The following is a 144,179-nucleotide window of genomic DNA, read 5'->3' as shown; positions in this document are numbered from 1 at the left end:
GGTCAATGTCCGAAACCTAAACAACTTCTCTGCCATCGGCTGTTATAAGCAATTTTGAAAAGTGTCCAATTTTTATAAGCCACTGGTTCTTAACCCTTTTTTAGTCGCGCCCGCTTTCGTAATATTCATATGCCTTGGGCCCCCGCACGAAAACCGGCATTTTCAATTAAATATTACTAAGACAACTTGAAAATAGTGAAGTTTGCTGTCGGTCGCGCGAAGCGCGAAGGAAGAGTTTTATTAATAACCGCTGTTATAAGTTGTTAAGAACCGTGGTTATAGGTCGTTAGATTTGTGTTTTTTTATTTATCATTAATTTATTAGGCAAACCGAAGTATACCTTATTTTTTTGAAATGTATTACGTCACTCTGAAAGTGCTTAGGTGCTCGTTCTCATTTGTTGCTAACATAGACAAACTTAAAACGCTATATGTAACGGCTTTATGAATTCTACACTAAAAGCTAATCTTGTATAACCTTGTAGACCTAGTATGATTTGGCTCGGTTTAAAGGATTTTTTGCGCGGTTACATAACGTTTTACCAAAAACATTGTATCTCATGCCGCCCTCTGTAACAAACTTGCCAATTCTGGTTTAAATGTTTAAGTGGAAATAGATATTTTAAAGTAAAAATAATATTATGTTCATAGGAGTTTAAGAAAATCAGTTTTAAAACAAAAATATTATTTATCAGCGTCGTTCATCCTTTATGTCACAGTGGGGCGCAGTCTAGGGAAGTTTCTACTGCTCTGTTGCAAGCATGAATGTTTTTTGGTTGGCTGCATTATTGTGAAACTGATGGCCTTGTCGAACAGGGCGGTCAAAACGCAGACACCGAGTGACCTAAACTGATTTCTGTTTATTGTAGCGTACACACACGCGTGAATAAAATGCGATAAGAGTGGTGACGTATATTATATCCACAGGCACATGATCGCAAAGACGTGTGCAACTGACCAAAAAAACAAACACTAATTACTCGAGGTCTGCGCTTAAAAGTGCGCTGGGTGTAGTGAAGCGTGTTATATGGCGTAATGCGACATAAAGCCCAAATCTCGATTAAGCCCAACATTCGTGGCATCAAACTTTTTCGATAACAACTTTTTTTTTCATTAAACTTTTTCGATACTAAACAAAATGAATTGAATACGCTTAATGTGAACTGGAAGCTTTTACGTGCTTGAAATTACACAACAACGTTTATTTTTTATAAAGGGACTTACTGTTTTCACGCGAGACAGTGCGAAAACAAGCAGCATAGGTTAATGTTTTTTTTTATTGTTTATATCAGGGGTCGGCCCGCCGATGAAATTGATCCGGCCCGCCGCCTCTTTGATAAATTAGAAACGAGTCTATTTCACATACTTTTTGACTATTTTAACTACGTAAGAACGAAAAATTTTCGCGCTTCGCGCGAATGACCATTCTGCGTCCGGTTTGTTTACGTTTTGATGCTGTCTTTTGAACTAGATTAGCTCTTTATTACCGTTGCGCCGTGGAAGGTTGCCAAGTGCGTCGCGGAAAAACGGAAAACATACTTATTCTAAAATATTGGACATATATTTTTTAACATTTATTTATTTTTCATTTTCGGCAATGTATGAAAACTTGCAAGAAATTTAAAAGAAATGCCCGTATACAACAAAAAAATCGCGTTCGCTTCGCTCGCCAGATCTACTTTGACCCAAAAGGTTAACAAACACTGGGCTATAGATAAAGTGTTATCGCGTTCCATCCAAGTAGTTTTATTGGACTTTTCATTCGTTGCACGGATGACGACGTGTGAACTCTAATTTTAAACCAAACAAACGCTTTTTTTCGCGCTTTGCGTCAACACTTTACTGCCTCCTTAAATGTAATTAAACACGTTTTTAAGTGCGAAAACGATCCGAGGCCTGCCTGATCCACATTTCTAACATGTTAATAACACAATTATTAGTTAACATTTTGTGTTTTTTGTGTTTTGCGCCTAAAATATATTTCACGAAAAATATTTTGCATTTATATAGTTAATAGTGGCTACAGAAATAGTTATGAAGTTTATAAGCTGGTTCTTATAAAGCTAAACTTTGAAATTTAACATGTTTTGCTTTCATGTTGAACATTTAGGTCTATTATACAAATTGGGTTTATAGGTTCAAAATTATAAGGGTCTTATTTTTTTCCCTTTAAATAGTGTGACGTCAAGTTATTTTGTAAGGCTCTTCAACGTAAATCAAAAACGATTGGAAGAAACGTAAATAATACAATAAATAAAATCTATACATTTATGTAATACGACGCAGTAATAACATATGCATAAAATCTATTTATCAAATTTATTTTTCGAAATCCGCAATTATCTCGTGGTAATTGAATTTAGTGTCGCTGTAATAAATAAAGAGGCAAGGTGTAATAAAGTTTCATCCATCGTGGAACGCAGGGAAGCATTGCGAAAAACTTTATTTATATGAGCGTTTATGAACTGTGTCGCCAGAATATTGTGTCCGGTTGAGGGAAAATAAGTTGTGTCAATTGCACACTAAACACGTGGTCTTATACTATGCTTAAAGCTAATAATTTTGCGTTAACTATCACTAAATAGAACTCCCGACTTTGAAGCGCGAACGATAGTCATAGTTAGACCACCTTTTGACAAAATCTGCTTTAGTTAAAAAAATGCCATTGCACCGAATATTTGCGCTGACAGTGAACAGCGAGGAATTTTAAATGCGCCTAACTCTGACGTTTTTAGAAAAAGGAAGAAAGCTGGACTTGCAAATCAGCCAACCTGTACGAATAACAAAAGGCAAAACAGCGGAAATATCCTGCGATGGTCGACCCTTGTGCAAACAAAAGACGAAAAACGGTGTTTTGCGTTTGATTTCGCTTTCGCATTAGCTTAGGACGCGTGGCCCAAACACATAAAACCACCCTGGATACACCACTTCCGTCAAGTGCCAGTTTGTTACTGCTCTGGGAATGGGGTTTTTGTTTGAAGTCGGTAAAAATCAAAATATATTAGTGAATATTTTAATTGCAAAATGATCCTAAGAAATTAATTTTACATAGCCTTTACCAAATTAACGTTTAAGAAAATAAATCCCTGGCAACTACCCCTTTCGCACCTAATCCATCAGTTAAGGCGGGAAGTTTTCGGCCCATATCGGTTTTTGCTTACAGAAACAAGTTAAGAAAACTATAGAACACGCAAGGTATATACTACTAAAAAGCTAAATTAAATAATGTTTAAAGTAACGCTATTCACAACAGCCCACTGGCACTTCCAAACCACCCATGAAAGCCACCCTCTGAAAATATACCCCTGCCTATATACAACAACCGCAACCCCGTCTAATTCTGTCATGTTAATCGCAGCTGCGGGGCTTAATAACAAATTAAGTGTTTATAAAAAAATATAGATTCGCCGATGCAAATAACGACAATGCCTTATGGTTTGCAAACATATATTGATGATAATTAATATTATAGGCTAATTATATTTCTCATTTACATTACATGAAAAAAATGTTTTAATAGTATGCCAGACTTTTGTAACAACTATTTGATATCGAGCACATTATCGTTTTTTGCACAAGTTTTGCCCGCAGAAGAATATCTCTACCACTTTGACCTTTTTCTATTGATATATAATATCCTGGGCGCTTTTTATGTTCAAAGTAAAACAAAGCAATATTTTTTTTTATATGACACGACCTTAAAACGTTGGGTTGAGGGTCGACTCTTTAGCAGTGGTAAAAGTAAGCGGGACGGTCCGGAACGGTAAAAGATTTGCCGTCCGAAAGGATTTCTAAGAAATAATTTTTGCAGGTACGCAGTACCGGTAAAAAAATTTATTTTTACTTGGTCTAATCACTTTGCCATTAGGTTATCCCGTTATAGTCTTGAAAAACTAGATTCCAGTTGCATGTTTATGTTTGTGTACTAAGTCGAACGATAAGCTTTCTATATATAGGCTGTTTGTTTAAATTTCCCGTCATAACCTAATTGTGTGACGTCATCTCATCTTTTTAGTTTTGGCAAAAATATTCTACTTTCACCCCTGCTCGATAGTCATATGTGATTAAACCAAACGTGACTGTCCCGGAGGGAGTCTAGAACAATGACAACATATTTTGTTTAACGTTTAACGCAATGAGGTTCAATAAACCGATTAGTTTAAAATTTGAGTTTCTTGAAAGTTTATGCAACACAAAGAAACGCCATTGCTTTTAAATTTTATTATACTTTGCAGTATGTATCAAATATCAACTTAGTGATGCTGTTGATCCACCTCGTTGAACATTTCAATAAGTTCTTGTGCCTCATCTGGCAGCAAGTCTTCTTCCGTATCTAGAAAGTTCTCTATTTGAGCATCCTCTTTGGACATATTTTTATGAACTGTTAAAATATTTTTAAACGCAAAAAAATTACCATATTTTAATTGGATAAACTTAAGTAACTTTTCATTAACATGCAACCAGGACAACTTGGGATGTGTTTGAACTAAAATAACAATTATAACATTACGAAACGTCTGTTGTTATCATAAACAAAAATACGACTAACTTTCACCATCCCAGCGTCTCCTTCTTCGGGTATACCAATAGTGCCACCACGCGTCAACAGTTACGGCGTTGACAACCAACACCAATAGCAGAAATAGGCGGAGTTTGTCCATCTAAAGTTTAGATTCTAAACTTACAAAATGGGTTTCAGGTTTTTGAATTGAAAAACCAACAATACTGGTCATTTGTTAGATTTAACAGAAACCTAATTACCAGTATAAATAAAAGTGACAACGACTTTGTCAACTCTCACGAAGTCACTCATCTAACTTAACTTGATGTGCTATTGCAAGTCAATAGTGCCAGATTATCGTTATGCATCTACATAATAAAAGAAAAGATTTGTGAGATGTGTGTGTGTGTGTGTGTGGCAAGATGTTCGCCCGGTCCGTTGACTAACCGTCGCTGGCAGAGCAAACGCCGTCATCGACTACAGTCGCTGGCATTGCAAGGGGTCGTCGGCTAACAAAAGGAGCGGCGACTCCCCGCCGTGTGCTTGCCTCTCCCAGGGCGCGCGAGCGACATAACACATGTTAATATTTATGTTAACAAACGTATGCAACTATCCAAGTAAAGACTTAAGTTCAACAGTGCCAAATTTAGGCAGAGTTTGCAAAATATCGCGTTTGTTGTCGCAGTACGTAAAAGATAGTCCAAGTTTTACATATCCGCGCAAAACTTTTTTTCAAGTGCATTTACCTGTCTGGACATAAAAATCAAATTAAGTATATTGGTTTAATAAAACTATTTAACGTATCCGTGCAAAACTTTTTTCAAGCCCAATTATCTTCCTGGAAATAAAAAAATAAAATTAAGTATTTTTCCTTAATAAAGTAAAATTTTAACGTTAACAACTAAAGAATATTATGTTTAGGAAAACCTCATAACGTAACCGCGCAACACCCTTTGTTCAAGCGCAATAACCTGCGTTGACATCAAAAATCAAATTAGGTATATTGCCCCTACAAAAATATGTTTTATTGTTTTAAACCTAAAATATGTTTGACGTGCTTAGCCGTTGTGTATTTGGTCCTTGCAGCGGTTTTAATAGTAGCCAATTTTCAGTTTCAAGCGAGATTTTACTTACGTTCAAATAAGAAGTATGGTACCGGGATTACGTAAAAAGCGCAATTACCTGCCTGTACATAAAAAATCAAATTAAGTAGCGCAATTATCTTCCTGGACATAAAAAAATCAACGTAAGTATATTTCCTTAACAAAGTAAGGTTACATGTTTCCAGCTAAAGACTATTAAGTTTAGGAACTTATTGATTTCTGTTACCGCGTAAAATTTAGAACGTAACCGCGCAAAACTTTATTTTTGGTCGCAATTACCTGCGTTTCATAAAAAATCAATATAAGTATATTGCCCTAATCAAAACTAAATTTTAATGTATTTAACTTAAAAGATGTTTGACGTGCTTAGCCGTTGGCTATTTAGTCCTTGCAGCGGTTAAATAGTAGCCAATTTTCAGTTTCAAGCGAGAATTTACTTATACGTTGGAAGAAGTATGGTACCGGGATTACGTAAAAAGCAAGAGTTACGGGTTTTTCTGACGTTGGACGCAGCTTAATCAGGCGTTTAGTGCAAAGGTTTACCATTCTTCACTTTTATAAACATACTTTGAATAAACATCAGGAAACCTACACGGATATCGACAACAAACCTTACCAACAATATTGTGACAGTGATTGAGGCCTAACCCTAATGGCTTCTTACAATGTGTTTATCCACGCATTTCTTGGCAGAGTTCGCAAAATATTGCGTTTTTAGGATTCTTTCATGAGGTATTAAGACACTTACACAGACACGTACAGCAACCCTAACCAAACCGAATATAAACTACGCAACATTTGGCCTAAGTTTGCAAAATATCGTGTGCAGCGGTTTGAACACTAAGCAAATTGTCTTTTCAAACGGGATTTTCTTTCGTTGGATGCATGGTACCTACCGGGATTACGTATTTTCTTAAATTTCGCGCATTTTAAACAATTGCTGATACGACTTTTTTACGTTTGTTAGTGATTTTCGATCAACATATGTCACGGGTGTTTGTTGCGTAAAATATTACGTTTATTGCAGCGGTTTCCTTAACATTTATGAGGCATTAGGACGCTCACACAGACAACGCACAGCAACCCTAACCGAGTATATTCTACGCAACATATGGACTGAGTTTGCAAAATATGTCGTTTATTACAGCGGTTTGAACAGCAAGCAAATTTTCTTTTCAAACGGGATTTATTTTCGTTGGATGCAATATGCTACCTACCGGGATTACGTATTTGCTTGAATTTCGCGCGATTTGAACAATTGGTGTTACGACTTTTTCATGTTTGTTGGTAATTTTTGATCGACATATGTCACGGGTTTTCGTTACGTAAAATATGCGGGACGTCTTTAGCCAAAGTTGTGTGCTTAGTAGCTTCATTTTAAAAAACACACAACGTTGTAATTTGTTTTGATGTTAAATGTATTTTTTAAATTATCGGCTACAACATATAGTGGCTTCAGGAAGAAGATTATACAATGCTGGTAACACGTGATTAGTGATTAAATCGTCAGAGCGCGTTCGCGCCCTACCTTTAGCGACTCATTTCTGACACAAAACTGCTTTTTATACGTTAGTTTTACACTGTTTTAACCAAATGCAAAATTTAATGGCAATTTACGGAGACCAAGAATTAGATCTTTAGAGCCACGCAGATAAGTCACATAATTAAACACGACATTCCATTAATGCCGCTTTCACACAGGCTGTGGGGTGTTACTCTGATTGTGGGGAAGCATTAGGTTAACGTTTTTTTTAGACACACGATATGACATGATTTGAAACACATGACATGACATGATTTGAAACACATGACATGATTTGAAACTTCTATTTAGTGACACGCAGTGCAAACGTTTAGGCATAAGCAAATTTGTTAGACATTAAAAAAATGTTCATGGTAAATAACATGAGGCCAGCAATTTGACATGTAACAACGTAACGTACAATTGTGATAATGAGCCCACAGTATGTTGGATTGTTTCATTTTGTTTAACCAGACAAAATTCAGGTAGACTTCGTACATTATGGCGATAGTTGTGGTGTAATTAACTTTGAACCAGTTAAAATAACTGGTAAATATTCTATTTAACCTGGGCAACGTCGGGTATTTCGTCTATAGTCACTTATATAACGCTGGTGCAGCTGTTCAAATTGTTTTTTTGTTGGAGAAGGATTTTTCTCGTGATGCAGAAAAGGTAAACAATTTAGAGTCGTTCGAGGAGGCAGAATATTTATTGAAAGGAAATTTATAGATACCCTTGTGTAAAATTTCCACGAAAACTATTGAGTAAGTTATATTCACTTTTAACATGCACCTCGTAATAATCTACACAGAAATATCGCAAACTATTGTAAAAAGTTATTAACAACAAATCACAGTAATATATAAGTTAAAGCCTGTCAGAATAAGCCACAAACATATCGTCATAATATCTAAATGGCTTAAAAATGTTAAATTTGAGGAAGGTGAAATGACGATTTGAAGCCCCATCTTGTCGTCATCCGTTTTGGTTACGTCGTTTGCGAGTCACTATTTTGTCACTGAACTGTTGCCTTTGTTTGGGTTTTTGGTTAGAATGTTTGTTTATTCTCGAAGTTTTGATCTTATTTCTTATTAACCTTTTTTACTTAGGCCAACTTAGCGATTTCATTGAACTTGGAATTAGGCTCTTAACAGCCTGTATTGAACCTCTTAAGTAACCAAAGTAAGATGGAAATTCAGCAATCGACACATTGGGGTTCAATATAACTCATCGACCCACAAAACATTGTTTGAATACACCTCTGTTAGGGACTTCAAATTGATTGAAATAAGTAATCATTTATCTTAGTATGGGTAATAACCGTTCTACAGTCTTTTGATTTTTACTCTTTGGTATACATACTGGCTAAGGCATCCGTTTTAATTATTAACCCTGATGAGATACTTCATTTACACCAGAAGAGCTACTTGTATCTATAAATAAAAAGTACGGTATACGTTCACCATTGAATTCTACATTTTTTTGCAAATAACTGTTGTTTTTATTTCTTGTTTTGATAGATTATACTTCGGCCAAAACTTTTCTCACCAAGAAAGTCGGCACATATTAGTAATGGCACATGCTTATAACGACCACTAGGGTTGTTCAGATTTAACTTTTTTTTGAAAATTTATGCTTCCTGCTTGATTTCCCATTATGTGTCACATAAAAATGAGTTTCGTAAGTTTTCAAAACAATTGGACAACATTTAGGGGCTCCGCAGACACCTCAAAGTTATCACACTGAAATTGCTAAAATCTGGGACTTCCCATAACACGATACTGTACGTTTTTCTTAAAACACACAGAAACCTTGTAATTTTTATATTAAACAATGGCAAGAAAGCATTACTAATTTATTTTCCAGTTTTATTAACTTAAAATGTATTGTTAAAGCCCCCACTTTACCCCATTTTTGGAGCTGACATTCAATTTATCACATATGTACAATAAAACAAATTGTATATTGTGAAAAGCAAAGTATTTTAATCAACAGTGGATAAAGAAGGAGTATAGCAAAAGTATACCAATGTCATAGTTAAAAAATGTAAAAAGAACATCAATGAATAATAGCTTTTTTTACTTTTTAGCAAAGTTTTTTTTTTAGAAAATCTGGGTATGATCGCCTGGATCTTCAACAGCTTGCAACAAATTGTTTGTTGCTGTGGATTGTCGGTTAATATAGCAGCACAATCTGTGTTTACTTTTAACCCCCCTTTCTGCGGCATCATTCACAACTTTAACAGTACATGAAGACTTTAACTAGTTGTACCCATTATGGGCACCATGAATCGGGAGAATGCGTCAGCCAATCACATATCTGATTGAGTAGCGTAAAAATAAACCAGGAATCTGTGCCAATCAAATCCTCTAAAGTGTTGATTTTATGATGCGAAAATCTTCAGGTTTTGCAGTTGCAAGAAGTTGTCGGGCAATTGCTGCCTTTGTGTCCTTGGTCATTTGTGGGTGATTACTAAACAAGGAAAATGTGACAAGTTTGTCTAGAAAAATAGCATCATTACCCAACTGTTCAGACCACATAAACATTTTTGGCCATAGAAAACTTGTCCCATCCACCTTGTACTGTGTGTTACACCTGCTTGATCGTCTTCTTCTTTCGTATGGACGATCTTATTATTCCAGTTCAAATGTCCGGGCAGAAGTCGAGATGCCAGCGGATAGTCTCATCGTCCAAGAGTGTCAGACCATTTGTCCCACTTGGTTGGCGATATATCAGCACCGTGAGACTATGTGATCTGCAGTCTGTTCCTCCAAACCACAGTCACAGAAGCCACATTTATTCATTGAAGACCTGGTACACCCGACCCCTGTTCTTCTCAGCCTGTTAAGGCGAGTCCAGGCTCGAATAGACAGGCCAAAACCCTAAGGCTTATTGGAGGTGGTGGGGCAATAGTGGTGGGAGAGGGGTAATCTTCCCCCTCGTTCCATTTGCTGGCCATCCATTCACCTATACCAGAGCTTTCACATTTCTGCAGTGATTTGAGTACATCTGGTACAAAGGGGCATCTCGAGGATAGTAGCCTTTGGTATTGTGGCTCCTCTGGGGCGAAGCTCAGCGGGCTAGATGCCTGCCAGGGTCGGAATGTGAGTGTCCTGCCAGATGCAATGCGAGGTATGTAGACGTGGAAATCCAAAGTTCATCCATTTGACGGACAACACACGTTTAATTTCCTTGTTATTGAGGTGGACTAAGAGTCCTCTCAACACTGCGCCAATTCCCTTCAGCATGCAAGAACGCCAGTCATCAACGTATGCTAGGAGACTGTGGCGGGCAGATCACTGTAATAAACTTTAAACAGCAAAGGAGCCAGAACTAATCCCTGAAGCATGCCGTTTCTAAGGCGACATAACCTGCTTTGATGGAGCCGCCGTTGTTTGTCTTAAAACAAAGCTGCGATTATGGACAAGTTCCATGATTATGCTGACCATGTGTTTGTTAAAAACATTAATCGATGAATATGCTGCTATGTTAAATGACAATCCTCAGCAACGTGCAAGCTTGCTACAGGCTGTTGAAGATCACAGGCGATCATGAACAGGTTTTAAATAATTCCTGCGGAGCCCCTAAATGTTGTCCAATTGTTTTGAAAACTTGTGAAACTGATTTTTATGTGACACATAATGGGAATTCAAGCAGGAAGCATAAATTTTCAAAAAAAAGTTAAATCTGAACATCCCTAACGACCACCCTAAGAAACGGCTATATTGATTAACAGTTCTTAGAATATGTGAGAATAAAAATTCCAAAACGAAAATATTGCTTTAGTTTTAGTTTAGGACTGACAAGAAGCGATTACATTTAAAATCGGCATGCGGATTTTACATAAGTCCCAAATTCATCGGAATAAGTTCTACATTCATCGGAATAATGCCTAAATTAATCGGAATAAGTCCTAAAATCGTCGAAGTAAGTTCTACATTCATCAGAATAAGGCCTAAATTCATCGGAAGAAGGTGTAAATATGGCCAAAATAACGCCCGAACCTGTCGGTAGAGGATATGGTACAATCGGATGCAATCGGTGTTTGTGGTGACTATTTTGGACACTTTAGTCTGACCGGCGCCGTCAGAGCACCCCATTTTTGGTCCTGTTTGGGGTTATCGTCTGGTGATGGGTGGGGTTAGATAATTGGTTAGTGTTTAAATTATTAGGGGATTTAGTGATGTACTTTGGGGTGGGGTTTGGAGTTGGTTAAAGTGTTGTTTAGACCTGGTTCTGACATTTTAGGTCTAATTCCGACTGATTTAATACTTATTCCGATTTAGACAGTACTAATACCATCATATATTAGTTCTATTTTGGCCTTATCCCAAATTGTGTTTTTTTCTGACGTTGGTATTGTTTTTATCTCCGTCTAATGGCTGGAGACCCATCTATACTCTGAAAAAGATTTTAAAAGCAAATAAAAAGTACATTCACCATTGAATTTTACTTAACATTGTTTTTATTCCTTGTTTCTATAGATTATTTTTTGACTAAAAGTTCTCTCACCAAGAACATCGTCACCCATTAAAAATGTCACATCCTAAAAACGGCCTCCCTTAGAAACAGCTATATTGATAAACAGTTCTTAGAATGTGCCACACTCAAACATTTCAAAACGAAAATATTGCTTGTGTGTTGGTTAGAAAAGCCATGACGGTAAGCGATTAAATTTAAAATCGGCATGACGATTTTTTTCAATGAAAGCACACACACAATTCTCTGTTTAGAACTCCCGCATCAAGTTGTCGCAAGGTGGCGTACAGCATCTGAAATGTTTTAAAGCAAAAAAAAAATGTTTACGACTTAATACAAAAAACAATTCTTCACACCAAAACCTCAACTGGATTGTCACCGGACATTAAGATACGGTGATGCACGCCGTAGAAAAGCATTTAATTTAATTCGTACAATGCAACGATAGACAACAAACAAAGAAGTTTCCAAAACAAATCAATCTTGGGTGTAATTGGAGCAAATGATTTCCATTATTCGTTTGGTAAAATAGGATTTAACCAATGTGCTTAAAAAATGATAAAATAGGATGCTATCAATGTACGCAGAACAAAATCGTGCACCATATTTGTATCCTTTTACGTTGTCTAATTACTGGAAAAACGTGAAAAAAGGCTATCTTAAAAATTATCGTTGAAAGATCAGAGACAAGAAAAATTCTACAAGAAAAAACAAAGTATGAATTAAAGACGTTTTGTCATTGTTTTCAAAAAACTTAAGTGAACGTTTAAAATTTCAGACTCTCCACAAATGCAGATTCTGCCAAAATAACGATTAACGAAATGCTTGCTGTTTTTTCGTGTTTGGTGCGGTGTATAGCTTTAATCAGTTCGGTGAAAAAGCTTGAAAATGGCAAATGCAAAAGAAAGGAGACTTTCGGTGGACGTCCCAGCGCCGTTGAAATGATGAAACGTCAAGCGTACAGATTTCATTATTAATGTAACAAAAGTTATTTTAAGTAATCACTTTTTGGTTTTGTTTTTTTTACCTTTTTTCAAGTCTATCAAACCCTATGATTTATACTAAAAAAGTAATGTAGAATTGGGCCAGTAAAAAAACGACAAGAAATGTTTTTGAAACTTGTCGAAATAACGTTATCAATTATTACACTGGTTTACAGCAAATTTGCTCCAGCCAAGGTGGCAACCTTTTTTGAAAACGAATATTTCGTTGAACATATAAAAAGGGGACTTAAATCATAATTTATAAAAAATTGTTATTCCATTTTATAAAACACAGTCTTATTAGAGATTTAAATTTTGCAGTAAGATGAACTTTTCACTGTAATTCCGCCAAATCATGCACACTTTGGCTTTTTTATATAAAATGAAGGATAGAGTAGCCTACCGGGGAGCAATTGTAACATTGGTAAGGGGCTGACAATGATCCAATATTACGAGGAAAAGCGGTCCATAATCTAAAATAGATACATGGCCAAAATTGATTTGGAGATGACATTGTGAAACAGTTCAATATACCAAAACACTAAATTTAAATCGGTGGATTATAACGAAATGACAAACTGGAAATATCCAACAGAACCAGTTTACTAAAGGAGGCCCACATCAGTTGGAAAACATCAGAAAGGTTATATAATACATAATGAAAATGAATAAAGAGTTATTCGAAACGTTTAAAATGCCCCCTACTTCTGAATGGGCTTTCATATTCTTACTACGTCTTACTACAACTTTCAACCATTATGCTCCAAAACTTGTAATAATGTTTAGTAAAATTGCGCATTATTCCCAGTCAATGGAAAGAGCTAATAGAATCTAATAGCAGCAAGTAAATTTGTTTGTAAATAAAATAAGAAAAGGAAATTATTCTTTCCAAGTTGAACTCCAGAAAAAATCCATGCATCATCTAAAATTCTAAATAAAAGCAGAACTTTATGTCATTTGCAGTGACAGGCAACAATGGACAAATTTTATTGTTTTGACATTTTCGGCAGAAATTCAATTTTTAATACTGGCCATATTAGCATTAAAACACAGTCTCCTGCCGATATATCTATTTGTAATGAGTTTTATCTTCCATAAACATTAATTTAAAGTCATGTTTTACCTAAAATGTACAAATTAAAGGCAAATCCAAAATTTTGCCTTTTTTATAAAATTTTGATTTTCGTCACAAATTTAATTTTCAATACTTCTGCAAATAAATGATAAAATGCAAACTCTGCAGATCTTTCTTGCTTTAGTTATTCCATAAATGTCTAAAAAAACAAATATTAGGTCACAGTAGATGGATTTCACTCGAAAATATAGGTGAAACATAACCTAAAATTTCGCATTTTTACCCGATTTTGCGAATTTCCGCAAAAATTCAACTCGATTTCCTCACACCAATACATGTTCAAATCAGCTTCAATTTTGTATACAATGGTTTTAGGTGTCTATCTATCAAAATCCATACGAGGCAGGTGGATTCGAAATAAAAGTGATTTCGTGACCCCCCCTACTATATATGCTTCCAACTATACTGGAAGACAGTCTGTATTAAACGCATTACAAAAATATACTGATTCTAAACAAGACATTTTTTTAGAATTTCACTAATTCTTCTTCAGAGTACATAATAATGTCGTAACAAAAAATTCTGTACAGAAAAACCTGACGTGATAGGGAAAAACTACTGCCATTTTCGGAATCAGTGACCTCGAAATAGGGGGAAACGCCTAATAGGGAGGCGGTAGCTTTCAATGAGTTTAAATTTGTAAACCAGTGTTATATATTCTGTTAAAAAGTAAAAAAGTTTTTCGTAAATCGATATGTTGAGTAAAATAAAAAAAACGGTGCAACAAATAAGATATTGGTTGAATTTAGGTGCAGCAGTTAATATGGGAAAAGTTGTTAAAAAATATGGGAAAATTTGAAAAAAAATCTATATCAGCCTATTTACGAAATTGGTCTAAATTTCTCTCAGCTATTAGGAATTAGGACTGCGTTTTTGCGATAATAAAATAAAATATTATATCCGTTACCAATCAAGCAAACTCAAAAACGACTGTTTTTTACCATCTCTTTCAAAAGAGCTTTGTACTGTCTCACTGTTAAAACAAATACTGTTAATTTTACTAACTTCTTTGGCAGCAAGTCTACAGACCGTCATTATATAGTTGTTAGATTTCTTCATGTTAATTTTACGAAGTCCGCTGTTAAAGGTTTAATTAGATCAAAAGAATTAAACAATATGGGAAATGGCCTCGTACCCATACTTTGTAAAATAGGAGGCGGGTCGGATGGAAAGTTAGGTACAAACTCTGGCAAGTGTATATGTCGTTAAAGGGCATTCTTACTGTACAATTTTCTTTAAGTGATGTAGATTCAAACAACGTTAATCAATTTAATATTTTTTAGGCAAAATGCTTGTAAAAAAAAAACTACAAACAGTCAACTTGTTTTAGAAGAGAATTTTCGCCATAGGCTATTATTATAGTTATAAAAGCCATAGTGTTTAAGAATAACGAACAGTCTTACCAAATACAGAATTAAAAAAATTAATTGTTCGGTTTTCGGGTTCTATCGCATTGCAAAAATTGACAGAATACCCGAACTGTTGTTGATATAAGATTTCTAAACAAGAATTGTGTGTGGTTTTCACTGAAAACAAAAGACGCTCATAAAAAATTCGTATGCCGATTTTCAATGTATTCGCTTTCCGTCAATCATTTTCTAACTAAAACTAAAGCAATATTATCTTTTTGGAATTGTTGATTGTGATATATTCTAAGAATAGTTTATTAATATAGCCGCTTTTTAATAAATTTCAAAGTTTGTCCGAATATCGCCGGACGGCGGTCGACGCCATATGTTTGCCGAGAAAGCAAGTCATATGCTCCAGACAAAATAAAAATTACGAGAAAGACTGAACAACTTAGCTTATACTGTTGTATAAGTAGAACGGTTTTTAAATCTGAACACCAAAACGGTCTATACACGTTTAAAATCTAAACACTTAAACACCTAATTTAAACACCTTTGTGTTTAATTTTAGTGTTGGTGTTAAATTATAAACACCTGAACGATTTTATGCTAAACACCTGGTATTTTGACGTGTTTAACAACGACTAGCTGGGCGATACGGCATATTCGGTCGCTGGCATGTAAACTTAAAGAGGCAGACAGACCAACGCACAATATTACTAAACACACAACATTACAAGGCTACATATTACAAAATATTAAATTTATGGAAATTTTAGTTTACGAAGACGAACAATCAGAAGTTTCACAGTCAAGCAGATAAATGCCATAACGCGCCATCCGACTAAATGCCGCTTCAACACAGGTTAAAGGTGTGACTTAAGTTGTGGGGAAGCATTTCTTTAACCCATTTCAGGGACAATCAGCGAAAATAGTCCAGGGACGACCAACACATATGCTGTATAACAATTTATACTACAAGTTTTCCATGACCGGCGAAATTCAAAAACCGCATCAAATGTTTTAAAATGTCTATTTACCGAACGTGTAGTGCCACGCAGTGCAACGTTTAGGGTTAAATAAAAAAATAAGGTTTAGGTTTGTTAGTTACTTCCAATCGCTATACATATCACGAAATTTCGTTGCGTTGGAGCCACTACTATACTACAACATTCGCATCCTTAAACGGTTTTATTTAAGTGAGTATTTTCACGAACTATTATGGACACTATGCATAATTAACTTTTGATTACATGCGAAATGGCCACTAGTAGATTTTATATCATCGGTTATAAAGCGAGATATGAGCACATTGAAACGTTGTCTATCAACATAATATGTAATGGCAATTAACAGGGAACGACCTAATGGCCACCCGAGAACGATTTGGCACCGCGGCATTACATATTTATTTTAAATATGGTGCCAATCGATCATTTGCCGTTTTTTGAAACACAGGCTGTTTCCATATAAGGTCTTACCGGTATTGTGGGAAAATATTGTTTTTATTTCACACACAATCAGCGGCATAGGGACGACCAGCTGCGAGTGCCATTACTGTTTTGCTATGAAACACATATATAAAACGTATCCTAAACTTACTCGGGTATTGTACAACAAACGTCATTTTTTCACAAAAACTTTTTTCCACAGTTTAACAGTGATTTAGGCAAAAGCCTAATGGCTTCTAACAGTGGGTTTAACCATTCAAAATTTAGGCAGAGTTCGCAAAATATCGCGTTTATTACAGCGGTTTTAACAGTTAAGCAACTTTACTTTTTGGTTACATAATTTTACGCATGGTACAAAAACTAAAGTCATCATTTTTGCGAAGTTAAGACTTTCATGCTCGGGGTGTTCAAAACAGTGTGCAATTATAATATACTTTCCGTAAATACCTGGATTATAGTTTGGGGTTTAAACATCGTCTAACAATTTACAATTTTAGAACTTTTAGCTCTTATAGTATGTTTAGCACACGTTAAATTGAAAGTTTGAAAAATATAGCAAGCAGATGTAATTTTAAAGTCCGATCAGATTTTTTCTTACTTCGTTCGCCATTTGGTACCGGGATTACGGGTTGCTTTAATACTACACAAGTCGGACAAATAGGACTGCTATTACACGCCACCGGTCGTATTCTAAACATACTTTTAATAGCCACTAGGAAACTTACACGGATAGCGCCCAACAAACCTTCCCGCTAACAATTTGATACTGATTTAGGCCAAGCCTATTGGCTTTTTATATAGTGTGTTTAACCGCACACAATTTGGGCAGAGTTCAAAATATCGCGTTTATTGAAAAGGTTTTAACAGTAAGCAATTTTTATTTTAATTGGGTGACGGGTTTGTCTGGCGTTAGACGCAGCTATTTCGTATTCGTAAAAATCAAATTAAAGTCTTGCCTTTGTGAAAGTAAGATTTGTATGCTCCGTGCTTCAAAACAGTGCGAAATTGTCAGTACTTTGCGGATTACTTTGTTAGTGTTGCCCTTTCATGGAAAATTCATACCCTCTTCACGTTTAAATGCAGCGTATTGTCTTATGATAACCTACGTGGCTTCAGCAAAATGACTCCAATAACTGAGAGGTGCATCGCCATATATCACACTTAAGGGCGATATACGTTGGAGGCCAAATGTTTCACCCCCTCTTTATTAAACCTACCCGACAATAACATTCAATAGTGATGAAGCGACGACAGTACTATAATGGCTTGTTTTATTTTGTTTAACCACGCAAATTTCAGATTATAATTTACATATCCAGTATAACTATATCATCCGTTTATTAACTAGAATTAGACTGGTATATACTCTATATAACGTAGGCAACGCCAGGAAATTCATGTATATAGCTTTTATTATTTGACGATTTTTGGTGTGAGAATTTTGGTCCAAAGCAGGGGGTACGACATGCAGTGTAAAATATGTGCTGTTTAGGCATATTTCAAAGGGTATGAGCGCTAAAAATTTTAAGAAACCCTTGTAAAGATTAACATACACTAATAGATTTAGTGCTAACCGCCATAAAGGTATAGGTTTGCCAGTAGAAAACTTGCTTGGCTTTTGGTTTGTTTTAACCGATTTAAAATAATATTTTAAATTGGCGTTTTTTTAGATTCACATTGATTATTTCACAGGTCCGGACCCACATCTGGGACCGCCAGTATTTTATGGGCACCTCAAAAAAATTATAAAAAATACAGTATAAACATAATAGCTGTATGCGGCTTGCGAACCGTGGGTTGGTGACCCTTGATAAAATTGTTGGACAAAAAGTTGATATTACTGTAAGCCCTATTTAATTACAGTCACAAGCAAAATACAAAATAAGTGCCAAGTAATTGGCATCACGGAGATGGGGCGTTCTAACTAACACAGCAGAAACCTATGAAGAGCATGAAGTGTAAGAAATAAAAAAGTTTTATACAATATCTGACAAGTGTATTTTTACTGTGCAATTTTTTTCTTATGGTGTAGTTTCGAAGAATGTTTGATCAATTTAAACTTTTGTGGACAAAATGCATGTATCGTAAAAAACTGCAAACAGTCGACTTATTTTAGGTGAGAATTTTCATCATAGGCCTGATCATTTATACAAGCCAAAGTGCCAAAGATTAAAGAACAGTTTTACCAAATACAAAATTAGGAAATTTCAATTGTTCAGTTTTGGATTTCTATTGCATGATCAAATATATAGAATAACCGAAACATTTTTCATTATGGAAGTTCTAAACAAATAATTATGGGTGTATGCTTTTATTGAAAAAACTAGACGTTTATATAAAATCTGTATGTCGATTTTCAATTTAATCGCTTCTCGTCAGTCCTTTTCTAACTAAAAGTTAAGCAATATTTTGGTTTTGGAATTTTTCATTCAGATATATTCTAAGAATTGTTTATCAATATAGCCACTTTTTAATCAATTTTAAAGTTTGTCCGAAAATCGCCGGTCGGCGGTCGAAGCCATATGCTCTTTCTAAACAACTGTTTTATTCTGAGTACTGTTATTCAATATGGCCGTTTATTCGTCCAGTCGTTTCCAACATGTGGCATTATTAATATGTGACGACTTTCTTGGTGACAAAAGTTTCGGCCAAAATATAATCTACAGAAACAAGAAATAGAAACAATTTTAGGTGAAATCCAATGGTGACCGTAATTTTTATTTTAGCTATTTTTTTTTAATTTATATATTTCTAGATAAATCGCTCTTCTGGTGTACCTCATTAGGATTAATAATTAAAACGAGAATGCGTTAGCCAGTATATATAAGAGTAAAAAAACAAAAAGACTATATAGACAAAAAATAATCCATCTATAGACGACGCTGAAGTATTTAATTATTATTAATCCTGATGCGGTCAGCTGGTTTCTGCTGCCGCAACGTCGGGTTATATTTCGTTAACATCGGGAGTGCGTATATTATGATCGTAGCCACAAAACACCACAGGGCTGCGTACGCGGTCTCGGGTCTCGGGATGAGCTACTCGACAAAGTCTTTGCTTTACCATCGTAGGACTCAGGACTCGGGAGTCCAGGAAAATTACATAAGACAAGCTGAGTCCCGAGTCGGACGTGCGCATGCGCAGTACCAACATTTGGAAACTGCTAAGGTCACAAATTATAAATTCTAAAAGTGGATTAGCATACGATAAAACTTTTTTAAACAGTGTATTGTGAGTCGATGAGTTATATTAAACCCAAGTGAGTGGATTGCTGAATACTCATCTTACTTTGGTTACCTTACTGGGTGAAATATAGGCTATAGAGAGCCGATTTGGGACTCGACGAAATCGCGTAGAATTAAACTTCGAGAATTAACAACACATTCTAACCCAAAATCAAACCACCAAAAGCAACAGCTCAGTGACAAAATGGTGACAAGCAAACGACAATGCAATAATGGCCGACGCCAAGATGATGGGGTTAAATCATCCCTTACTATATTTATACGAATTTAACGTTTTTGGCCATTGCGATATTATAACGATCGGTTTTTAGCTTATTCTGACTGGCTTAGATCATATTGTGTCGCAGATATTACTACGATTCGGTGTTAATATTTTCGGGCAATATTTTTGCTGATATAAAAGCGTTTCTGTATAGATAACGAGGTGTATGTTCAAAGTGAATAAAATTTATTTTTTAGTTCTCGTGGAAATATTTTAACAAGTGTAACACTAAATTTCCGTTCAATAATATTCTGCCTCGTCGCGATGAAAAAGTCCAACGACTCCAAATTGTTGACCTTATATGCTTCACGGAAAAACCCTTCTCCAGCCAATAACAAATTTGAACAGCTGCGCCAGCGTTATATAAAAGGGGCATAGCTATAATCTGGCACTATTGACTTGCAACAGCACTTCAAGGTAAGTTAGATGAGACACTTCGTGAATCACAGAGATAACAGAAGTTTTTGTAACTTTTTTATACTATTATTTAAGTTTATGTTAACTCTAACAAATAACCACTAATGTTGTTGTTTTCAATTTATATAACTGAAATTTTTTGTACTTTTAGATGGACAAACTTTGCTTGCTTCTGCTATTGGTTTTGGTTATCTCCACCGCAAATGTTGACGCATTTCTCTTCCATTGGTTGAGCCGAAGAAGAAGGTACTACTCCCGAAGGCGCTACGATAGTGCAAGTTAGTTATTTTTTGTGTCTGATAAAGGACATACGTTTCGAATTTTTATGGTTATTTTAGTTCATAAATAATTGCGGTTGTTCTGGTTGCAAGTTAATTTAAAGTTACTTATCCAATTAAAATTTATTAATTTGATGCGTCTAAAAATGTTTGGACAGATAATGAGAAGATGTCTGAAGAGGATTCTCGACTAGACAACTCTCTAGATATGAAAGACTTGTTCTCAGAAGAGGCACAAGAACATGTTGAAATGTTAAACGAGATGGATCAACAGCATCACTAAGTTGATATTTGGTATATACTGCAAAGTATAATAAAATTTGAAAGCAATTTCGTTTGATTTGTGATCCATAAATTTTCAAGGAACGAAAATATTACACAAGTCGGTTTATTGGACCTCATAGCGTTAAACGTTAAACAAAATATGTTGTCAATGTTCTAGATTCCAACCGCGGGACAGTCAAGTTTAGTTTAATCGCATATGACTATCCAGCAAGTGGTGAAAATAGAATAATTTTTGTACCAAAAACGATAAATGACGTCACAAAATTTTGTTATAACAGGGAGTTTAAAACAAGCCACTCAAACCAAGCCTTAAGTTATAGTTCGACGTAGTACACAAACATGCAACTAGAATCTAGGTTGAAATACATTTAAGACTATGGAGAGATGGCCTGGTTAAAAGGGTATAAGACCTAGTTAAAATAACATTTTTTACCATTAAAAAAAATTGTTATTTGCCGGAGAAATTTTGCTGGAGGGTTTTTTCGTGAAGCATAAAATATAAACAATTTGGAGTCGTTGGACTTTTTCATCGCGACGAGGCAGAATATTTATTGAACGGAAATTTAGTTTACGCTTGTGAAAACATTTCCACGAGAACTAAAGAGTAAATTTTATTCACTTTTAACATACACCTCGTTATTTATACAGAAACGCTTTTATATTAGCAAAAATATTGCCCGAAAATATTAACACCGAATAGTAGTAATATCTGCGACACAATATGATCTAAGCCAGTCAGAATAAGTCAAAAACCGATCGGTATAATATCACAATGGCCAAAAACGTTAAATTCGTAGAAATATAGCAAGGGACGATTTAACCCCACCATCTTGGCGTCGGCCAGTCTTGCATTGTCGTTTGCTTGTCACCATTTTGTCACTGAGCTGTTGCTTTTGGTGGTTTGCTTTTGGGTTAGAATGTGTTGTTAATTCTCGAAGTTTAGAACTTGCGATTTCGTCGAGTCCCAAATTCGGCTCTCGACTCACAATACACTGTTTTAAAAAGTTTCATCGTATGCTAATCCACTTATAGAATTTACAATTTATGATCTTAGCAGTTTCCAAATGTTAGTACTGCGCATGCGCACGTCGGACTCGGGACTCTCAGGTTGTCTTACGTAATCTTGCTGGAGTCCCGAGTCCTGAGTCCTACGATGGCTAAACAAGACTTTGTCGAGTAGTTTATCCCGAGACCCAAGACCTCGTACGCACCCCTGTGGTGTTTTGTTGCTACGATCATAATATACGAATTTCGGTGTTGTTGCCAGTTGTTGTCTATAGGATATTTCCAGCCTTCACGTGGCTTTCAAGTTACAATTTATTTCTATTAAGGACTTTAAATTGATTGAAACAGGTAAATTATTTGTTTCAGTATTCATGGGCAATAACCGTTTCGAGAACAACTTTTATACTGGCAAACATATAACTTTATGGCAGCTAGCAATGAAGCTATAAGGTGAACATCAATCTACACTCTTAAAGAGAATTTACAAACAAATGAAAAGTACAAATAGAGTTAGCCCCAACGTGCAAAATATAAATCGCACTCCCGGTGTTAACGAAATATAAACCGACGTTTCGGCAGCAGATAGCAGGTGACCTTATCAGGCTTAATAATAATAAAATACTTCTGGGTCGTTTAAATGTATTATTTTTTATCATAGTCTATTTATTTTTTATTCTTATATATACTGGCTAACGCATTCTCGTTTTGATTATGAACCCTGATGAGGAACATCAGCAGAAGGGCGATTTATCTATAAATACTATAAATTAAAAAAATAGCTATAAATAAAAAGTACGGTCACCATTGGATTTTACCTAAAATTGTTTCTATTTCTTGATTCTATAAATACTTTTTTGGCCAAAACTTTTATCACCAAGAGAGTCGTCACATATGAATAATGTCACATGTTGGAAACGACCAGCCGATAAAACGGCCATATTGAATAACAGTTCTTAGAATAAAATAGTTCTTTAGAAAGAGCATATGGCGTCGACCGCCGTCCGGCGATTTTCAGACAAACTTTGAAATTTATTAAAAAGCGGCTATATTGATAAACAATTCTTATTATATATCTGAAACAAAAATATCAAAATAAAAATATTTTTAGTTAGAAAAGGACTGGCGCGAAGCAATTAAATTTAAAACTGGCATACAGATTTTATATTAAGCGTCAATCTTTTTCAATGAAATTCCCACACAATTCTTTGCTTAGAACTCCTATAATGAAAAATGTTTCGGTTTCTCTATATATTTGATCATGCAATAGAACACCAAAACAGAACAATTAAAATTTCCTCATTTTGTATTTGGTAAGACTGTTCTCTAATCTTCGGCACTTTGGCTTATATAACTTATAGGGCCTATGATGATAATTCTCTGCTATAGAATAAGTCGACTGTTTGCAGTTTTTTACGATACATGCATTTTGTCCACAAAAGTTTAAATTGATCAAACATTCTTCGAAACTACACCATATGAAGAAAAGTGCACAGTAATAAATACACTTGTCAGAATTTGTACAAAAACTTTCTTATTTCTTACACTTCGTGCTCTTCATAGGTTTCTGCTGTGTTAATTAGAACGCCCCATCTCCGTGATTTAGGTTTTGTACGTATAGGCTATTTTTTTGCTTCGTAGATTGCATTACAGTGAAATACATTTGCAAATTACTTGGCACTTATTTTGTTTTTTACTTGTAACTGTAATTAAATAGGGCTTACAGTAATATCTTTTCGACTTTTTGTCCAACAATTTTATCAAGGGTCACCAACCCACGGTTTGCAAGCCGGATACAGCTATTACGTTTTTTCTGTATTTTTTGTAAATTTTTGGACGTGCCCATAAAATACTGGCGTTTCCCGATGTGGGCCCGGACCCGTGAAGTGACAAACGTGAATCTCAAAGAAAGCCAATTTAATATATTATTTTAAATCGGCTTAAACCAACCAATATCCAAGCAAGTTTTCTACTGGCAAACCTATAACTTTATGGCGGTTAGCAATGAAGCTATATAGGTGTATATCAATCTATACCAGTGTTTCTTAACCTTTTTAGAGCTCGTACACTTTGAAGTATGTGTAAATAGCACATAGTTTCACACTGCATGTCTTACCCCCTGGTTTGGTGCTTCGTACCACCAAGTGGTAAACCTACCCCTGGTTAAGAACCCCCGACCTATACTCTATAAAATAATTTACAAACAAATAAAAAGTATTTTTACCATTAAATTGTGCACAACATTTTTTGTTTTGTTTCAATAGATTATTTTCGACCAAAACTTCTCACAGCAAAAAGTCGTCACATAATAAAAGCTATACATGAAATACCCGGCGTTGCCCAGGTTATATAAAGTATATACCAGTCTAACTCTAATTAATAAACGACTGATATAGGTATACTGGATATGTAAATTATAATCTGAAATTTGCGTGGTTAAACAAAATAAAACAATCCATTATAGTACTGTCGTCGCTTCATCACTATTGCATGTTATTGTCGGGTATAGGTTTAATAAAGAGGCGGTAATACATATGGCCTCCAACGTCTATCGCCCTTAAGTGTAATTCATGGCGATAAACATCTCAGTAAATTGTAGTCATTTTGCTGAAGCCACGTTGGCTATCATAAGACAATACACTGCATTTAAACGTGACGAAAGTATGAATTTTGCTTGAAAACGCAACATTAACAAACTAATCCGCAAAGTACTGACAATTCCACACTGTTTTGAAAACACTGAGCACGAAAGTCTTAACTTCGCAAAGATTTTTCCTGTGAACCGGGCCAACTTAATGGTTTACCACAATAAAAATACCTCCTTATATGATGAAGTCTGAGTTAATGAAAGCTACATTAAATCGACCGGCGTGGAATGCATTATTATCGCTATTATCCGCGCGACTGTAAAAAATCAAATTCAATTCTTGGTCTTTTAAGACAAGATTAGTCTTTGTATACATATGAACCAAAAAGTAAAATTGCTTACTGTTAAAACCGCTGTAATAAACGCGATATTTTGCGAACTCTGCCTAAATTTTGAGTGGTTAAACCCACTATGAGAAGCAATTAGGCTTTAGCTTAAATCACTGTCAAATTGTGGAAAAAAGTTTTTGTGGAAAAACGAAAGTTTGTTCTACAATACCCGAAAAGCTTGGGATACAACTGTTATGATATTTAAGCAAACCCGGCGTACAATCTAAGAAAAATCAGGATCGTGTTCAAAAGTAAAAATTGCTTACTTGTTAATCACCGCATTAAACGCGATATTTTGCAAACTCTGATAACTTTTGCGTGAGATAGCATACCATAAGGAAGTTTGCAACCCGTGATCGTTTAAAAGTGAAAATTGCCAGGACGATGTTTCAAGAGTGTTGCAACGACGCTCGCTTGAGACGCGTTAGGTAAAATGAATTTTGTATTATGTGCTTTATGGGTATTTCGCAATGATCGGATAGCGTATAATAGTAAAACAACAATGGCACTGGAAGCAGATCGTCACTATGCCACTAATTGTGTGTAAAATAAAAAATGATTTCCAACAATACCAGTAAGACCTTATTTGAAAACGACCTGTGTGAAAGCGGCAAATGGTCGATTGGCGTCATATTTAAAACAAATATGTAATCCCGGTACCAACTCGTTCTCGGGTGGCCATCAAGTTGTTCCCTGTTAATCACCATTACCTATTATGTTGACCCACAACGTTTCAATGTGCTCATATCTCGCTTTATAGCCGATGATTTAAAAATTACTTGTGGCTATTTCGCATGTAACCGAAAGTTAATTATGCATTGTGTCTATAATAGTTCGTGAAAATGCACATTTAAAATAAAACCATTTAAGGATACGGGCATTGTAGTATTGTAGTTGCAACACCATTGTGATTTAGCGAAGGCGATGGTCGGCCCTAACAAATACGTGTTTCCTGCGCCCTATCATTCTCGGAAGTGTTTAGTAAATAGGCGCTAACCTAACCAGCTCCAACGCAACGAAATTTCCTGATATGTAAAGCGATCGGGAATAACTAACAAACCTAAACCTTAATATTTTACTTAACCCTAAACGTTGCACTATCGTGGCACTACACGTTCGGTAAATAGACATTTTAAAACATGTGATGCGGTTTTTGAATTTCGCCGGTCATGGAAAAATGGTAGTATAAATTGTTATACAGCATATGTGTTGGTCGTCCCTGGACTATTTTCGCTGATTGTCCCTGAAATGGGTTAACGAAATGCTTCGCCACAATTTGAGTCACTGTGCACCTTCAACCTTTGTTGAAGCCACATTTAATCGAATGGCGCGTTATAAATTATTAAATTTATCTGCGTGACTGTGAAACATCTAATTGTAAACTTTGAAACTTTTTAAAAAGCGGATAAACAATTCTTAGAATATGTCAGAATCAAAAATTCAAAAACAAAAATATTGCTTTAGTTTTAGTTAGAAAATGACTGACGGAAAGCGATTACATTTAAAATCGACACACCATTTTTTTATAAGCGTCTTTTGTTTTCAATGAAAAACACACACACACAGTTATTGTTTAGAAATCTTATATCAACAATGGTTCGGTTATTCTTTAATAATGCGATAATAAACCCGAAAACTGAACAATTAAAATTTCTTAATGTTCGTTATTTTTAAACACTATGGCTTGTATAATTATAGATAATGGCCCCTTTTTTTTACGATACAAGCATTTTGTCTAAAAAATATTAAACTGATTAAACATTGTTCGAATCTGCAGCACTTGTATGTCTTTATGAGTGAATTTCTTCAGACTAAAGGCGCCATGCTTACTATAAAACTATCAACAACAAAAAGTTTCGCCTAATAATATCGCGTTTACAAAAGTATTTGTTATTACACATATTCCAAAATCAATGCAATACTTTCTATCCACTATTCATATTTATCTGGGATCATAAAATAATTTGTGTAAGCTTAAAAAAGATGCCTGTTTAAAATAGATTGAAAAAAATATTTCTTTTATCGGCATTAAAACTTTTAAACATCACATATAATTCGGTGTGCGTGACTCCCAGAATACAGTTCTAAAAACAAAACTGTTTCCTATGTTCCGTAAAGTTCACAGGTTCTCATGCTAATTTGATGCCAGAAACTTTTTTAAATTATATAACAAAAATCATAGTAATATGAACAAACTTTGAAGTCAACGACAATAACCGTGCGTATTAACTTTCACAATGGACACGATTAAATCTAAAAAACTATATAATGACGGTCTGTAGATTTGCTGCCAATGAATTTAGTAAAATTAACAGTATTTTTTAACAGTAAGACTGTACAAAGCTCTTTTGTAAAAGATGGTAAAAAACAGTCTTTTTTTAGTTTGTTTGAATGGTAGCGGATAAAAAGACTTCATTTTATAATCGTAAAAACGCAGTCCTAATTCCGATTAGCTTAGAGAATTTGAAACCAATTTTATAAACAGGCTAATATAGAATAGTCTCTCAACTTTCACGTTTGCCCAGTAATTAGGCAACGTAACGAGACACAAATATGGTGCACGATTTTGTTGTGTTTGCATTGATAGCATCCTAGTTCATCCTTTTTTAAGCACATTGGTTAAATCCTATTTTACCAAACGAATAATGGAAATCATTTGCTCCAATAGTACCCAAGATTGATTTGTTTGGAAGCTTCTTTGTTCGTTGTCTATCGTTGCATTGTACGAGTTAAAATTAATGCTTTTCCACGGCAGACTTGCATCCCAGAATCCTAATGTCCGATGACAATTCAGGTGAGGTTTTGTTGTGAAGAATTTGTGAAGATCTTTGTATTAAATCGTAAATAGCTTTGGTAGGGATGTGCTAAAATCACTGTCTTTCATTCGCTTTAAAACATTTCAGATAATGTACGCCACCTTGCGACAACATTAAATGTAAGCGTGTCACAAAACGGTGAAAACTTGTTTTATTTACTGCAACCATATTAATCACATTTTTTACTCGCAGTTAAACATTTTTCCTGCCAGTTAACAATTATGACGGTTTATCTGCTAAATTAAATTATACTGCAAGGCAGAACAGAAACGGTAAGCGAAACACATTTTTTCTAATATACCATTTTTTTAATTCAATTGCATTAAATGAGTTTCGTTCGGAAGCTTATACGTGGTTGTAAGTAATTTTAAAAGCTACACAATACAACTGTTTTTACGTATATCGGTACTTTAAACTTTACGACCTTTATCGAAACAAAGAACAGCCAGTTATGTGGTTGGTGACCGCCTGACCTTGACTGCTTAACAAAACAAGCAATTACCTTTGCGAACAATGCGCAATTAAACTCCAACTGTCATTTCTCGAGTGCTAGATTATGCTGACGGGTCGCTAGTGCATCCTTTCATGTATGGAATGTCAAACGATCTTGAGTATCATTGTGCGATTCACTATAGCAAGTGGTTCAGATTGGTCGATTATATTACGAAGTATCTGACAAAATACTGTTTTGTTTTCTGCGATGCTGGAGCTGCTGGGGACATCGTAGCGCTAGATGTCTCGCACTGGTAACCGTGTCAGTAATTAAAGAAATTCAGATGCTGGTCGTCTTTTATGGCAGTATGATGCAATTTGCTCCACTATTGTTTTTTCATAAAACACGAAAAACGACACAATTTTAATATTTTTTGCTAAGCTTTTCAGAGATTATTTTTTCGATAACCTTTTCTTCACCTAAAACTCTGTACGAAGATGAATTATTTTCTGAGCAAATTGCGGCGATTTAAATGTGGTTGGAAGCAAAACGTCGGGATGTTTCAGAGATTTGAAAAACGGCAGATCCTAATTTTTGTTTATATAGGAATGTGTTTCATCGAAGCGCGAAAAATACATTATCTTTAACAAACTTTTGGTTAAAAGAGTGCTTCAGTACATAGGGCTCCTTTTGGTGCTAAAAAGGGTGACACATATGGGAAAGATTAAAAGATTCACAGTGAAAATTTTCTTACAAAGCAAGCTAGGTTTTAATAATGTACTATTTTCTTCTCTTGACGCTACACTTTTGCTTAAAACGTCGAATATTTAACAGCTTTTCAAATATTTCATTTTAGCTTATTCCGTATCCAGATTCGTAAAATTAAAATGTCGTAAATAACACTTTTTCTCTAGAAGTTTCTAATAGTAATCCGGTGAGGACTGGACAAAAAAACTTTTTAAACTTGTTTACTAAACTAACACTGTCGGCAGTCGCCCATGGCATCTTTCCAAGCAAGAAAACGCATCAAAGCGTGTCGATATGTGTTTCAGCAATGGACTGCGTTACTCATAAACCATTACCAGCAATACATTATGTAAGCAGAACTGTGCACACAGATTCAATGGGTATTCTTGTTATTGGTATAGAAGCCCTTGTATGCTAACTATGTCTTAGTTGGTTTTATATAGCAGTTAGAAATGCCTACACAAATGGTTCATAACCTTTTTTTATTCCGTGGACTCTTTCAACCACTAATTTAGCTCAATTGCTCCCCTAAAACAGCGCCTACAAATAACCCTAGAAATATGCCACTATAAAAGCAGGTAGGCCTACAAGCTTTTTCCAAAAGCATTTGAGCCGAATTTATATTACAAACTTATTCGTAATAAACTTCGTTGATGATGTGTTATAAACCATATAATATTAACCGCAAGCAGCTCCTATGGTATAATGCCATGATATAATGTAAAACCTGATTTAATGTTAAGCTGTAGTAATAAATAACAGGGAACAAGCATATAGCGCAGTATGACGTAATAATAAAGAACTGTGCACTTAAGTTTTGTCAATCTTTACAAAAATATTTGCATCGCTTCTTAGATTTTACAGTGGCCAAATATGCATATGAAGGCAAATCTCATCCCCAACTAAATACTTGCTTCATTTCGTTAAACGGGTAAAATTTTTATATGTTTGGAAAGGCAAAAAAGTATTTTCCGTATACCCTCAATGTTTTTTTACCCTGAATGGTTACATTTTTAAAGGTAATTTTGAAGGTTTTATGACGTGTTGAGCAAACAAGTTAAGCCCGTTGCTCGATATAATGGAAAATTTGACTGGATAGATAAAAAAGATGTAATGTCTACGCTTGAATATTGTTAGTGTGTCAACACTTCAATAAATCTATCGTTATATGTATTTATGCAGTTTCATAGGAAAACGCTACCATCAGGTGTCCGTGTCATATTAAGTATTTTCGACAGTTTTCGAGGTAGGCTGTATCTCAAAACTTCAAAGCATTTGTTGTTATCATTCTTCGTTCATGAGCTTTGAAATATGTCTATTAGATAATGTCATATCCAGCATTTTAACTTTGTGATATATATTATCAATTAGAGATTTGTCAATAGTGCGTGAATTTTGGTTGTATAACTTTCTGGCGCAATTTTAAGGCTAAACAATCTGCACACTTTGCAATTTTAAGGCTAAACAAGCTGTGACTTCAGAATAAATAACAACTTAACCTTATTGCTTTACAGTCAATGTCAACATGATCCGACCTGAATCTGATCATCAGCCTGAATATAAGTGCATGTTGCTATCACCGTGACATTGATGAATTAGACTCGGTGGAAGAGGGAGGTTCTGATGCGAATTTGAGAAGCGAATCTTGCATGTTTTTGTTGCCGATGCCAGCGATAAGTCGCTTGTTTGTTGATGTGGCCGGGGCGTTCGCCGTCATTATAAAGCAAGCATATACCCCACGGATCTGATCGGAGGTTGTAATCCTCTTGAATAAACTACAGTTATCAAACGTAGTTGACAGTGAATTTGCGACATTAAAGTTGGCATATAATGTTCTTGGCGTCATACGTTCAAGTGCCTTGGAATCAATTTTAACCGCTAGGTAATTATATTTCCGGCGAAACCCTAGGATGCAACTCAGTGAACTCGTGATAGCAAGCGCAGTTATGACAAACAATATTTTGGAAAATCAGACATAATAAATGCACCTCATATAGCCATGATTTTAGATTATTAAGTTTCAAATGCAATGACTGTGTTTTAAAAGCGTGAAGTATAAAGAGGGTTAAATTTTAACATATCCAAGCCTTTATTTGTTGCGAAAACTGACCCTTCTGCGATTCAACGGCCTGAAAAATTTTACTTCATTCCTTACCAAAATTTAAAACGTAGGACCAATATTTCTACCTTATATTTACTAAACTGATCACACAACAAAACACAAAGTTTTTTTGTTTATGTTGTATACAAAACTAAATACTAAGAGAGCCCCCCTGGGCCCCCGTGTTAAACTTATTTACACCAAGCGTGGCAAGCATTGTCACAAGACACATACACGATAAGCTTAGTAAAATGTCGTAATGACGTAGTTCGGGCTACGGGATTGGACGAGACCTTGCACCCAAATGCTATTTTGGCTAACCTTACTACCGAAATACCAAACTCATTTGTATAGCTGGAACCTTATTTTGATTTCGACGTTTTGTTAGAGAAAATATTTGTTTTTCATTCCTTACTCTGAAATCAAAGCGTCTTGAGCACGTTGAACTCAATAAACTAAACCTTATGTAAGCCTAATCTAGATAAGAATATGGATTTAGATAAGAATATGGAATTGGCTGTATTAAAATGACAATTTGTGCTACCAATGAGTCGTTTGTCCATATAAATGAAAAGTTTTGACAACCGAAACCAGATACAGGTAATTTGTTCGCGCTTTGCGCATTTGTGCGAAAGAGTTTGGCTGAACAAAGAAGGGTTCTCTAAAGTGAACTTCTTGTATTATGACGTTTTAACCATTATTGCGTTATGACGTCACATTTTTTCTGGTCAGTGATTATTACATTAACCTCAAAGAGAATCCCGTACCTAATTATGGCGCGTGTTGATGGGGCTGCAAACACTGAGAAATAATATGAGATCCTAAGTAAATTTTGTCATCGTAATATGGCATACATAATGTCAGAAAACTCATACATAATGTCAGAAAATATTTTTTAGCTTAAATTTAATTTAGTTATGTTGAAATGCTATTGAAACCTTTTCTTTTAAAATAAACAAAAGGCAGAACACTTATCATTATAATTCGATACACAATACGTTATTATTTTTGTAGCCTACTAACTTTTACAATGTAATAAAACATTGCTAAACACACACTTTTAACGAAGCTATTTAAAAAATAACAACTGGCGAAGTATATTTGGGTCGTTAAACTTTTGGACTAGGCCTATATATAGTCATTTTGGTTAGCGCTAAAATGTATTTGCGGATCCCTGCCTTACGATAAATATATATATATTTTTTTGTGATTTTGCACTCTATTCTGTGATCAAGTACTTTATTTTCATCTTCACCCTCGTGACCAAAAGTTTGTTCAAATATTAAACGATCCTGTCGAATTTGTACAGTTTCTGTGCTTTTCACTGTTGTCACAATTTTACGAAGTTGACAATTTTTTACACAACGTGTAAATTTTTTCAAGTTTGACTCTTTTGAGCGATTATTTTTACCAAACATTACTAAGTTTCATTCTATCCACAGGCCCCTAAAATCCTGTTGTTCTGTTATTTATTTAGTCACGTTCGAATGTTTATGTACCAAGGTTTCTCAGAGTTGACAGTAAAAAGAAATAATTTACATTTTAATCGAGAAATGCATAAATAGCTTGTTTGTGTTCATTAGGATGGTGTTTATGTTAGCTGCCTTGTGAACCAGCAATCAGTCGCATATCTGTAAGCAACCATACGGAGTTGTTTGTTGATGTCAGTTCGTAATACGCCTTCAGGCAAGTCAACAATTTAAAGCAGGTGTGGCTTAAACGGCTAAATTCCATCAAAAAAGGACCAGTCAGCCTGAACAGATATAATACGATGTCGGGCCGTTTGACCTGAAGTACTTAATTGTAGTAAAATTACGGTCCACGTTGGCACACTGGCTTTGTGGCGGCTGAGAAGCTCAACCTGTCATTATGGCGCCAAATACACTACAAGTGATGTGGGCGAAAGTCTCGACCTGGTAAAATAGGATGCGGTTGATGCAATTACTGCCGCACACTCCAACTGGATCTGTTGCAAATACTAATATTGCTTGGCTGGGAAACTACAAAAAAATTGTGAAACACGCGCTTGGTGCGACGTTAAACTTCCGTTAATGTTAAAGTTCTTTCAGAGTTAAGTATTGTACATGCCTGTAAAGCGAAGTTTAAACAATTATGTCACTTTTACTACATAAAACAACAAAAAAGTGTAATTATATATGTAAAATATATACGTAGCTTCCCATAGTTAAGGTTTAACGCAATCTCTCTGCTGTTGCTTCTTATTTTATGGTTTAAAATGTTTTTAATTTTGTATCGAATGACAAATATGATTTATAATATTGATTAGATAGTTATTGGTTGAAACAACTTATAGCAATACCACAAGTAATTACCTTTCTTAGTTTGGTTCAATATGTGGCTACAGGTTAAAATATTTTTGTGTAAGTGTTTTGCGTAAATTTACGAACACCAGTTTCAGAGGAAATGCAGAATGTCTCATTAAAACGTATTGCCAGACAAGCAGTGGTAACAGATGCAGAAAAAAATTGGAGAAAAAAATTGCTGAAGGACACACGGAACGTTGAGCTCCAGAAAAAATAAATATTAGATCGGAAATGGCAAACCACGTTTTGACAAGTCAACCGGATCACTAGAAATGTTAGATAACGAAATGCACTCACAATTGACGTGTTTTTCACTTAGAATTTAAAAGTAGGAGCAGTATTCAACTTTATTAGAAATCTGCGCAAAATTTAGTATGGAAACGTTTGTCAACCAATGTTATGTTCAAAACGTGTGGTGACTGATGACGTATCACCTAGAAAGTTCGTATAACCAGGAACGTTCCCGTTGGACTGTACGCGTCACTGAGCTAACCAATGAGTCAAGAGCTTGTTTTTCAGACACAATACTTCCTCTCCCGGGCAGAGTTTTTGTACGCAAGGTGTAGCCAATAGCTGAAGCCGAAACAAGTCAACCGGATAATAGTAAGCGCTGGCATTGAAAATAGGCGATCGGTGGAGCAGTAGAGGCAACAGCAGCAGCATGGGCATTTGTGATGCGTGTCGAGCCCTACAATTGTTAATGGTGACTCCGCATTGCGGACGCACGAAACAGTGCGACCAAGCGTGAAGCGTCATGGTGCTTTTCTTTTCTTTCATGTTGTTCCAGTGGGGCGACGAGGTAAAAAACGACAAGCTGGCGCAGGAAAGACATCCAGGATGGAAAACAAACACGTTTTGTGCCAGAGAGGTGTAAACCTTTTTTCCGCGTGTTAACTGTTGTTGTTTACGGATTAAGAGAAAGTAACGTAATTATACACAGCAATGCAATACGAAAAGGTGCCATTTACCCATTTTTTGTGATTTTGTCCTAAACTCTTAGTTTTTCATTCTACCTCTGTTCGTTAACATATTACCCGGTATTTACTTTGTACTAGTAGTTTTCCATCCGAAAAATTCCATATTTAGCAAACGTTTGTTTTAGTAAACATAGAAACTTGTTTTAGTAAACATAGAAAAATATGAAAAGTCTTTTTGTGATGTATGACACGAAAGGCAAATTTTACTGCGCAATAGTTTTGGTGGTGCTCTCCATTTGCACACCTTAAGGCTTGGAAGGAACACTGCCTTTTGCCCTAGTACCAAGAAATTAAATTTCGTTGTGTACTAGGCTAAACGATTTGACGGGAAATATGATCTAACTTTTTTATACACTAAAAAAACACTAGTCTTTTGATATTTTTATTGTTGGTCCACATGTTTGAAATTGTTAAGTTTATTTGTTAAGCCTACAAAATTAATGCAGAAATGTCGTAGTCAAAAACATTGTACGTCTTCGTTGAAATAATGCGAAGCGTATTTGGACTATTTGTGTTTTGCTCTAATCAAACTGTGCAGTGTGAAATGTTGATAAACTGCGTTGTTTTTACTGGTGGTCTTGCAACAATTTTTCTTAAATACATATTTCCTCTATATCAAACTGTACTGTGAGTACTGTGACCTTTCAATTTAGTTGGTATGCTCATGAATAGTATTTTAACTTCAGGCCTGGAAATGGGCTTCAGCCGATTTACTTCTCGAAAATCGAATTTGAAATAAACAAAAACAAGGATGCCGTAAAAAATGTCCCTTAGCTTTCCAAAACGCAATAGATTTCGTATGAATGGCTCTGTTACGAAAGAATCAAAAGGCTTGATAACACGTGTGGTGGGTTACAGTTCGTAAATGGTTAATCATTTACCCTCGAATGATAAACAGAAAAGCCACTGTCCTGACACAAAAGGTCGTTGACAACGCAACATATATAACATTGTATGTAGGCCCTTTGTACAGGATAAACATCTGTGGCCTTATTTTCCCACAACAAAAGAAAATTGGTATATATAAAAAAGGTCAGTTTATGAAAAACCAGGTGTAATCGCACAGTAAATTATGTTTGCTGAATGAATAAAATCCGTGAAAGAGGTAACATAGGCGGAAATTCACTGTTGTAAACATTACTAGTCAAAAAAATCACAAATATTAAAATAAAAGTCTACAGCCTAAGACCGCCGCCGAGCTAGCAAAAATTGCCTGCTGAAATCGCAATTACAAACAGACTTGTATGAATGCCGCAGGCTAGCTTAAATAAGGTTCATCAATAACAAAAGCAAGAATTGAGGAAAAAGTTTTAACATGTTTACGTGATCGATTCGTGCTAGACGTGGGTGTGCACTGGCGCATGTATGTGCGGTTGCGCGGCGCACGAAAGAGCCTGAATGCTGGTTTGCGAAAAAGGGCAGAAATCGCACAGTTCCATCTCGGCGCCGACAAAGTTATATGGCTGCCTTAAGGCTGTTGTTTTGCGCTAGAAAGTTAAACGTTTAGGGTAGGCGCCATACCTACCTATATCAAAAATAATAACGGATCTTTGATTTTTAGATATTACGCTAACTAGTGAAAAATTAGGTATAACGGTTAAATATATACAAAATCCCAGCTTTTCGAACTTTAAGTACGTGCATTTACCTACGGCTGGCATAGGTTATGCATAAAAGTGAAAAAGCATAACGATACGATTTAGCCCCATAACCTGTCCTGTGTAAATATGTCATCATTGCCAGGGAGCAATACAAACCAAGTTGGAACACAGTACGCCGCCAAAAAGCGCCGCCGACCACAGCCGAAAAAGTAAGTGATGTCTTTTTATCTTTTTAATTGTTTACTATAGTTAAGAACAACCGACTACAAAACTTCGAATAACGCCAAAATGTCAGGAATATTTTTTATTTTGAGATATAGGCTATCCTAGTAAATATCCTTATTCCGTCTTTTAATAAAGTTGATTTGGGTATTCTTTAACCTTTGTTGTTCTTTTGCCATGCCTATGACGTTGTTTAACAATCTCACAAAATGCCAGATTTGCAAAACAGCCACGTGTAAACAGCGTTGATTAAGTCGGGTCTGCTTAATGTTGCGTAGAAAAGGGACTGTTGTCAAACACAACATGAGACATTAGTTATCCTAAATTGCTAAAAATACGTTTAACGGGAATATGTGTTGGCTTTAACTAGATCGCATTTACTTTTTATCGAAATTTACTGGATGTTTCTGTGTGTTTTTTTCAGTCGAAGTGTTGTTTAGTTGTAAGGCTGGCATTAATAAGCACACAACCGTCATGGAAGATGTTTAGGGAAAGAAAAGGTTACTTATAAATAATTGATTCCCAGGAGACGTCGTTGGAACAAACCTGTTCAAGTAAAAAGTTATTTAAAACCTGAAATGTTTATTTGCAAGTTTCTCTTTCTCTTTTTTCCTACTATCGTAAACAATTTTTAGATGTATATGCAATTTGCTGAGAGTTTTTGAAGCTCTCTGTTACGTTGTTTCGCAGTTTGGTTTATTAAAAGCAGCTTTTAAAATGGGTTTATGTGCAAGTGTTTGACATAAACACGAATAGTTGGTTCAATTTATTATTTTTGTTCCTACTTGTAGAAACAATTTATATACTAAACTCATCTTAATGCTTTGTCGTGATATCTTGTGCACGATTTCAACGCACGTGTTAGGATCGTCTAATTATATCGGATGAAAAGCATACCTGGTACCTTTTTGGCATGCTGTAATCCCAGCATACGTTTGCTACACAATTAATGACGGTATTTAAGGTGAAGCAGATTACCAACAACTCGAATTATAATTTTTGTGGGAAACTTTAGGTTTGTAAACGCGAATCGCAATTTCAGAAAATATTACAGTTACAATGGTTCCATGCCGTCCAATTACATTGCTTTGATTTTTGTAATTGGTAACGGATCGGATGACCGAACTTTACTAAACAAATCCGCAACGGCGTGTACAACCCGTCATTTTCAGGCCAAATCGCGAATCCTGGAAAGACTGACTTTTTTCAACGACGGTTTTCAGCTATAGCCGTCTGTTTCTTAATGTAGGCAGAGCGTCGGTCGGGAGGACACCTTGCTATTTCTGTAATGCGTATACAATAAATTAAAGAGCGAACGCAGCGAGTGGAACGTCAACAAAGGACGAAATAGAATGATAGGGCGGAATAAAAAAACACGCACAGTGAGCGCGACGCCCGTTTGACACGCAATGTCGTATCCCAACACCTTTTTCCCCAGTTAACGGGACCACCAAAAGCGGCATGTTTTCAGCCAAATTCAAGTTTCTTTTACAATAGCATAAAATGCACATATCAACCTATAGCCAGTGTTGTTACGACTGCACTCAATGACTTGGAGTGCATTTAAGTCATAACTTCACTTATGTATTTTTTTCCAAAATAACTTGACGTAAGTCTTTTGGATAAATGTTGTTGTTGTTTCGTGTGCGCCAAGATTTTCCGATATTCCGGGCTATATTTCGGGGCGCTTCTTGGCCAGCCAGTTTATCGCTGGGTCGTTCAAAGTCTTCAGACCATGCACCCCATGCGGTGCTCTTAGTATTGAGCAATCTCCAATGACGTGAACTAAGGTTTGTTCTTATGGCACCGCACTCACAGTCTCCCAACGGGTTCAGACCCGATTTGTACACTAATGAGCTGAAACGCCCAACACCCGTTTTTAACCGGTTGGGCCTAACCCATAAAGCTCTAGGTAGAGACATTTCCCATGGGTAGGATCCAGCAGCAGGGATGAAGTTGCGAAGTCTGTGTTGTCGACCGAATGTTACTCCATATTCCAATTGTGGTTCGTCCAGTAGGCCACGTTGGTACCAAGATCGTTAAGGATTTTCGTTAGCTCAAGGCGGCTTGCACGAATGGGCGTCGATGCTTGAGACGGGGTGCTCCCTTTGGCGGGGAGGCCAACACGGAGTGAAGCAAATGGTTTGAATCAAGTTCTCGACGGGCCAGATATAAAGTTGCTCCTTTGCGGCGAAGATCAGCCGGTGGAATACCTGCAAGGATCGGTAGACAGGCAGTTGATGTTGGCCTCAGCAGACACACTGTGACAATACGCAAGGCTTCGTTAAGCGTTGTGTCGATGCGGCTAGTATGAGCACTGCGAGACCTGGCAGATGCACAACACTCAGCAGTTGCGCCAGGGCAAACGACTTGGGTTAAAATTTAGCGTTTTTATTGGGCAATTATTTATAAAATTGGGTTATTTATCCTAATTTTTGCACATTAAACAATTTTCTTGCTATATGTTACGTTTATGTTATTTTTTGCTTGAGTTGTTGCTCATAATTGGACGAGGGTACCTGTTTTAATAGTTTAAACTTTTTTTGCAACAAGAACTTGACTCTATTTATGACTTGCCTTGGCCAGCCGATGACTTAGACTGGAACATGGCTTGTTATTTATTTAAAATACTTGACTTGCATTGACTTGTACTTAAGTCATTTCAAAATAACTTGTTTACGACTCTGTCGATAGCCGATGGACTTAATGCTATCTTAAAAACATAAACTATAGTCAGCTCTAAACGAGAATGCACTGTTTTTTTGCAGTGTGTACATAAAAATGCCTTTACAAATTTTTATGTAGAATGTTTCTTTTACACTCTCGTAGAACTCACGAAGTGTGAATTAGAGCGATGGCCGATTCATAATAGTCTGATACAAGTAGGGATTCCGATAAAATCGAATCGGGGCTTATACCCGATATGAAGTAATGGTATTGGTATCGATACTCGTCCGAAACTAGGGTGGTATCAAATTTTTGTGGCATACCAGTATTATTTTTTATTTTCTTGCTAGTGTTTTTTACATAGGCCTCATCGTTGCGGTATCGTTAAAGTAATGAACGACAAATTTGTTTCATGTTGGTTGCAATTGAAAGCTTTTGCTTTGAATTGACGTTTTCTTATCGTGGAAAACTAAACGTCACAGAGTGTTTAAAATTTATGATTTGTTACGTCACACGAGGCAGTGTTATGCGGCGTATTTAACGTAAAAACAGGTTGACAGTTCTGTCTATTTCAGGCTTAGTTAATGAGTTGATGCAGATTTTATTAGTGGAGGTTTCACCCCAACAGAAATCAGTCTATGAGCTTGACATACTTTAGGGTGTAAAATGTATCAGAGGGCCCGTAATAAATTTAAGTTGGTAATATTGTTTGTTTACAATTAAAAATTGGTCTTTTTTAAATTAGGAAGAAGGCGGTAAAATTCATTAAGATGTACGAAGTTGACGAAACTTGGAAGGTTAAAGTTTCAGGGTATTGATGACGCATTTAGAGTGAGAACGTCCTTATAAATGACACGTAAAGCGCAAAAAAATGCATTCACGTTGTTAAAATACATAAAATAATTATGGGGCACGGCTGAACCGTCTCTTGCCCAGTTTGTGAAAAGGTTGCAGGCCGAATAATTTACAATGGCGGGCAATATTTTGCGAGCACTTCGGTTTATATATCTGCCAACGGATGCTTCCCCACGCTGTAAGTTTCGCAAATTATTTTTTGTGAATCTAAACTGTGCAGCTCGTGGAGTATCTTTATTATATTTTGTCACAAGTGGAATTTGCAAAATTAATGAAGTGCAATGGCGTTTTAACACACCCTGCCAAAAATCCAGGGCGTCAAAAAACGGTCTGCACACCCAGTCACCCACGTTCGGCGCTTATTCATACGGATCTTGCTCTTTTGTCTTTACAATGTCAACGAAATATTGTAAATCTCTTGTTAAGCCATTTCTAACTTATCATAGCACTCCAATACGAACGAATTTTTAATTAACGATATAAATGCTTCGCTACCAACCAAAGCAAACTTTTGATAAAGTGTCGTATACCAAGAGGCTGTTAGTTTTGAGATGAGGTAATTATGATAGGAAGGAAGTGGCGAAACTAAGCTAGGCGTTTGTTCAAATTTGTCTGCTTCGTGCTGTGATCTGATTTTGACCTTTATTGGCCTAAAAAAGCGAAGTGAAACATTGCAATTTAATTAAACGACAAGTCAAGTAGGCTTACTTACCAAAACCTCAAATATTCGTAAGACTGATAAAATTCCATAATACGTGGTGTAGTAGACCTTAAAAACGGCCTGCACAACATGCGGACCGCGGGACGTGATATATTTTCCGTTTTTTAATTCAATTTCAAATAAGTGCCGACATGTTTATGTACTGCATTATATCAACAACCAAATGTTAATAGTACGTTTCGAAGGTAAACTTTAAAGTTAAAAAAAAAGTTATAAGTTTTTATTGATGCGTCCCTTGTACCATTTTGACCGGTAGGCTACAGGCCTGCTGGAGGAGTATCACGCATGTTTTTAGTTATACTTTGCCATTAGTAAACGCAATACCTCAATCGACTACACAGATTACAAAGCCATTTGGATCGAAACTTTAAACGTTGTTCAAACGCTTCTGTTTTACCTTTTTTAATGTTATCAAATTTAAAACGTTGCTTAATTTTACATTTTGTGAAATCACTACATTACACTATTAGACTCGAAAAAAGGCGTTTTCATGTGGAACAAAGATATATGTACCATTACCATTTCATGAAACATGGTCCACAACGTTTTGACAAACTTACGTGCTATATATGAGTCGAGAGTTTTACTTTTTTATGCCAAACCGTCCCAATGTTTATTCACCTTTGTTGGACGTTGAAGCGATGTAGTAAAGTAAACAGTTCTAGCGTAGGGAAGTTGTTTTTCGGAATGTGTGCACTGTGCACCCATCGACCATGTCTATCAATCCCGAGGGTTGTTGTATTTGCAGTCACTGTGGCCGACACTAGATTATGTGCGTAACTCAGTCACTTAAAAACTTATGGCACTGCTTTTTACGTGTGGTTTGACCGTATTTTAAATTCTGCGTGACCCAATTTTCTTTAACTAATATTACACACAACAAAAGCGATGCGAAGAAAATCTTGTGTGAAAGAACTAAAATTGTTTTCAAAAGACAGCAAACATCACGTGAAAAAAAAATGCCTAATGGCAAACTTGCTGTCGGTTTCCGCTAGCATGTTGTGTACGCACCTTGTTATTTTTGGCTTTTGATATCGACGGAAGCGGCCCCTGTGCTACACTTTAAACCTCATTGACGTCACGAAAAGTGACGTGGGCGACAGGGCATTTCAATTGTTTTTAGTGTTATGTAGCGTCCCTCGATCACCTGTCAATTGTTAAGCTCCAACGATACAGTCCCGATAACTGAAATCTTTTTAAAGCATGCCCAATGACGTTGTTACTTTTTGCCCTATTGACTTACAGACGACCGTGGTGTGCAAACAAATAATCAATGTTTTTATGTCGACCAATAAAAACAATGTTCTTATTTGTATAGGTTTTGCGTGGTATAAAATTTTGAATTTAGATGCTCAAATATACAGGAATGATATAACAAGTAAGGTTTATTTAAATTAAGGTTTTTTTTGCGCTTTCGTTTTCAATTCCGATTTGCCTTTAGCGTATTATTTACACAAATTGTCAATACAGATCGGCTTATGAAATGCCTCTGGTCAAAATACAAGCTTTACACAAACTCAACTGTGTCACCGCAAGCTTGTTATTAAACCAAGTTAGTTGGCCTACAAAGAAAACTAGCACTGCAACTTTGTTGAACAACCCCGGCCATACAAATGAAATCGACTTTCGGTGGTAAACAAGGGCGGCAAAACATTTTTATAACACACGTATTTTTTCCCAATCTCTCCCCTTGCCTCTTTTTTTTCTTTGTTTCTCTTTCTCATTTTTGCCTTCTGCAACTGTAATATCGATATAGTTGCTCGCACGTTTCACGCCGCTCGAAGAAAGCGAACCGTTCAGCCACAATAGAAACCACCGAAAACCTTATATGTTTTTGTGCGCATAAAGATTATTTAGCTCACTTTTACCTGTTTTGATATCTTACTTTTAACAATTCATTCAAATGATCCCTTCACAACAAAACAACTATTTATCAATAATAATACTTAAATTTAGAAATAATATGCTTTGTAACGACCATGGAAAAACTAATTGCGCCATTATTGAACATCCCGCGAACGGTAAATTGTTTGTTTGTTGCAAACTGATTTAACTGGCCTGCTCCGTATGAATTCGTTTTGCTAATTGAAGAACCGGTTGCACATACTATGCCTGTTTTGTTATGTTTCGGTGCACTGGGCATCTTACAAAAAACATGTTCAAACGAAATGTGAATATCTCCTTTTATTTAAAAACTTTTGCTGCGGTGAGACGTGATCGTAGCCAGTGACGGATCAAAAGTAGGACCAACTGGCCACGCCCCCACAAAAAAATATATTTTGGCCGATTTTAACTAAGTAAATTCAAAAAGTTTCTCGCGCTTTGCTCGAATCTAATTATGTTTCTAGAATGTCTTAGTCACGCGACCATGCCCCCTCAAAAAGTATATTTTGGTCTGTTTCAACTAAGTAAATTCAAATTGTTTTTAGCACTCCGCAATTATGTTGCTAGCAAATCTTAGCCTATTTTGATAAATTTGTTTTAGCCCAAAGACGTCGTACGTCCTATCGAAGAAAATAAAAGTTAAGACAACTTAAACGATTATGACGTCATTTCTGAAAAAATGGTAGTGCCCCTCCGTCTCAAACAAAATTCCTAGATCCGCGCCTCGTCGTAGCAAACAAATAACGCCTAATTGTCCAAATATTCTTGGTCAAGAAATATACAACGATTGACATTTGACGGTAACGCTCAATTATCACGAAATTGAATGTGTTGAGCATCATTTAACTGTTAGTGCTAAAAGTATGTTAAAAAGTTTACACGAAGGTCGCTTATCTGGCAGTTGCTGAGTCATTTGTGTCGTGATAGGTCACTGAAGCATGAAGATTGAAGATATGACTTTTTCATGAGAAACTGTAACTGGTTAAAATGGCTTGTGTTGTCCGTCGTAGCGTATCGTGAAAATGTGGACTTATTTTTCGTTTATCGCTACTTAAGGTTCGTTCACCGTTACAATTTTTTTAAGCCACTTCTTTCTATATTTTTAAGTACGATTTAGCAGCTGAAGTTTGCTAACGAGTCAAACTTACTACCTGATAAATAGAACAAAGTCGGAAACACATTTATTCAATAACGTTGATTGAAATGTCTTTTATTTATGAAATAGTCTTACAATTACCAAATATTACAGCAACAATTTCCATCAGAATAAAGACTAATAAATAGGGCTTATGATAACAAAAATAAACTATTTCGTTTAGGATTAGTATTTTATAATGGAACAGACCAAGCAAAACGTGTACTCAAAATTCTTATATTTCACACGGCTTCAAAACTGCCGTTCATCGTTTTGTTGGCTACAGTGTTGCTTTGTCAAGTTGCCTAAACTTTTAATATTACTTGAAATCGGAAAACAGCTACTAAACTGAAATGACTGTTAGCATCTTTAATCTGCAAAAAGTACGTCATCAGGGTGAATTTTGACACGCTTGTTGGGGTCACGTTCGGTAAAGCTTTGCTGCGCAGAGATGCGAGCAATTGTGTTCGTTTTCAACACGGTTGCATTGTAAGGTCGTTGTTGTACAACGTGTTGTACATGGATATGTCTATAGAATGATAAAAAGCCTTGAATGGTTGTGGGGTGGGCCCAAGCAAAAGTAGAAATACTTAATTTGTGTTATTTTATTCTTCCGCTTATTTCATTGAGCATAGACATTACATAGCCTATGTAATAAAAACCTGCAGGTAATTCAACAAAAATACGGATAAACTCAGCTTCTAGATGGGCTTCCTTCAGGTGCACGTGCACCACCACATTTTCAGAGGTCTACACAAAGTGCGCCCTAACATAAATATGTTACGAAACACTACAATACATTAATACTTAAAACCTCAACTAAAAGTCTGGACCACTAATACTCAAATTGTGTGTTTGGTAGACTCCTGTGTGCCATAAAAAAATTGCCCATTTGCCGAAAAATATTTATATTTACACACAGCAAACAAGCATGTGAGATTTGACTGATAATATTATGGTATTCACCTATTGTCGCGCCGTGTTAATATACTTCGTGGCTTTTGGTTAAACAAAGGGTGTTTTTACTGCAATGCATCAGTGGGCGATTATTTTTTGACTTGTCAAAAAAAGTCAAAATTTTGTCAAAATTTACACGTTTGGTCAAAATTTGTTAAAATTCAAAAATCGTTTACAAACTGCCTAAAAATCCACACAAAGTATTAACAAATATGCGATACGCTGCTTGAAATTGTCGTTTAGTTAAAATTTTATCAAAATTTAGATTTACATCTGATCCAAAAAAAATTAAACTGTGTTATATTTGCATTAGAGCAATATACGATATATAAACGCGTTAGGATCATCAAACTTCTATTTTGCTTTAGATAGTTTTGTATCTCAGATTTGGACAACTGTTTTGTGCAGTATTTGCTGTGTGTTCTCTCGGTGGTGATTTGCAATTAACCAATTTACTATTTCGATAATCTACCATCGTGCTTTATTAATTTTTGAAAATTATTTTTACCTAGTATTTTGGCTGAACTGATTATTTAACAATTTTCATTGTTTTTATTTTGTATTTTTATAGTTTTTTTTGATATGCCAAAAATATCAACGATATGCACTTTTAAGAGATTTACATTTCAAACCCGAAAAATGACTGATTTGCGTTCAACCGACCGTCAGTAAAACACCAATAACGAGTGACTAACGACGCCAAAACACTAATGTAGTACTTTATACGAAAAGGCATTGTTTAAATCAATGTATTCCTGCTAGGTCAAAATTTTTAAAAAAAATATTTGTAGGTCAAAATTTTGTCAAAAAACATATTTGTAGGTCAAAATATGTCAGAATTTAAAATTTTTAGGTCAAAATTTCTCTTATTATATCACGGCGTTGTTTTTCTCAATTATATCACGGCGTTGCTTACTTATTGATATGATTTGCCTGCATGAGTAAATATTCATTAAAATTCAGCTTCGAATGTTTTTCGTGAAATGTGGTTTAACAGTAGTGGATTAGTACTGACAGCAGGCGAAATATCGTTGGGTAGATTTTCTGGCGTGTGACTATTTCTTTCCTCATTTGTGCTCTAAGTTCTCATAACCGTTCGCCGTTAAAGATTTTTTTCTGCTGATATCCTGTCTGTAGGCTATCGTTTGTTTTCAAACATCTATATTTCGTCCTTAATAGTTTTGTTTTTTATTGTTGTAACCTGAATTTCTCAAACCTGTAGGGTCAACTGTAAAGCATTTTATGGCTCTACATTGATCCTTTGCTACTGTGTTCGCATTTGTAGCGACAAATAAACAGTTACCTTATCTAGAAGTTCACAAGCGGATAGATACGACCACTTGTTTAAACTTATAATAGAAAATCGCGTATTTGTATAACAGCCAACTCTTCCGACCCTAAAATTGACTTTCTTGGAGAACACTTTAAAACCACCCTAAACAGGTAAGTGGCGTATCCTATAGAATTACGTAAGCTGACAAAACATTACACAAGTCGCCTTAAAACCATTCAAGTCGATTGATGATGTGTGGTCGAGTCCAGTGCGTCGCTCGCCTTCATTTCCCGCGACAGAAGCCGGAAGCCAATGCATTATTAATAAGTTTATGTCGGTTTTGCACAGGGAAAAGGACGCGCAGCAAGAGGGCAAAACCAACCCGAGCAAGAGGCATAGAGATAGGCTCAACCATGAACTCGATCACCTTGCAAAGCTTATTCCGTTTCCCGAAGAAGTGCTTAACAAACTTGACAAGCTTTCCATTCTCAGGCTCGCGGTGTCCTACTTTCGCAACAAGAACTACCACGCAGGTATTGCTTCAAAATGTTGCAGCCAGCCCGAAACTGACAGACTGCGCCATCGTGTCAAACCAGTTTAGCAAACATGTGAAGCGTTATTTCAAACACTTTTTTTTGTAGCAGCAAAGAATAATAAAATTATTAGGTTAACTATGCTAAATAATCGTGTGTGAATTTTCTACTTTAAAATATGTGTTAAATAAACCATGAACCTAGGAAAATCGTTTTAATATATATATAATATATATAAATATATATATATTAGTTTATATATACAGTCTGGATTTGTTTAAGCAATTTGACTTGTCCGTGTATTCGTCTCGATTAGTTTTACTCCGGGAGTTCAAGCGGAAAGCAGTTGCCAATGCCATATTGCAAGTTGTCTGTACAACGATTTCCTTTACAATCAAAAGGCGCTGACAAATCAATTTAAATCAAAGAGCATCAAGTTAAACGCGGTGACTCATTATTGCCTACATCTACGTTCAACGGCTCGGCAATACATCAAACACGTCCATATTGCAATGATCGTATACCCAATTACTTTGGTTTGGGATAAGGTCTGATCAACCATGGTTTGATTTTCTTTGGTTTGGCAATGCATTTGGTTTGAAGAGCAATAGGTACTTGTACCGTAATGCGGTGTTTATATTGGCAAACAAGGCAAAAAAACAAATTTCATGAATCATATTTGTTGCTAACATAATATACAGTTTGTAAAACCTAAGTCACTCCGATATATCTTATGCACCAAGTAATAGTTGTTCCAGTTTATGCATGGAACAAAAGGTACAAGAAAGAGACAGGAAACGGTTTCCCCAGTCATTTTCAAATGGCTCGTCTGTAAACTGAAATGGAAGTAACCGTGGACAAATTTGTTTACATTGTGGCGTGCAGACCAGACTAAAATCGCCCGCCAAAGTAGCTGCCGCCATCGTAAAATCTTGTGCTACGAATCTGTCATTCAGAAAAGTAGGCTACTAAACAAAGAACGTCAGGACCTTAAAGTGGAGATAAACCATTATCATGTCTTAGCAATCGGGTGAAAAACAGTTTACCATCTTTATTTTGTAAAAAAAAAAAGTCGAATGGAATGATATTACCAGCTTCACTGTTTAAAGAGGCGAAGTAAGTCAACTAAAATCCAGAATCTTCTGGGCGCCAAAAAAACTCTTCATGGTAAAATGAGCATACAAGAATTACAAGTACAGTATAATGAAGTTAAAGCTAAGCTTTTTCTTAACATCACCTTATGACAGAGTTAGGTATATCGTTTCAAGGCCATTGTGGTCAGTTTGGTTTCTTGAAATAAAAACGAAACTTCTGTTTTAAAGTTGACGAAACGTGAATTTATATATGATATATAGCTAGAGCCGAAAAAGTCTAATGGACGTTTACACGTATATTTATATATTTAACCACATAATTTAACTTCAGTACCATAAAAAATCCTAATGAGAATTATTCCAATAAAAAATGGTCGATGATAAATCAGCATAATTTAGTGGTTTAAACAGTTTCCATGTAAAAAGTTGATTTTTGTATGCAGTATCAATTTTCACTGCATTTATTAAACTACAGAAATAGGTTTAAACGTATTACATTAAACCAGCCTGTTGAAATATATTAAACTTTGATAAGTGGCCAAAGTATTGGTGTGGGGTTTTCACACTATCTTGTAAATGACCTTCCAGGTCACTAACAAATCCTACACCTATAACATTTATTGTAAAATTAATTTTAGTTCGATTCCGAGGCGAAGATTGTAATGAACGTCACATCCTTAAGTGATAGCAACCTAATGACAGACTTGCCATACAAAACTACTGCCGGAGGGTAGGCTACCGTACAAGTCGGCCACATATTTGTATGGCAACGATTCCTTTAATCAACGAAAGCGATAAAACCTCTTAATACATTCTGCATCGTCTTGTGTGGAACCTTAAAAAAGGTCATTTGATGATTTACAAGCGATAATCCACCATCTTGCCTTTTGTCTGCTTCTTCCAACTAGGTCAAAAGAAAACAAAAAGTTCGAGCAGCAACATAATACAAGCAAACTCATGCTTCGAAACACCGATAAATTGCAAGCAGCAAGCCATGTGCACTTATACGTGATTAGAGACACCGAAAGTATGTGTGTGGTTGGATCTCAAACCAGGTCATATCAGGCCAGAACAAGTGCAATAGAGTTTTTACAAACACATTTTAAGCGCAACAATGACATCCATCTTGCCAACTAGGCGAGACATTCCCTTTGTCGCCAAATCATCAAGGAGGCTTACAATAACACGACAAGTTGGCGGGCTGCGAACGAAGTCTGCTAGTTTTTGCACCATAGCTTAGTTTTCGCAACGGTGGCATTGGTTGGGTAATTTCATCTCGAAATGGGCGAATGATTTCAGTGTCCCTGCTTGTAATAATTGTTTGACGACTTGCCTTACTACTAGGTAAACCCCTGTGCCTGGGACGCAACTGGAAAGCGCACTTTCTGGGCCAACTGCAGGTTACTTTTTCAAATTACACTTCTTTCGTCTCTGCCCAATCAAGCGAAGTCTCTAGAGAGAACTTTTTCTGCACTGAGCGTAAAAGAAAGAGAACTGCTTCGGCGCAGCGCGATAGGAGAGCCCAATGGTTCGCACGCAACGGCGTTTCGCACTGGTGACCACGTCGCCCGCGGCTCAAGCAACACAATAACTTGAAAGTGCTTATGGTTCAATATCATGGGAGTAAAACCAGCATTTTCTACCCCCTTGGTAAAATGCAAAAACACTTCAATAATTACCCTGGTAGTGTACAACTTACACAATGCTTCCCAAACTTTACGAGTTTCTGTCCTAATACCCTGTACATTAAGCTAATTCACATTCGTTTTAATTTGGGTTTAAACAAATTAGAAAACACATACTTTAAACATCTAAGTTGATACAAACTGGTTTTGGCACAAATGTTTATTAAAACTAACAACATTTTAAATTCTGTGAAAGTCAGTGAGAGATATTTTCAACAACCTGTTTCTAGGTCATTCAAACAATATATTAACACACAACTTCAAGGTGTAGAAGGATATCTTATGTTGGATTTTAGTGTTTGTCATTCACTCTTTTACCCACTTTGGCAATTTCAACGTTCAACCATTAAAAATCGTTCTTTTATGGTTGAATGTTTTACTGTTTGAAACCCTACCTTTTTAATTGCAATATTCTGAATTGCACAAATCTTTAGAACAAATGCCAAATATGTTATCAAATATGTTTAGGTTCATTAGAAGGCAACCAGATTGAACCTGGTATTGGACATGGTCAACTTGTTCCTAAAGATCCCCTACCAGTTGAAACTGAGAGTATGCTCTCACTCATGGCAAGTATTTTAAACTAAGCAATTTAACAGGTGATGCATGTAAATTGTAATGTGTGGATTTACAATCAACGCGAATGCAGTTGTTCCTAACATATATGCAAGAATTAAAATGATGATTTTACTAATAGTAATAATTTAAAATAGCTTTATTTATTAAATACACTTTATTAAATATAAGACAGATTCGAATATTCTTGATATTTTTTTTAGAAAATAAAATATTAATTTTAATTGTGAAAATCCAAATGCTATATTATTTACAACCATTCAATTAATTTTGTTCAGGCTCTACATGGTTTCATCATTATAGTTACTCAAGACTATAATATTTTCCATGTGACAGATACTGTACAAGATTACCTAGGATTTCCTCAGGTATATAATGGCATTTGCATATTCCTATTGAATATGCTACCTTACACATAAAAAACACTAAAAAACTATTATTAAACATTGAAACAACAATATAAAATGTTAGTAACCCTATGTACAAGAATTGCCAAAAATAATTACCATTATTTTCAGTGTGATGTGATGAACCAATCAATGCTGGATTTAATTCATGCTGAAGACAGGTATATTTTCATGCGGCATATGCAATTAAACCCAAAGCAAGCAGCCCCAGAGCCTGTACAAGAGGGGGATCCACCAGCTGTACCTGAATATTCAAAGTATGGATTTTCTCCAGAAATGTTTAAAGGTGATATTATACAAAAACTATCAAATCTCTTATAATGTACATTCTAGCTGTAAAACTTTTTTGAGCATTTTTGCTTGCATGTATGGAGTGCATTTATGAAAAATTAAATTGAATTTTAAAACACAAAAAATTGTAAAACAAGCTGAACGAAAATAATGAAGTTTGTTTAATTAAGGATTTGGAGTTATCGTAAATGTTTTAAAAATTGTGCACAAAAAAATTACAAGAAATTTTCTATTGAGAAAGGTATTTTTACTAGGATATTTATTAGTTTTCATGTATATTTATTAAAGAAAAAAATGTTTCTTTCAGAATTATCTGACAAAGGGATGCTTCATCGATCATTTATTTGCAGGCTTCGTTGTTTACTAGACAATTCATCTGGATTTTTGGTAATATTTTGGTCAACAGGCTGCTTAAATTTATCATTTAAACAGTGTCATACCAGTTATATAAAATTGGCCTGATTTAAGCTATAGTCACAGTAAACATATGATTTTAAATAACATTTTTAAAAGGTTCTACATGTCATTAACAAGTACAACTACTTGCAGTTAATACCCTGTCCTTGTTTATTAAAAAAGGCCCTGCATTTCACTGGACATTTGCGTCTTGTACCTGGTCAAAACAGGAGAGGGGAGGGAAATGTTCTTCTTCCTCCAGAAACAGGGCTTTTTCTTCTTGCATCGCCTCTTCATACACCATCCATCTTGGAAATTCGCACCAAGAACTTTATTTTTAGGACCAAGCACAAGCTGGATTATACTCCTTTAGGAATAGATGCTAAGTAATATACATTTTTATTCATTATTTTGTGTTTCTAACTTGTTAAACCATTCTTAAACATCCTGGGAAAATATATGGCAAAATTTAATAAATATTATGTAAGATATTTAGTGTATTAAAACTTGTTTCTTGTTTTAGAGGAAAAATTGTCCTTGGGTACAATGAGCAGCAATTACGACAACGTTCTGGATATGAGTTTATACATTCTGCTGACATGATGCATTGTGCAGATGCTCACACAAAGTGTGAGTTTTATTGCTACATTTTAGACTCTATTTTATTTCTCATCAAATCAATTGCTCCCAAACTGTTGCATACAATTGTCATTTATTAAGAATTGTTCACCCTGCTGTAGGGTAGTAAATATTAAGTGCCTGTGTGCGTTTAATTTGGTAAAATTTACAATTCGAAAATGAAATGCTTGTTCTTAAAGCCACACAACGCACTTAAAAAGATTTTTCAATGAATTTAGTTTTTCAAACTTCAGTGTGATTTTGTGGTATCAGGAAAATTGCCCAAATATTACCACTAATTTTTTGCTTGGCAGTAATGAACAAGGGAGAAAGTGGACTGACAGTGTTTAGGTTACTCCACAAAAACAACAAATGGCTTTGGGTCACTGCATCTGCTAGAGTTGTGTTTCGCAATGGACGTCCAGATTATATTATTTCAACTCACAGACCTATTCCGTATGTATACACACGCTAACAGTGGTTCTTAACCTATGTGGGCTCCCCCTCTTGGGGAGGGGGGGGGGGGTGGGTACCAGTACTGCTAAATTATTTTATTTTTTTGTGTGGAGTTTTATGAGTACATGTTACTCTTGGTACTAAATTTGCCTTTTGCTGTCCTATAATTTACAATAAAGTTTCACCCATTAGTAGTTAATTAACCGCGAAGTATGGTTCATGATTTGCGTTTTGCAAGTTTTTTAGCTACTGATTTTTTTTTAATTTCATCTTGATGCCCTTGAATTATAGTGCCTAGGCGCCTCTAAATTGTATTTGCTGCTTTCACCAACGTTTGGGCTGTGTTTGGTCAGAACAATGAAATCTTTTGTTTTACAGTTTTGTTTTGTTCTACATACTTTAGCTGAAAGTCTCTATGCATATAGGATTGTATGTTTTGGGTCTTAATAAACATATAATAGATAATATTTCCTATTCAAAATATGCAAGGCACGGAACATTTCCAAGAGGAGGGTGCTAGAAAAAAGATTAAGAACCACTGCACTATGTCCGTAGTGTTTTATTAAGTTAGCTTGAGTAAATTGAATATAGGTGCATAAAAGTATGGTTAATATATATATATGTTTGTATATGTAAAATAATTTTTTTTATTTTACAGTTTATTGTTATGTTGTTTGTTTCTAAGTTGTTTTATAACTTTGCATTTATAATGCCTCTGTTTAAAAAAAATTGTGTGGTTTGTCATGACATATATTAGGTTTGGAATATAATTTTTGTATTAGGCTACACTAATTTAAAAATAATTTATATATATGGCTAGATTAAAATAACAAAAATAACATAAACAAATATTATGTTGCCTAACAAACCTGCATTTTAGGGATCAAGAAGGTGTAGATCATATGAAAAAGCGTAGTGAAGCATTCCGTTTTGATTTCACTGGTGATGCTATATTATATGGTGAAGTAAACCCAACTGGAACACGAGGTGGGCCTGAAAAAAATGTATTGAATGAAGGCCTTGAATTGCAAGAACCCCCTGCTGCCAAGAAAATGAAAATTTCCAATGGTTCAGAGAGCAGTTCTCCTGACTCTATAGACCGGAAGACATTGTATGGTGCACAATCCATGCAGGAAATGCAAATATACAGTGGAAACCAATCTGCTAACCTTTTTGCAAAGTCTGGACTAATTGCGGAGGCATTAAAGTTAGAACCCTATGAAGCAGCACTTTTTGATGAAAACAACTCCCTCATCCATGATTCTGACATTCACTTCTATCCAATCGGTAATGAAGTGCCACAAGACCAAACGTTTGTGCCTAGCAACATGTCATTTGAAGATGCTATTCGACATCAGTACCAAGCTCCTACAAAATATAATGAAATGATAAACCAAGAACCACCACCATTAAGTCATGAACCTTTAGATAAAAAAATTACATACATGAATCAAAGCAGCAATAGTTCATTTAAATCCATGAAACGGCCATATCCATATGAAAAATCTGATAGTGGATCTCCGATGAGTTGTAATTTTAGTAATAGTCCTTCTTCAGAACAATGGAGCCCTCAGTGTCATTCAATTGGAAAGACAATGCCTAAATCAGAAATGGTTCCAATCACGCCGCAACCCTTTCCGTCTTACAACAACAATGAGATGAACTGCAATAAAGGACCTAGTCCCTTGCAAAGAAGTATTATTTTCAAAAATCCCAATGGAAGAAGTCAGCATCAACTGAATGTTGACAACTCTGCAAATTTAAACCAACCTCTTGAAATGGACAATACTCCACAATTAAATTTTGCCCAAAATCCTAATGTATTCTCTTCAATGTCAATAAAATCCACATACACTTCTCAACAACAACAAAATAATATACAGGTAAACATAAATTACCATACCACACTGAAGGAATAAGTACTATTAGATTTACTACATCGAAGCAATTAAATAACAACATAATATTGTTTTAAAGTTATTTTTTAAGGTCATCTGGGCGAACGGCAATAATTAATAGGTCAGTTCCATTTGACTAAATAATGAAACTATCCATTTAGCAACAGATGTCACCACTGTGTTGTCAACAAGACTTTTTAAAACGACTTAAGTCCCAGTCAATTCATTTAAAAAAATGACTTTAACTCAAGTTAAATCATTTGAATAAATAACCAATCAAGTCCCAGTCCAAGTCATCAAAAATCTAGGTTCATTCAAGGTGTTATCTGAGCATGTCAACTTCAAATCAAGTCATTGTAATACAAGTAGAACATTAAAACTATTAAAATTAATAAACTTGTTTGTGTTTGAGCAATATATCAACTAGAAATTAACAAATTAAAATATATAGCATGCAAATATTTTTAGGTGCAATTTTTTTTTTTTTTTTGAATAAAATTAATGAAAACACATTTCAACCCAATACATTTGACACAATGAATTAGAGTCAAGTCATTTGTACAAGACAATTAGGTTAAGCCAAGTCATTGACAGGTCATTACAACATTGTTTAACCACTATGCACCAAAGTGTTAAAATGAATATTCATATGTTGACATTTTTAATAAGCTCAAAGATAACCCGAAAATAATAAAGCTGATATAAATGCCTTAACATAACATTATTTCAGTAGTAGACTGGTTGCAAATTTCACAATAAAATAAAATATTTTAGCGATAATAGGTTTAAATTTAAGTTAGATTACTATTAAAAGCAAATAGCAGTACAAATATAATGCAATATTAAATTCCTATGGGAATAAAACTAAGTCCTAGCATTAGTATAACTATTCTAGTAAATATTAAAGTTGTGTTTTTTATAATTGATCTAATAATATTTATTAAACCTAGTTTTTGCAGGCCAATAAGTAGAACATAAAATATTATCATACTAAAAAAGCTATTTGAAATTTTGGTAAAAATCAGATCCTTTTTTGAGCTTCACAAATGTTGCTTGTTATGTAAGGTATTACTATATACCATCATAGATCACCAAATAATTTGTTTGGCAGATAGTGGACAAATAAGCCTTACAGCAGTGTTATTTATTCTTAAAAAAATATATATTAGAAAATGTGTAAAATAACTGATGACACAATTTTTAGAATAATCACACACAACAACAAGATAAAAACTACAACAACGAAATCCCACTGCCAGCAAACTCGAATGATTATAGCTATGTTGGCCAACAAGACAATGAAATTCAATTTGACCTAAACAAGATTGCTGCTGAATTTCAGGTACAGTTAATATTTATCTCAATCATTCCATTGTAATGTAAGTTATATAACTTGTAGCAAAATTTGAGGTGTTGATAAAAAATGCAAGCTATTTTTTAAAGCGGAACAAAATATAAATTTTAGTAAAAACTTTTTTGTGGTTGTTACAATTGTATCTACTGAGAACATTTTGATCCAAATTTTTATAGATTTGAATATTACTGCTAAACATACTATAGTGTGGTAACATTAATTCCGTTTAAAAGGATTAATTTGTTTTTTGACAATATCTAATTAGTGGAGTTAAAATAATTCTTGTAACGGTGTCATTAGGTACACTGTAAAGCAATAATTTCTGATTGTAACATGTTTTTTAATACAAATGAAACATTGCAATAATAGTTTGTTGGTACTTATAAATTTATATGTAGTTTTGAAAAATTATTTTAATTTTGTTGTGTCTTTAAGGTTATTAATAGTTTTAAACATGTCTGACTGAAATAAGGAAACCACAGACTAGGTGGAAAATCACTTTATGAAATAAAAATCTATTTGCTAAGCACTTGCATAACGATTTATGTAGACAAATGACCCAGTTGGAACACTGCAAACTTACCTTCATAAAAACCCTCATCATGCAATGGCTATCTCAACTGGTCTTATTCCTGATCAACAAATGGCAAATCTTAATTCTGATAAAGTGAACGGTAATTTATATTAAAGTTGTGTTGTAATTTTTCTGTTGTTTATGTAGGCATAACAATTATAAAGACATTTTGCCTTTAAATATAGTCTCTTTGATGGCCAGTCTAACAAATATTATTAATAAATTCATTTCTATTAACAGCATTCATGCCAAGCTGTAAATATCAACAGAACAGCATTCAAGAAGACCAGGTAAAATATATTTTTAGCTAGATTTTATATAACCTACTACTTTGTCTACAGTTTGCTCCCAAAATACATACTTAATGCAATCTTTTATTTATGCTTGGTTAAATATATGTGATTACTTGGGCTAGTTGCATCATTACTAAATCAATATAGTACTTAAAAACAAAGGGAGTTTAGGCAATGTGCATAATGTAATAATGGGCATTTTAAGCCTGTGGATTGTTACTGTTAAGCACTTTTTTTGGGTGAATCCGCAAACTTTTGGTGCGCCAACAAAACATGTATTTATTTTTTTTAAATTAGTTTTTTTTACAAGTTTTGTACACCAATTGTCTCCTGCAAACCACATAATTGGCCATACCCTTGCTTTAACTATTATCTTTCTCGACCTCCAACATTTTATTATTTTTTGGGTTATTAAAAGCTTAAAGACCTAAAAAAAGTATTCCGCAAAGTTACTTTATACCTTAGATCAGGAGTCCGGAACCTTTTTGGGTAAGCGAGCCATAAATGCTGAATACTTTTGGTTGTAGTTTCATGGGCACCATATAATATTGTTTTAACATCTACCCCTGACCCCTGTGTTCGATGATTTGGGCACTTTACACACTGTTTTACGACTAACGCGCAAAAGTTTGAGCACCTTCAAAACTGAAAAAAAAATGGAACGCTGTACCAGAAAACGTTTTCAAACCCTATAATTGAACATTGTGTTTTAAGATACAATCCAACAGGAACCACCACCCAATTGCCCAGAAGGATATATTTTATCCTTTTGCCAACCAGGTCAGTAAACACATTACTAGTTGTAACTTTTTACAATTTAATGTGATTTGTAATTAACTTTACTTTTATTTACAAGAAACTTTATATTGCATAAAAGTAATAGAAGGCTACAGTACAAACTTCCTTTTTCAATACATACAATTTGTTTTAAGTTGAGTGATGGCTCTGTTGTGTCTCCAAGCATTAGTGTCACTTCACAGAAAACGACAGATTCGAATTTGAATCCAATGTCAGAAACAATGGATAATCAAGTCAACAATTTATATAATGAAATAGGTAAGTTATTGAAACATTTTATGTGTAAAGTTTAATATAAATTCACTTGTTATAACCTCATAAACGTGTTGATGATATTTTAGTTCCCAATTTTTAATTGTTTGATATTTAACATTAATATTGTATATCTTTGCACACCAATTTGAATTTTTACAAACGCCAAAATAAAATAAATTATCATTACCAATGTTTGGTAATTTTGCTAATAAAAAAAATTATTAAGTCGAAATTATTTTATAGATTTTTTGCAACAAAACTAACAAGAGGCAATGATGCCAACAAGGATGTTTGGGACAAGTGTACTAAATTTCATAAGTTTGCAATTTCAAGAACAGAATCTTCATTATGATGAAAGTTTTGTTTTACCACTGTAATCTACAACATACCAAATAAAAATTATGGCGATTGACACTTTATAATTTTATATAGTTACACTATTAGGTGTTTTGAATTGTAACTTTATTACAAAAACCATGGGGACTTAACTTTGTTGGCACAAAAGTTTAAAATAATTATTAAGCATTGTTTTTGGGGTTATTGTAGTAATTTTTTCTTTTTGAAGAACATATGCTGTGATTCATTTTTATTAAAGTCCTTGGTGTTAACCTGAAGCTTTGCTTCAGAAAATCCACTTGGTTGTAAACAGTGGCGTATCCAGGGGGGGGGGGGGGTGGCGGGGGTTCGTACCCTCCTTTTGTAAGTGATATTATCGTTGATTGTTCGTTTATGGCAGGGTTTAACTCACTGCCCGATGCGGCAATCTTTTTACCGTATTCGGGTATTCGGGTAACGCGTCTTAAGCTAATACGAAACCACCATCAAACGTAAAACGTATCTTGCTTGTACTGTACCTTGGACGACGGTAAACGCAGAATATTATTTTTTTTGTTATTCGGAATGCGGTGTGTATTGTTTTTTTTGTTATTAAGGACGGCGGTGTGTATTGGAGGACAATTGACAACGCTAAGTAAAACCTTCTTCATTTTTTTCTATCTAAAAACGTCGAGTTAGGCGCAGCTCAAAATCCTTGCTGTTCGCTCTATACGCAAATCTCAGATGAAATGGCATTTTTTAACTGAATAAGATTCTCTTAAAGAAGGTCTAACTGTGACTGGCGTGCGCGTTATAAAGTCATATTGTTATGTTATAGTAGTTACTGCAAAATTAATTTAAGACCACGTGTTTAGTGTGCAATTTATCAACTTTTTTTCACTTAACGACAGTTTGTATTTTAGCTGACTTGGCACACTGCGTAGTTGTTGCGCTAATCGTGTCAAAATAACACCCGGGAAAAACGATCTTGGTTTAGTATTGCAGGTGGCGAGAGACGTGCTTGTTATTTAGCATACGCCTGGCAAGAGAGTCGACGACGCACGACCGCACGTGTTTGCTTTTGTTGGACGTTAATTGGTTCTTTTTGGTTAGTTTTTCCTATTCATAACGGCATTAAAATCACTATTATGTCATACCCGTCACTATTTTATGTCGTCTTTATTAATTAACGACCAATAAAAAAAATAGGGGAACTCCCTTGGTTGAAAATTCGGGACCCCAATTTTTGGATTTCTGGATACGCCCCTAGTTGTAAATAGTTTTTACAGCCGATTATTTTTTTCTGTAAATACCATTTTTATTTGGGGGTACTGTGTATACCGTTATACCCATAAAAAATCTATTAAGCAAAACACATATCGATTTAATGTTAAGAATAATAAAACCTGATAAAACATTTTTAAAATCATTGCAAATATTTAAACTTGTATCTGACTTAAAATGCTGTTTGTGTGAAAGAAGTGTTTTTATATATGTTGATGGTTGGAACATTTTGTCCTAAAGTTTTAGGATTATTTACTGATTTTCATGAAAAACATATGTCTATGTTGATCATAAAGCTTAAACAGAGCAACAATTTTTTTTTCCCAGAGATTTATTGAAGCGCGTAAGTATTGTCACCTTTCGGTATAAAGTACTGTGTATTTTAAACTTGGCAGCATTTATTATGTGAGTCCTTTATTGATGAGCAGATGCGCATATAAGTTTTTTAATGAATTGCTGCATTTAATAAATGTGCCTTATTTTCCAAATAAACTGAAGCATTCAATGTGAAAAGGACTGGACTTTATTTTTATGTCTTATTTTGTTTCAATTATTTTAGGATAAAATTGTAAATATAATAAGTTCTTCAGTTTAATCTTATTATAAAATTATAATTCATAATCGGGTAATGTGATGTACTTCTAGATTGAGTACCGGTAATTAAAACGACTAGGTTTTATACATCTGATACAATTCGTCTGTAAGGAGTGTTCCCGCAAACAATTAAATGTAAAGAAGAGATTCTTGTTGTCGAACCATTTAATATTAAGAGCAGACTGTTTGGCAAAAAATATGGCGTAAAATAGTTCCATAAAACTTGGAAGCAAATTTTCGACATAGAAACGAACATCTCAGTTTCTGCACACATAAACAAGCCAAAATGTTGTTATAGATAAAACCGCCTATTACATTATAAACACCTGCAGTGCAGAGTTCAGAGGCAAAACCATGATATTTGGTGAATGACAACAAAAACAAAAATGAGATATTGCAACTGTTTATTATAACATATTGCATCACACGTTGAGGGTGTGAGCAAATACCCCAAATGCAAAAGAAAAAGTGTAGGACTGAGATATTTGTCAAAATTACCTCAAGCGTAACGTAATCATATTTTACATTAAAACTGGCTTACATAAAAACACTGGTGTAATTGCGGTTTACGATGTAGGCCTAGTACTCATAATGGAACAAGACCGCAGCGCGCTCGTTGCTTGCCATAAAGTCAAGGGTTTTCAAGTTGCGCGTATGGAGAACTTGGCTTTGTTTCGCTAACATACTGCTGGGTCAGTGTTTTTTCGAGGTATTTCGGGGGACCGAAACGGTCCCCCAAATTTCTCCAGCGGTTTCCCAAATTTTGGACTTGCAACTTTTTGGTATTTAAATGAAACACTTGTGGTCTCTTAAAACTACTTAGCGGTCACCCAAACCAAACCTTAGAAAAAAACCTGCTGCTGGCCACACAGATTCCATAAATGCACCATGTTAACTTTGGGCGTAGCTGCAAAAATACCTGTAGGTGTTTTAAAACACTAGCGTGTGACAACATAGTTTAATTTAGTGTATGCCACATTTGGTCCGTTTGCTTCCTTCGCAAATATATTTTTGCCATTTAATAACGAAAAAGTTATGGATGTTGATCAACTTCTTATTTACCAGCAACGTCTGAGAAATGCTCAGCTGAAAGCCATTCTTGGTAAGAAAATTAGACTCAAATTCCGTTCGTCGTTTATCAGCAAAATAGCAAAAGAAGGATACAAAAGTGACTTGCATATTTCTCGGTATACCGTTATTTATAGTCTAACTCTAATTTAACAAAATATGCAAAGAGATTTTATGTCAAGCGGTGCAACAAACCGTATTAGCCTATGCTTAGCGATTTGGGGCTGAATATATTTTCGTTAAGTAGCCTATATAAGATATAGTACAAAATACATTTTTTGCGGCATAGGCTACTTGCCCTCCTGGACCTTACCCTGTTTGAGACCATGTTGTTACAAACTCGTTGTGTTGCAGCCCCGCAACAGACTACTACTACTCGTACTCTGGCCCGGCAAAAATTCTCCACTCACGTAAATTTATTAACGTACTGAATTTGAAATGGGGGAGTTAATCTTTGATCATCCCTGAATTGAACATTAAGTCACCCTACTATAGGTTATACGTGACAAAACTATGCGCTTCGTAGTTTTTTGCCAAACATTACAGCAATTATTATGTGCCATCTTGCGTTAAACAAGCAAGTCCGCAATCATCAAAAATAAAAATAATGTAGTAAATTGAAAAATGTTAATACATAGTGGGTCGCACGCGGGCCGTTTGTTGTTCCGACCTGGCCTATACCGAACGAGCGCTGGTCTAAAATGAGAAACCTTAACATGGATGTCTAAAATTAGAAACCTTAACAAGTACGAATAGTACCTATATAGTCGTATAATAACGTGTAAATTGGAATAAGTCCTAACCTGTCGGAATAGGACCTAAATGTCGAGAATAAGGCCTATATAACCTTTTGCCTAACCTCAAACCCTACCCCTAAATTCATCACTAACTCCTCTTATAATTCCAACCCTAACCTAATGTTTAACTCCACTCGATACACACCACTAACCCCAAACAGGGGAAACAACCCAATGCTAAAGCAGGGACGCCTTAACGGCGCTGTAATCGCCGTTGAAAGTAGAACGCCGAAACGTCGACACCAAAACATCCAATGTTAGACCGATGACCCCGATCATCTCATACATTCTCCTTACATTTTTAGGGATCATTTTGTCCATTTAGGCAAGTGGTTTTAAACCTTGTAGTCGCGACCCCCGGGTGGGTCGTTTGCCTTTTCTCTGGGAGTCGCGAAGACGACAATTAAATACCAATAACTATTACGAGAATGCCATCTAATTAGCATAAAACAATTACTGTAATGATGTTAGTGAATGTTGCTGACAGTTAATGTTCAAACAGTTAGCAGTCGGAAAGAAAATTGTTATTATTTTAACAGTGTAGACTTACTATTGAGTCTGTGATCAATCATAGCTAGCCTAAGCTTACGAAATTGCTTTTCAACATTTTTTGGAACAGTACACATCTTTACGTTCACTGAAGAACTTGTACACACCAGTCCTTGCAATTTGCCAAAGAACTAAGTAAAAACTCTAACCTTGTAAGTCAAGTTACAATTATTTATATTGCGCTATGTTTATCCTCAAACTCAATAAAGACAGAAACCACAAGCTAAACAAGTGTTTACTGAACTGCAAAAATCTTTTAACTGTTGAAACAAGAGTCAGGTATTACATCACAATAACAATTATTATCCCGAGAAATATTTGGGTATGATGTCACAAGTACCGTCAAGGGGGGCTACTTTGAACACTTTTTGAAGTTATTGTTCTGTATTTTTTTTTACTTTTTATGCTGATTATCTGAAATTTGGTCAAAATTGGGGCTGTGTATAGATGTTTCAAATGGTAGTTTTTTCTTGTTTAAAATATCTAATTTTGGGAGATTTACCGCCAAATTTATATGTGTTCAAAGTTAGGTAGGGGGTATTCTAACTTTGAACACTACGTATTACAAGCACTTTAGGGCCTAATTGACAAGCTCTGTTCAAAGTTAACAGTTCACATAGCATTATTAGTAAAAAAACTTGGGTGTTTAAAACAGGTTTAGTGAAATAATTGCCAAAAAAGGGTACTTTTAAGGAAGAAGGGCCGCACTTTCTAAAAAATCAAATATCCCCCCCAAACACACACAAAAAAACACCGCGTGGATAGAAAAATAAATCTTTTTATTTAATAAAAGTTCAATAACAATACATCTAAAAGAACAACGAACAGCTAAAACAATTGCTTATGCAAACACAATATTTAGGGCCCCGCTCATTTTTAGGATCAGGAAACCCGAAAAATCCGCGTTTGTTAATGCTGGTATCTACTATGTTGTGCTTCTTTATCCCACTCATAGTCATACAACCTCGTCAAAACAGTATGGCCATCGCCAACCTTTACCATACTTTGCTAATGTAGAAACCCTGGCACCTTCCTTAGCCATTTCTATCACCTTTCAAGAGAAATTTGACCCTCTATAATTCTCATGTGCAAAACCCCATTTTCCAACGATTTGGATGTGTTCAACGAACGCATCTTCTTCCACTTCGCTAAAAACTGTTAGATGGCCGGTAGTACCAGTGTGTTTGTTGCTCAACGTTCCCAAAAAAATGTTTTGCATTTTGCTTGCTTTCTCTAACTAACGACATAGACTTTTTCTGAACCGCCCCCATCGCTGTTGACAATGTTTGACTCGAATAGGCTGTAGTGTATAGTTTCGTGATCCAAGTGATCGTTTGTATGCACGAACTATGTTTTACAGTGCTTATCAATAATCTAGTTCATAAAATATGATGAATTAATGGATGTATTTTTATGCTGAAAAAAAAATTAAACTTCCGTATGCATATCATTTGCATGGTCAACGGAAGTACCACTAAGGTATGACGATTCTAAAGTAGGACATTATTTATCAATGATACTTTAATGCAACAACAACACGTATAGGCTACTTTGAACAACACTAAAAACGTACTGATGTCGCCAAAAAAGTAGGTGGGGATACTTTCAACACTGTTCAAAGTTAGACACACCAAAATAAAAAGACGACCCACTTTAGTAATTTTTAGATAATGAACGGTATTCTCAACATAAACCCAGTTTTGAATTATCTTTCGTGTGCTAATACAATTCTTAGCACTTCACTGAAAAAAAATAGATCAAAACCTCTTTTAGTATCAAAGCAGTCCTTACTGTCAACATAGAAATCTTGTTTTAAAATATTCGGAAAGAGCGGGTATTGAAGTCTATTTCATGAAATTTTCAGGGAAAACCGATTTATATTGTGTATTTTACAGACCTTAATGTATGGTGCGATGGATTTTTTAGATTAGTGTTCAAAGTTAGAGTGCTGTTCAAAGTAGCCCCTCATGACGGTAGGGCCAGATCTAAGGTTTGCTTTGGCAACAACAGCGCCACGCATAGACAAGCTTGACGCCTAGATGCAACACCAGCTATCTCACTGATGCTGCCTTATTATAAATGAGTATTTTTTTAAACAGAGTGATATTGGTGAAAATAACGGTTAAACTTATGAACAGATCCGTATATAGTGTTCCAGAGTGATATTATCATTTATGTTATTTTTAATTATATTTTTCGTGCTATTTCGCATACACAAATGCCAGAATCAAAATTTTTGGAAGGTGATCGTTAGATACATTGTGTTGTTAAAATGGGTCGCGGTATGAATAAAGTTGAAAACCACTGATTTAGGCCTTATTCATATTTAGGTCTTATGGGGGGTGACAACTGCCTACAAGTGGCCCCAGGGCCGGATTAAGGTTTTCATGGACCTGGGGTTGTATGGTAGTCAGAGGCCTATTGGTCTATTTTCATTTTGTTTATTGTTCCAACCACAATTCATAGGCGTACCCAGGGGGCACAGGGGCCATGTCCCCCCAAAAAATTATTGATATTTTCTTCCTAATAATTGTTTTGTAGGATTTATGAGCAGTACAACAACAGTCGATCACAGGCATGCCACACCTTTAATTGTCATGCACTGTTACGTCATAAACGATGTAGTTAATATAACGTTTCCTATACAATAATGTAGTTTTACTGCTTTTCGGCAGTTGCTGTTTGAGTCTTGCGTTAAAACTTCGTCAGTTGCTGCTCGAAACGGTTTGCTAGCATTGTTATTTGGGTTGGTTACGGCAGTTGATACACTGGTAAAAGCTAAACAAAAAAGTTCAAACTTTTTGGCTCCCCCCAAAAAAAATTCGGCTGGCTATGCCACTACCACAACTACCATAAAATAACATTGCTTTATTCACTTATCAAACTGAACCAATTAACGTGTTTTTCCAGCTGTTTATAATTCATCGCTGTATATTTTTTCTCTAAAATCTCGTTTTTTATGCAAAAGTAGAGCTAAGGAATGCAACCTATTTTGGTCCATAGACTAACGCATTAGATTCAAACATCAGACACAGATACATTCTTAATACAAAAGATACCTTATTTTCATTATTAAATCTAAACGCCTTAGCGTATTTGCTGCTTTTTACGCTAAAATGGTGTTATTTTAGCAGATCTCTTCAGGCAGTGATTCTTCCAGTTCATCTGGATAATACTTAAACAAGGTTTCAGCACTTTCTTTAATGGTTTAGATGTGGTATTTAAAATCAGTCCAACTTTTATACTACATCACATTCTTACATGTTTTTCTGTATTATTCTTGAAACGTATGGGCTATCAATGCTTGCTACACCTTTTGCTGACACAGCTGCGCAATTATTAATCGAAACATTCACGAATTTTAGATATTGTGATAATCTGGCTGAGCTAATGCAGTGTATTTAAACGTAAGTCAATGAAAACTGCCCAGACATAAAACAGGAGAGTAAAAAACGTCCAAAAGAAAAAAGGTGAAATACAGGCGGTAGTAAATAAGTAAAGTTTATTTTCCGTTCACGATGAATCAAAATACACAAAGAATAACAGAAAACAAATTCAGGCCATACGGCCAGAGCAGCGATGGGTCGAAATAGACCTTTCAGTCAGCTGCACGGTGTAGGGTCGCAGCCGGACTCGTGACTCGACGAAATCGCACAATATTTGTTTGAATCGACTCGTTGTTTTTAATGACTACGCAGCCCTGGAGGTGGGTAACGGGTAGGGTTGAAAATTAGGTTAAGGTTGAAATATTGGGGAAGTTAGTGGTGTACTTATGGATAGAGTTTGGGGTTTAGCGAAAGGTTGTATCGGCCTGATTTTGGCCTTTTAAGTCTTATTCCGACAGGTTTAGGACTTTGATGTGGACAATCACAGTTGTCCGATACAAGAATAGCTTAAGCTAAATATTGCTGTCTAATAAAAATCGTAATGTGACGAATAGAGGTTTAAACGGGAACACACAGTAAGGCCTACAAAGTAACAATATCTAAGGCAGAATAATCAGCAGTATTAAGACCGATGACATAATAAATTAAAATTCGCAATAATATCTACGACATAATAACATCAAACATCGTCTGAATAAGACCTAATCCTATCGAAATAAGGCCTAAATTAAATGGTCAAAAGAACGCATTTAACTGTAGTGAGAGGCAAGGGTATCGATTGGGAACATTTGTCAACACCGGGTGTTTTGGTGTCGACGTTTTGGCACCCAGTTTGCGACGATGATAAATAGGTCAATTTAATTAAAAACAATAGAACAAAAACATTTAATTTTAACCGAAGCCATTGTACAAAATGTCTAAGTCCAAGTCATGTCATTTAAAAACTTAAGTGAACTCAAGTCAAGTATGCTACTGGATTTTAGGCCATTACAACACTGCTATTTACAATACCTAAGGAAATATTGTTTTCATTAAAATGTATTTTAGCCAAGTTGATTACTAACAATTTAGTACTAATATGGCGGCTCGAAAGTTTACATTTTAAAAGGTCATACTCTGTTTGCTTATTTCTAGGTGCATTTGCAGGTGCTGTTTTTCTTCAAGGGTTAATTTAGTTGGAATATCGGTTAAGGGGTACACAGGAAGAAAAAAATACTGTAGGGTTAATAGCCGGTCTTTCAAAAATACTCTCTTGATAAAACAACTTAAACTATAGTTCAATTTCAATCTAAAGAGGTGTTTGATGTTCCCGTTTAAAGAAAACTTAAATCTATAGTCATTAATCTATAAATTATTATGTTTTGCGTGTTCTGCAATCCAGGTCAACCACCAGATGATCTACACGTGGCCCATAAGACTTAACTCTTTCAATGTGAACAACTGTGATTGTCCACGTCAAATTTGGGCTTATTGTTTGCAAAATGTCTAAAAATTTTTTAGCGGTGTCCACTCCCCAGTTTAACCAACTCCTTTTCAGAGTTCGATTACAAGTGGTGTTAAAATATTTTATATTTGTGTGATGTTCAGAGGAGCTTCTGCAGGACACAGAATCTTTGCCAGAAGATACATTTCCATGCACATGTAAAACTCCACCCCTTTTCTTGTTTAATGCTTTACCGGCAGCATAGTAGCTGGCTTCTGCTGTTGGAATAAGGCCAAGGTTTACCCGGTCAGCAATACCAACTGGACAAACCTGCAAATTATTGTAAAATTTGGTAAATCCAAGTACATGACACATTGTATATATAAACAAATTTCTCAATATACTTTCGGTTTTTTATATTATCTCTATCTTTTATTATGGTGTAGATCAGTAGTCGCCAAACCTTTTTCTTAAAGGGACGGATTACTGTATGGCCTGACCATCGCATTCCGGATAATTTAGTATTGAATTGCATCCAACAACATTTCAACAGACTTTAACAATAATATTCAATCCTTGTATCTTTTTTTAATAATTAGTTAATTTCATTACTTTATATTTATTAAAACTGGGAGATTAAATTTAATAATAATTGACCCCCAAACCCAATAGCTGATTCACATCCCAACTTAAATAATGTGCATTGATTTCATAGAGCAATGTGTGAAACTTTTATGTGGCTAATGTGTAATAGTATCATTGTAAAATCTATATTTAAAGTTTAGCCATAAATAATTTATTTGGGCTAAATGAAATTCAATCTGTTGTTTGCGCATTGCTTTCGCTAGAATAATAGGTTCTTCAGAATGCAGACTAGTTATGGTGCATTCAAACAATAATCCCGTTTGTCAGGAATTTTGTGTTATCAAATATGAAAAAAATATATATGTATCTATCTGGTTCCAAAGAAATATGTAGCAATAGTGCACTTGAAGACCCTAAATCCCTAATAGGCCTGCTGATTAAAGATTTACAGTAAAACATATATTGCTTTAGCCTTGGATATTTTACCACTATTTATAATTTGACATAAAATTAATGTAAAACTTACCACTCTGTTATCACCTTCATATACAGAACATCGTTCTGAAACTTTATTTAAAACTAAGTTTTGCTTTAAAGCTTTAACTGCGTCTGGGTTCCATTCACATGCATGTAAGTGTTTCGCTTTGGCATGCACTAAAAACGGGAGAGAAAAATATCCAATCCCTGTAAAGTAATTACAACGTCTTGAGAATAAACATTATTTTTTATTTTTTTTTTGGTTTGATGAATTTGTTTTTATTTTTGTTTATTTTAAGTATCTTAAATGTACATATGTTATAAAAATACTTTTTTTAAATATAAAGATATATATAAACCTGCAAACATATCCACCACAACCTCATCATGACAATCAAGTTTTGACAAACGGATTTTTTCTGTGATGTTACCAGATGAAAACATACACTTCGTAACATCAAATTTATATCTATAAAATATATTTAAAATTTATCCAGAAGTTATTATAGATATGTACAATGTAATATATTGTAAAATATATCTGGTAGATAAATAGTAATAGAAATCTCAAATATTTTATCAGATATATAATCTTTTAAAAACTACTAAAATAATTTCTTGGTTTATGTTATATATACACATATTGCACTTAGTTCAAAATAAAATTTTAAACTTTATTTTATTGTCGATGTGAATAACTTCGGTATTTCTGCCATGTAACATAACAATATTGGGACTGCGGTAGTCATTGTTGACAATAGCAGCTTGCTTGGCAATTCTGTTTACACGAAAGCTTTGTGCTACACATTTCCATAACTCTTCTTGTTCTAAAGACAATTTTAAAATACATTTTATTTGAGCTAAAATATATAATGTTGACATTTCTAATATATATTAATAATATATACAATAGTGTTTCACCAAATAATAAAACAAATAAAGAGTCAAATCAATTTTAAACTTATTAAACCTAGTCAATGGATGCAATATAATTGACAGATCAAACACACCTTAGGCCCAGCCAGTCTTATTTTTATGGTAATTTACACTGAGATCTGAGAAGTACAGTGCCAAATTTTTAGGTGTTCACTGTTCATGTTTGCATTCAAGGTTAATACACAATTGATGTGCTTTGTACTAACAGGATAGGGATATTCAGGTGAAAAATTTACTAAATTATGTGTGCACCAGATTGTAAAATTTGGAAATTGCGAGTGGGATAAGTTCATGCATCCTGAGATTGTGCAGTCTAAAAGTAACTGTTAAAATTTGGACAGGCTCTGTAGAGTATTTAATTTAATAAAACTTGCCGGGCAGTAGATATATTGCGACCAAAAAAACATAAGCATGACTGTAGGTTTACGGATTTGATTAACATTCCGACACAATTCATGGTGATTGTTAACAAACTGTAACAGCAACAGATAACAGTGCAAATTTACAGGGAAATTCTCCAATCAGGGATGTGCATTTGCCACAGAATATACTGGCTCAGAGATGACCATGGCCATGCATTTCGTGAAAAATCGCAGTAAGATGCAATAAGACGCGAAAAGTGGCACAAGCGTGCAAACTTTGGTGGGTTAATGGATTTCAGTATATATATAGCATTTTTTTTAGCCAGTAAAAAATTAGAAATAACAGCGCAAATTTTGGTAAATTTATGCTGCAAAATTGTCGTATTTAGCAATTTTAAGCTGTCAAATCGTCTCCGCAGCAAAATATCCATAGTTTCCAATCTGGGGCCCCGGCAGTTCTGCATTAATTTACAACATACCAAAACTGGACCAAATGTCCAGGGTGAAAGATGTTTCTGGAAACAATATAAAATCACCATGTTTTTCCCATTTACTTGGTAAATCATCTTTAATTTTATCATCAAACTGTTTATTGTGTTTTGCAAATAGATTAGTCAAAGCATTTTGTAAATCCTGAAAAATATAATTAAGACATTCTATATACTGATGGTTTATGTAAAAAAGTAATATTTTTGGTAATGATGGAACGGAAAGATTTTTATAAAACTTAGGTGCTGATCTAGAATCCTACCACAGCGAACAAACAATTGAAATCAACGCACATTATTGGGGTTAAGGTGGTGGTTAGCGTTTGACCTGGGGTGTGTCAGGTATTATTATATTTATTATTTAATACTTGACCCACCATAACCCAAACGCTAACCCAAATAATGTGGGTTGTGTTAGGATTCTAGACGAGTGCCTATTTATTATTAGACCTTAATAATTGAAAACTACTTTGAACCAAAATTTACAACAAAGCATTAGCAAACGAACCTGCTTCATTCCGATGATACTTATAAAGTAATCGATATTCGTTTGCGGTAATTACCAACTCAGGTACTTAATAAAATAATGTTGTTGCAAGCTTGTATTAAAAACTTTGCACTTGATTTTTTTACCACAGTGTTTTGTTTCGGGGATTGCCCAGCTTTGATAAAAATTATTTTTTTACTTTTTTTATGCAATTAGGGTATACAGATCGTAGAAGTCTTTTATGTAAATTTGTGATTACACAGATTGCCTACTGTATATTTCAACGGGGAGACATGACCACCGTGCTATCTGAACTCCACTAAATCGAAACTAAACGAACTGTCGTAGCATTTCAAAGTGCATACTGTCAGGTCTCTTATAGATTTATTGTACATTCACATAATTTATCATAGTTCGCTTTCAATAAAAGAGCTTACAGCGCAGCAAAAACACGTGTTGCCAGTAAGGCGTGCATTGTTGACTGTCTTGCAGTAGAAAGGACACGACTAACGTTGCAGTAAAAGCGAATGCTTTTAGGATTAAAACTGGCCAGTTAACGAGCAGGATGCAGGGAAAGGAAATATACCAGAACGACTTAAACAGGCATTTAGCACACGCACAACGAACACAGTAAATAACAAATACAGACGGTGGGACCTCTACACTACTAATGCAGATCCAATTTGAGGGTAGGGTTTAAGTATTACAAACGTGTTATAACCAGGGCGATTAATTTTCGACCTAAAAAACAAGAAATTTTGACCAAAAATATTGAAGTTTTACCACATCTCGACCTCAAAATATACTTTTGTGACATATTTTCACCTATTAAAAGTAGGCTACAGTGATTTAAAAAACTATACGTATTAGATGTTTTACTGACTATCGGTCGAATACAAATCAGCTATTTTTTTCGGGTTGATGCAAAACTCATGAAAATAGCCTACGTATCGAAATAAATGGGATAATTACAAATCACAAGTGAAAAAAGACAACAAATACTGTTCAATGCAACTGTCCAAATCAGAGGTAAACAACAATATAATGCAAAAACGAATATTGCTCTAATGAATATATAATAGGCTACAGTTAAAATGTTGTTTAATTAAAAACTAAAAATTTTTGATTAAGTTTTACAAAACGACAGTTTCAAAAAGCTGACTATAGTTTTTAATTGTGTAAACGATTTATGTGAATTTTTAATCGATTTTTACTTTTTTTGACAAGTTAAATAATAATCGCCGTATATTACTTAAAAGTAGGGCGATTGTCATTTGGCCTAAATTAAATTTTAACAAAATTTGACCTGTTTGGAAAGCATTAATTTAAACAACGCATTCTTGTATAAAGTATTGCATTGTTTTTTTGCGTCGTCCATGACGTGATTTTGAAAAAAAAGACAAAGAACTATACAAATGCCAAGGAAATATAACCAGATAAAAAATCAACAAAAATGAAAGTTCGAGCGGGCCCTAAGAACATAAACCAAGTTCGCGGGGTGAAATCTGTCGATGTAAAAAAATAATATCTTAGTTTTTAGTAATTTTGTAAACGGTTTCAAATTGATATGGTATAATTTTGTCAAATTTTTAGCGAGGACGTATAACTTTTATGCCAGGTCTGTTACATCGTTTTAAAACCTTATACTCATCATGTTTGTCGATGAGATATCAATTGTAGTAGCAATAAAGACTTTTCCAGCGAGTTAGTTACGTATTGCAAATCTAGTGCCGGTAATTATACCTGAGGGCGCTATTCCACCCCGTCGATTTTTTCCAAAAGTGACTTCGGAATTTGCCCTTGTCATGGATATCTGCCAGTGTTTCTCAACCTTTTTGACTTGGGGGCTCACCTAGAGACTTTCAAAGAGTGGCGGCGCACTTTGCGATCGAAGCGAGCGCGAAATTTTTGAGTATTTCTCTTAAATCGCTTGCAATTTTTTGTTATATAGGCTTTATAGTTGTATATCTTTAAAGGGACTTCAGCCTTGAGACCAAAATAAAAACAATATCAACTTCGGAACAAAAGACAGTTAGGAATAACGCGAAAATAGGACTAATACCTAATAGTCGCAATAATGACGAAGTCGGAATCAGACCTAAATGGCAAATTAAGGCCTATACAACCTTTAACCTAACCCCAAACCCCACCTATAACTATCACTCCCCAAAAACCCCAAAAAACTCCCCAAATATTTTCAAACCTAACCCAATTGCTAACACTACAAACTACCCGCCCATTAGCCCAAACAGGGACAAAAATCCAGGGCCAAAACAGCGGAGCCCAAATGTCGACAGCAAACGGCCATTGCCAGACAGGTGTCCCCGATCATCCCATACCCTTTCCCTATACAGTCTAGTTTAGTGGTATTCCGATTAATTTTGGACTTATTACGCCATGTATAGGCCTTATCTAGACTATTTTAGATTTTAGTCTGTCGTGGTTATTACTACGAAATTGGCGTTATTAGATCGCTGCTGATAGTTGCGTTGTAGATCTTACTTTGTAGGTCATATATTGTTGCTTTGTAGGTCAAATTGTGTTTTTCACTTGAAAGTACTGTGGAATCAATGGGCTAAGCTTAATAGGAATGTAAAAAATAAATGTTTTATATGTATTAAATTCCATGGCGCACCGGTTGAGAAGCGCTGATCTATGCAATACCATGATGGAAACTGACACTCTGCTGTAGACGGTGTTTCACAGGGGGTGGTAGGGAGAGTATAATTTAATCAAATAGTGCAATGGTTTAGCAGTCTAGAAAAGGCCCATTCTTCGTCAACTGCTCAAAAATTGTCAGTGAATTTATTCTAGCCAAATTTCCACGAGCTCGTTGTAAAGTGAGATACGTCGTAGTTGAGTTCAGTTCAAGCTTGCATGGCTGACTACACACTTGCTCCAAGCGAAGGGCACGGCTTATAGACAGTAAAACTCGACATCTTAAAGAAAAAGGTACAACACGCGGAAGATAAATTAGGCAGCTGCTGCCAGTGTTCCCTCTAAGGTGCGCAATTGCGCAGCCACGTCCGACAAACTGCGCAGTATAATTTGCTTTTGCACACCTACATCATTCTCACCGTAAAGCTAAAAATATCTTTACTTTTTGGTCACAACAGTTTAAGCATTTCGCATTGGCCATTTTTTCGTTAATGTTTGCACTTTGCAGTTAAATGCAAGTAAACAAATCAAATCCGCATTGACGATTAATCGGATTTCATCATCCATGCTGTGTAGGTTTTTTTTTATCTCACGTAGAATTAAACGTCTACTCAGGAAAATCAAGCTTAAAGAAAAAAATTAGTTTAGAACAGTGCCGAAAACAGCAGTGGAGTGTTTGACAATAATTTGGGATCATGAAACCGAAATGCATTTTTAGGACGTAAATTTTTAACACAATTGCAGATTTCTGTGTAGATACAGTTGTGGGGTCAATAATGTCTCTCACAAATTGACAAAATCTTCTTGATAAATGCAAATGAGCGAATTGTTCGTGATTCTTGTTTGTGCGCTAATGGCATCACGCATTCTATTTTTAAACAGCCATTTTGTCAATTTAACACAAATATTCGGATATTTTTACGCGCGACCGCTTTGTTGCCATATCCTTGAACATATTTAACTCGATTGTAGTTGCACATACAAGTTTCTTGATAATATTTGTTTCATGACGTCATCTTTACAATTATCACGCCTCGCCCCAGAACAAAAAAACATTGATCTGCCGCTGGGCCCTTGCCAACGCAGCATTAAAATATTCTTGCGCACAACAAAAACTATTTGCGCAGCAGAAAATTTTCTTAGAGGGAACACTCGCTGCTGCAAATCATTTTGTGCTGCGGAAAAATAAATTGGCTTATACTATAGCGCGAAGCAGGAGAAGAAGTACCCTAAAAGAGGTGATTGAATAGAAGCGCCCATAAAAAGCAACGACGATTCGAAATGGTCGAGGCCGAAGCGGACGCCAGAGACGAGTAGTATTCATATTGCACCACACCTCTGCCGGATACCTTTCATCTAACTTCAATTGCTCACCGCGCTCAGATAAGTTTTCAAAAACCACAGGTAAACCGTTAATATCTGAAAAACATCTCACAGCAACTATCAGTAACACCACGGTTTTACTAGCAATTTAGTACAACTTTGTCAACTGTGGATAGGTCATTTATTTCAGGGAAAGTGCCAAATTTATCGTAGGACTTATATTCCTAGAATGTGTTGTTGATAAAATGCCCGTAATCCAATATGACAGCGTTAACATACTATTCATAAAAAGGTTTGTTTATGGTATTGAACCTGATCCACAACGGTCTAGCTGCCGTTTCCTAGGTTTGTGAACATTATGCTAATAAAATGTTTGCAGTCCTTGATTGTTTTTTGACAGTTTGCAAGAGAATCAGTTTTCGGGCTTTTAGAGAAAGAGGAGACAGACTTCTCCGAAGCCAATATTATAATTCATTGTCGCCTATCCTTTCCAGCTTTTTCCGAGGCACCTAATAACTGTCATCAAATAATTATGTTACCCATTTGATTCCCAGCGCAAGGAAGTAGGCATCCACAACAATCATGTTTGAGCTACCCTATGACCAACGCTAGCGCTTCATTTTGTATGTTTTACCATTTGAGGCCCCAAATATATTATACCAACTTTGTTTTAAGTTTGCGCAGAAAGCTATTTGGAAGGTTGAAAGGGATGACGCTGATATTACGTTGATTTTATTATGAGATTTCCCACAAGGGCGGAAATTAATATTTATGTATTTATTTAATTTAAAATAACCATGATTGCCTGAATTGTTCACAGTCAGTGTTAAAATAATTACCTAGTTTGGCAATAATTACCTAGTTTGGTTTATTGCTTATAATTTTTAATTAGGAACCAATGTTTTAAGTTTTCTTTTGCCATGTATAATAACCAGGTTGCCATGTAAATAGGCGATTTTTTTTTAATTGAAACATATTTTATGCAGCGCATTATGAAAGTATCATAGCTTTCTCCGATCAATATAGTAGGCCTACGATAACACAGCATTATATTACTAAACTAAAGTAAGTGATCAAAACATTCTTGACGTTAAAAGTTACAGAAATGTAACAAGCTATAGCCACATCCGATTTGTATCCGTTTCATGTAAAACATGTTACATATAATCAACAACTGATATCAAGCGTAACCTAAATGTTGTTAAAGGAAAACAAACGAGAATGTAAAAAGCATCGAAAAACCAAATATAATCACTTTTTACCTTCTTTCAGCAGTACTGGAACTTTAGGACACCATAATGATGTATATAATAATAGAAATGTAAGCAATATCGAAGGGCCAGCCTTCATGACAATGAGATGGCTAGGGTTACGCATCTCCAATCGTCAAAATTTGGTAAGTGATAAATGGTCGTGACGTAACGACTGTTGGGAACGGCCGACGACATTCGCTTGGGCTAAGCAAATAAAAGCTTACGCTTGGCAGTGAGGTAAGTAGGCACTGTTTGTGGAGAACTCTGCTTCGATTGTGTAACATATGTTGCGGGTCGAATCGCGTCGCCTATTTAATAACGAAGGTGAAGAAAGAAAGAAAATCTGAACTCTTAAGTTGTCCGTTGCTGCAATTCAATTCTGTAATTTACCGTTTCTCTAATAAATTTTACTTCTTTGGAATAATTATGGAATACGATCCAGATTCTACACGGAAAATTGACATTCGCAAAGCGTTAATGCGTGCATCGCTTGGTCAAGATGGCACAGCAGTAAAGAACTCGAAAGAAGATAAACGTTTAAAACAAGATAGTTTAGTAAGATACTTTATGGAATCTATCGATTTGAGAGAATGTGTACTGGTATCCACGCGCCCGTCTTCCTACGTGACCTCGAGAGAAATTAAGCAGTCGGTGGAGCGCAGTAGAAGGTGGTCTGGCATTGGTAGAGCTAGGCGTGCAGCTTCCGAAACGAGTAGAAGCATCCACAAAGTAAATTTAGCGCCAATTGCCACCCAAAACGACTTTCATCGGGTTATCCTAGACCTAATTGCAAGCGAAAGGTCACAATGCAGTTACGGCCACGTTGTGAGGCATTTACGAGCCACCCAATCGTCAAAGTCTGGAGTTGGTGAAAATAAGCTTAAAACGCGGGACAAGCCGGTTTCAGTTGGAAATTGTACAAACGTGAGTCGTGATTGTTCCAGCACGCAGCTATTTGGTCAACCAACTCGACTGCCCCGTGAAAACAGTAATACAGTTCAGCAGAAAGGCCCACCCGGCCATCTCAATGTTAAACATTTGCACAACAACGAATCTTTAGCCGCTGAACTTTCGAGTCTCAGGCGAGCCGCAAGCAAACGTGATTTCATCAATCGTTCCATTCGCCGGCAACTGGCTGTTCAGCAAAATGGAAAGACATTGGAGAAAGTGAGTAATGCTGGCAAGAATTTGGTGACAGTGCGACTTCCGAGTGTGCATCTTGACGCAAACGATGTTGAAAATCAACAAACGTGTGTCACACTTTCTATGAGGTGATTGTTTTGTTTTATATTGCTTAAAACGCTTTCTAAAATTAATAAAATAATCCGACGCCATGCTTTAATTATCTGGCATGCCTGACTAAACTTAGAAGATTGAAAAGTACAAGGTACTGTAATGTTGTTAAAGGACTTTTAGTCAAAGCGCTCGCGAGAAGTATATATCATAAGAAAAGATTTTATTGTTCCTAAAAGATTTTCTTGTGATTTTAGATCTGGAGTCAAGTCAGTTTCGCGGTCGTTGCTTAGTGACCTTGAACCAATACAGCAATTCAACAACCAGGGACTGCCTAAATCGTTTCAAGCTAACGCCCATCGCATTTACCATCGACAGCGACTTTACCACCCAAAGCTCCCTTTTGTATATGGCTGATCTCTTTGACAAACGATGTTATGTCCTTTGAATTAGACACTTTCGGTCACACGCGTTTCAACAACATTTCCGTGTTTTTGTAGACCATTGTATGTTGCGTACAGTCGGGCACTGAGTGTGGCACTGATGTGTCACTAAAGCCCGCGGTTTTTATTAGAGTTTTTAGGAATTTTTGTAAACCCTTTTACTTTATAAATAACATGTGATGATTATAAAAACAATGTTTATTTTTATGTCAGTTTTTACATAAAATTAACAAACCTGATTGGATATCACGCATTTAGGTTTGTCCTCATAATTAGTCGTAGTTGTGTATAGTCTTTTCTCCGAGGATTTTCGTTTCAGACTTACGGTGTTTTTCATTGTGTATAATCAAGCCACAGAGAGCACTTCAACAGCTCTCGCCATTTAACGAGTAACCATTGACGTCAGCCAAGAACTCAATAAGTGAGAATTTACTTGCAGTTAAGTAGCTCGTTAAACCCGCATCATCTGCTGGTTACTTGTTCCCCAAGTTGAAACATTTTGCTGGTTACTTGTTCCCCAAGTTGAAACATTTTGCTGGTTACTTGTACCCCAAGTTGAAACCTCTCTAAAAATTAAAAAATGTTATGTCTCGCTTCAAAAAATATATTTCCGTATGGATATAAAATACTGATTTACACAACCTGTTACGAGAAATATATGAGCCAAAAGCGATGCGAAGTATTTTATTTCACAAACAAAGAACTAGTGAACGAGTTGTACGCCTCTTACAAGAATTTGCCCGCCCGAACAACACAGGTACCACATGATAAACAAAAGGCAGCACAAAAACGATACCGTAAATCGGTAAAATGATACTACCGAAATGTCTCTGCATTGTTGTCACTCAACAGAACAGTCCAGTAGTTTTGGTCAAACCAAAGATAGGGTACAGCAACAGCCATGTTGTGTAAGCCTATAGTTTAAGCTAGTCTATAAAATATCATTTATTTTATAAAATCATATAATGTACGGTAAAAATATAAGGTTAAAGGATGTTTCTGCCTCAGTTTCACAGTAACAGCGGGGATCTGTAGGTGTAGCTAAGTTAAGTAAAGATAAATATCAAGTATATTCAGCATATTTGTTTTGCGGTAATGAACAATTTAGGAAAGGAAGGTCATTAAACAACATCATAACGTCTAAAAACAAATTACTCTCTAAAACCTTATGTAGGCCTACCTGTTTGGGATCGTCCACCCATGAAACTGAAATTAGATAAAAATACGTCAAAATAAAAGACGCCAAAGAAATAATGGCGCATTGGGCATCCAATAAAAAAAAGATTTGCACATTTCCATGGTATTTGTAATACAAAAATGCAAAAGATTGTCGGAACCGCCCATAATTAATAAAACGCAATGAGTTTTTGAGAGGTGTGACTTATATCTAATGGCCACATTGTAAAGACGTAAGAAGAATTATAACAAAAAATTGTTTTAATAGCTTACTTTCCCAATGTGCTAGATATGAAAAAATTATAGTGAACTAAAGCTTGCTAGAAAGTCAAATAAAGGTTGCGCGAAGCAATTTTGCTTCTTAAGAAGACGAAGTATACTCATAAATGTAGTTTGCAGTGACGTGGCTTTGTGTCCTCAGGTTTCAACTCTAGTGACTAGAAAATATACAATTTATAAATAAAGGTTAAATCCAAGCAGGACTTTGTATGAGAATGGATGTTTTCCTTTATTAGTAGATACCTAAAATGTACAAATGCAACCAAGTAAAACTACTTCACTATTCAAAGTAACCACTGCAGTGGTTTCAACTATAGCTGTACTACACATTGCTATTTGGGCTTGTTGTACAATTCTGGGTATAGCAGCTATATGGATCAGATCACAAGAGGGACAGTCTGTTATTTCATTTTTGGGTCTTACTGGACTTCCAATATGGGCATCAATTCCGGTAAGTCGAGTTAGACATTTGTTAGTGCGTTTTTGAATAGAATTTCCGTTGGGAATATTAAAAGGGTTTTGTGTAGTACAATTAATGTTACCATAAGCGTGATGGCTTATTTTATTATTCTAATACAGTTTATTGAAACAATTCACATTTTATGAGAAAATACCATGCTGCTTTATTTAGGTTTGTTTAAACCAGTGGTTCTCAACCTGGGGGTCGCCATGTACAATTTCATTAAGGAAATAATCATAAGAATTAGACAATATGAACTAACAGTTTAGCAGTATAGAAGGAAAAAAAATAAAAACAAATGAATGGACGCTAAAACCAGGATTGCCAGAAGGCCTAAAATTTGAACCAAAAACAATAGATTGTCCTAATTTAACTGCTGTGTCCGATGGTTTGCTTTATCATTAGGACAGTAAGCTTTCTGTCCTAATTTGGCCGAATTTATTTGAAACATTGTGGGATGTAAAACCACGGGCTCACGAGGCCTATAGTAAAACCACGGGCTCACGAGGCCTATAAACTTTGTTTATACCAAATTTAACAACGTTAATTAATAAAATTGTTTGCGATTCGCGCGATTTTGATGCGTATTTCTGCAATAATTTTCTGCCGTACTAAAGCGTCAGGTGTAGTATAGGGCGCTTTAGTTCCAAATTGAAATTTAGGCCAAGTAACAATGAAATTTGTGCTAGGTTTACAATAGGTTACAGGCAAAGTATTTCTACTTTGCAGCGATATCATAACATTTTATATAGCCTCTTCCAAAACATCCACAGAATACCGGTAATAAAATTTTGGTCTTGCCGTTTTGGCAAAGAGAAATAGAATTTACAGACAGGTTTATTATTGCACTGCTGTTAACGACTAACTGTTTTGTAAATTTGTAAGGAATTTTGGCTGCTCACCAAGAACAGTTACCTCCATTGATCACCTTTAGTCTCGCACTAGGTTCATGCTAAATATTATTTGACTTAAAATGTCAATCTCTGGCAACCCTGGCTCAAACCGTAACTTAAGCTTGTTGTGCATAGCACATTTTAGCCAAATATTGATACAATCCTAAACTAGATTCTTTCACTTTTGCCAAATTTTAAATGTGTTTTTTTATTTACTCAGGTTTATTTATCATACACTATAACTGGGAGGTCGCGCAAGTTATCGAAAACTTAAAGGGGGTCGCGAGAACAAAAAGGTTGAGAACCACTGGTTTAAACGCAATATATCGATAAAAAATCTTTTAAAATACCCTTTCTGGATGAAGTCCTTTTTACTAGGACTTATTTTAAAACCTGAAAACAAGTGGCTTTGTCGAATGACAAAATGTATTCTATTGTAATTTTGACAAGCTTTTGTACAATTGTAGTTCATCAGGTATTAATAGGAGTATAGTCATTATATGTTCATATTGACCACGGATGGCGAACCTTTTTATCGCACGGGTTACAAACACGACCTTAATCTTTACAAAATACAGTGGGTCATATATTTAACAATTGCCAATTTTACGAGAAACTTTGCTGCGTTGTTTTAAGTGTTGTTGCCTGGGTTGGCAATTTAAGGTTTTGGGACGATTTCCAAATTCGGATTCCAACGAATAGTAAGAACCTAAATAGTTAACAAATGCTTTAGCATTTTTTATAGGATTTCAGATGTTCATCAGAAAGCTTTTCAGCTCGGTTTAACCAGGTTTTTTAGAGTTTTTAGTCTGCGAGCTGTTCATTTTTCCTAAAGGATCGACACCCTTTACGTTTTACAGCTATAAACAAAATGCTTTTAGTTGTCTGTTTTTCTGCACGCATTTGTTTTGAAGTACAGTTAATGTAGGCCGCTATCTAACCAAGAATTGTTTTTTACTTTTATCCTTTTCTGAAAATGATTGATGATAACATTTCGAGAAAAAAAATGTGTGTTGGGTCGTGACCCGCGGGTCAGTGGTTCGCCATCCCTGATATAGGCCCACTTTGACCTGATGAAGCACATTTGTGCGAATACTTTTCAAAATTACAATATAATTTGGGTACACTATGCACGCTTCTGAAAAGTAGCTTGATAATGAAATAAATGATGACAACTGCGTCCCACCTTTCATAAGTGATTCTTTTGATTTACTCAATCACATTACATAAAAATGATACAAGTCGGTATCGAAATGTCTCAATATAGATTCTGTCGATCTACTCGACCTTTTTGGCTTTACATTTATTATCAAACTATAACAACACGGTTATAGGATTCTTTTTAAACTTTTGCGGCTAAAGACCTAGGCTATATCAAAGAAAAAACGTCGAATAACTTCATAGGTTGTTTAGCCTGTATGGTAGATGAAAAACATTCCAGGTACATTTTGTGTGTCTTTGCAGTTTCCTATTTGCGGGATTCTTTCGATTATGTCTGACAAAACTAATCGACTTAAGCTCATTGCTTGGTTCATGAACTTATCTATTGCAAGTGCCATTGGCTCGTTGGCAATTGCGATTTATTGCGGACTTGCAGTGGCGGACGAATCAGGCAACACAACCAATGCTAAACAGGTATCATACTGTAATAATTCTGGAAAATAGTACATATTGCTGTATATTAGTCTTAAATACACTAAGCTGGTCTACTTTGGACTTTATCGTACGTCACAATGCTGCAAGAGTTGTGCCCAACTGTTGAAAATAAGGCTACAACTCGTGTAAGTCTTAAACTTCAGGACTGTAGTTGTATGTGAAAAACTTCAATAGAATCACTTATAACACGTATTATATCAAAAACAGCAGCAAATTGCTTCATTAAGTTGAAGTTGAATTATTTGCTTTAAAGGTGCATATTTTGTCGCAATTACATTTTGGATTGATTTTGATTTTTGAAGATGGCGAGCGAATCGCGCTGTAATTGTTTGGTCAGAACGGCATTTCTTTTAAAATACTTGCCAGTTTGCATTTTATTGATCTTATAGTTGCTTTATCTTTAAATAACTGTAGGATTAATGACTAAGCCGAAAGAGAAAGTAAAAATTGGTAAAAAACATATGTTTAAATTTTTAAATATTGCCCGCGGCGTTTAATGGTGCACCAGTTAAAAGCTGCCCAAGAAAAATAAAAGCAGCAGCTCTCCGTTTGGTGCTGTAGACTTAGCTAAAGTTGACTTTAATTGCTTTTTGCACGAAAAATACTATGATAAACTTTTTAACTACTAATCCATCATCGCATACCTTACTTAACGTCCAAGTTGATTACCTGTACCGACTATCAAGATTCGAAATACAATTTCGTCTCTTTATGGCAGTGGTTCTCATGCTGGGGTCCGCGAGACAATTTTCTGAGACTGCAAAGCACGATTGGCTGTTCATTTCATTCGCGTAATTGCATGCTTTGATTTGAATTGTGCATTGTGACGTCATAGTCTTGTGTGTGCTAATGAGAATTACGTTTTTTGTAGCTTGCTGCGCTGCCACTGTAGACTATACGGTCACGGTTTTAGAACTGTTCGTAATTGCTTTACTCAAAAAAGCGATTCGTTAGAGGTTTCACATTTTCTGTGGAGATTTCGATCACGATCGGTTTTATATCTGAAAAGCAGAGGCAGCGTGTGACGAAGTTAGAAACTTAGCCACTTCTATAAAAGGCCGCGTTACAATACTTAATACGGTATCAAAAACGTGTAATTTTGCGTTTATTGGCGTATATTTTTTAAGGGGACCGTGAGCAATTAAAAAATTAGAACCACTGCTTTATGGAGTATTTATAGCGCTGCCGCTAATTCTATTAAATTATATACAAAGCCTTAGAATATAGAGTATAAATTTAACGTGCATTTTTTTTCCAAATTAATGTTCTACTTCGTCTTCATGATTTCAGTTGATTGTTGGAGCCGTCACTACCTTTGTAGCCTTCTTGGAGCTTGTTAACTCCACAATTTCTTTCGTTATTTGTTTTAACGCGATTGGCCCCCGTTGCTGCAACACTAAAGTAAGTCCATATTTTTAGGGGCACTATTTTTCAACTCTAGTTTACATGTTCATTATTTCAGCCGTTGATCAAATCGTTGGAAACGTAAAACCTTGCTGTTGTGCTGTATTGATAAGGTTAAAATGTATGAGTATATTGCGAATTGTCTATACTTACTTTCGTGCATGCTTGTTCGTAATAGAATTAATTTATTTTCCCCAATTACAAAATGTTTTGCAGCACACTTAAGGGGATTTTTAAGGTGTTAAAGTATTACTGATGTAAGGCCTTAGAATTGAAAAAAAACATATCACTAATCACTCGATTTTTTGCTCAAGGCAAAATCAGAATAGTAAGTAACCTCTCGGCTAACGAAACGTGTCGCAAACTAAAATGTATACTTCAGGTCAAAATACATTTATCTTATTTTTTGTCACAAATCTATACTGTAAAGAAAATTTTAATCCAAGAAAACTATTTTTATACACAATAAGTTCGGGGTATGCAGCCCAATAAGATCTTGCGCCCTGTACGCCTGGCGAAAAAACAGAAGCTGGGTTAGCTTTTACTGCATAAATCATGCCACTTTCTAGCCCCATATGTCATCTTTGGTACAGGTTTTAAATCCGTTTTTGATTCTGAATTACAATTCATTATTTTGGAAAATAGAAAATAAACCCTATCGATTAGGCCTACTGTATTTGATCAACTGATAAAATTATACTACCATTTTAAACGGGATCTTAGTTTATTATCAGCCTTTTTAAATCTATTATAACACGCAGTTACGGGCAAGAGAAAATGGCGGTTTTCACTCATCTCGTGTAGCGCCTGGCGATGATCTTGAACCAGGCCACGTTGCAGTAATGGCATTACCAGCCAAGCAGGCTGCTGAACTTTTCCTTTCTATGTACAGGTAAATTATAATGCCGATTTTGTTGTTGTAATACGGGTGGGCACAACTAAACTTTTCGCTTTACCGTTTTGATGTAATCACTACCTTGATATTTTAGACCCGGAAATACTCACTCGCAGTTTCACCACTCAGCTTTTGAGGAAGCGCTTTTTGCAAACACTGGAATGGAAGGGCATTACGGCCGCTATGGCTCCCCGCCAGGTCAGAAAATTGCGTACATTTTTTAGTATTTCGTCTGTTTATTACTACTTTTAACTACACCGGTAGCCCTTAGGGTATTAACCAAACCAGTCTACCAATAGCAACATATTTATAAAAAATATAGCATCCCGCCAAGTAAAGTTCAAGCAATATCCTTTAATAAATATAATATACTTCTCTAGTAATTAAGAGCAGCCTTTTTATTATGTAAAAAAGCGATGAAATTAAAATCGACCAATTCTATTATTCGTTAATACATATTTTCCTCATGCTGAAGTTTGTTAAACTGGGCGACGAACCAAGTGACAGAAATTTTTGTTATTTTTATTTATTTATTTGTTTGTAACAGAGGATCACAATTATTCGCTAAGCTTTTTTTCGTAACAATTATTTCTAATCAAATAGAAATTGATATATTTCGAAGCAATTTATGAGGTCAATCGAACTTGAATAGCATTAATCAAGTCGCGATGGACATTGTAATAACCTCTGAATTAAATTTTCGATCAAATAATTGTGATGCAAGCCCATGCTATGAAAACTTGCCTGCGGTGAGGTTATCCGAAACAGCCTCGCTACAAATTAAGCTAAAAATTCTGAATATCGACACTATGTCAATTAAGTGTAGGATTTGCTTGTGTTTTACTCCCTGAGTTTACAGAAAAAGCCCAACGCATACAGGAGAATCCTACTCCCTTCTGCATTACATCTTGGTTAATTTCAAATATGACTCTAAGCCTGGGGCGTCCAACTCAAACATGTCGGCGTGCCAATTTTTATCCTATAACTTCAGCCCCGCGCCAAACTTCAGTTATGTAATTCTTTCTAATAATAAAAGCGTTTTTTTACAAATAATAAAAACGTGTAGCTAGCAGTGCGCATTACTGCATCTAAATGTCCGTCGGTGAGCTGACTCTTTGTTTCTTCACATCAAACTTTATAGTTATGTGAATGCTAGTCTCCACTACAATATAATGTTATAGTATTAGAAGTTAGTTGTCGTGATTGCAGCGATTGTTTTATATCATAAATAAACAATGGAAATTTACTGTATGAAAAATTAGGTATTTTACAATTGACTGAATAGCAAATTAACTAATTTAGGGAGGCCTGCGTGCCATTTTTTATTTGGTCGCGTGCCAAGTGCCGCTTGTTGGACACCCCTGCTCTAAGCTAAAGTTATAGCTTGACTTTAAAGAAAAAATGCAATGTACAAAATGCCAAAATCTTTTTGCCAAGTATATGATATGATAACAACTGTAAGTAATGTTCTCAATATATAATCAATTATTTTAGATGAACATCGAAGGCACAGAAAGAGGGCACGAAGGTCAAGAAGTAGACTCCAGTCTCCTGGTAAACGGTGTAAACCTGAAAAGTGAAATTTTAACATCCAAGTGGAACTTTTGAACGACACATTTTCAATATTATAATACAATTTGTAGTTCAACAGTGCAACCCAATTTTCAGATTTTGAACTACACAAATGCATCTCGCAACTAAAACTTTTGTAAACTTAAACATATCTGAGAACCATGTTACGGAATGTTTGACTTTCGCATAGGCCTATTACAGCAGGAAAATTGCCACCACTTTTTGAAGACAAATTTGTATTTAGTTTTTTAAAACTTAGTTACATAAACGAAATTGAACTTTTTTGGAGTCATTAAATTACATTGATCGACAAATTGCTGTTTCCAGAAAACCTGGCAAAACGTTCGGACGAAACAGAAAGTGATGAGGCGCGTCGACCTAAAAGTAGACAAACGGCTGCTCCACATTTATCCAGCGATCATGAGGAGAAGCAACCGACCACGTAAACTTTATAATAGGTTAAGCGCGGGTGTACACAACATAAGACCAGTGCAAACTTTTAATCTGATCCACGATTTAACAACATTTTTCCTTACGTACCTCAATAAACAAGGAAAAATATATAAAAAAAAATATAAAAAAATATTGCTTTGAAGGGTATACTTTAGCTTAAAGTTAGGAAGTTGGTTTCATTGTTTTTTAATTTGGCGTTATCTTTCATTCGACTAAGACACAACGTTTACATAAACGTTATTCCAAATGGTTTTGTTGTTACCACTAGGCAGATGCTGACCAATACTTGACCTGCAGCTTTTTTTGTCATGCCTATGTATAAGAAATCTTTACACAACAATCATTCGTCAAATATATGTTAGCGGTCTATCATTCTACACCTATACGGCTAGTACCGCGTTTCTTTCGCTTGTTTTTAGGTCTGAGACATTGCGAACCAAAAGCCCATCACCGCAACACGTTCGCTCCAGTTCGCCGACCAAAGTTCCCTGAGCTGCAAAAGATTGTTAGCGGTGATCAGCGTTATATCGAAATTAGACTGACTGCCTTGTGTTCAATGAGAAATGTTTTAACAGAAAGGATATATGTGATGCATTGTGACGGTTTTCTCAGTGCAGCTGCCAAACTCGTATATGCAGACAATTAAGGCTATTAAATATAACATTTTTGAATTACTCAAAAAGTCCCAGATCGATACTTTTTTAACCCTCTTCGTATTGCTTGCGTTATGCAATTTTTTTTCTGTATTATCAAACTATAACCCGTGATCTTTAAAACCATAGTATTAAGACCAACGACATAATAACGCCAAATACACAGTAGTATCCAGTAGACGTAGAGAATAAGATCGAAATCGTCTGAATAAGACCAAAACCTGCTGGAATACATCATAAATTCATCGGAATAAGGCTCAATGCTCAAAATAACTCCTGAAACTGTAGATAGATGGTATGGGACGATAGGGGGCCGTCGGTGTGGCATCGGCCGTTTTGGTGGTGACGTTTGGATGCACTGTTTTGTCACGGAATTTTTGACTCTGTTTTTAGTCCTATTTTGGTCTTAATTCGAACTGCGTTTTATTCTGTTTGATGTTATTGTTATTTTGGTCCTCTGGCTGGAGTCCAATAAAGTGGTATTAATATGTAAACTTTTTTACGCGATGTTTTTTTATCATTTAGAATGCTTAACATGTTTAGATATATTTAGTTGGCCCACTATATCCAGCAGTCAGCAAATTCAGTGTTGAAATCTGCGTCAGGGAGAATCGCTAAAATGTTGCTAAGAGGCAGGTATTCTAAATATTTAAAATGCTTTGCTTCTGGCGCGAATCTTCTTTTATTTTGTTAGTCTGTATTCGGCTGAGTTAACGAACACGGCCATAACAACTTGTTTGGCAAATCATTGGTATAAAATCCTTTAGATCGGGCAATGTGCGAAACTTTTATTAGCTGCCTATCGTATCCTTTCAAAATCTAAATTTGAACGTATTGCCTTAACGAAAAAAAATTCTCGTTTTCCATCATCATCAATTTCAGTTGCGTGATTGGCAGACAACCAGATTTTATGGCCTGCAAACATTAATACGGTTTGTCAGGGATTGTGTTATCATATATGATAACCCTACAAGCATTCTAATAGCCTTGAGCTACGGCTAAAAAAGTCTGTTAATTACAAACGCTAAACGTTTATAATGAATTTGGTAACCAAAACCTGAGCAGCAAACAGAAAAAGTCGAATATTTTATTCTTGAATACATATAGAAACGCCAGTTATATGTTGTGTGATTCATACTGTACTTCTTATATCAATTTATGTGTACGAGAAGTTTTCGGCTATTCCCTAATAAGCGCCAGCAGCATGCGTTTATAGTCTCCGGAGCAGTCATCTGAGATATCTTGCCACAATGTTTTGCCAAACATTGCCACATATTTGTCCTTGATGTTTCCCAAATCAATCTAAAACAATAATCGAAGTACTATTTAAGCCAGGCAAAAATATTGAAAGCATTGCAGTTGGAGAAATATAAAGGCAATGGCTAATTTAATAGTGGGCTATTGCGATGTCTTGCTTGTTAATTTATTGAAATGGTTTCACCAAACTATCTTGCAAAGATGTAACTAAGGAAGCTGCGATACAATAAAGTTCTGGTAATAATCAATTAATAGGTTCAAATTTCTTGTGTGATTGCAGTGCCTCATTTAAATTTGCCCAAAACCAATCGTCAACGATTTCGTGTCGTTGGCTTAAAGTTTAACCAACAACCTGTCGCGGGCGACAAGTTTTAACTGTGAAGGCACCAGGTTGCACACTCCTGGTATAATCAATTGAACTTTTACTTATACAAAACGTAGATCACAATACACTTTGTGATAACTTAGTAATGGGATTATCCAAACCGTTCTTGCTTAGAAGTATTTAAAAAAACCTCGGATCTTCCAACGATGTGTCGAATCAAAGCAGCGTCGTCCGTTCCTAGACCACGCATGGAGTCGTACAGCTTTTGAGCATAGTAGGCGAGATGGTCGGTGGTGATGGCCACAATAGTCCTGTAGGCTTTACGCAGGTCACCGCTTGTCTCAGCATTCACGGCATGGACGAACGAGTGGCCAGCAACCTGACTCAATACCACGAAATATATTGGTAAATCAATTCAAAACCCCTGGATTCAATAGCAATTTGACAAATCAAGTGGACGCTCAAAACAATTGTTTATCCAATTGGCCAGATTCAGGATGTTTTCCCCTAGGTCAGTGGTTCTCAACCTTTTTAGAAACCGGTAAAATTTCAAAACAAACTTTGCGAATCGGTGAACCTTCAAAAATCAAAATTAACCCAGAATGTAGTTACGACAAAAGTATGTAAAAGCTTGAATTTAATAAGTAATTTGCTGTTGTCTTTTTAATATGTCTTACGTGTTATACGTGGTTCTATTGAAGTCTTTCACATACAACTGGCCTTACAGTTTAAGCCTTGAACGCGTTGTAGTCTACTTTTTAACGGTTGGGCACAACACTTGTAGCATTGTGACGTAAGATAATATCCAAAGTAGACAATTAACTCTATGTCACGTACCAATGCTGAAAATTATGGAACGACGAAGATCTAAATTTGATGGACAATCTTTCAACATATTGTATTTTTCAATTGAAATATAAAATTGTAATATATTCGGCGGACCGGCAGAAAGGTTGACGCGGACCGGCACTGGTCGGTTGAGAACCACTGCCATAAGTGACAATGTAGAAAAAGTACAACAAACAGGCGTTTTGTCAACTAAATACCTAACAAATACAATTATTCTAAATATAAATAATATATAGGAAAATAATGTTAGGCGACGTTTGACAAATAAAGCCATTGTGTCTGTGTTCCACAAAAGTTTACACGGCAAGCGTACTGAATAACTTACATCCTGATATTTCTCAAATATGAGTCTCAGCTGAAGATAGCTTCTTGTTGCCAGGATGTTCGTAAAAACGTTTTCGTCAGTGCACAACCAGCGATTCTCTCCGGCCTAAAGAAGAAGTTAAAGCTATGTTTCCTTTGTATACCGTTAATTTCGGTGCAATAAAATAATTGCGGTTTGGTAAATTGAAAATAAAGAACTCTGTTATTTGTATAGTTCGAGCATTTAGCCGCAACGATCTGGATTTTTGTACCTCAAAAATTGCGATCGCATCTACCAAAGCGGCGGCTTCGTCCACTTCGTAAAGTTCATCTCTTTTGGCCAGGAGCATAGCCATAAGCAACTGTTTGAAGTCGCCCGAGGTTTCATCACGGACATCGTCCACCAAACATCGACCGAATATCTCGGCGTAGGCAGCCTAACAACGTAAGTGCGTTATGAGAAAATTGGTTAGTCGCTGCTATGGATAGATAGTGACAATTTAAAAAAAGGAAAACTGTGTTATAGCCTTCTATATACAAACAAAATTAGATTTATTTAACCTTATGTGCAATTTGACGATTTACAAATTCTACATGGTAAAATGTATAAAAAGCATTGGGCATTTAATAAGGGTTGAAAATGTTCTGATTTAAAACGATATTTTTTCTCACTGAAATTGATCAATGATGCAAGTAAGGCAGGCCAAAAACAACAAGGCTGCAGCTCAAGACCTATGGTGATACGGAAACAACTTTACTAACTGAGCTACAGAGGCGGAAGTCGAGAAACAACCATACGCCAGTGCTTGCTACATTCTGTTAGTAGTAGGATATACTTACACTTATGCGATCCACTTGTTCATTGGTTCTCGTGCATAAAATCTCGATTAAAATCTCTTCGTCAGTCCCAACACCTCGCATCGCCCTTCGAAGTTGTTTTGCGTCGTAAACCACTGCTGGCTGCAATTCATAAAATTAATATGTTTTTGGTATTAAAATCTAACAAAGTAAGTAAGATCGCACTATAATATGTAGCAATGTTGCAATGCGTGGCGTTACTTAGTGTTGCAATGCGTGGCGTTACTAAAACAGTAATGGGAAATTATTTCTACAGGGGCCGCGTGAGAATAAGAAAATGTTTTTTGCGCCGGATTAAAAAACGATCGAAAATATCCATATGTGTGATTCTTTTTGAAAGAAATCTGTAAATAGCATTGTTTTAAAAACCTGGTGAGTGTATTTAGAAAATATACTTTTATTTTATATTATATCCCAAAATTAAGATATAAACATTAATTGAGGTTAAGCGTTGTTTTTATTTTGAAAATGTTTTAGGCCGGGGGCAGATTAAACTACTTGGCGACCGGCCCCTGCTTAACGGGGTCGTATCTTGGCCAGGTCTGTTGTAAAACAAACACGCTATTATTATTAACGATATTTCCGTACACAAATAAGGTCATCAAAGTTTGCGAGAAAGGTCGTAAAAAGAACAACTGAGAACCATTCTTATGTTGACCAGGCTACTAAGTCAAACTCTGATTGTCCAATAGTTAAGTCAATAGAACAACATAGTCTTTAAACAATTTCATTTTACCGGAAGGGTGCAATTTACTTATTGTATATATTATTGGATTTTAAATTCGGAACTAACAATGCCCGTCATTATCCCAAATTGGACCTTTTTGTTAAACTAACGTAATTACAACAATTAATGTATCCAACAAACTGAAAAAAACAGAGTACTTCTAAATTTAATTTAAGTCGCTTTCCACTTATAATATAAAAACAATTATAGGAAAAAAACTTGAGCGTTAAAAAAGCAAAACCCTTTTATCCAAAAATTAGGTTTAATAGCGTTATAATGGTGACACTAAAAGTAAAGTTATTAACATACGTCCATAACTGATGTGATGACTTCTTTAAAACCTCCAGACACCTCGCTCCTCAGTTTATCAACCAAACTCTCGCCAAACATTTCCAGGAATCTGTCTTTAAGAATAGCTCGTTGGAGGCTAGACCTAAATAAAAAAATCCTTCAGGCTACTACTTTTGAAAAACTGGCACAGTGTTTACATTCCGTTACTATAGTGACTATATTTAATTATAGTCTGTTTAATTTCAAGTGAAAGTCTGTTTTAGAAAAGCCTTTATGGCGTATGGCCGTATGGTGTCACAAAAATTGTTTCCTTTTTATGGAATTTAAAAAAATGTTGTACCAGTAATGTGCAAATATTTAGCTAGTCAGATTAAAAAGTTTTTGGTTTTCTCGCAAAATATAAGGCACTGAAAAGTTCAAAGCGGTCTTAAAATATACATGTGACGTTACAAAGTTACGTATAAATGTGGGGTCATAAAGAAGTAGCCTTAAAAAAACACGCAGTTCGTTTATTTTGTCAAAGTTTTAGGTTGGAGAGATGTTACCTTTAATACAAAAGCTACATTACAAAGACGTTATTGATTTGCGTAAAGCGATTAAACGCCCTTCTATAGTTTAAATTGTCAAAACTATTAAGAGGGTGCGATGAGACGCATGCGGATATTTTTTACCTAGTTCTGGAAATTTTCAATCTATGAAAACATATATAAGAGAATATTTTATGCATTCGATTCGATAAAAACACATTAACCTAAATAGTTTTAACAAATACATATATATAGAATGGTATTTGATCCCAGAGCTAAGTATGCTAACCAAAAGTAAAAAAAAACTTTACTTAAAGCCAGGCATGACAGTTTTTTATCCATGTTGTAATAGAACGTACGATGCCTTCGGGATAAACAATTTTAATGCAATGGATTTAGACATTTAAGCAAAATAATTAGAATCGCGGGGAGCGCGGTTTTTTTTAATTTTCTTAGTAATAATAGGCAAAAAATGCGATTTTTTTTGGGGGGCATGGTCACGTGCCACTATTTTTGGCACCCCCCCTGCACCTGCCTGTTAGCAAGAATTCGAATAAGGGTTAGCTCGTTCGTTCCAATTCCATCCATAGCTTCGAAGAGAAGATTGCAGTCAAGCTCGGGGTTAAAGTTGGGATCTGGTGTAACAGTAGGCTGAAGAAAAAATATATATATGCAAAATAACAAAAACGTCTTCATCAGTAATTGGTCTAAAACAAATTTTGCAAAATTATTTTGTTTGGGAGAATTTATTTTTTGTGTACATTTGCTACATTTAGCAATTTACATACTCAATCACAAAAATGTCCTAAAAATATGGCACAACCATAATTTGTTATATGCATTGTTTATCGGGGTTAAACTATCTTTTGCAGGTAACTCATATTAATTTATCTTCATAACACTTTATTAAAATACTCACTATTGCTTGAAGGTTTCCCATTTTAGTTGCTAAGTTGAGTTTTCACTGATGTTACTCGCAAATTGATGTTACGAACTGTGCGTTGAAAACTGTTTAAAACTTTTTTTTATATCGGCCAAAAAAAGGAAAGCTAAATAGAGTAATTGCCAAAAGAGGTTAATCAGTGTGTCACATTGCGCTTTGGTTTGCAAATAACAATCAAAAGCCTAAAATTAACCGCATGACCTTCCGTATATATTATAACAAACTGATCGAGGAACGGAAGCTAAATAATACACCACGACCTTTTTCAAAGGTTTAAACCTCTATTGTTTAAAAGCTTCCTGTTTAAAAAACCGCTTCTTTAACTTATTGCACTTACCACATATGCGTCCACCTATAAGACAACATTGGGGATTAAGCACAAAAAAAGAGCACAAGAAAGTAAGTTAATACTTGAAGATATAATTAACACCACAATGTTAAAAATTGCTGTCATATCTATTATACAAAAACAAGGAATTGCACATTGTAGTGAAACAAAGCTGACTTTAATGCAACGTTTCGATTACACAGTGAGTGTTTATAATCACTGTAAATTCCTCCTCAACTAAGACAAATCTCCCACTCACGTATGAGTGTTAAAGTTTGCAGATCCTAAGACGTTGTACTTTCCCATACGAAAGGATGCAATTAACCTAAATGTATAAAACTTTTTAATAATATCTCCGCTAATCAAGACTTGAGTCGGGCCCGAAGTCGACGAAGGCGGTTTATTAACTGAAGTCAGACTCGAGGCTCGAGTAAGACTACTCGAGGCAACTTATCGTCTTTGTTAAAAAATTCTAATTAATGTCTTTTAAATTCAGTAGTGTTAGGGTTAAATCTGGGGTTAAGTAATTTAGATCCATATTTAACTAAATCTCTAGTATAAAGTTTGATTTAAAAGTGCTTTGATGTCGCAACTGTTGCGTATAATTTCTATTAAAATGTTTTAGGTCCTGCGTTTTAATTTTGAAATGTTGATAAGAAGTTTTAGTCATATTATAAACATAAAAACTTGATGATTGTTGTCGTTAGATTAGTTAATAAAAAATACCAACTATAGCTTGTTTTAATTCCATACCTTTCCGTACGCTTAAAAGACAAGCATAAACCCGACAATCCAATGTAATGGTACATTTATTTATTTTGCCGTAAATATCAAGTACAATTCTCTGTTTTTAATTAAAACTTCTTTTCAATTATTAAAGCGTAATTAGAAACGATAGGAGAATGTGTAAAACACATGCAAAGGTCACATGAATGATGCGATCTTCTACTCCCGAATAAGGGCGAGCAGCATGCGTTTGTAGTCTCCAGAGCAGTCATCTGAGATATCTTCGTACAATGTTTTTCCAAACATATCTACGTATTTGTCCTTGATATCTCCTAAGTCAATCTGCACAAATTGTGGTACGTGAGATCAGATGGAATACTAGACTGTCATGTAAATATTATATATTTTAGTTTTTTTTGTTCATCTGTTATTATGAAAACATTCCTCAAGCCATAATACATAAAAAAGTAAAATGTGGTAAATTGAGATTCGTTTATAGTTTTACTCTAAATATAAAAATACCGTCTTGCAAAGAGAAGATAAAAAGGTCTTTTACCTCTGATCTTCCCACGATGTGTCTGATCAGCGCATCGTCGTCGGTTCCAATGCCACGCATCGAATCATACAGCTTTTGTGCATAGTAGCCCAGGTGGTCACTGGCAATGGCCACAATTGCCCTGTAGGCATCGTGAAGGTTGCCAGAAGTTTCTGAATCTATGGCGTCCTCGAAAGAGTTTCCAGCAACCTGTCCATATTTTGTTAGCAATGTTGAGCAATTTTAGATTAGGTTTTGCAACAAAATTCATATCTATGCCTACTTACGTCCTCATACTTGTTGAAAATAATTCGAAGTTGCAGATAGCTTCTTGTTGCTAGGATTTTCGTGAACTCATCTTCGTCCGTTCCAAACCAACGGTTTTCGCCAGCCTGTTAAAATGCAGCACAAATAGTTGTTAAAAATCTAGGCTTTGGCGTCATTTTCTTCCGATCTTTGGTTTTGCATGTTGAAAAGCGATGATAAGGTGCTACACTTGTTTCATGGTCTGTACCTCAAAAATAGCTCTTGCGTCCGCCTCTGCTTGGTCTTCGTCGACTTCAAATAGTTCATCTCTTTCCCCTAATATCATCGCCATTAGCAAGTGTTTGAAATCACCGGAAGTTTCATCTCTGATGTCGTCTGCTAGACTTCTTTCAAAGATTTCAGCGTAAGCCAGCTAATAAAATACGCTATATTTTTTAGTGTGCTTTACACGACAAATTGTTCAAAAAAGATACAAAACAGTTTAATATTTAAAAAAAAGTATCCCAAATTGTTAACCAGATTAACATATTCGTATATTGATTATTAATCTGATTGGAAGGCATGCTAACACGGCCAGTTTTGCAAACTTCTATTCTGACTGAGGCGGAAACAAGGTGAATTACAAGTTTTACCAACTGTTAGCAGTAAAGTCCTTGTAGATAAATAGAATATAGGTAACTTGAATATTTACTCTGATGCGATTGAGCTGCTCGTTTGGTCTGGTGCATAAAATCTCAATCAGAATTTCATCATTTGTTCCTGGTCCTCTCATGGCTTTACGCAATTGCTTGGCGTCGTACACCGCTCTTGGCTATAAGACAATAAGCCAATGTAACAACAAAATATAACCTAGACCTCTTTTAATAATGACCGACAAATAAGGTTTATCCTGTGTATGATGTCAATATATCATTCAAATTGCCACCAGTGATAAAGGTTTGTTTACGTTCGGAAAACCACGCGAAATTGGTACAGGTAATCAAATATTTATACTATAATTATATTTAATAGATACTATAGATAAGGAGGAATAACTAGTTTTTTCATTTTTTATACACACATCCATGACTGCTGTAATTGTCTCTTCGAAATCTCCTGTTAGTTCACTCCTGAGCGTGTCTACTAGGTCATCTCCAAATTCTTCCTGGTACCTTTCCTTTAGAATGTGTCGCTGTAGCGAAGATCTGATAAATATAATCCGCTTTTTTAAATCCGAATTATCATGCTAGATTTCTAGAACAACATTTAAAGCCTTTATTCCAGTTTATGAGCTCTGAGCACCTAATTTTTCCTGTAAAATCGTTAGACGTTGTGTGCTATTGTAACATAGTTTTGTTTAATCAGTCCAAAAATAAGTGTTTATGTGTGTGTGTGTGTGTGTGTGTGTGTATGTGTGTGTGTGTGTGTGTTTGTGTGTGTGTGTGTCAGTGTGTGTCAGTGTGTGTCAGTGTGTGTGTGTGTGTGTACATTTGTGTGTCTATATAGTGTGTATATATGCGGGTATAATATCGACAAAACCCAAGTCTAGGACACTACCTAGTCTGTCGTAAGCGATTGGACAAACGATCAAACACGGTATTTTACAAACACCACAGCACTAAACCATGTCAACGTCAGTCTAGAAACGTGTTTGTCGACGCCGCCGCTTCGTTTTTTTTCCCCGAATCTAGACCTATATTTCTATCAACAGAGGATTGCGTCATTATAAAGAAGGTAACTTGATTTTTATCGTGACATGACGAAAGTATCCGAATAGGCCAATAATTAACTATCAAAGCTGTCGCGGTAGCTTTTGTTTGAATGACGATAAGCATCCGTATCAAAACGAAAGTCTTTACATGACATTGGTGTAACAACAAAACGAAAGTCTTTGCATGGGATTGGTGAACATCCCTAGTTTTGAATTATTTCTTTTCGGCTGTTTCAATAATTAGGCGAAAAACTAGTCAAGATTTTGGACAAATTAAATTCCCGGTTCAAACTGATTGCCTCCGAGAAGTCTGTTATAGTCCTAGCAGTCAACACCAACCTAATTTTGGTTGCAGACACTTTTTTCGTGTTCACTTCTTTTCAAAACGTTTTTTTGACACCCTTTCTTTAAATAATGGTAACATATGAAAACTTTGACACAACATTTAAAGCACTTTACAAGTCCCCGTTTTATATAATTGAACCGGACAATTCATGAGGCGACCAAGTGGGCTATTAACGGAATTGTAATAGCAATTTTTAGGTTTGTTCACAATTGTATTATATCAAAGGTTTGGGTGAATGTGGGACATTAAAGTTAAATTTAAGGTAGCATAACAAAATCGTGACGTAAGTAACGTCGTCCGCGTCTTTAAAAAAATTGATTATACATTTAGAGGTTTTTAGTTTAGAGGTAAAAACTTAACAATTTGTCACAGAATGCGACATATATCACAAAATCCGCGAGAATAACTTTTAAACATTAAAATCTGCGTTTTTCAATTTCGTGCGACGGTTATGTTTCGTGCGAAGTCACACAGACGATGGCAAACATTGTTATAACCAGCAATGTGCAATGTAAACACAGGCTAGTTTATTCAGTCTGTAAAATCCTGTTCAAACACGAGTGATGAAATATCAGTTACTACCCGTAGGAGCTGCGCGTTACGGCGCATAAAATATTAACATGGCCCAATTTTTTGTATATTTATAGGCCAACAAAAATAAAATAAAAACTAAGACTTTATTTAGAGAAGAAGGGATCTAAATGTTATTATGGACATGTTTAAAAGGGGTGCGATAAAAAAAATAAAAGGTCGCCGAGAAAAATAAAAGGACGCGTGCCCGAAACTATGTCGGTAACTTTTTAAATTAGACAGATGTCCTATCAATGTTGGCTTATTGGCGTTTATCACTGTTAGCTTTTACAACATACATTTTTTGATGACGTAAAACAGAAATAACTTAAATAGAAGTAGCAAATGAAAGTTTGTCGTTATAATATTTTGTTTTTCACCTGTTGGCAAGAATTCGGATTATCACTCTTTCGCTAGTTCCAGCACCATCCATGGCATCGTGAAGACGATTAACATCACGATCTGGATCAAAGTCCTCGTCTGGAGTTACTGTAGGCTGAATAATGCAGAAGTGACTATTAGTTTCAACTAACGATGAAAGAAACTATTCAATTTTCTACTTTTCCAATGCTAACTTATTTTAGTATTCGTTTCTATTTTATAAATCACATATACAAAGTCACTTACTGTTGATTCCAAATTTCCCATCTTTTTCAATTTTCAACGTTTCACGTTTGAGAAAATCAAAAGTAGAATTTGCACGGCTCCAAGGTGAGACTAACGACACGATGTACAATCGCAAATGGAAATATACCAACTCAAAAGGCACGCCCTTTTTCGATAAGATAAGTTGGTTTAATCATTGAAAGACCCCATAGGATGATTGGATGCCGCCCACCGTTCTGTTCATACACGCTCATCGTCACAAAACACATCTATGACGTAATGTCAAACATGATATTCAATATTCATATATCCTATCTTAACAGTTTCTTTGCAGTGTAACACATATGAAATCTTTCTAAAAACTAGAAAATATACAGAATCCTTTAATGTTTAAGAAACTGCCTCAAATTTACAGAATTATTTACCAAATTATCTTAAAAGACAAAAGAGCGGCAAAGCAAGACTCAATTACGATGGAAAAAGGCCAACAAATCAAGACCTCTAAACTAAATCTACAGAAGGAAAATTATTACAATTATAAAAAATTAACACTGCTTAACGTGCGAGCTTGAGCATTGTACATTTTGAAAAAAACACGTACTACTTGAATCGTAAAAGTCGGTGTGTCAGATAAGATGCAAAAATCAATTGACAGTACCCAGTAATACTAACCGGTTCGCTGATCTCATAAAATTTAGTGAAACAGTTTTATGGAACCGATGCGAACCGGTTGAATCCCACCACTACCCCCTCTCAAAACAAATTTCCTTACCCGTACCTGGTCCTTTTTGTCCAATTAAACTTTTTTTTACTGCCTTTGTCGTTTTTATGAAGAGATAAACATGGCTAGTTGGCTACTATAAAACTTTTTTTGGGGTTGTTTTATTAGCTATAGGATGTAAAATATACACTTTGTCCCAAAGTTGCAATTAACAAAGGCAGAAATACTTTCTTAGTATGCTTAACAAAAACAAAATTTAATAACCTGAGAAGCATACCGCTTCGAGCAAACAGTCAGCAAGCTGCGATTTTATTCTAACAGCACTTTTATCTCTTTGCTATATCTCTATCATGTTATTGGCCCTGACGGCACCAAAATCGTTCAAGTTGGTTAGACTATTATTTTAGAAGAATGCATGAGACATACGATGCCTTTGGGCTAAACATTTTCTTTCTAAACGGACTGCTTGGCACTAGAATTACCGGTGTGGTCATTTTGCTTATAGGTAACTTGAACTTCCCGATATTTCCTATGTCTATAAAATATTTTGTCATGTATATTTTTAGTTTATTAGAATAACCACAGTGTGAGATAGGAATCGATTTACCTTAAATTATCATCGCCTTACATCAGGGGTTCTTAGACTTTTTTCTGCGGACCCCTAAAGAATTTTTTCCTATGCATGGACCATGTTAGGGAAGACATTTTTAGGGATGACTTCAAAAAATTACGTCACAATACAAATACACTTTAGAAATCTCCTTTTTTAGTCCAAAAATGTAAAAGTGGAGTCTGAATACATTCAGTGCAAAAAGTTTTATTTTTATTTAAACTTATTTCTTTAAAAATGTAATTACTCAAATATACACTAATCTTTCAATTTGGCTTACATGGACCCTACGAGTTCACGTACCACCAAGGGGCCCATGCCTATATTTATAAACCCCTGTCTTACGCGATAGCCGTTTGTTGTGGTATTGTTTTAATGCAATCATGGAACAATAGCTGCAGTAGCTGCGGTAACAGTTAGTTACTATAGCGAGTTCATAATTGTAAACCAAATTTTTTTTTCAAAATTCTATTCTTGGCGGAAGCAGAAAGCGAAAGTAATTCCAAACTAATGAAAACTATCAACAAAATAAAAGTGCAAAAATGTGTTGTAGATGCTGTGTATTGTAAGGTGCGAAAGTGTAGGCCTGCTACAAGTTGTGTGAAAGTTCAATGTGTTGATTGGGCTAAGCGCTGCTATTTTTTTGGTTCTTTTATGCTCTTGGATAGCTACTTGTGGTCCATGTTACAAGCAGCAAATTAAAAAAATAGTCATTTGATATTTTTAGCTTGGTTAAAAAAACTAGCCTATTGTGTTTCAAATAATTTCAATTTTTATGTTAGTTGTAAAGACAAGCAAACAAAACAAACTCCCTCTTCGCAGCTAAAAAGCCGGTTGAAGGCCGACAATGCATTAATTCGTATAGATATGGCTAAGAAGTATATTTCAGAACCTGACATTATAATAGAGCCGCGTATCAATCTCACAGCGTATCAATCTCACACCCACAAAGGTTTAGGTCAATCATTAGTAAAAAAAAACTTATAGCGTAAAATAAAGCTAAATTGTTATTATTTTTTTATTTATTGGCAAACGGTCATTTTGATCGCTCACGATCATTCTATAGTTATGTCCACCACGCGGTAATTCTAGTGACCTTCTAGGGCAGCGTTTCTCAACCGGTGCGCCATGGAAGGTTGCTAGGTGCGCCGCGAGCGAAAGGAAAAAAACATGCCAAAATAAGTTCAAAATTAATCGGATTAATTTAAATCGGAAGACTTTAATGGACAAAATAACGTTTTTAGTCTCAAAAGCTGGAAGTTATTTTAAAGATATGCACTATAAAACCCATATAATAAAAAATGCAGCAAGTGAAGAGAAATACCAGTAGCCTACACCTGATAAAAACGTAATATATTTAAAATGTATCTCGCTTCGCTCGTAAGGTGCGCCGCCACGTTTTCATACGTCTTTAGGTGCGCCCCTAAGTAAAAAACGTTAAGAAACACTGCTCTAGGGCCTGGAAAGTGCATAGACTTTCCGAAGTGCTAAAGTGTTTGCATTCATGTACCGACTTTGTACCGTAGTAAAATATCCGAATACCACACAATTTTGTTAAATGATTTGAAAAAATTGCATTTTCTGCTATAATAATTACTTAACGTCACGAGGACAATGACAGTAAGCTAAGTACTTCATATTAAGCTTAATGCGGAGAAAATGGTAAGCTAGGTGAACAAAGACACCGGAGTTAACAATGTGTCGACGTTCAATTTGGTGCTGCAGTCTTGAAACTGAATTAAGGTGCAGATAAATAAAAATTGCGTTTTTTTGGATACAATATAAGTTGGGTGGAATCTAAAAATGTGGGTCACTAAACGTAGAAAATAATCTTTGAATTGTAAGTCATTTAATCTGAGTTTGTGGACATAATAAAAAAACCTAGCACTCATTATATTGGAATGTCATAAAAATAAAAAATAAACGCTTTATTTAATCAAAATTCTTTTTTTTTTCATAAAATTTCGAGCTTGGCGTAACTTGACTCGGTTGTTACGTCATGCTGGATTGAACGACTTTTGTTTACAGGTTCGGGTTCGGTTATGTTTCACGTTATTCCAAATTATTTGGTTTAGTTCTGGTTCGGCTCATAAAATCTTACAAACCCCTATATATGCATGGTGCGACGCCTAGCGGGACTCTTAAGGTACCTATATTAAAAAATACTTGTCACTAGGTGGCAACACAGAAACTCCGGTTGAGTCTTTGGGTAGCCTTATTCTATTCGTAAAACGTAACTATGAGTGCCTAGGCTTTCTTTATACAGTCGATTTATTGGGGGTAATTTTGCTGGGAAATCTACGGCCGCCTAGCATACGCAATTGCATTGACGTGCGCAAGTCTAGAATCCTACCACAATATTTCGGCATTTTTCCCGAATTTAGAATTGTGTAGTTGCCCTTGTGCTGGGTCTACCCTAATGATAAACACACCGTCAGAAAGAACCAGCCCTCTTCTGTACGGCGAGAGAAAGAATACACCCCTATATGCATGGTGCGACGCCTAGCGGAACTCTTAACATCGTATTTCATGTCGTATTACAATGCAGATGTTGAACCGATTTTATCCTTTGTGTGTGCGTTATTGTTTCTCAGTTTTATCGTTCGTACGCGTGATTTCGTTTTCCTCTTTGTTTCTGACTCACGTATATTATATCGCTTTTCAACTTTTGCACCTCAACTTTCACGCTTTATTTCTTATCTTAACACGATTTCCGTTGGCACCTAATAATTAGTTACGTTTGACACACACACCCTTTTTTTTATAGATCAGGCAACGATTTTAAATCGTTTTTACCAGTTTTTGAATCGTATTGTAAGAGCATTTCAGCAAATGAAGATGTTAAAAAACATTTATTATTGACATGTCTCGACCGTGATTTTTTGTTTGATATAATTGACGGCGCAAATAGCCTGTACGAACTATCGTCTAGCGCTATAATTGAACTTGCTTTAGCGGCTAACGGCAAAAAATGTGACGTTGATAAACGTGACGAGTTGCTAGAAAGGGGTCAAATGGTTACAGAAGGCATAAGGGAATACGTTTATAGTTTGCAAACCCTTGGCAAACAAGCTTACCCAGACAGCGGCGACAAGCCTATAAAAATGAGGTTATGTATATGGTTCTACTGCGCGGCTTGAGCGACAGAACACTCGCCACTGCAATTAGTAAGGACGCTTCAATAAACCGCGACTTTACTAAAGCCGCGAAGATGGCTGTCCACGCAAGTATTGCGTGCCAACCCTCACAGAATGTAGGCCACATTAGCAATAATGCTACGATGGAGAGTGTTACTGCAGACCCCGTCTTTTCAGCTTTCCGATTGAAATTCCAACGCCAAATGGGGGATTTTATGGAAACGATCGACCTTCTGCGACAAGAGGTAGCCGACCTTTGCTCCGGCCAATACCAGCCAGTGGACCAGGACGCCAGCATGTTTGACCTCTGTGATTTACCTAAACAGTCTATCGTACAAATCGAATCTGGTCAAAGGCCTTATTCCTTCGTTAAGATTATGATCGAAAACTTGCCAGTGTGCGTCCTTGTTCAGCAGTTACCATCATTACGAGAAACGTTTAGAGCTGTTTGAAGGCTAAGGTTAAACGTAACCTGTCGAAGTGTCCCGAAATCCTGTCATTTGCCCATGCTGACAACCACAAACTAAATATGGATGGTTTACTCCCAGCACAACTTACAGTAGCTGCTAAAGAGTTATGTATGAATGTTTTTGTTTGCGATTCTATTTCATTCGATTGCATTCTTGGGATAGATTTCCTAGAAACGCAGGAGTGCGCCGTTTGTTACCGAAACAAGATCTTGAAGATGGACAACTGCACTCGATATGCAATTCAAGCTGGTAAGCCGGGAAGTCTTTCTCGAAGATAAAGTCTTAATCCCACCGTCCACAGAGGTTTGTGTTCCAGCCTATTTTACTCATAGTTCTGAACGTCGCCCAGTACCTACCCATTCTGTACTTATTGAAGGTAAACCCGAGATAATTGATAAATATGGTACAATGATTGGGTCATATTTAGCGACAACTAAAGACTGTTTATTCCAGGCTCGAATAGCGAATTTGACTAACGACGCTATCGAGCTGCCTGAAGGCACTTGGGATGCCACACTTTCACCCATTCTAATTTCCGGGGATGTCGCTTTTATTCGAAGTGGTATTTGTGTCACAGTCGAGTCGTTAACACACCCATGTTATTGTAATGACCAAAGATGCGTGGACGTTTACCCAACAGAGCGTCAGCTCCGTATACCCAACTGAAGAAAACCTGGATTTTTACAGACGATATTGAAATTGGCGACGGTCTTACAACAAGCGAGCTCGCACGAATACAGAACTTGCTGCAACAGTATCGCAATTCAGTATCGCAAAATTCGCAACCCACTCTGCAAAAATTGGACGAACAGATCTCGCCGAACATGTGATTAACACCGGAAACGCTCGACCAGTGGGACAACCCTATCGTCGAATGGCACTGCCCAAAAAGAAGAAAGTGGAGGAAATCGTACACGAGATGAAGACCCAACGTCTTATACGTCCATCATTATTATCATGGTCGAGCCCGATCGTACTCGTGAGGAAAAATTAGGTGAAACTCGTTTTTGCATTGGATATCGGGGCCTTAATGAGGTGACAAAGAAAAACAGCTACCCTATACCAGGAGTAGACGAAAACCTCGATCTTTTATCTAACTCCACCTATTTTAGTACACTAGATTTAAAATCTGGGTATTGGCAAATACCCATGGATAAAAGTTCCTGCGAAAAGACCGCTTTCGCGAGCCACATGGGTCTCTTCGAGTTCAATGTGATGCCAATGGTTCTTTGCAATTCCGCTGCTAGTTTCCAGCGACTAATTCGTATTGTTTTGAATGGCATAGAATGGCAAGGAGTACTTGCTTATTTGAATGATATCATTGTGTATGGGCGCACCTTACAGAAGCATATGGAGCGATTGGAGGGCGTGCTACAACGACTTGCCGACGCGGGCCTGACACTAAAGCCCAAGAAGTGCGATCTTTTCAAGAAAGAGGTAAAATTTTTAGGCCATTGTTTCTGCCGAAGGTGTTTTGTGTGACCCTGAAAAACTCGCTTCAGTAAAATCATTGCCGACCCCAAAGAATACAAAGCAAGTACAACAGTTCGTTGGTTTAACGTCTTATTACCGCAAGTTCATACGTGACCAAAATAGCTGCGCCGCTTCACCGTCTAACAGAAAAGTCGAGGCCATTCGCATGGTCGTACGAGTGTCAGACAAGCTTTGCCAAACTAAAATCGTCTTTGAAAAGATCACCAGTTCTTCGCTACCCTGATTTCCAGAAGCCTTTCGTAGTATGCACCGACGCGTCTGATTTTGCCATTGGATGCGTGTTAGCGCAGTGGCACGAGGGAAAAAACACGTTATAGCCTATAGCAGCAGAACTTTAACCAAAAAACAGAACGAAATTTTAATATTTTTCAAAGCCAAAAAGGTCGAGTAGATCGACAGCATCTTGATTAAGACGTTTCGATATGAACTTGTATCATCTTCAGTTAGTGTCGTCTTAATCAAGATGCTGTCGATCTACTCGACCTTTTTGGCCTTTTTGGCTTTTATTATTAAGCTACATTACAGATCCGTGCATAGTGTACCCAAGAACGAAATTATTCTACCACTCGCAAACAATTAATATTAGCGGTCTTTCATGCCACCAAGTTATTTCGCTGCTACCTGCTATAGGCCAAGCTTTCCCTTTGCGCACTGACCACGCTTCTCTTAAGTGGCTATATCAGTCCAAGGACCTCTATGGCCAGTGTTCCCGATGGGTCGAGCACTTGTCGCAATACGATTTTAATCCTATACATCGTCCGGGTGTCAAGCATAAAAATGCAGACGCTCTTAGTCGAATAGGCGAAGACCAGTTAACGATGCGCCGAAAAATGCCACTATCGATGTTCGTGCCTCTAGTGGTTTGACAATGGGTGAGATTGCGCAAGCACAGGAGCAAGACCCAAAAATAGCTCCAGCTTTCCAATGGTTAAACCAAGGACGCAGACCCCCATATAACGCTATGTTAAATGCATCACGTATGACCAGGCACTTATGGAGTCACTTTGGCCAATTAAAACTTAGAGACGGGGTCATTCATTTCTATGACCAGGATAAAACATTTTTAAGACTCTTAACTCCGCGTGAACTAAGGCCCAAAATCTTCGATTTACTTCACGATGCAAAGCTAGGGGGCGGTCCAATATGTCCTTGTTGCTTGTGGTGTGTTTACTAAATATGTCCGAGCTTGGCCCGTTTGTACGCAAACAGTAACCGAAACGGCCAGCGTATTGTACAGCTGCTGGATGGCGGGAATTTTGAAAGCAAGATGCTCAAGGAGTTGCTTCAGGTGATGGGTTGCGATAAGTCACGCACGACTACCAATCCGCTGGCAACGGAGGTGTTAAACGAAATAACAGGACGATATTCTCGATGATTCAAAATTACGTCCAAAAAAATGAACACTCCTGGGATGAAGCACTGTTTGCTGTTGTGGCGTCGTACAATGCGAGTACCCACGAAAGTACGGGATTTTCACCACATTTCTTGTTAACAGATCGACAATTGCGGTTACCTGCGGACTTGGTCGGAGCAGGATCGGAAGAGTCGCATTTCATAAACGATAATATCAAGAGTCTTCACGACCGTCTTGTTCGTGCCGAAGATGTTTTTCGGACTAACCTCGTCAAGCAGGGCCAGCAAATGGAGGCGCATTTCAACAGAAACACAGACGACATCGCATTTAACGTCGGCGACTCGGCTTTACTAAGGGATAACGTAGTCCCTGTAGGGTCAAACCGAAAATTTCATTTTCAGACTGTCGAAAAATAGAAATGCACTCCATCAGGATAGAACGTTTTTGGCGGAAAACCTACAGAAATACACTACGATAAGCAAACGAGCTAATATTACAACCAGCCGAGAGCACAGCAATGTTTTATAATTTAATGCAAAAAAATATGCTTTGTATTGTACTGAGTTGTTTTGTAATCTTGCGCTTAATTCTCATCTGAAAAAAAAAACGCTTAAACTCCTTTGAATTTTTTGCCTTAGTTAACCCCTCTAAAGTGGTCACTAAACGTTTTTTTATAAAAGGCTGTATTAATATAAGAATGGAAAACATTAATGCGCAATATTTAAAATTTGTGTCGTAGTTTCTAGACTTGATTATTACTTAACTTAACACATACAAAAAATGTAAAACTAATATATATAATGAGCTTTACAAATATGTCGTTCAGTTCACAATAAAATCAAAATTTAGTTTTTTTTTTTTATCATACATTAACACAACATGCCTCTAGCCTTAAACCACGAGGGGGAACTCACGCGGACGGTAGTTGGGTTACCGCTGGATAAAAGTAACATAGGTTTGGAAAAGTTTGAATACTTGAAAAGTAACAAATTGTTGCATACAGTCAAAATAGACATGTTACAAAATCCGGATGCACTGCGGCGAGGTCAACACAACATACAGATGCGCAACCTTTTATGCTTTCCGCGTACGCCCGAGCATGTAATAACGTATTTTGATTAAAAAACTTCATTTTAAATATAGACGTGCTTTTGCCACGTAAGAGTCTGCAGATTAGTTTTTTGTGCGAGTTAAACATTTTTTTTTTAAATATGGTGACAAACATGGTCAGAGCAATGGCGGCTTCCTTCACATTGGTATGGCTTCCCCAAACAAAAATAATGAATTCGCTATTGGCTCACAAATGATGGTATTATTTAATTTTACAAACGGTTCTCAACAAACATTTTGACAGCCAAACATTGTCCATTTTTTTCCATTTTTAAAATTCAGTACAGTGATTGTACTACTATCACGCGGCCCACAACTACATGACGAAACTGAAATATTAAAAAATAACCAGGGGCCCACTAATAATTGCTCAAATTCCCACATTTGGCCCGCAGCCCACAGTTTGTCGACCACTGTCCACTGTTTTATTAATTTCATGCATATTTTCCCTTGGGCCCGTTATTTCTCTTCCTTCGTCAAATAAATCAATCATGCGAACTCAAGGGTATACTTTTGGTAATTGTAACTTGAAGAATTTTGAAAAAAAAGCGGTAATAGTGGAAATTGCAAATCTATTTAAACATTGATTTTTATTACGCTATCTAATGTAAACAGAACAGAGAATATATACCTAATGAAATATATTAGGGTTTTGATAATTCCCTTTAACAGGACTTATTTGCTGAAAGAATTGCAATCAAACAGAATGATAACCAGGATTAGTCAATTAAAAATGGTACAAGGGACGCAACAAGAGAAAGGTTTTTTTCCCAAGCAACATCCAAAGTTTATATGAGCTTATATATGTAACTTTGTTTACGTAAAGTAACAGATGTTAAATATTATAATGTATTGCTACAATTCAGTCCGGAAGTTGTACAGGCGTGGGTTAGACATTTAAAGTCGATGCCTATGCGCAGATATGCAAATACACATTTAAGGCCTTACATAACGGAATCCTATGCACCGCCGTCCGCCGCTTTATACACTCATACAAAGCTGATATGACACTATGACATTAGAAAATGTCCTTTATTTTCGCATTTTGCTGTTTTTCGCAGCAGTACATACGATAAACGGAGCGGTGATTCAAGCCGCTATTAGTAAGACGTATAAAATAGAATAGCTTGCGAAACGATCAAAGCGCACGATTCGGCGGTAGGTCACGCTTCAGTGGACAACGGTCACGTGTATAGTGACGTAGAATTAGCCAATATCAAGTAATATTGCAAGATAAATGCTACAGCGATATAAACAAGCTATATTGACGCTGTACGCGAAACTTTATGTTTGCGAAAACATATTTATTAGTGTGGTCAAGCATCGTCCATCTTTTTTAATGAAAAGTTTTACTCACTAAAACCAGATGCAGGCAATCTGGTTGCGCTTGGCGCTTAGAGTTAGGCCGGACAAAGTAGAGTTGTTTAACGTCCTTGTGTTAATGTAACTTCATGTATAAAACAGAGGTCGGAAACCTACGGCCCTCCAGTGAAAATTATCCGACCTGCAAACTCTTTTACAAACTGTACATGATGCCATGCCCCATCTTTTTAACTGTTTAACTGTATTGTTTTATATGTTCAGTTAACACCCTACTATGGACGAAGATAGGAAAGCGGCATTGGCAAGAAAAACTTTGGATACACCCAAGCCAAGTAAATTTCGCCTGGGGTTGCCAGTGATGCGTTCAAAAGAAACAGGACGCACCAGAATTAAAACATTTAGTCGGCTAGGACTCCTGGTTTCTTGTTTCTTTTCTGAGCATTAATTGCAACTTGCTGAGGCATCCAGTTTGTAATTGGACGCAAGATAAAGACTACCAAGTCGCGTAAATATTTGTAAATACCTTCAAGTTGTTAATGATGTTACTGATAGAATGGTCAAGTTAAACACTGATTACTCAGCAAACATCACTGATGATGCGCAGCAGCACGCTAGCCTCCTGCAAGTCGTAGAACACCGGTAATAGTTTTCAGACTTAAAAATGTTTTTATTTAGCTAATTTGCAATGCTTTATTGTGTTATATATGCATATTCGTCATTAATATAGCACAAATAACATTTTACAACACTATTTGTCATCGTTTGGTTACAATAGAACCAATTTAGCAAGTTTTCGCAATAGGGGAATTCCCATATTTTGATGTTTTAACTGCTAAACTTTGGGGGCTTTGAGGAGGGCGAAATCATAACCCAAATTAAAAAGTTTCTTTGTCAATCCTATTTTTAAGGTCCAAACCATGGGAAAAACTTTGATTAGCTAAACTTTTCAAAAAATTTCAAAATCTGAACAACCCTAGTGTTTGTGTGTATATGTATGCGACTATGCGTGAGTGCGTGTTTGTAAAAAAATTATGTTTTATAAAAATTATGTTTTTCACAAATTTGTTCACAAGATTTACTAGCTACAGGGGCAATGATAGGCGACATTGTAGAGGCTTTGAGCTTTAGCTGTTGCACTATTCCCGTTTATAAAAAAAATAATTGATAAGATAATATTTTTTTTCAGCTATAGGGTTTCAGCACGAGACAAAAAAAATTTATGGTGTGCACAGGGCCGGATTAACCAATAGGCTAATAAGGCTATAGCCTTAGGCCCTGGAAAAATTCGGCCCTCAATTTTTTAAGGTTAAATTTTTGTAAGGCTGATAGTGATACAGAACCAGTATCGGTACAGTACAGTGTTTGCTTCAAAACTAATAACTGAGTCGAGTCAATGTGTCTTGTGTGTGAGTAGGTAAATAAATCGTTTTATTTATGCTGCAAACCAGTTAAGAACTATTTACGTTCTGTGCTATCACTTTTAAAAGGAACACACAATAAAACCTAAAAAGCAACAATACCTAAAGCAGAAAAAATTATAAATCGATGGAATAAAGACCAATGACATAAAGCTTAAATACACCAGTACATAATGAGACCAAAATCGTCTGAATAAGACCTAAATCTGTCAAAATACGTCCTAAATTCATCGTAATATTGCCTTAAACGGGCAAAATAACACCTGAAACTGTAGGGAGAGGGTATGGGTCGATCGGGCGCTGTGTTAGTTCTGGGATGGGTCGCTTTGGTGTCGACGTTCGGACGCCCTAGTTTGACCTGCGCCATTAGGGCGCCGCTGTTTTTGCATTGGATTTTTGGCCCTGTTTGGGGCTATTGGTGGGTAATGGATGGGGTTAGACAAAAAATATTAGGGGAGTTAGTGATGTACTTAGGGGTGAGGTTCGAGGATAGGTAAAGTGCTGTTTAGGCCTTATTCTGACGGGTTTTAGACTTCTATTTCGGTCCTAATGGCTGGAGTCCCTTTTAAGCATAGATAGTGATGTTCTTAGAGGTTTGAATGTCGATGACATCATTCATAAGGCTGGTGTCAACACTAGACGCGTCTGGCGTTAACGCAAAATGTTGTTTTTTTTAATTTCGGTTGCGGAAGTTGAAACAGTTCAAACAGTTGAAAACAGTTGAAACAGTTCAACTTTGACGCTTTTGGTTCGGAACAAGGAAATTTGCCGTTAACGCTAGCAACCGTTTAAGTATGATCTGTACAACGCTAGCGTTTTGCGACAGACGACGCTAGAGGCAAAACGCATTTAGTGTGAACCAACCTATACTGCTAGCTGTAAGGCAAGGAAAATGTAATTTTTCATATAAGCTACATTGTAATAGGGGAGATGTGGGACCAGTAACTCGAGAGCTGTTTTCCTTTTTCCATTTAAAATGTAATCTAATAGAATTTGTATTTTGTTCTAGAATCTAGAACAGGCTTTCTCAATCGTGGCTCTCGGCCCCTCTCTAGCTAGGTCGTAGTTTGCAAAAACCAACTACACAAGTGTCTTTATTTATAAAATTTGCCTGTTAACTTAAATTTGTGATTTTAGTTATGACCTTTCTTGTAACGTACAACAATACTCATTTTTCTGACACGTTTTTTGATTTACTTGCAAAGTAGGGATGTTCGAAGTAGAATGTTGTATCCTTTTATTACATTTTTTCGCAAAGTTTTACGCCTAATCGTACGTTTGCGAGTGGCAAGATTGTGGGATAAAGGTCTGCCCATTACTGTGTTGCTTTATATGTAGCCATGTGTCAGCGTTTTTTCGGGCAGCCAATTACTTGACGATAACCTTCGCCTAATCTTTAAGTTTCCGTCCTAAATCTTTAAATGCTGTTGGGCAAGCAACTAACTTGCAATTCCTGGTGCAGAGATTTCCCAATTTCCTTAAAGAGTTTGCAAAAAAACATTCCATCGTGAAACGCGTAAGGTACAGTCCATTTCAAATAGGCCTATTTTTTTGACTTTTACCTAAGTGCGAAATTTTTTTTAAGTAGTATGAATAACGAGGTTTGGACTCGAATTTTATTTTGCGCCAACACTTTACTTCCTCCGTAAATGTAATTAAACACATCTTTGGCTGCAAAAAAGATCAGAGGCCCGCCTGATTTACAGCTGTTCTAACATTTTAATAACACAATTCTTAGTTAACATTTTGTGCGGCCCGCGGAGGACTTTCTGAGTTTGGGCCCGCGACTAGACATAGGTTTCTGCCCCTGAGCTAGCTTATGCACAGCGTATTTGCCAAACAATAGCAACGCATTATTAAAATAAAAATCTAGGAATCATCTCGGCGAATGTAGTGACAAAACATTAGTTAAAAAAACCTCGTCGGAGTCCCAAAACATGCCTGGCAATGACTAACTAATTTAGTTTAATTTAAAACGACTGATTTGTTAAATAATTAGAAAGTAGGTGCACTTATTCTACTTTTCTCTTCTTACATTTTGAGTTAAATGCTGTGGTATGTTGAAGAGTAGCGACCTCAAAATCTTATTTTACGAGTTAAATAAAACAACTGCAGATGCAAAAACGTCAAAGGTGACCAACTGGTCCCACAGCTCCCCTACAATGAGTCTATGACACTTAATTACATTTATTACGTGTTTTTATATTATGTTTGTGTTATTTTGCAGTAGCCTATATAATTCCAATTTTTCATGCTTGGATTTTTACTACTTTTTGTAGCCTCGTTTGCAAAATTAGGCCCTTCCCTGGTAAATAGCCTTAGGCCCACAGTACCCTTAATCCGGCCCTGGGTGTGCAGCAAAACGCTACATAAAAAGTGTGAACGGCGCTCCGGCACACCTCATACCAGGCTACCTAGATGAGTTTATGTGGCGCCGGCAGCGCGACCCGGATCGCTTTTTTGAGGACACTCATGCAGACATCGTCAGAAATCCTCAATACAGTTTTTCAATGTACAACATTTTGTTTTACTGTCAAACAGATAATGCAACAGCTGAGTTCCATTATAAAGTAGTCAGAGATTTTAATATAAACTTCAAAATCCTTTTACTTGTCACGTTTTTCTGTAACAACCCCAACACAAACACGGTATAGTACTAATGAAAATAAAAAAAAGTTTGAACTTTTTTTGTTAAGCTTTTGGCATTGTATGAACTGCGTATCGAACACAAATAAATATGCTAGCAAACCGTTTCGAGAAGCAACTGACTTAGTTTTTTAGCGCAATACTACATTCAGAGAGCAAAAAAATGACTAAAAAGTAGTAAAACAACATTAATATAACAAACGTAATAATGACTACATCGTTTATGACGTAACTGTGCATGACAATTAAAGGTGTGACACGCCTATGATTGACTGTTATGGAAGGCTACTGCTCATAAATGCTACAAAACAAATTATTATCAAGAGTACAATATTTATAAATTATTGGCGGCCCATGGCCCCCTGGCTACGCCCCTGACATCCACACAGCCACTATTTTTTTATCAATCTCTTTGAAAGTTGCGTGTCGTCTTTTTCGTCCAGTCGTCTGATTTAAAACTTTTAAATTTGCAACAGGTCTCTGCCTTTATTTATGACTTCAACTTTAGAGCTTTACACTACAAGATTGTACGCGCACTATGCGTGAATTCAAGCTGGACAAAGAAAGGTTTCATAGCTTGGACGTCACAATTGAGGCATGCCTCAAATCATGGCTAAATTGTTCATCATGTTTTCCGAGAGAATTCGCAAAAGAAACTAGACAGGGTGTGCGGTTTTTGTATATTTTTCCAGGGGGTATAGCGCGGTTCTACTATATTATATCAGGGGGTATGGTGCGGTTCTACTATATTATACCAGGGGGGTACAGCGCAGTTCTACTATACTTTACCAGGGTGTCATTCCTTAGTTATTCTATATTCTTTAAACGGGTCTTATTTGTCAGTGTCCATATACTCCCAATGTTGTGCTTCCAGTTTCGGTGCTTTAGCAGGCAAAAGCGGATGTGGCCCGAAGTTGCGTGGTATAGGTTGGACATGGTGCACTTTTACAAGAATGATTGCCAGTGGTCTTAATATAAATTTGGCTGCGAAGCAAACCTATAACTTGTCTTTATAATTAAAAAATATTTGACAATTTTTTCTTGCACCCCTGTACGCCTCTCATTGGGGACAAAAGTCAATAGTGTGACGTAATCGATTTAGTTCTTTACAGCTATATACTCTAACCTAGCGGCAGAAAACCTTTAATGCAGAATTTGTTCATATCGCTTGCTTTATTCTGGCCGCGAAGCGTCTGGCTGCCTACTGTGCTTTTTTTGTCCAGCGCGTGCAACATTCATTGTGCGAAGTGGCTTGTCTCAGTGAAACTAAGCGCGTGCGACTTGCCTTTTAAAAAGAGGCTTCTCTTAGTAAATTAACTTATTGCTTTTACAAAACAACATATTTTACCGCCGCAGATTGAAATGAAAAATTGTGGAGGCAGTGTACACCACTCTGTTTCCAGTTTTTATTCTATGAATGAAATCACTTTAATTTCTATATTTTTGTTTAGTTGTTTTCCCCCATAGGTTAATTATTTTAAATTGAAGTTCAAAATTGGCCTGAGGAGCAATCTATAATTTGTCTTTATAATTGAAAACTATTTAACAATGTTTTCTTTAGTTTTTTAGACACCTCTAAACACAAAAACGGCCGAATTTTAATTTTACCCCCCTAAATTACTCCCCTTTTTTTCAAGAGGTAAAATGTTTATTTTAACATCAGCTTTAAATGGTTCTCTAACATTTGTGAAATTTTCAGATGTTTATGTCATTTCCTTCTAGTGTAAATATATCATTAAAATTTCCTAAAGTGTTGTGCATTTTGACCCCCCGGATGAAAAGTTCAGGAGTAAGGTTTAAAATTTTGTTACTTAGCATTGTATATGTCATGTATCCATCATCCATAAATATATCGGATTTTTTTACATTTTTTTATCTCTGAAAAGTGCTTAAAACCAAAATTAGTAAAAAATGACAGTTTTGCCCCCCTAAAAACCTCCCCTTAGATCTTGTGCACAAAAATTTTATATTAGAAACAACTTTGGGAGGGTATTTACCAGTTGTGAAAATTTCATGTTCCAACTATGTTTTTTTCCTTGTCAAAAGTGAACAACAAAAAAATTGACTGAAAAAAAAAAAATTTTTTTTTTTCGGGCCACATAATAATTCGGACATAAACAACATGTGTCCAAAAAAAAATTTTTTTTTTCGGGCCACATAAAAAGGCACGCATAATGCAGTGTATGGAAGTTTTGTGATCTGAAGAGAGGCACGAATCGACTCTGTAAAGAAAGCCTAATGCACTAGGCCAGGGGTGTCCAACCTTTTTGCTATTGCCGGCCGCATTCAGATTAATTCTATAAAGCACGGCCGCAAGTTAATCTGCGTTATCTGAGAGACGAATTTCGTCGTGAATATCTACTAAACTTATCATACCTATACTTAATAGTGCTATGAAAAATCAAACACAGTTTGAAACGAATTTATTCAATAAAAGTCTGCGACGTTGCAACTAGTGACTCGCTTGCTTTTGCATACAAGCAGATAAATTTGCAAAGTTGGGAACCTCGCGGGATACCATCAGTCTTAGTTGAGACTCCAGGTTTCCGTCCAACAATCGCGTTCGGTACTCGTTTTTCAGGTAATTCATTTGTGAAAAGGCAGACTCGCACACGTAAGTGCTTCCGAAAAGAACAAGAGTTTCCCTTGCCAATTCTCGCAACATTGGATAATCAAGTGCACTTTTCCACGTGTCAAGCAAATTTTCTTCGCACTTGAACTTCATCACAAGGCGCTCATTATTTTTTAATTCCACCAGTTCCATCTGAAGATGTAACGGAAAACTTTCGGTTTCAACCAGGTGTGGAAAGGCAACGAGTCGCAATGTTGGCGAAATTTTTTGAAAATCTTGAAAACGATTAGCAAAATCTTGCAACACAGTATCAAAAACACCCGAAAAATTGTCGACCTGTATTTCGCAGCTGTCGATGAGAGCCGTAAGTTGTGTAAAAAAGAAAAAATTACGCTGCTGAAGGTGATTTTTAAGAAGAAGATACTTGTCACGAAAATCCAAAACTATTTTGTGTAGTTACATATTGTCGTACCTTTTCCTTGCAGGCTTCGGTTTAAATTGTTGACATGGGACAGAAAATCCACCAGAAAGGCCAGAGATGTGAGGAAGCCCTTATTTTGTAAAGGACAGTCTTTGTTTTTTTGTGGAATAGAACACGGCGAGATGTTTCCCCTTGAGACAACCAGCGAGCTGCGGTGTGATAGAGAATGTCTTCCGCAGACGTTTCGCTTATTTGCAGAAGTTCTCAAAATTGCCTATGATGAAGAGCATTCGCACGAATATACAAAATTATTCGATTTACGTCTTTTAAAGTGTCATTTAAGGCAACAGATTTGACACTCAGGGCTTCTTGGTGGATAATGCAATGAAGGTTTGTGAGCTTCTTATTATCGTACTCTTTTGATACAAACTCAGCAAATCTTGCCACAAAGCCTTGGGTGTTACCTATCATTGCAGGTGCTCCATCTGTGCAAATACCACGAAGATTTGTTAAGTTTAATCTATTGTGATACAAGCATTCTTAACCGCCACAAATATGTCTTCACCACGAGTGCGAGAAGAGAGGGTTTCCATTGAAAGGAGATCTTCACAGAGATCAAAATTTGGAGACAGAGAACGAATGAAGATCAATAGTTGCGCAGAGTCCTTAATGTCAGTCGATTCATCGATTGCCAGTGAGAACAAAGTTGCTTCGTTGTTAACTTTTGTTTGCAGGGAGAGGGTCAACTGTTTGGCGATATCATCTTGGCGACGTTGAATTGTATTTCGCGAGAGAGCAATTAAAGAATAGTCAGTTTCCTTACCAGGATGAATGCACTTGACAACGTCTATGAGACATCGCTTAACGAGTTCTCCATCCGAATAAGGCTTTCCCGCTACACCAAGATGATATGCGACTCTATAAGAAGCTTCGCAGCGATTATTGTCTGACTGAATAAAAGTGGACATGCAAGATGTCTGCTGTCGCACACATTCCTTCAAATTTTCCAGCCAGATCTTCCTCGACTCGCCTTTTAAATTTGCGTAATTGTGTGACATATGATGACGAAAATGCTGCTTTGCATTATCCCCTTTAACAGTTTTTACTACTTGACTGCATATCAGACACATCATGGTATGCTTTGCCGTCTCGATCATAAAATAATCCAACTCCCATTTGGAATTAAATACCCTTTTCTCCTCTGCTACTGTTCTTTTTCTTTTTTCTAAGAACATAATGCAATGTAGGCTACCTTTACAAAATACCCTAGCCTACAAAACTTATAAATTAAGTTAACAATGGTGGAACTTAAGCTTTTTAAGCAGAGTTTGAAACAGTATGCTTTCTCTCCTAGGTTTGGCAAGTACTTAACGACTCTTGCTACTGTGTGTGGTTTATGATTTATTCTTCTTTGTTTTTTGGTACTAACACAATACAGAATTTTTTTGTGTCTGGCCATTTTAATCCTCAATGTATTCTCTCTCCATTTGCTCAATAACAGTTTAAGACTTACTCATACAAAGTTGTTCGTTTAAACAAGGATTTCTATACCTACCGCTTAGCCTGTCCCACAGTTTTGCCATAATTCCACTCACAACTCGCATAACACATAACTGCTCAGCCGTTAATTATTTATCATGAATATCTATTTTATCTTTGAGACATCACAATTCAGATTGTTACAAATTTTCTACTTGCTTTTTGCGCCAATCCATCAATGAAATCAACCTTTGATTCAGTGACAGTGTAGCGAAAGAGCTTAGCTTACTAATTTAACTGCACTCCCTTTCCCTTAACACGTTTCTAATCTGGATTCAGTATATCAACCATTAACGCATGCCAGTACGGGCACGGCGGCCAACACATGCTGATTAAAATACGTGTAAACGGCCGCAAAATTTTTCATTGACGGCCGCAGGTTGGACACCGTTGCACTAGGCACTCATAGTTACGTTTTAGGAATAGAATAAGGCTATCACAAGACTCGACCGGAGTTTCTGTGCTGCCACCTAGTGACAAGTATTTTTTTAATATAGGGTAAGTTCAGAGTTCCGCTAGGCGTCGCACCATGCATATAGGGGTTTATTTTTCTCTCGCCGTACAGAAGAGGGTTGGCTCTTTCTGACGGTGTGTTCATCATTAGGGTAGACCAAAGAGACTTTAACTAAATCTCTTTGGGTAGACCCAGCACAAGGGCAACTACACAATTCTAAATTCGGGCGAAATGCCGAAATATTGTGGTAGGATTCTAGACTTGCCCACGCGTGGCGCTGGTCTAGAATCCTACCACAGAGTTGAAACAATTATTAAATTAACGCACATTATTCGGGTTAGGGTGTGGGTGGGTCAAATATAATTACATTAATTATTTAATAATAATAATGCTTGACCCATCCAAACTCACGCTCTAACTTATATTTAATGTACATTGTGGTAGGATTCTAGGCCAGCGCCCAATTGTCTGTCAGCTAAAAAATATATAAAGTTTTGGGCGCTTTTTCACTATTGTACGTGAAAAATTATGCAAAAAAAAAATAACAATAATACCGCATACCACAAGGCATATTGTTTGGTTTAGGGTGCGGGTTAGCGTTTGGGTGAGGGTGGGTCAAGTAATATTATGTTTATTATTAATAATAACTTGACCCACCCTCAACCAAACGCTAACCCTAACCCAAACAATATGCGTTGTGGTAAGCGGCATTTAAAGAAATTTTTTTTTTAATAATTTTTACGTACAATAGTGAAAGAGCGCCAAGTTTTGTATATATATCACCCCATCCGTCAGAAATCAGTGCAGTTCTAAGCAAAAAGGTCTACGACAATCAGTGCATTCAAAGGATCAAAAAGTCCGACTTTTAGACTTTGAGGTCTTGGACAATGCACTAATTTGCATTAACAAATGTGCATAAGAAGATTAAGTTTAACAATACTTGACCCAACCAAACCCAAACGTTAACCAGCGCACTAACCCAAATAATGTGCGATAATTTAATAATTATAAGTTATAACGCTTCAGGCCCCAATACCTCAATTTGTGACGTAAAAATCTTAAATACAATGGACGAGAAACCATCCGAGTTTGGGCTTTTTTTCCCAGCATTTAAAGAATTATTGAAATAACGCACATTATTTGGGTTAGCGTTAGGGTTTAGGTGGGTCAAGTGTTATTAATCCTATCTCATATTTTTTGTTATCTTTTCTGAACTTTTAATGAATCTTTTTAATTTATCTTCGCCGGGAGTTTACCTAAAGGTCCAAATCAGTGCATTGCCAGGACCTCGAGGTCTAAAAGTCTAGACTTTTCTGCCATTGGATGCCCTGATTGTCGTAGACCTTTTTGCTTAGAAATGCACTGATTTCTAACGGATGGGGTGATATTATATACCACATAAAACAACGTTTTTTACAGATTACAAAAAATTAAGTAAATTGTTAAGGTATTATTTTTGTATTATTAATATTATTAAAGTTATCCCTTTGTGATGGAAATTGCATTTCTGGGTACTGGCTCTGGATTCCCAACCCCCAGTAGAGGTAAACCAATTCTTATCATAAAGTTATTTTGTATAATAGATAAAATAGTACTATACATTAAATGTTTCTTGATGCAGGTGCTTCAGCTATTGCTTTGCGATATGAGGGCGAAGTGTGGATGGTTGATTGTGGGGAAGGTACTCAAACACAGATTATGAAATTAAAGTCTGTAAAACCTGGAAATATTACAAAGATCTTTATAACGCACCTGCATGGGGATCACACATTTGGTTTACCAGGTAATCTTTTTTTTTACACCCACTATTTATTTCATTTTGCTGATGTTATGGGTTAACAAACATGTTATTATTGAAGGTTGCTGTCAATTTTTCAGTTTTAAAGGTTAACTGTTTTTTTTCACCAAGAAGCACATGTAAATACCACAATAATTTGCAAAGGAATGTTTTCAAAAAACTGTTTTATGGTACACAATGCTTTGAATTTAGACTGCTTTTCATGATTTTGTACCTTTTTATTGTGTTAAGGAAGGTTTATTGTGTACAATGAGTCAGGCTTTTAATCCAATTGATTGTGAGGATTTAAATACAAGAGAATCAAAATTCAAACTTCCCACAATTGAAATTTATGGTCCACTTGGATTGCGGAGGTTTATTTTTTTTACAGATATAACTTTGTGTGTACACATTAAAGCCTAAAATATGCCAAGAATATTAAATTACACAATTTCATTTCTGCTAAAATTTAGCATTTCTAGTGAATCTAAATGTGAAACATTTTACATTTTGTAAATTTATGCTAAACAATACACTAATATTTTTTTTGTACAGATTTATTAGAGAAGCTTTACACTTATCACGCTCAATAACATCATTTACTTATGTGGTCCATGAGCTAATTGCTTTAAAGCAACAGTTTGATGGAAATAAAATGGAAGAATTAGATTGGAATATATGGAATCCAGACCATATGGCAATGGGTGAGTATCAGGGTAATACAAATAGTTACACTTTTCCATTGGAAGATTTGTGGTCCGCACAGCAAACCTGATAAAAATTATATAAACTCATAAAGTGTGCATTGGCAAAATTACTTTTCAACAAAAATGTTGTATTTTTAAAGGCGCCACTTTAAATGCACCAAAAAAAAAAAAAAAAATTTAGACTAGGAATGTGATGATCACCGTGACAACGCGCGCCAGCTTAACTAGTGTAATGACTGGAGAACATGTCTGGCGTGGGCCGTTTCCTTGCCTTAGTTTTAACGTCATGAGGCTGTTTTGGGGTTTTGGGCCGCAATGAGTGTGGTTAGAAATCTCGTTAGGGTTAAAATTATGAGGGGAGTTGGTGATGAAGTCAGGGTTGGGGTTAGGTAAAAGGTTTTATAGGCCGTATTCTGGCCATTTAGACGTTATTACAGCTAATAGGCATTAGTCCTATTTTGATCTTATTTGGACTTTTGGTCTTATGCGTGGAGTGCGCGATGATAAAGTAGGCTGTTGAGCGTCAACATGAAAAAGATCCTTTATTTCGTCACAACTGAATGTACGACTGTTCGATCGATTACTAGCAATTATTGGCAACTTTACTTTCTTTTCAGTTTTGTGTAATTCTGGAAATTGTTAAACAGGTAAGCCACATCCATGTGAATTGGATAGCGGAAGGGCAATCTTCCATGACTCCGCACAAAACCATTGGTTGGTATGCCAGACAAAAAACTTTACTATAACTGCCGGCCAACTTAAACACAGAATACCAAGTTTTGGATATGTTTTCCAAGAAACGACAAAGCCAGGAAAGTTGAATACTGAAAAGTTAGCGAATTTTGGTGTGCCAAAAGGTAAGCTTTTTGTACTTTTTAGTATCCTAAAAAACAACACTAAAAAAATTGTACATTTCTAGGACCTATGTTTGGGAGAATAAAGAATGGAGAAAAAGTAACTCTTGAAAATGGTCGGGTGATTAATCCGGCAGATTTTATTGGCCCTGCCCAACAAGGCCGTAAGGTATAAATTCAAATTACAATATAAAAAGACTATAACTATTGTCTTTTCGTCAGAGTCGGGACTCCGAAACGCGTATGCGCAAAATATTTTCCAACCATGAATTGTGGGATGATAAGCGTTATGACACCCATGAATTTTAGCTGTAGAGTGGGGACTCAGCAAAATTCGGCCGTAGTCAATCTCTGACCAACTCTCTGCACTTTCAACATTACACATTTTTTATTCGCAGGTTGCAATTCTACAGGACACTTGTGATTCCTGGTCAATGAGGGATTCCTGCTCAAATTGTGACGTTCTTATTCATGAAGCGACTAATCAAAATTCGCACCAGGAAAAGTGTGTATCAAATGGCCACTCGACACCTGAAATGGCTGCAACATTTGCCTCTGCAGTAAACGCACAAATTCTTGTTCTGACGCACTGTAGTCAAAGGTAAAAAAGTAAAAAATAGTGTTAAAAATGAATTAATAATAAATCTACGATTTTCTTCTAAAGATACAAGGACCCTCATCTACATGATGTTAAAGAGGACGATATGACCTCCGATTTGCTCAAAACTGAAGCTGAGGCCAGCTTCAATGGACAAGTTGTTTCGGCATATGATGGTTTAATTATTGACGTAAATCGACAACTTCGTGTTACATAATAAAAAGTGCAGCACGTCATGTTCAACTTCAAACAATATTATTCGGAAAAGGGTTTTTTAAGCACGAGTCCGACGTACCTAAGAACGACGTTTGCACAGAGTTGTTCAAACTTGAATTGCGGAGTTTCCACCGCCTTGCTTTGTGTTTAAAATCAAAAAAATGTATGGAGTGACGTAAACAAACTACGCGGGAACCAGGATATTTTATAGTTAGTTCTTGACCCAAGAGGCGGTAGTTATTTTCCGAAGGTCATTAAAAGCTTGTTTCGACTAAACTTAGCAAGCAATAAACGAATTTGTTTTACTGGGGGTGCAAGCGTTATAAACCGAAATCGACTATCCCCCAAAGGAGAAAATCCAATATTATTTAAATACATATTTTATTAAATATGCATACTTAGTATCCAAGCTTTTTCACCCAAGTTCTAGTTAAATCCAAGTATAAAAATGGGTCCTGGTCATAACTTAAATAAGTGAATGGTCCTCGCTTTCGCTTTCCCAATAAATATTCTACTTCGACGGTTTTGTCTGATTCTGCAGGTTCGATTTGTGTTCCTTCGTGCCATTCATTAAAAGATGTGATTGAAACAATTTTGGCCTGAGCTTGATTTATTGCAGCTTCCCATGAATTTTCATAATATCTTCCTTTATTACGCATCTTTGTGTTTCCTCCATTCCATGGCCTAGGATGGTATAAAGAAAAAAATTTCTAGGTAGAGTAGAGACAGGGGGCAATGAGCGCCCGCGTTAACTGAGACTGAGAGCGTCGCATTAGTGCGTTTTTTTGTTTTTATTTAGTAAAAGGCGAAAGATTTACACGTTGTGAAATGAGACCAGAGCGCATTAGTGCGTTCAAACCCGCGAAATTCAGGCAACAGTTTGCTGTTTAAGCGGTGAGCAATTTTTAAGGGGATTTTGCATATTTGACGCAGTTTGCTAAATAATACGGAAGCCTAACAATTGCCGATAAAACATAAATATTTGCGTTTGTTCGTGAGTCCAGATCGATAAATGTCACGTTTTTTGTGTTTTAGTCGAGTATTTGGTTTTGGAAACAATACACAAAACGCCGGGTATTACGTCAAATATCCTATATCAGGGATAGCCAAAACGCGTCTTGCGGCTCTTATAAGCAATTTTATGCGGCCCTTACGTTCATGTTGTATTTCGTTTTTAGGATTGTCAGTGGTAATTCTTATGTGCTTAAGTTTTTGTAGGTGAATCTTGCCACGGTAGGCACGTCGTAAATCTTGGGGGGCGAATATGGCCTACACAACTACAAAGGTACTGTAGTATGCTTGTAATTACTGAGAAAAAAAACAGTAATATCGATTTCTGCCTACATTTAAGGTGTGGTGCTTTACGGTTAACCAATAAAAAATGTACTCTTACTGGCATCACAATGCTTTCCCAACCAGTGGACGCGAGATTATACTATTACTGTCTTTACTGACAACATTAGTGTAGTAATTATAATATATTTCTTAGCTGTTTTATATAAAAAAGTAATTTTACATACAAACAGGATTGATATAACTATGTGTCGTTAATTATATTTTACGAACAGGTATGTTTTTTGTGGGTTAAATATATAGATAAGCTCTTGAATCCTTTTTCTCTATTAGAGTCTATAGTGTATATCAGTGCTTTTCAACCTTTAAAATTTCCATCCACACGAAACAAGCGCAGTAAGTTTGCGGCCATTAGTTTTAATTGTGAACAATGAAAGGTTTGTGTAATAAAACCGCATGCCTAATATAATACGATATAAAATAGATAGCTTAATTTGTAATGAACCACTCTACGAGACTATATTACTGTACCTGTAACGCATAAGAGGGCGTACCAGTTTATTTGATTACTATATTCCACATGATAAACAATAATGACATTTTCCATTTTCATCCGCACATTTATCCGCACGACGTTTGTCATCCGCATTACAATTTTTTCATCCGCACAAGTGCGTACCATCACGAAAAAAAAAATTTCGCAAAAATTTCGCAAAATTGTTCAACAAGTGGTGAGCTTCGCGCGATAAACATTTTGTTGTGTGTTATTAAAAGTTTTGGAATATAAAGTAATTATTTGGTGTTTAACTTGGGATTGATTTGAAATGAAAAACAATGCAAATTTCCTACTAACATAAATATTGTTTGAACCAGGACTGACTCGAATCGGCTTATTTTGTTAAAATCGAGTAAAACCACTCGAGTTCCACAACTGACGTGCGCAGTGGAAAGTAGGGTACACACTCAAATGTGCACAGGTGAATGTTACAGGGTGGAATATTAAAAGAACGCATAATATACATTACGTAAGGATTTTTTTTAGATGTTAAGCGGTTTACAAACAAGCTTTTTCTGTCATGACAAATCTTAGTCCGATTTTCTTTTTTCCGCTTTCCAATGCAACGACCACCGCTACACGTCGAAAGGTTTTGCGATGTTTAACATGCGTGCGATTTATAAAATGAGTAGAACTTCCACAGATATTCTGTTGGTCCTTTTGTTTCGTCGACAGGCAAATATTTTCCAAGGTAGTAGCAAAGGCTATAAATGTTAGCAGGCGAACGGACAGGGGGACAAACGGTAAAAGGGCAAAGGCGCCGAACGTAAGTGTGAAGCCCTGGTTCGACCAAGTTACATGCGATAAAACATAATTGGCAAACGAAAATTTTTGCCGCCAGTAACACAGTGTAGGTAGACATTAACAGTGTGCGATATTTTTCCTGAATTAGGGCGGGGAAGTATCATGGACCTATTTTCGCTTTAGCAAAGAACGATTTGTTCTGACCAAATTCTAGGAGACCCAACCGCATTGTTCCAATGATAATATGCGGAAGCTCAAAAATGTTTTTTGCAAGAGCTGTAACGTTTTGTTGGCAATTAAGCATTTTGTTCTGGTTAAAAAAAACGCCCTTGAAATTTGAAAGCTTGGCGTCTATGGTCAGAGGGACAATTGTATTTATTATATAGAATAAATTACAACAATGTTGAATAAATGCCTTTAAATGACCTACCTGACATTGGTGTCGATGTACCCTGGGCCGACGCTTGGAATAAAGAGCAATTTATTTTCAGATGCAAATGCAGCTAACACCTTCCAATTTAAAGTGTTACTGCCATAGCTAAAACCATTAGATGCAAAGTAGGTATAAAAGCCATCAAATCCGCCATTCAATAAATCAAACCTGAAAAGTAATCGTTGTATATCACTGTTAAATTTTGGTTTATTTGAATACAAAAACTAATTAACTAAAAGGAACGTGTATTTCTTGCATTTAATTAAATGGCATAATTAGGTGGTGGGAAAACTCTACAAATTCTGTTAAATTAGACAAATAGCCGATATTTTAGGCAATATGCGAGTGTCTTTTATGTGCTTTAGGCGTCTCACACCCCTAACTTAAAATTTTGCTAGGTTTTAGCCAAACAAGCGTATCTTGGAAACAGGCACTTTCGGTGATTAGTATGCTCTTTCTATACATTTTGCTTGTAAGTTTTAGGATGAATTGTTTAACAATTTACTAACTAAAACTAGTGGTCCATGTCTTGGGTCGCAAGATGTTTACAAATTTCAAATTTTGATCTTACTGAAAAAGTTTGGAAACCACTGCAGTGGAAACAAATGTAGTAATTTTGCAAATCTATTTAATAGTTCACCTTGGCCCTTCTCTATATGATAAAAATGGCGAAAAATTATAATTAGTAGTTAGTATACAAATGTTTTACTTGTGTTGTTTTTTAACCAGCAGCCCAATCACTATGGCATCATATTTTGTTTGCCTGATGGTATTACTTCCCTCAAGAGAAAGTACAGCATTCCATTCTGAAGTAGGTGTAAGGTATGAATCATAAATATAGATAAGGGGCAAAACATTCTTGTTTGAGCTTGCTGGATTGCTTGTTGTGTAAAATGCAGGATGACTGCCATAACTGAAAAGGATTATTCATAGTAAACATTGTTAAAGTAAGCATTTTAAATATGGTTTACAAACAAATTATTTATTACCTGTTAATAATGTATTTTATATCATCACCAACAGAGTTTGCATTTCTCCATAGGTAGGGTTCAATATGAAAACACAACTGTAATACATAATTAAAGAGTTCACATAATTTGTTATTCCTTTTAAATTTGTAATATGGTCTAGTAGGTCTACTAACTTTTATATTATGTTCCTGTGCAGCATCTAAAAGAATTGTAACATACTGGTTAGTTGGTTTACCTTCTTCATCTGATTTTCCAGGTGGATACCAAGAGAGGGCTAGAACACCTGAAATAATTCAAAAGGATATCATTTTGGTTGCTATTTAAATAACATCTACTAATGTATAAATGCTCTATTATAAATCAATTGATTAGCTAAGTGACCAGAAATTAAATCCTGGGATTTAGGGGGGTTAGTAGTAGTAGGCATAACCAGACAACAAAAACAAGATTACATAATTTTGTGTTGCACAATATGTGGAAATAGTTCACCTGGACGGCAAACAAAAATGCTTTAATCAACTTAGGGACTTTCTAGACATCAAAGCAGAGAATATTTTTGAGTTGGCAAGAGATAGTCACATATGGAGAAAACAGTGTTTCAAGGCAGCCAAAGCCTGGCTCAGGCATGGCACTGAATTATGATGTGCAGTAGGCATGGTTTATTTGACTCTCATTTATTTTTCCTTCAAAGCGGGATATGGGTGCAGGGCTGCTCAGAGGTGACAGAGCTTCAGAGCCAAGCATTTTTATGAAGCTGAAGTCAGAGCTGAGTCTAATTAGATTATTTTCGGGAGGCCAAATCGGAAGTAATTTTTTATAAAAAAAGCTAAAGCTCTAAACAGTGGGTAGCCTATCGCAAACTAAACAATTCTTGCTTTAGCGTTAATAATGAAACATGCCAGAGTGATTGGTAGAGTGATTAAGTGTTTTACTGCTTTGAAACTGGAGCAGATATAATGCTCTTTTACAGTGGATACCAATCCTTATAAACATACACTTTTATTAGCAATTACAGCGTCAAATTTATCATCTGTTTAACATTAGACTTACATAACAATTGTTACATAACAATTTCTATTGAAATTTTGAAGCTAGACTTATTTTACAAAATCAGAAACTATTGTTCTGAAAAGTGGAGTGAAATAAACATTACCTTTAAAGATAATTAGCCAATAATTTAAAGGAGATCAAAACACACAACATTCCAAAATAATCAGTCGGGCAAGAATTGCAAAACTTTTGGACAATCCTATAATGTTGTTACATTGTTTGATACAATGCAATGGCTTTTTGGAGGCATTTGAATCAAATTTGAATTGCAGATTGCTTTCCTGGAGAATGTTGGGTTGGGATAGCATTAAGCAGGTTTAAGGTACTGTAAATTATTTTATTATCAGGTACCCTTGTGTGATATCCACCTTACTGTATTCACTACAATTTTAAAGCCCCACAAAATATATTTAAAGCAAATGGTTTAAGTTACCTATACCAGCTCTTTGGAAATACTGCATGTGTATACTGATGACTTTAGGATCAAGAGAACTGTAGGTTCCGAGCAAGGGAAAATAATTTGCACCTGAAAGTAAATATTTTATTTGACATTTATACTACCACCTACTTTTATATTTAAAAACAAAATAATAGGTTAACACATGCAAAATTACCAATATCATCTGGTGGTTGGTGTCTTTGGCCTGTTGCAAACAACTTGGAAATTCGTTTCTCCCAATGCGGCAAGAACCGGTGATTCCAGTGGTACCATTGCTCATCATTTATCGGATTTCCATACCAGCAGTAATAAAATGCATGGACATTGTAGTTTAAAGAAAACTTATCTTCTGGAACAAATGGTTTTACCTTGTTCTGAAAAGACAATTTATATAAAGACGTATCACAACAGAGTAATACCAATATCTATATTTAAAAATTAAATTTACTTGTTGAATGATTTGCAATAAAGTGTTGTTGTTCAACAAATTATTTGTTTGATTTTTGTTTGTCCAACGAAGTTTGTTGAATGTTGATTTAAAAGTCAGATGGCTTAAAACAGAATCGTCCTTTGTATCTGTAGCTCTTCTTTTGAGATTATTAATATTTGTGATATAAAAAGCAAAAAAAATAACAGTAAAAAGAAATGCAGTCAAAATGATAATCTTTTTCTTCTTTAGAAATATTTTAAACATTACAAAACCATCTAACATTGCAAAGTTCTGCAAATTAAAATTCAAGAAACATTTATTTTTGTTTTATTTAGACAATAACCAAGTTGTAGGAAAAAATGGTTGGGCAGTATTTTAAACTTAACATTAATCTATTCTACAAACTTGTCTTTAAATATACTAAAAATGCAAAACCAATCTGGACATAAATATTTTTGCGATTATGGCGCCGCATATTTATGATACATGACATAATTCTGGATATATTAAAACGTTATATGCTTGTATTGTAATTTGTCTGGATGACTTTTTTGATGCAAACAAAAGTTGTTACAATGCTTTTTATTTGGATAGACTTTTCAGCATTTTTTCAGCATTGTCAAGTCATAATAATTTGATCTTAATTTAACTGGCTCTCAAATTAGCTCTCAATGGACCTCCATGGTTGATTGCTAATTGTGAACGACTTCAATTGAACCAAGAAACCATTCATTTTAGATCTAACTCTTGTTGGGATGAAATCACAATGTCCTTATTCAAAAAACTCAAAATTGGTCTTTTTGTTTTATAATGTGAACAGAATGTCATTACAATCCTGTTCCGGCAAATCAAAAGTATTTCTTAATGATCTTTGTTAAAAAGTTTATAAACCTTGATGTAGTGTAGACCAATGGTCAAAGTACTCTTCGTGCGAATATTTTAGGTGGTTTGCACAACATATTTTAAATGTAGCCTACTGGCTAAATAATACAAGCTGGAACACATCCTACTGATTTTGAGTTTTAATGAATATAATATATTATAAATAATTATTTTACAGCTTTTGAACAGCATTGCGTATAGTTTATGAGTACTGATTTAAATGTCAGAGTGTATATTCAAACGTTTGAAAAGTCACTGGGATACATCGTTATGCGAAGAAGGCAAGACGTTGATCTAGAGTCGTTCTCAAACTTTAAATAGCTTACGGACCGGTACAATTTCAAAACAAATTTTGCGGACCGGTAGACCTTGAAAATTCAAGCCACAAGGAATTACGACACAAGTATGCAACTTAAAAGCAAATAATGGAAACTTCAATTTAAGAGCAATTTGCTGCTGTCTTTTTGATATCATACGTGTTATACGTGGTTCTAATGTTTTTCACATACAACTGGTCTTTAAGTCACACTTGCATTACGCATTTTTAGCACGAATGGCAACACTTGGTCATACGTTCAACGTGCAAAATACTGTAACACAATTGGGTAAAAACCGGGTTGCATTCCAAACATAGAATCTGCCGCGTTTTTTTAAATTCACTTGTTGATCCAGATTTTTTTTTTGTATTTCGGAACGCAAGATCTAACGAAGTCGATACATTGCTACATCTTTCGTGAATAAATTGTATGTACTAAATTGATGTTTCATATGGTAGATTCCTATTTGGCAACATGCAACTTCAAGTCAACCTCTTTTCTAAAGTAACCTTAAGTTTGTGTCGTTATTTTTCTTGTCTATAATAATAATCATATGAGTTGTCGATGAGTAAAAACGTCCGGTGGACCAACGATACCATAAATTTGCTTGACTGTCACTTACACAAAGACTTGACTTATTGCCGCATGTTAGGCCAGTTATTGCTGTATGTTAGGACGTTGTATTTTGTTCCAAAATATTACTGCGTAGCCATGAAACATGCTGAATTACTGGTTTAACAAAGGTTTTCCAACAAACTGCCCTACCAGCCCTATACCTTCTTGATTGGTATTTGCAAAACATTGTTGCAAACATTGCGCCAGAGACAACAGAACCTCACATGTAAAAAGGCCCAAAGGTGTGAGATGTGAGTTTTGTAGGCCTAGCCTACAACTATCAGTGTTACTGCATGACCGGTAATATTTCCAGCATTCCAGAACCAAAGAAATGTTTAGTGATCTGTTAAAGATCGCGCAATTTTACTTTAGCATTATAACCAACAGTGTGTCGCAACACGTCAGCACATCAAATTAATTCTTTGTTTTATCGCCTTAATGTTACGTCACGGAAAGTTTTTGTTTAAATTCGATTGCCGATATCTCTTGCTAGAGTTTGCAACGAATGCCTTGTTACACCAATTTTTATGCGTCAGAGCTGTATGTGATGTTACGTATATCCGTTTAATGTGAGCGCTTTGTTTTGAAATTCGCCTTATTGTCAACAATCCATTATTTTAGAATCGAACGCCAGTTACGTCGCAATGTAGAGCGAAGCGCTTTTGTTCAAGCCATATTTGGACAAAAATATTATTTCCGTCTATAAGAGTCGAGAGAAAAAGGTTTAGACCACGCCTTGTTATCACGTGATATTTTGTTAAGTATTATAAGAATTAATGACGTAAATCTTTCTTTATCGCAGAAATTTTCTTAACTGATTCTCGTCTATAAATAGCGTGTTCAATCAATATGAACCAGAAGAGAGGCTTTTACAGCTTTGACTGAAGACAGCAAAAATTGACTGTTCATGTATCTGAACTAAAGGAAAGAATTGGACCTGAATGGCCTCACGAAGACAGGCCATCTCAAATCTTGTAGGAGTGTGGTCGATTCATCTTGGCAATTATATAAATGAAGACTCATTAATCGGACCCATACCTCCTCAAATTGATGCCCGCGAGTGCCGAACGAAGCTCAAGTAAAAGTTGGACCTCAAATCGAACAAATACTTTGCAATCGACGACGCGGACCACTTGCAAACTGCTTTCCCAAGAAGCCGGACGACGAACTCTATTTTCCCGCATATATCTTATGGACAAGAAAAGATGTGCCTTCCAGCTACAAGCGACCGCCTAAAAACTGTCATGTTTGGAACTTGCAAGAAGCCAGCTTTAGAAGAAAATAATCTCATCGAAAGATACGTGAAGAGACGCTCCATAGCGTCAGCAAAGCATTTGCTTGGAATTCGAAACACGAAATACAAACAAGCGTTGCCGATAAAGACATCACCACCGTTTGGAATCATGGAAAACGAAACGGAATTATGGATTTCACAATAACTGATTCTGCCTAGTTTATCAGGTGAAAATCTATTATACTTTTAATATATATATATATATATATAATAAGTAAAAATATCGACTGAAAGGTCTGTAAATTGTTTTTATGCGACTGTTTATCAAACCATTATGTATCGCATTTCGCAAATTATGTATAGTCTATATCTATGAAGTCTAAGCTTAAACGTCGATCGCACGATCTTTTGACAAATGTTAAAAGAGCTTAATTTTTGTTCTTGGAGCTCAATAGTTTGAAATCAACGCGTTAAACTTGTGAATCACGACTTAATTTTGTTGTGCACGAAATAATTTCGTGTTAAATTTCCGAATTCTTTAAAACATTTGGTACGTTTTGGGTTTTTGTCTGTTTTTCTCTCATCACGCAGCCGCGTTTACACACGAGTTTAAATACCTCGAAGAAAAGCATAATGATTTTTTCCACACGCGAAATATATGCTTCAAAATCGTGTAAGTCTATAAACACGAATTAGGGATAAGCCCATTACCTGCCTTTGTTAAAATTAATAGTGAAAAAGCAGCAATTTCAAAGCGTATTTTCTTGTGATGCGTCGTTATTTTAAAACTTACATTGAACAAATTGTGCAAACTAAAAAATGCAAAATTTTTAAGGAAATGTTGCTCAATGTTAAAAATCAATAAAATTTAAAATTGTATTGAATTGCAAAAGATGTGTAACGTGAGTAAATATATATTCCAGTAATTAATTGTCTCAAACTTTAAATGTAACCTGTCGTGCCTATATATATATATATATAAGTATAGAAAATATGTGTGTCTATAACCAAAATTTAAATAACTTGAATACTGAGTGTTGCTACAGATAATTTCGAACACACATCTGCCGGAAAAATATTTTGAAATTTCAGCAAACAAACACAACAAGCGTTGGACAAAGCGATAGATCGAGATGCAACGCGCAAAAACAACGGCTTCCTGGTGACGTCAGAATTGCAACGCACCGTGCAGGGATTTTCTCCTGCAAGCCGCACAGATTTCCTGAAAAGCAAAAAGCCACAGCAAACTGCTCTGGCGTGTCGATGAAACACATTTCAAGCAACCAGCGAAGGCTGACATCAAAATCCTCCTTGCCAGTTCAGGCACAAACGAAAATTTTCTCGAGGAATCAGGAATCGAACCAAAAACAATTGCGCAAATGCGTTGAATGATCGGACAATTTCGCGTCCAATGCTCCATAAGCATTTCACAACAGCTGAAACACAACACACGAAAACAATTGGAAAATAATGTCATTCCTATATATTCGAAATGACTGCAAAACCTTTGCAAAGGGAGTATTTGTCGCAACACGTCAGCACATCAAATTAATTCTTTGTTTTATCGCCTTAATGTTACGTCACGGAAAGTTTTTGTTTAAATTCGATTGCCGATATCTCTTGCTAGAGTTTGCAACGAATGCCTTGTTACACCAATTTTTATGCGTCAGAGCTGTATGTGATGTTACGTATATCCGTTTAATGTGAGCGCTTTGTTTTGAAATTCGCCTTATTGTCAACAATCCATTATTTTAGAATCGAACGCCAGTTACGTCGCAATGTAGAGCGAAGCGCTTTTGTTCAAGCCATATTTGGACAAAAATATTATTTCCGTCTATAAGAGTCGAGAGAAAAAGGTTTAGACCACGCCTTGTTATCACGTGATATTTTGTTAAGTATTATAAGAATTAATGACGTAAATCTTTCTTTATCGCAGAAATTTTCTTAACTGATTCTCGTCTATAAATAGCGTGTTCAATCAATATGAACCAGAGAGAGAGAGAGAGAGAGAGAGAGAGAGAGATAGGGGCTTTTTATAGCTACTACTCAGACAGCAAACTCGAGTGCTTTTGTGACTGAACCAGATAGAGGCTACTCACCCGAACCGCAGCAAGCGGACAGAACAGGGTTTGTACGCCGAGAACCAGAGTTCTCGCCAATCAGTTCTGCGAGCTCAGATTCAAGCAGAAATTCTCCTGTCCAGAAGGTACGTAAACCCTTCGTTAATCTTGATAGACTTCAAGCATCTACTTCAGCAGCTGCTAATCATACAGCGAAAATACAATTGAGCAAGCCATCTCGAGGTCCAAGAACTCCACCTTTGATTAGACGAATTTCAGGATCCAGATCGCCCATAAGATCTAGATCACCATCAAGCAGAAGATCACAATCAAGCAGAAGATCACCACCAATAAGAAGATATCCATCGGAAAGAAGAAACAATTACAGAAGAAATAGCCACGAACGTTCCCCGGAATCCGAAGATTCTTACGAACTGTATCTCCCGCCAGCTCCAAGACCTTCGTGGCGAATCCACGTCCCGTTTAGTGCAGGCACATCAAGAGAGCAAATTGCTTCCGATCGGCTACTTGAAAATCAGGAATCTTGCCCTTTTGTCGATTCTTATTTCAAAGCTCGTGCAGTAACTACCCAACAAATCAGACTTCAAAACGGATCTTTTGAGGCCATTATCAAGAGGACGGCCTTTGACCATTTTGCTATTCCTAGCATCAGAGAATTCCGGCATATCAGCAATATAGACAATCTTGGAATTGTGGCTGTGCATTCTCTGCAAGCCAACAACGAACCAGGAGACGTGTTCGTGTGGCGATCAAGTCATACTCCAACATCTATTGAAGGCAAGGTCTTAACAGAGACGTTCTTGGCATTAAGAATATTCCTTAGTGTTCCATTACGTCTTGTAACAAGTCTTGTTTCTTCAAGTGTAAATGTTGAACGCATTTTTCCCTTGATGCAGCCACAATGGTGCAAAGAAAGAGACAGCCTAATTGCATTATTTTTGAGCATCTTGGTTCCGTTGTATATAATTTCAATAATATTTCGTGTAAAAAATTTCCCGATTTCGTTAAAAATTATATTGGCAAAAGGTAAGGGAACCGCAAATTATTCATGGGTTGAATCTAAAAAATAAATTTGATTTGCTGTTTTTGTAACTTTTGCTTTGCTTTTTTTGTAACTTTTGCCAGCAATTACGAAGGAAATATAAAACATCGTCAAACTAAAACGTAAAAGTTCTACTTTCGTTTTACTTGTCAGTAAAACATGTCCTCTTTTTGGGTGCTGAAAATATGGTAGCCCTAATGTTAGAATGCTTTTATCGAATATTTAAAACAAATTGGGTTGGTTTAAGCCAAAGAGATGGTTTCCACCACTAGGGGTCGCGCGGACCGACTCAGATGAAGACGCATTTTTTTACAATGGCGATAGGTCTGAGAATGGCACTATTTGGTCGATAATTCAGTTATCAGGGCCATTTGCGACATTTTGACCGGTTTAACTGGTAAGTTTATCCCTGTAGTCACTATCAGACCATTTTTTTAATTTTTATCGCAAAGACAAGTATATGAATATTGCTTTTTCCAGTCATCAAACTGTCCTGGCAATAAATTGTTGTAATTTACGCCCTTTCCATTCCCCGAATCAAAGACTGGATTGTTATTGAAGTTAGTTCACGATCTTAGCTTGTTGTCACACTCAGAAAATCTTTCACGAGAAATTTGGTTGGCAAGGTGGCTGTGGTATGTTTTGGGGTAAGCTTCTAGTTATTGATCCAGAAAGTGCATTAAACTAACATGCATTTACCAAGTGAAAGGGTTTACCATAATGAAGTTAGATATATTGGTCAATTTTTACTAATAATGTTGTTTATAATTTTCTGAAGTTAGTGAGAATTTTGTGTAAACTTCTAGAAAATACTTGTTTGGTAATATTAAACCTGCTATGCATTCTCTCCCTGGGTTAACAATTTATGGAACTAAAGAAACTGGTACTGGAATACAATTTAAGCAGATGCTGCTTTCCAAGTGATCTAACAGGTAAAAGTTTATTTTTTACCTCTAGTGCTCGCTGATTAAATTAGTTTGTTATATGCAGTTTTTATTAAGTTGTGGGATTCTTTAACAGTGTTTCATTTAGTTGAAATAAATAATAATCATTATCTTATAAAAATTATTTATACCTTTTTTATAGGTTTGGAATCAAAACAGACAAATCTGGAAATACAACTTCTACGAGGGAAGATTCAAACGAGCCTGCATTAAAAAAACACTTTTAATCATGTTCTTGATGTCACATACTACAGTTCACACCTAACAAAAAGTCAACAGTTTTGCTTGTTTTATTAAACTTCATGATATGCATTTATTTTTTGTATGATACGAAATGAAACAAAATTATACAGTTGATCTAAACGCTGCGAATTAAATTTCATATTAAAATCAGTACAATATTATTCTAGAGATTTTACTACTGTTTAAAGAATGATAAGATTCATTGTAGTTGTGACTTGTTTGTAACATTGGAAACTGACAAACTTCTTTCATTGTCCTGGCGTTGTTCCACAAATATACGGTTTCTTTGTGACTCAAGATGTAAGATTTCAGTTCTGTAGCTAAAATATTCTTTGGAATTCAGCAAGTGCTTGATTTTTCAGCCAAATACACAAGCTTGCATGATAGTGTCTGCTCTAGGGCTCCAGGCTATATTTATTCAACTTTTGTAAAACCACATGGGGTCACTTGTGAAAAAGGCTATAATAAGATAACATTTACAAAATTACACCTATTTCAAAACAGTACAAATAGTTAATTGTTTTAAAAGGATGTGGATCACTCGAATATTTTCCTAAGATGTGAGGTATCTTGTATTAAAAGGTGTTAAATTAATGTTGAGTACAAAATAAATATCTGGTGAAAATTTTAAGTGCACAAACAATACAATGTTGTTTAGAATACCATATAGAAGATATATTTTTGAATTAAAAACGTCTGTTAAAAATTGTGAATGAAACAACTTGCAAAATGCAAAGTTATAGGTTAAAAAACAGCAGTACCACAAAAACTACAATATTCCCTCATAAAAATGCTTATTTCAACTTTGTTTGCAACTAGCTGACCATAAATATTCTATTACATTTTGTTTATAATTTAAAGTTGACGCAAATGCTTCCTGGTTTTAACCGAAACCCTATTTTAAGTACAAAATTAAAGTTGTAACAGTACATGTTTAACAACTTCTCGCTACCAGTATTTGAAGAAATTGAGAATAAAAAATGATTATAGATATGAATTAAAGTTAACTTAAAACGAATAATTAGCTTCACAATAGATTCTACAAAAACAAAGCGCGAAAACACGTAACTGAAAACAACGAATAACCAATGGAAAAGATAGGCGCTCGCAACCGTTCATCTGACTCACGCAACGCCTCTAGTGGTGGAAACCATCCCATTGTACAATCTAATTATTTATTTTTTTAATTTTGCTCGTTTTTTGTGTTTGCTTTAAAGATTTGGTTTATAAAGCAATTTTATTTTCAAAACTGATTTTTTTCTTACGTTTGACACAATTTTTAACCTGGATTACATTTTGCTCAAATATCACGCAGGTCGAAAAATTGCTGCTACAACAGGTTTTACGTTTGTTATTGATTCACGATCGATCTATGTGAAGGTTTTTTATTACGTACGTTGAAGTGCCACATGCTTAGCCAAGTGTTGTGTTGTATAGCGGAGTATTTAGAATCCTTTCCATTTCGGAAACATGACCCAACATTGCGTAAGAATTTCTCCACGCTCCCCTACTGTTAAAATAATACATTTGATGCATGGTTGCGTATCGTGATATTGTTCATGATTTTGTTCAGTCATTTTGTTGTAAGCTGTTCTAGTTAAATTCGTTGAAAGTTATTTTGCTTGTTGTTGACTGGTGATGTACTTAAAGGTGTTTAAGTAAAAGTAAACCATCATGATAAGTTTATTAAAGTAACTGCATTTGTATACTGCAGATGTATGTACATTTTGGCTGTATATGCACATTTTGCAGTGAACTGTTTTTTTTGCCTGAAACTGTCGATAACTCGGTAAGATTTATTGTTTTTTACTAATTCTTCGTTACCACATCGGTGACTTAGTTACGTCATAGTTTTGCGTTACGCTATTGACAATCATGTTTTCACAGCTTGCTGCGCTGCCACTGTGGGCTATAAGGACACGGTTTAAAAACTGTTCCTGATTGTTTCAATCAAAATAAAGTAATTCGTTAGAGGATTTACATTTTTTGTGAATACTTTGACCACGATCGGTGTTACACCTTAAAAGCAGAGGCAGCGTGAGACGCAGCTAGGAACCTAGCTACTTCCAGTACAGGCCGCTTTACAATTGCAATTTGGTCGCATGTTAAATTACCACAATGCTCAAATTATGGGCTTTAGCAAAGGTATACAAAAATGGTAAAACACGTATTGGTGTTTAAAACAGTAAAAAAGTCTCTTTTTCTCAGAGAATCGAGCGATTGGCGCGGCTCAAGCGAGCGACTTTGCTATTCTTTTAAAAAATGTTATTGCAATTCTTACTTTCAACCGGTCACGGGTTTAAGCTAATTTGCTTTCTCACAGTATGTTATGTTTAGTGCTTACCCATCCAAAATAAGCATTTTTTAATTTTAAGCTCGGTATACTGATCCTTACATTGTATGCTATTCGGCACTGGTATCGGTATTACGTGTTTGCTTGAATATCTCTCAAGTCGAACAAATACTTCTGCAACACGGGTTGTCATCAACATACTTTGCTTGAGCATCAGGAAACATACACGGATATCAGACAATCTTTCCGAGTATAATTTGATAGTGAGGTAGGCCAAAACGTAATGGCTTCAAACAGTGTTTAAATAACTTTAAATTAACGGCCTTACAGATGCCTGAACGCTACACGGGGCGTCTAATATTTGTATTAAATGCAGTCAGAACACATGCGAAATCATAAAGGCGAAAACGGTTTGCAGCCAGCGACACCAAGAGGGCTCGAACGTTTTGTGGTAGTTTCGAATGAATCTTCTCTCCTCAAACCTAGCTGTCTTCATCCACACAATCTTTACCAAAAGCCTAAGCGATGAGAAAAAGGTGTCAATGCAAAACGTGAAAGATAAGAAATAAAACAGGTGAAATGTAATGTGCCACAAGAGTGAAGATAAGTGAGAAACAAGTGAAAAATGGTGAAAGCAACACATACAAAACGAATAAAGTATTCTGTGTAACATTTATCCACGCAAAATTTAGAAAGAGTTCTTAATATATCGCGTTTATTCCAGCAGTTCGAACAGTAGTAAGCAACTTTATTTTTAGGTTTGACTCATTTGGTACCGGGATCGCGTATTTGCTTGAATGTTACGCTATCACGCAAACTCGACAAATTTTACGATAGGGTGTTCGGTACGTAAAATATGTGTGACGTGCCTAGCAAAGTGCTGTGTCTATTGTCGAGTATTCAGTCGTACTATTTCAGAAACAAAACACAACATTGCAATTTGGTTGCTTGTTAAATTGTCACATTTTTTTAAATCATCTGCTGTAACAGCATGCGGCCTCAGACACGGAAAACAGTTACCGGACGACCAACGCTTTTTTGTTTTTTACAATGCAGGCTACGTTTTCTCCGATAACCACTTTTTTTTTTTTTTTTTTGGTTAATGTCAATTCTCACAAACGTAGTTTAGAATAATCGGATATAGTGATAAACAGATTACAGCATAATGACTTGTTTCATTTTCAATAAACACGCAAAATTTAAATATCATTTCGAAAACTATAGCCTTATTGCCGGAATAACGCCAGTAATTCTTTACCAGTTAGAATTATACTGCGGTAAACAATCTATATACTTAACCTTGCCAACGCCGGGTTAAAATTAACTTCGTACAGGTATATACTCTATATCAGTGGTCTTCAACCTGTGGGTCGCGACCCCGAGTGGGGTCGCCTAAAATTTTTGTGCGGTGGCCATACCTCATCATATTCCTGCTGTTTTAGTACGATTTATGTATTTAGTTTTCTGTACGATAACGTCAAACTAATAAACGTGACAAGCTTTCGTTTGTTCTAGATAAAATTGCTGTTTTTAGCTCTTAAGAGCTGCCAAATAAATGTGGTGCAATCAACGAATCCACTCTGTCTAATTATGTCATTGAAATACTAATTCCGTTTTTAACCACATGGCTTTGTGAAGCTGCATTCAGCGCAATGAGCGTAATAACAAAAACGAAACATCGTACTCGCTTGAAAGTAAAGTATGACATGCGTGGAGACGCGTTTGCAAAAATTAGGGGATACTGTGCAAGCGCAACCATCGCACTGAGCGCAATATACTGTTGAAAAAGGAATTTTTTGTGATCGTTGGTTTGTTAAAATCAAATTTATATGTTCGAACATGTGTAGCCACAGTTCTCTGGAATTGTGTTTAATTTACTCATGTTCAATCGTGTTACTTTGTTCCAGCATTAATTGAAATATTTTTATTCATATCTGACACAAAATGGGGTCGCAATGGAAATTCAGATTTCAAAATGGGGTCGCTCGTTAAAAAGGTTGAAGACCACTGCTCTATATAACCTGACGAACGCCAGGTTAGAATTAAGCAAGGGAATACTCATTTTAACATATGGGCAACGACGGGTAGCCTATTTCGTGTCTCATTACGTAAAACATTTAGCTAACCAATTTCGGACACAATCGGCAGCGACAAAAAATTACGGCCACGTACGTTACAAAGTAATATGCAATATTTATGAAGATTATTACATTGTGTTTAACCACGCAAAATTCGGGGAAATTTTTTAATTATCGCGCTTATTGCAATTGTAATGGATTCACATCGCCAGTACAACGCCATTCGTCCTTAACCAGTTGAATTTAACTGGTAATTATTATTTAACCTGGGCAACGCTGAGTATTTCGTTTAGTTATAGAAGTCAATCATAATATGGTTTAAAAGGCAATTCTCTTGCACAATGCAACCGGGCCAGTGTGCACTGTGTTGCTACCGGTGAATAAACCAATTTTGCTGGAAGCCAATGTGGGATTCGTAGCTACTTGCCACATAACGACTGGACCTTGTGTTGGACTGCCGTTAGACCAACGGACGTAAGTAGGACTTCCTGTCGAGCTCAGCACAGTATTATTCTGTAACAATTTTTTTTAATGTTACAAGAAGTTCTTCTAAAATATAATAACGTTAACGACTTGCGCAATTTCCGATGCAAGCCAAAATTAAAAACTTTACTTTTGGTAAACGCTTCAACTAACTATAACACACGGGGACCAATTTTTCAACCATTTTTAACATTTATGCTTTACCACTATTCATAAAAGAAAATAGATTTGAATAACAATACAGTAAAATATATTGTTAATTAATTGACACGGCAGTGATTGCACTTTAAACCATAACTTTAATAGGCACCTCAAACGTCGAAGCCAACCATATGTCCACATAATCAAGAGTTGCCTTGTCAATATACATATTCCACGCAAACTGAATGTATGTGTACAGCTTGTTGTACATAGTTTCGCTTTCGATATCGACCAGCGACCCCTTAAAAAACTTGCAAAGCTTGAATGCATCATCTTTACGAGTACCATGGTTAAAAGCAGTGACTGTAGTGGGAAGCCAGAAGCAAGTGTGGTTGATGATAATACCAGAGCATTTCAAATATTCTACAAAAAATATTTAAAAAAAAACATTTTTTACACTTTTTAGTCGCTAAATTGGAGGATTTTTGGCTTGTAAACTAACCCAAACTAAGAAAAACTGAAGACGGTTTCCTAGAACTATATAATGCCTGCTTTCCTAATAGTTTATATCAGTGTTTTTTCAAACATTAGGCCTTGAAGTTTTAAGGGGTCTTGAAGTTTCAAACTTATGTCATAAAGTTTGAGGTTAGCTTAACTTGGTTTAAATTCAGCTAATTATAAATTATTATATTAGTAGGAGCACATTTAGTCTCCTTTATCTGCATCTTAAAATTGTACGGCCATATTAATTAGTTTTACACATTTTAAAACTTAATTGGGTCCTCAAATATGCCAAAGAATCAAAAAGAGTTCAAAAGTTTAAAAACCACTGGTTTGCAAGAAACAAGGATTTAATTTTATATGATGCAGATTTATATAATTTTCTGTAATACCGTTCCGCCAACTGGAATGTATTTTTGCGCTTTGCTAGTATTTCAATTTTAGTTGTAAATATTGAGGCTGTCACTTGTTTGACTATTAAACCTAATATATTTTACGTAATTCGTTACGAATTAATTAAAAAACATACTTTTAGTATTAAATATTTAGATGTTTCGCATTAGAATTTACTTTGACTTTCCAAAACATGACCTTATGGTGGGCACTAAAATCAATTCTCAGTGGAAATGGGTGCGAAATAAGAAAGTTTGATGAAAGTTGGCCTATACGCACAAAGGGTTAAGAAAAATTGGTTTCAACCATGTTGGAAACTATGCTAAACTATCTCACTTTTGTTTCCCTACCGTTTATTTTTAATTTTATTCGCTTGTCAATTTCAGAAATGGAAGCGTTGGGCCCAATTGGTCCTTGGGGTCCAATCGGACCTGGTGGTCCAGTCTTTCCTTTTGTACCAAATGTTCCGATAGGTCCAGACAACCCTGGAATCCCCACGATTCCCTGTGGACCAGTTGGGCCGATCGAACCTTGGCCAAATTGATCCCAAACTAAAACATACAGTAAATTATTCGGCCATTAATATCTTTAACTGTTTCCAGGTAGTACATTGCGAATTCAAGCAAATATGTTTAAAATAGTATTGAAATGAAACAGAATGTTAGATGATGTTGATTGTGTGATTCAACCTTTCAAACGACAACTGCAAGGTCTATCTATATTGTTTTGTTATCAGCACAAAATATGTCAAAAACGAAAATGCACGCACTGACCATGACAAATTTGTATAGTGTACCGCAATCTTAGGATTTTGCAAAACGTTTTAAGTTAAATCTAGTTTATAGTAAGAAAGCCTTTCACTGTGTGCTGCGTAGCTTTTAATTTGTAACAATATTATACCCACTATGCAACTTCTAACAAAAGTTCGAACAACTGAGTGAAAACAAAAATAAAACGCAACCTATACTTACTAAAAAAGCTAAAAGACGAGTTAGCTGTCTTACAACTGCGTGACGTTATGCTGTTTTTTGATGATCCATTGAATACAGTTCTTGCCTTCAAATGATAAAAAGTCACTTCTCCACCAACATCTAAATACGAAATATTGAAATAACAAGGTAGTAAGAAAATAAACGCTTACATCCATGTTATGTAAGTAAACAAGAAAAAAAAAATCTCAAAAAGTGTGGACATATTTGGCGACCAATTACCTTTAATGTTTCCATTGTGGACCGCTGCAGTGCACACTGGAGATGTGGTGCTATAAAAAATGTTTCCGCATAAACGTGGTGCTAATGATTGACATCCTGATGGACACTTTACTTTGTTCAAAGCGTATTCGCTGTTTCCATTGGTTGAACATTTCACTTAAAAAAGTATGAAAATTTACCGTTTGGATTTTAGCTAAATTTCCAATAGCATAGATAAACGTTAGTATTTTTGGAAAAGCTATACCTGTATTTCTCAAACTGTGCGTCGTTTTTATTTTAATTGGCACAATGGTACCGGCATCGCAGAAAAACGTTAAAGAATCACTGATCTACACAATGCTTCTATGACTGGATTTCTGTATATCCTACTCATTTTTAGTAACGTGCTTCGGGAAAGTCTATAATGTTTGAAACAGGCTCAGGACACGGCGTACCGGTATAGTTAAAACTCGGAAAAGCTGTACTCGGATTCGGGAATTCCAGACAACTTTAATTTCGAGGTCTGGTCGGACTCCAGTTGTTTTAAACTGACTCATCATTTTCGGTTTCTGTTTCTTTTTTAGGCTTGGATTTTAACATGCAGACCGCAAAGCAGAAACTTATGACTTTCTTTTAGGCCCCAGCTAGTGTATTTATAAATTTCAAACAATGCTACCCACTTGTGAAGGTGTACGTCAGGCCGGATGAGGTGCAGGTGTGACTTACTACAGCATAACGGGTACTTCCATTGTAACTTCCTATCGAGTCGCTGGAAAAGACTTCAACGTAACCACCGACATCTAAAAAAATCGAATATCACTAAGCAGGTATATAAAAATGTTCTCCCAGTGTTAAGATATGGCCACGAAACAACGCTTAAATACATTCGCACAGCATTACAGTGACAAACTGTCAACGCTCGCATACAAGCGCGTGCACCGATTTTCCGTTAGGTGGTGATCACGAGTATGGCTATTTCATTGACTGTTGTATCGCTTGACTTGAGAAAAAAAATTCAGTATTTTGAAGATAAAGCTTAACAGGCACAGATCCTACAACAAATAATTCAATGCCAATTGTTTTGCAAAATATATAATTTTCTTTTTTAAGAAAAATAAATAAATTAAAACACCAACACCGTGTATTTGTTGCCTTTTTATGCCAAAAAGTACAAACGGCTACCGGTATACTGCAACAGGCTACATTAGTGCTACGTTATCCTTTATTAACCTTCAGCATACTACCAAGGTGTTGCAAATTCTGCAAAAACAAAACTAAAAACTGGCATTTTGTTAAGGGGCATCTCTTCTTTTGCCAAAACCAGATCAGCTAAGAGTGAATATACGTGATTTGTTAAAAATGGCAGCGTAAAAATTGGTTCGCGCTTTGTCTTTTTTAAATCTCTCCTTTACTGCAATACCACACGCGCCATTCTAAAGTCTTTTTTAATACACGGCGCATTTATTCGTTATTCTGAAAAAATATTATGCACTGTTTTGTTGAAAACATTTTTATAATTAACATGGAATAGTAGGACAGTTACAAAACAATGCATTTGCTAACAAAATGTTTAGTACCGTGCCGCAATACTATTTAACATGCATATCCGAGGTTCGCAAATATACTTCCGACCAATTCCAATGATCCTACCATCTCTCTGTGATTTACTAATCTCTTACCATCGATTAAACCGCTGTGCATTGCTGCCAAACATATTGAGCCTTTGGCATATGAGTCTGTCCCACAAAGATCGGAACTTTGTTTCCAACAGTTGGGCGGGCAAATGACTTGGCTGATGGAATATTTTAAATCGGAAAAATTGGTATTGCACGTTGCTGAAAAATAAGCCGATTTGTTAACTTTTGAAGGTTTTTCACATTTAAAAATCGTGATTCAACTTACCGATAAGGGTGTTACATGTAACCAGCAGAGAACTTACTAATATGCCTATACTTATAATCATACTCAAATTTCGTTTTAGGACTTGTGTTTACAGAATTTGAATATCTTTATTCATTCAAAATAAGCCTAATATTCTGAAAAATACTAAATAAAATTGTTTGACAGGGTCGCGACCCAATCTTATCGAATAACATGCATCCCTGTCCAACTTGTAACATTTCACTAAATTTAATTAAATTAAACAGTAATATATAAAATTTGACACTTTTATAGTAATTTTTAAACGTCTAAAACTAATAAAAACGCAGAATGACTTTAAATCAAACCGCGTGTTTCTATTGGCTAATTGAGAGGGAAAGAAAGTGAAATTTAATGGGGTCCCACCACTTTGTATTATGGTATCATTCCACATAGTGTGTTATGTTTACAGCATATGCGTGACTATAACTGACGGCCTCCTATTTGGGCCTAAAAGTAGAATGGTATTTGGGCCTAAAAGTAGAGTAGTATGGCCTCCTATTTGAGATAAAAGTAGAATAATATACCTTACCGAAACGCATGAAAAAGACTCCCAAAGTTACTTAACTGGGCGTGATATATCGTGTTATCTTAAGAAACATGAGGTTGCCGTCGATCTCTTGCGTAAATATGCAACTGATATCTTAATTTAAATTCAAGGAGGTGGACACAAAGTATTTACGCGTGAAGAAACATTCGTTTGTTTGGTTTAAACTAGCCAGAACAAAATTAAAAGGTCTGTAACAAATTTTACACAGAACTTTTTTTTTTTACGAGTCGAGCTACGCAAAGTTACGAGTCGAGCTACGCCATGTTCGATATTTTATGAAAAAAAATATGAATATTGATAAATAAAACGTGGATTTTTTATTTTTTAGATATTTGAATTACGAGTTGCTGTCTTTTTAATATGTCACATAGGCGCCGAACTTTAAAAATTCTAGGGCGTTTTTTTTCAATTAGTACAAAATGCTTACTTATCAGTAATTAGTATAGGCCTACCGGTAATCACTAACAAAACATAACTGTACTTGGGAAAGCGGATTAGCTCTACAGTGTAAATCATTCAAAAAATTCGTTGAGTCTCTCGTAATTTCGCAATAACCAATTGCAAATGCGCGCTCTAAAACAATGAAGGACAATATACTGTGCTGTAGTGGCGATCTACTCTCATAACAAATAAATTAGCTAAGCGCTGTCTGCCAGTGAACAATATAATACTTTTACGATGCACCATGATTATTTACAACAGCTAATTATATAGGCGGTTAAGTTATACTTGCTGACAAAATCGTAACCTACCTGAA

The 144,179-nt window shown here is 35.8% G+C and overlaps 11 protein-coding genes across 12 annotated transcripts; 4 read left to right on the top strand and 7 right to left on the bottom strand.

Annotated features, from left to right (window-relative positions):
- The first annotated feature begins 35,911 nt into the window (after nt 1-35,911).
- LOC146138236 (aryl hydrocarbon receptor-like) lies at nt 35,912-57,757 on the top strand. The gene is made up of 16 exons (XM_083394078.1): nt 35,912-36,195; nt 46,049-46,233; nt 49,481-49,581; nt 49,867-49,956; nt 50,107-50,281; nt 50,594-50,673; nt 50,866-51,068; nt 51,206-51,312; nt 51,615-51,756; nt 52,637-53,639; nt 54,859-54,996; nt 55,559-55,682; nt 55,823-55,872; nt 56,590-56,655; nt 56,808-56,931; nt 57,172-57,757. The coding sequence occupies exons 1-16, from the start codon at nt 36,113-36,115 to the stop codon at nt 57,189-57,191; spliced, it is 2,691 nt and encodes an 896-aa protein (XP_083250204.1). The 5' UTR covers nt 35,912-36,112; the 3' UTR covers nt 57,192-57,757.
- A 7,262-nt stretch (nt 57,758-65,019) lies between these two features.
- Nucleotides 65,020-69,812, bottom strand: LOC146138235 (tRNA wybutosine-synthesizing protein 2 homolog). Its single transcript, XM_083394088.1, has 6 exons — nt 69,701-69,812; nt 69,184-69,337; nt 68,080-68,233; nt 67,766-67,875; nt 67,456-67,613; nt 65,020-66,674 (listed from the first exon to the last, which is right to left on the bottom strand). The coding sequence occupies exons 1-6, from the start codon at nt 69,707-69,709 to the stop codon at nt 66,276-66,278; spliced, it is 984 nt and encodes a 327-aa protein (XP_083250214.1). The 5' UTR covers nt 69,710-69,812; the 3' UTR covers nt 65,020-66,275.
- A 5,356-nt stretch (nt 69,813-75,168) lies between these two features.
- Nucleotides 75,169-77,177, top strand: LOC146138234 (uncharacterized). Its single transcript, XM_083394087.1, has 2 exons — nt 75,169-76,184; nt 76,404-77,177. The coding sequence occupies exons 1-2, from the start codon at nt 75,340-75,342 to the stop codon at nt 76,561-76,563; spliced, it is 1,005 nt and encodes a 334-aa protein (XP_083250213.1). The 5' UTR covers nt 75,169-75,339; the 3' UTR covers nt 76,564-77,177.
- A 1,027-nt stretch (nt 77,178-78,204) lies between these two features.
- LOC146138233 (uncharacterized) lies at nt 78,205-86,001 on the top strand. The gene is made up of 8 exons (XM_083394090.1): nt 78,205-78,495; nt 80,862-81,032; nt 82,344-82,454; nt 83,219-83,349; nt 83,447-83,550; nt 84,847-84,906; nt 85,252-85,366; nt 85,797-86,001. The coding sequence occupies exons 1-8, from the start codon at nt 78,301-78,303 to the stop codon at nt 85,867-85,869; spliced, it is 960 nt and encodes a 319-aa protein (XP_083250216.1). The 5' UTR covers nt 78,205-78,300; the 3' UTR covers nt 85,870-86,001.
- A 1,146-nt stretch (nt 86,002-87,147) lies between these two features.
- Nucleotides 87,148-92,157, bottom strand: LOC146138232 (annexin A13-like). Its single transcript, XM_083394089.1, has 8 exons — nt 92,087-92,157; nt 91,703-91,818; nt 90,659-90,782; nt 89,605-89,724; nt 89,037-89,201; nt 88,787-88,891; nt 87,803-87,991; nt 87,148-87,332 (listed from the first exon to the last, which is right to left on the bottom strand). Exons 1-8 carry the CDS (start codon nt 92,105-92,107, stop codon nt 87,210-87,212), a joined length of 963 nt encoding a protein of 320 aa, XP_083250215.1. The 5' UTR covers nt 92,108-92,157; the 3' UTR covers nt 87,148-87,209.
- Nucleotides 92,158-93,383: 1,226 nt separating this feature from the next.
- On the bottom strand, nt 93,384-97,424 carry LOC146138231 (annexin A13-like). Its single transcript, XM_083394094.1, has 8 exons — nt 97,200-97,424; nt 96,953-97,068; nt 95,027-95,150; nt 94,658-94,777; nt 94,214-94,378; nt 93,987-94,091; nt 93,721-93,909; nt 93,384-93,506 (listed from the first exon to the last, which is right to left on the bottom strand). The coding sequence occupies exons 1-8, from the start codon at nt 97,218-97,220 to the stop codon at nt 93,384-93,386; spliced, it is 963 nt and encodes a 320-aa protein (XP_083250220.1). The 5' UTR covers nt 97,221-97,424.
- A 16,489-nt stretch (nt 97,425-113,913) lies between these two features.
- On the bottom strand, nt 113,914-115,584 carry LOC146138230 (general transcription factor II-I repeat domain-containing protein 2-like). Its single transcript, XM_083394540.1, has 3 exons — nt 115,020-115,584; nt 114,776-114,939; nt 113,914-114,483 (listed from the first exon to the last, which is right to left on the bottom strand). Exons 1-3 carry the CDS (start codon nt 115,582-115,584, stop codon nt 113,914-113,916), a joined length of 1,299 nt encoding a protein of 432 aa, XP_083250666.1.
- Nucleotides 115,585-117,285: 1,701 nt separating this feature from the next.
- LOC146138229 (zinc phosphodiesterase ELAC protein 1-like) lies at nt 117,286-121,160 on the top strand. 2 transcript variants are annotated; one of them, XM_083394082.1, is made up of 8 exons: nt 117,286-117,991; nt 118,069-118,230; nt 118,481-118,598; nt 118,780-118,928; nt 119,579-119,788; nt 119,851-119,954; nt 120,184-120,386; nt 120,450-121,160. In XM_083394082.1, exons 1-8 carry the CDS (start codon nt 117,940-117,942, stop codon nt 120,598-120,600), a joined length of 1,149 nt encoding a protein of 382 aa, XP_083250208.1. In that variant the 5' UTR covers nt 117,286-117,939; the 3' UTR covers nt 120,601-121,160. The 2 variants fall into 2 exon arrangements, with proteins under 2 accessions (XP_083250208.1, XP_083250209.1); XM_083394083.1 differs by lacking the exon at nt 117,286-117,991 and having other exon boundaries at nt 118,085-118,230; nt 118,477-118,598.
- On the bottom strand, nt 119,618-126,798 carry LOC146138228 (glycoprotein endo-alpha-1,2-mannosidase-like protein). Its single transcript, XM_083394081.1, has 8 exons — nt 126,534-126,798; nt 126,261-126,459; nt 126,080-126,172; nt 124,770-124,879; nt 124,615-124,691; nt 124,335-124,538; nt 123,623-123,793; nt 119,618-121,283 (listed from the first exon to the last, which is right to left on the bottom strand). The coding sequence occupies exons 1-8, from the start codon at nt 126,795-126,797 to the stop codon at nt 120,998-121,000; spliced, it is 1,404 nt and encodes a 467-aa protein (XP_083250207.1). The 5' UTR covers nt 126,798; the 3' UTR covers nt 119,618-120,997.
- An 11,021-nt stretch (nt 126,799-137,819) lies between these two features.
- On the bottom strand, nt 137,820-140,538 carry LOC146138227 (uncharacterized). Its single transcript, XM_083394539.1, has 4 exons — nt 140,532-140,538; nt 140,113-140,313; nt 139,038-139,291; nt 137,820-138,757 (listed from the first exon to the last, which is right to left on the bottom strand). Exons 1-4 carry the CDS (start codon nt 140,536-140,538, stop codon nt 138,563-138,565), a joined length of 657 nt encoding a protein of 218 aa, XP_083250665.1. The 3' UTR covers nt 137,820-138,562.
- A 469-nt stretch (nt 140,539-141,007) lies between these two features.
- Nucleotides 141,008-142,995, bottom strand: LOC146138226 (uncharacterized; the record flags this gene model as incomplete). Its single annotated transcript, XM_083394538.1, has 4 exons — nt 142,855-142,995; nt 142,632-142,787; nt 141,633-141,752; nt 141,008-141,129 (listed from the first exon to the last, which is right to left on the bottom strand). Coding segments are annotated over exons 1-4 (459 nt in total), but the record flags the coding sequence as incomplete, so codon positions are not given.
- Between the last annotated feature and the right edge of the window lie 1,184 nt (nt 142,996-144,179).

Source organism: Ascidiella aspersa, chromosome 7 (assembly GCF_963924565.1).
Source record: "Ascidiella aspersa chromosome 7, kaAscAspe10.2, whole genome shotgun sequence".
NCBI classification, from domain to species: domain Eukaryota; kingdom Metazoa; phylum Chordata; class Ascidiacea; order Phlebobranchia; family Ascidiidae; genus Ascidiella; species Ascidiella aspersa.
This window is presented reverse-complemented; position numbering and strand designations above follow the sequence as displayed.

Coding starts and splice junctions, on each gene's coding strand:
- LOC146138228 (XM_083394081.1), bottom strand. CDS start 126,797: ATGTTAGATGGTTTTGTAATGTTTAAAATATTTCTAAAGAAGAAAAAG. Junction 126,173..126,260: donor CCAACCACCAGATGATATTG/GTAATTTTGCAT, acceptor ATTTACTTTCAG/GTGCAAATTATTTTCCCTTG. Junction 121,284..123,622: donor TACATCGACACCAATGTCAG/GTAGGTCATTTA, acceptor ATACCATCCTAG/GCCATGGAATGGAGGAAACA.
- LOC146138236 (XM_083394078.1), top strand. CDS start 36,113: ATGTCATCATTGCCAGGGAGCAATACAAACCAAGTTGGAACACAGTAC. Junction 55,683..55,822: donor TAATTCTGATAAAGTGAACG/GTAATTTATATT, acceptor TTCTATTAACAG/CATTCATGCCAAGCTGTAAA. Junction 56,932..57,171: donor CAATTTATATAATGAAATAG/GTAAGTTATTGA, acceptor ATTATTTTATAG/ATTTTTTGCAACAAAACTAA.
- LOC146138231 (XM_083394094.1), bottom strand. CDS start 97,220: ATGGGAAATTTGGAATCAACA. Junction 94,379..94,657: donor AGCAGCTCAATCGCATCAGA/GTAAATATTCAA, acceptor GTATTTTATTAG/CTGGCTTACGCTGAAATCTT. Junction 93,910..93,986: donor TTTTCAACAAGTATGAGGAC/GTAAGTAGGCAT, acceptor AAATATGGACAG/GTTGCTGGAAACTCTTTCGA.
- LOC146138229 (XM_083394082.1), top strand. CDS start 117,940: ATGGAAATTGCATTTCTGGGTACTGGCTCTGGATTCCCAACCCCCAGT. Junction 118,599..118,779: donor GGTCCACTTGGATTGCGGAG/GTTTATTTTTTT, acceptor TTTTTTGTACAG/ATTTATTAGAGAAGCTTTAC. Junction 119,789..119,850: donor GAATTTTGGTGTGCCAAAAG/GTAAGCTTTTTG, acceptor GTACATTTCTAG/GACCTATGTTTGGGAGAATA.
- LOC146138227 (XM_083394539.1), bottom strand. Junction 139,292..140,112: donor AATAAAATTAAAAATAAACG/GTAGGGAAACAA, acceptor TATTTTTTGTAG/AATATTTGAAATGCTCTGGT. Junction 138,758..139,037: donor GGTTGGCTTCGACGTTTGAG/GTGCCTATTAAA, acceptor AAATTGTTACAG/AATAATACTGTGCTGAGCTC.
- LOC146138232 (XM_083394089.1), bottom strand. CDS start 92,107: ATGGGAAACCTTCAAGCAATA. Junction 89,725..90,658: donor TCATCACATCAGTTATGGAC/GTATGTTAATAA, acceptor TATGAATTGCAG/CCAGCAGTGGTTTACGACGC. Junction 88,892..89,036: donor ATGCGATCGCAATTTTTGAG/GTACAAAAATCC, acceptor CTTCTTCTTTAG/GCCGGAGAGAATCGCTGGTT.
- LOC146138234 (XM_083394087.1), top strand. CDS start 75,340: ATGGAATACGATCCAGATTCTACACGGAAAATTGACATTCGCAAAGCG. Junction 76,185..76,403: donor TGTGTCACACTTTCTATGAG/GTGATTGTTTTG, acceptor TTGTGATTTTAG/ATCTGGAGTCAAGTCAGTTT.
- LOC146138233 (XM_083394090.1), top strand. CDS start 78,301: ATGCAACCAAGTAAAACTACTTCACTATTCAAAGTAACCACTGCAGTG. Junction 83,551..84,846: donor CCGCTATGGCTCCCCGCCAG/GTCAGAAAATTG, acceptor CAATTATTTTAG/ATGAACATCGAAGGCACAGA. Junction 84,907..85,251: donor AAGTAGACTCCAGTCTCCTG/GTAAACGGTGTA, acceptor TGCTGTTTCCAG/AAAACCTGGCAAAACGTTCG.
- LOC146138235 (XM_083394088.1), bottom strand. Junction 67,614..67,765: donor TGTGGTGGATATGTTTGCAG/GTTTATATATAT, acceptor ATTACTTTACAG/GGATTGGATATTTTTCTCTC. Junction 66,675..67,455: donor ATGAAGGTGATAACAGAGTG/GTAAGTTTTACA, acceptor AATAATTTGCAG/GTTTGTCCAGTTGGTATTGC.
- LOC146138230 (XM_083394540.1), bottom strand. CDS start 115,584: ATGTGTCTGATATGCAGTCAAGTAGTAAAAACTGTTAAAGGGGATAAT. Junction 114,940..115,019: donor CCTCTCTTCTCGCACTCGTG/GTGAAGACATAT, acceptor GTATTTGCACAG/ATGGAGCACCTGCAATGATA. Junction 114,484..114,775: donor TAAATGACACTTTAAAAGAC/GTAAATCGAATA, acceptor ATGTAACTACAC/AAAATAGTTTTGGATTTTCG.